This window comes from Pongo pygmaeus, chromosome 1, assembly GCF_028885625.2.
Source record: "Pongo pygmaeus isolate AG05252 chromosome 1, NHGRI_mPonPyg2-v2.0_pri, whole genome shotgun sequence".
NCBI lineage: Eukaryota > Metazoa > Chordata > Mammalia > Primates > Hominidae > Pongo > Pongo pygmaeus.
In genome coordinates, this window is record NC_072373.2 from 120,071,570 (window position 1) to 120,190,064 (window position 118,495).

Genomic DNA, 118,495 nt, shown 5'->3' on the forward strand with positions numbered 1-118,495 from the left:
TTTTTTGACAATAGCCACTCTAACAGGTGTGAAGTGATATTTCATTGTGGTTTTGATTTGCATTTCTCTTGTGATTAGTGATGTTGAGCATCTTTTCATATACCTGTTGGCCATTTGTATGCTTTCTTTTGAGACATGTCTATTCAAGTCCTTTGCAAGGATGGCTCATCATATGTAAAATAATTAATGTGACACACCATGTTAACAAAATGAAGGATAAACATCAAATGATCATCTCAATAGATGCAGAAAAAGCATTTGACAAAATTCAACATCTTTTCATAGTAAAAACTCTCAACAAACTAGGTATAAAAGGAATTTGGCTTGACAAAATAAAGACCATATATGACAAGCTCACAGCTAACATTATACTCAACAATGAAAAACTGAAAGCTTTGTCTGTAAGATCAGGAACAAGGCAAAGGATACCTGCTCTTGCCACTTCTAGTCAACATAGTACTGGAAGTCCTAACAGAGCAATTAGGCAAGGAAAAGAAATTTAAAAGTCATACAAATTGGAAACGATTAAGTAACACTATCTCTGTTTGCAGATGACATAATCTTATATGTAGAAAACCCTAAAGACTCCACACACAAAAAAAAACTGTTAGAACGAATAAACAAATTCCATAAAGTTGCAGGATACAAGATCAACATACAAAAGTTAGTTATGTTTTGGTACACTAACAACAAAGTATCCAAAAGAAAATTACAAAAAACAATCCCATTTGCAATAGCACCAAGAAGAATAAAATACTTAGGAATAAACTCAACCAAGGAGATGAAAGACTTGTATGTAACATTGATGAAAGAAATCAAAGAAAACTACATAATATTGATGAAAGAAATCAAAGAAGACACAAGTAAATGGAAAAACATCCCATGTTTATAGATTGAAAGATCTAATAATGTTTAAATGTTCATGCTACTTTGATCTACAGATTCAATGTAATCCCTATCGAAATCTAATGGCTTTTTTTTTGTTTGAGACAGAGTCTCACTCTGTTGCCCAGGCTGGAGTGCAGTGGTGCGATCTCAGCTCACTGCAACCTCTGCCTCCTGGGTTCAAGCGGTTCTCCTGCCTCAGCCTCCCGAGTAGCTGGGATTACAGGCACCCGCCACCATGCCTGCCTAATTTTTGTATTTTTAGTAGAGATGAGGTTTCACCATGTTGGCCAGGCTGGTCTCGAACTCCTGACCTCAGGTGATCCACCCATCTTGGCTTCCCAAAGTGCTGGGATTACAGGCATGAGCCACCACACCCAGCCTCTAATGGCATTTTTTTTTTTTTACAGAAATAGGAAAAAAAATCCTAAAATTCATATGGAACCACAAAAGATCCCAAATAACCAATACAATCTTGAGAAAGAAGAACAAAGCTGGAGGCATCAACTTCCTGATTCCAAAATATATTACAAAGCTATAGTAATTAAAACAGTATGGTACTGTCATGTTTAAAACAGACACAAGGACCAATGGAACAGAACAGACAGCCCAGAAATAACCTAAGTGTATATAATCAACTGATCTTCAACAGGGTGCCAAGAATACACAATGGACAAAGGATGGCCTCTTTAACAAATGGTTTTGGGAAAACTGAATATGGACATACAAAAGAATAAAATTGGACCCCTGTCTTACACCACACTCAAAAATGAGCTTACAATGGATTAAAGATTTAAATATAACACCTAAACCTATAAGACTCCTAGATGAAAACATAGGAGAAAGTCTTCATGACATTGGTCTAAGCAATGATTTCTTGTATGTGATATCAAAAGCACAGGCAACAAAAGCAAAAATAGACGAGTGGAATCACATCAAACTAAAAACCTTCTGCACAGCAAAAGAAACAACAGTGAAAAGGCAGTCTGTGGAATCGGAGAAAATATTTGCAAACCACATATCTGAGAAAGAGGTTAGCTAACATCCCAAATACATATAGAACTCCCACAACTCAATAGCAAAAATTACTTTAAAGCTTTTACCTATAGCTTTAAAATATAATTGAATAAAATATGTGTATATTAAATGTATTTTGAATAAACTATAGTAACTTTTCTAAATAAACAGAAAATCATACCTTATTCTGTACACATACCTGTATCTCTCTGCATTAGTTTATCCAGTACAATCAACCATCTACTCTCATTATTATATTTAATTAGAGTAACCAATCTTTCCTTGTTTTCTCAAAAAAAAAAAAAAAAAAAAAAAAAAGCCCAGAGAAAAGAAAGTTTAAAACTGTCCAGCTAAGACTGGCCACAGTGCCACCGTGCCCAGGCCAGTACTGATATTTTCTGAGATTTGATCTCACACTTGGCTGTGGACCTTTTACCTAATTCCTTTGAGAACAATCCTGCCTCTGCTACCTTTGGCCAGCCATTGGAAGGGGCATCCAGCTCTCTGCCAGCCACCTCACCCTACTCAGACAGGGGGCCCAACTCCACCTCAAAGCAGGAGAGATGGAAAAGAGTCTTTTTTCCTGCTGTTCGTCTGAAGGTGCAGGTCATCCCTAAGTGCACGTGGCAGTCCAGGTGTCACCTGTGCCCTGGAACATCCTTCTCCCTGGCCTCTGCTCCTGGGTGTCTTGAGAAACAACTTCTTGATCACCAATTTAAGTATGACAGTGGTGTTTAGAAAAAAGCTATGTTCCCTTTAAAGAAGGGGCTTATTTACTTTTGCTAATAATCCCAGCCAATACTTACTGAGTGTCTATGACTTGTCTACTATATATACCTCCTCACCAAATTCTCAAAACATCTCTTTGAATTATTTCTTTCTTCCCTCATTTTATGGATGAGAAAACTGAGGCTCAGGAAAACTAAGTAACTTGCCCAAGGACACACAGCTAGCAAGTCACCAAGTTGTATCTGACCAGTCCAGTCAACCCCAAAGCCTGGGTCTACCCAGGACACCACACTGCCTACAAAAAGCTGCAGGGTGAAACCACAGGACCCAGAGAGCCAGCAACAATCCAAGACTTTCCAGACACTGTGGGGGCTGATAGTAGACAAACTTGGCCCTAGGCCAAGAGGCCCTCACGTGCCAAGCACTGTAGGCATTTCTTAGAATCGTTTGTGTCTTTTGTTTTCATTATCAGCAAGAAATGCTACTTCACAAGGCTGGAATATTTCGTGTAATGTGGATCCTATAAACACACGCTAAGGGGGGAGTAAACAAGGCAGCAGATATGCCGGAGAGAGACCTGAGCCCGAATGCGTGGGAAAGCTGCAGAGCAGTGCACCGGGGAACACAAACATCATTGGCTGCAAAAAAGGTCCCTGTAATGACCTTTGTCATTTGGGGTTTACTGTTGCTGTTTCCCTAAACACAAAGAAAGTGCACAAAGAGGCCGGGCGCGGTGGCTCACGCCTGTAATCCTATCACTTTGGGAGGACAAGCGGGTGGATCACGAGGTCAGGAGATCGAGACCATCCTGGCTAACACGGTGAAACCCCGTCTCTAAAAACGCAAAAAATTAGCTGGGCGTGGTGGCGGGCGCCTGTAGTCCCAGCTACTCTGGAGGCTGAGGCAGAAGATTGGCCTGAACCTGGGAGGCGGAGCTTGCAGTGAGCCGAGATGGCGCCACTGCACTCCAGCCTAGGCGACAGAGCGAGACTCTGTCTCAAAAAAAAAAAAAAAGAAAGAAAGAAAAAGAAAAAGAAAAGAAAAAAAAGAAAGTGCACAAAGAGAGAATGAGGTCAAGTTGGGGAGGCAATGAGTTCGATCTGGCAGGAATGCACAGCAGGTTATAAAGATGGCCCCAGAACACCGGAGCTGGGCCATGGATGCATGCAGGGGTCTGACCGGGGGTTGAGGGGACAAGCAGGAATCTCCAGGTAGCAATCTTGGTGGTGGTGGGGTTCTGGCAGCTCTGCCTGTGGTGCAGCATCAGGGGTTAGGGACGTCCTCCGGAGGAGCGGCGAGGGAAACTAGGGGTGTCAGTAGACGATCTGGGATTCCAGGCCGCCTCCAGCCTGGCTGAGAACTGCCGGATCAAACAGAAAGCAGAGGTGATGCTTTCTCATGCAGACGGGGCTGGGTGGGAAGGAAAGGCTGTGGCTTTATGGCACACACAAAGTGTGTGGGGTCAGGACATACCGCAGATCCCCAGCTCCCCGAACCCTCCGCCTGCCTCTGCCGCGCTGGCCCAGCCCCGCAGGCAGAGGCACGGGCCATTGATGCAGTATTTGGAGGTGGCTGAACCCAAGCAGGAGGTGCAGCCTCTACCCGAGAGGGGGTGCAGGCAGGAGAAGAGTGGGAGAGAAGCCTGGAGGTCTCCGGTGGCCAACGGGCCCCATGCCTGCCCCTCAGCAGCATGGGATGACTGGCGAACCCCAGCAGACCCCACATTTACTAGATTCCACGGCTACCGGTAGGGTTACAAGTTTAAGTGACTCTGAGGCCTAAGCCTCCGCCCGATTTCTGGGGAGAGTCCAGCAGCGCGCCCTGGTGGCCAACCGTGCAACTCCCAGGTAGGGAAAGGCCCGCGGAGTCCCTCCTGCCTGCGGGATCCCCAGGCCAGTCCCGCGGGCGCTGCTCTGCTCTCAGCGCTACCCACCTGCAAGGGGCACAGCTCTGACCACAATAGAGGGACAGCCCGTTAGGCGCCACTTCGCAGCTACAGCTCTTTGGGCTTTTCGGTTCTTTGAGCAGGAACTTAAGCCACATTCCCCAGGGGCCAAGAAAGAGATTTGGAGCACCCTTGGTGCAACCCCAGAAAGTAGCATTCGGAGAACATTGGCCACCCTTTATTCAATAGCTGAATGCTGGCCACTTTGCGCCTATTATTTTATTCCTCACCACCTCTCCATGAAATAAGTAGTGTTATTAGCCTCTTTTTACTATTAAGAACACTGAGGCTGTTTTTTTTTCTTTTTTTTTTTTTTTTTTTTACATTGAAGTGAAATTCACATAATGTAAAATGAACAGTTTTAGAGTGAACAATTCCGTGGCAATTAGTACATTCATAATGTTGGGCAGCCACCACCTCTATCTACTTTCAAAACATTTTTTCACCCCCAAAAGACACCCCATACCCATTAAGCAGTTGCTCCCCATCACCCCACTTCCCTAGCCTCTGGAAACCACCAATCTGTATATGTCTCTACAGATTTACTTTTTCTGGCTATTTCACGTAAATACAGTCATACAACACGTGATCTTTGTGTCTTGTCTGGCTTGTATTGCTCAGCATAATGTTTTCCAGGTTCATCCACTGAATGGAAGAATCAGTACTTTATCCCTTTTATGACTGAATGATATTTCATTATATGGATATAACACATGTTGTTTATCCATTTATTTGTTGGTGCACATTTGGACTATTTTCACCTTTTGGCTATTGTGAATATTACTGCTGTACACATGAGTGTGTGTGTGTGTGTGTGTGTGTGTGTGTATAATTTTTATTTATTTATTTTTTGAGACAGAGTCTCACTCTGTCACCCAGGCTGGAGTGCAGTGGCACAATCTCGGCTCACTGCAACCTCCGCCTCAGGGGTTCAAGCAATTCTCCTGCCTCAGCCTCCTAAGTAGCTGGGATTACAGGCATGTAATCCGGCTAATTTTGTATTGTTTTAGTAGAGACAGGGTTTCACCATGTTGGTCAGGCTGGTCTCGAACTCCTGACCTCAGGTGATCCACCTGCCTCGGCCTCCCAAAGTGCTGGGATTACAGGCATGAGCCACCGTGACCGGAGAGTGTATATATATTTTTGAAGTGCCAGTTTTCACTTCTTTGGGGAATATACCTGGGAGGGGAATTGCTGGGTCATGTGGTAATCATATTCTAACATTTTGAGGAACCATCAAACTGTTTTTCATAGTGGCTGCACAACTGTACATTTCCACGCGCAATTATGAGGGTTCCAATTTCCCCACATCCTTGCAACATTGATTTTCCATTCTTGTCTTATTGTAGTCATCCTATTGGGTGTAAAGTTGCGCTGAGGCTTATGTAGATAGGGTGGGTGAGACTGAGAAACCCAAGGCCTATAGCTTGGATAGAAAAGTGCTTTCTGCAGGCCTGTCCCTCTCTATTGGCCCCACCACCTCCCCTCTAGTAGCCCATGCTAACCCCAACCCTAACTCCATAAGAGGCCAGCAAATCTTCTTTTCTATCCCCTGCCACGCGGCGAGCTCCCGGTCATCCTCTTTAGGGCAAATCTCTTCAGTCAGAGGGCCATCATTTTGTCTCTCACCTTAATACCAAGAACCTAACCTTGGAGCCCCAAGTGTCCTTCCTGGGCTCTGCTATGGCCTGTGTCCTTACCCAAGATCAGCAGGTTCCCAGGGCTAAGCACACACGGGGAACAATTATTGGACTAAGTGTCATGGGACAAGCTTCTTGTACCAGCAGAGCCTCTCTCTCTCTCTCTGAGGGAGGCAAGGAGATCCTTTGGTTTCCATCTCAGGGAGGCACTGGTCTGAGTGTGAAGGGCAGTGCCATCCTCTTCTACCGTGGGCCTCTGGAGCACTGACCCCACACCAGAGCAGGATAGGAAGATGCCCCCAACACAGTCCCCAAATGCCTTCCTCCCTCCTGCTCCTCCAAGCAGGCTCTCCCCATCCATCTGGTCAAAGCCAATCTGCTCCTTGGAGACTTATCCAAGTGCCTCAGACCCTAGAGCTTCCTCCCTGCCCTGACTACCCACAGCCCACATAAGCCTCTGCCAGGGCTCTTAGCAAGGAGCTTTATCTCCTGGGGTGTGACCAATCTATGAGGCTGACAATTAGGCCTTCCTCAAAGCTCTGAGGTTTACTGGGAAATCCTCTCAGAGATGAAATAAACACCCCCAGAAAGGCCAGGCACGGTGGCTCATGCCTGTAATCCCAGCACTTTGGGAGACCAAGGTGTGTGGATTGCTTGAGGCCAGGAGTTTGAGACCAGCCTGGGCAATATAGTGAGACCTCATCTCTATAAAAAGTACAAAAATTAGCTGGGTGTGGTGGTGTGCGCCTATAGTCCCAGCTACTCGGGAGGCTGAGGTGGGAGGATTGCTTGAGCCGGAAGGTGCAGGTTGCAGTGAGCCAAGATCATGCCTGCCTGGGCTATAGAGCAAGACCGGGTCTCGAAAAACAAAAACAAAACACGCCTGCAGACATCATCTAGAAATTCAGAGGCATTCCACATGAAGAGCAGGAAGAGTCTGGAAACCCCATTAGGTTTTGCCGATGTAAAAGAAGATATGGCCTAACCACATGTGGCCCACATATCTGGAGGAAAAATGTGGTCACGAGATAATGTGGGTGGTGTGGGGGCTTCGGACAGGACGGCCACAAAGCCAGTGTGTGCTTGTGGCTCCAGCCTTGCCCTGCAGAAAGGGGGTCCGCCTCAGCTAGTGGCGGTGCAGCTCTCCTAGTGGGGATCCTGGCGTGAACCTAAGCCATAGCTCTAACTGGAGGGGTCATACATGAGCTAGCCTGCCCACCGGGCTGGTAAGTGGGGCCCCAAGTGTGCCCGCTGCCGAGTTAGTGGGCATGGGTGCCTAGAGAGGATGCCCCAGCCCATCCATTCCCAGAACCCAGCCTCAGGCAGGAGAAGCTGTTCTCAGGAGGTACCGCCACCCTGTGGACCAGTTGGGTACTGCACAAGGACTACCAGCCAAGGGGCAAGCAGGAGCTGAAACCCAACCTACACTCTGCTGGCCCAAGAACTCAGGCTGCACAGCTGCAGTCACCTGGAGGGCGAGACATTCTTGTTTACCAAAATATGCCCTTCATTCTTTGAGCTTTCAGGGGTATATCTGCCCAGAAGGCTCACCTTTTCCTAACTCACACAAAGGTGGCATGAGGGTGTTCAGCTCTGGGTTTGTGCATGACCCCAGGGCTCAAGCAGCCCAGCAAGGTATCTGGTGCACAGGGAGAGGATGTGACAGAGGGAAAGGAGAGAGCCGTGCACTGGGCGTCTTCAGGGTGGGGCTCTGGCCGGCCACTCTGGGGACACTGAGGCATGAATATGCACACTCCCATGGCAACCCGAGGTGCCTAGGCAGCTCTGTGGGCACTGAGAAGTATTCAGCTGCAGGACACAACTGGGGTGGAGCGGGGGCTGCTGGAGCTTCAGTTGATTTACAGACTCATGTAGGATGCTGCCTGGAACGTTCAGACCTGGCTAGGTGACATCCTCCAAGAGTAGGCACAAGAACTAGTGGCATCAGTGAGAATGCAGCTACATGTGCACCCTCAGGCTGTGGCCACTCCAGAGACCCCCAGCCAGGCTGACACAGATGTCAGGTGGGTTACATGCTGCGCGAGAGCCTCTGGGTGATCAGAGACTGCAAGCCAGCCTGTGCTCTGCTGGCCAAGCCGTGCTCCCCATCAGGAGGCTGTGTCTACCCAAGGAAGGGACATCTTTTTCTAAACCCACAAAGGCACTTTCTGGGCAGAAGGGCTCTGCTCAAGTGCACATGGGTGCAGAGGAGAAGGAGTCCCAGGGCTGACCCAGACTCTTCAAAACCCTGGTTCCAATATATTGCTCATCAAGCCACTTCTGGTTGACTTTTTAAAAAAAAATCCGGTGCCTGTTGTTTCGAGTCTTTATTGTAAGCTGATAAGTAGCTTATCAGCTCCTGTGTGCTGGGTTAGAGGGAGTTCGTTTCTATGGGCAGTCATATTTGCATGAGGGACCGGAGTGAGGGCCTGACCAGTGGCCTCCTGAACACCAGCTGCTGGTCCATCTTGCATATGTCCACCCAGGGCCTTCGATGAACACCATGGAGGAGCCTCTCCTCCTCTCGCCCCTCCTCCTTCCACCTCACCCCAGCACCTGCTTCTCTCCCAACCAACTTCCATCCTGACTCCAGGCTCTGAGGAAAGAGCTGCAAGGAAAGGCGAGGCACCTGAAGCAGGTATTGGCCTCCTGGCCTGCTGGGAAGAAGGAAGAGGTGGGTAGAGAGAGGGAGGCAGTGAGGAAGCTATCAGGAAAGCAGGAGGACCAGCTAGGAGAGAAGGCTCACCCACGCTACGAGGCAAGGAATATTCCCCAACAAGGGAGCAGTTGGTAGGCCGCTGGGTATTGTCCCAGGTTCCCCTGCTACCCTGTGACAAAACCCGAAGGCCGCTCATCTCAGCCGTATCCTGGCTGGATGTCGCTGTGTCTCAACTGATGTGAGATTCAGATGCTCTGAGACAGCCTGGTCATGCAGGATTCTGGAGGTTGCCAGTCCTCTGGAGATGATACGCCATAATGGCTCCGCTTGGAATCTGGAGTCGGATGGGCCTGGGGCTGAGTCCTGGCTCTACCTGATGCCCGCTGAGTGACCAGAGCTGATGACTTAATTTCTTTGTGCACTAGGATAACCATCTGTGAAATACGGATAACGCTAATACATACTGCACAGTGCTGCTGTGAGAGTTTAAAAAGAACAGTTATTCAGGGAAAGAAATGAGATAAATGGGAATTAGCTGATGGGGCCAGGAGCAGAAAAGCAGGAGCAGGTGCGAAAGAGGCTGAGATGAGGGTGGGGCACTGAGCCTCCACAGCTGCCCAGGAGGTGCACTGGGATTCAGAGCCAGCAGGGGCTCTCCCAGAGGGTGCGTAGGCCCAAGGCGGTAGGAGGAGTGAGAGGAGGGAGCTCAGCGGAGTCAAACAGACACACATGGGGCCAGGCACAGTGGCTCATGCCTGTAATCCCAGCAATTTGGGAGGCCAAGGTGGGCAAATCAACTGACGTCAGGAATTCGAGACCAGCCTAGCCAACATGGTGAAACCCCACCTCTACTAAAAATACAAAAATTAGCCAAGCGTGGTGGTGGGCACCTGTAATCCCAGCTACTTTGGGAGGCTGAAGCAGAAGAATCGCTTGAACTCGGGAGGCGGAGGTTGCGGTGAGCCGAGATCATGCCGCCGCACTCCAGCGTGGGCGACAAGAGCGAGACTCCGTCTCAAAAAATAAAAACATTAATAAATAAATAAACAAACAAACAAATAGACACATGGGCACTTTGCCTTTGAAAGTCTTGGCCAGGCATGGTGGCTCACGCCTGTAATCCCAGCACTTTGGGAGGCTGAGGCAGGCAGCTCACCTGAGGTTGGGAGTTCGAGACCAGCCTGACCAACATGGAGGAACCCCGTGTCTACTAAAAATACAAAATTAACTGAGCGTGGTGGCACATGCCTGTAATCCCAGCTACTTGGGAGGCTGAGGCAGGGGAATTGCTTGAACCCGGGAGGCAGAGGTTGCAGTGAGCAGAGATCACGCCATTGCCCTCCAGCCTGGGCAACAAGAGTAAAACTCTGTCTCAAAAATAAATAAATAAATAAATAACCAGTCTTAGTGACCCCATCAAGGCCCAGACCTCACACCCTGTTCCACCCTCGCCATCCCCACCTCAGCTTCACGGTCACCTGGAGCCATCCTCTCACCCCTAATTAACCCCCTGGCCAGGCTCTGACTCAAATCTCCAGCAGGTCCCAAAGGGAGCTCAAAATAAGAGCACTGGGCTGGGAGTCCAGCGCCAGGTCCTCACTCCACTCTCCACCTCCTATCCCTGTGACCAGGCAAAGTATGGGACTCTCTGACTTTCAGTACCATTATCCATTATGGACTTGTAACATTTTATAACTTTTGTTTAGCTCACACCTGGTTCCAAAAGGATTTGAGGCTGCTGGGAGGAATAATCACACTCTTGACAAACTCAAAAGGCTGTTGCAAAAACTAAATGTGGAAAATTATAAAGCACAAAGCAAGCATGGTATTATTGCTATTTTCTGCAAAAAGGAATTAGCCCACCCTTCTCTGTCCCCCCAGTGGAGTTTCTGACCTAGCTCCATAGTTGTTCAAGTCCCCTGTCCTTGAACTCTGCCTTATAAACAGCATTTAATCTCCACAGCAAACCAATACACGTGGACCCCGATATCCTCATTTGATAGATCAGAGAACTAAAGCTCAGAGTTCCTAGAAATTTTCAGGAACTTCTGGCTAATAAGTGATAGCTGTGCCGTGGGATGGAGCCCGGGGATCACAAAACCCAGTACCTCTCTGGCAGTGTATGGACTGGGATGGGTATAAGGTAACCGGGAGGGGTCAGGCTAGTGGCTGCCTCAGAGCATTCACATTCTCGATCTCATATCAGGCTGTGCCAGCCAGTCACAATCCTGTGGCCACCTCTGCCATTCTGTCTTAACTACTGGTCTTAGCAGCCTCCCCACAAAAGCTCCTCTCCACCCACACTGCCACCAGCCAGGTCCTTGTCAATCACACCCGGGATGTGGCAGGAGCCTCCTCCATGACCCTGCTGCCTCTAGACTCACCCGCACTGATCCGTCTGCTCATCAGAGCCTGACCCTGTCCCTTCCCTGAGCACCCCACCCCTAGAGGGACCCCCTCAACCAGACACATACCCCAGGGACCATGATAGAGTAGGAGGAACAAAGACTTTGCAGCCTGACAGTTCTGGGGTCAAATCCCAGCTCTGGCACTCATTAGCTGAGTCATCCTGGATAAGTTACATAACCTCCCGAACCTCATTCTCCCTGTTGACGCGAGGGAATATGGTGATAGACATCATGCAGAGTTCTAGGAGCTGGAAGTACATTCACACTTACAAAGAGTTCAGCCCAATGCCAGGTGCTCATAGGTATTTTGCCCCACCATGGCAAATGCGTAGTAGACACACCAGCATACCCCAGCAGTAGCTTGGGACCCTGGCTGGGAATGGATTGGTAGCCACTCCCCTTTGCACATCTCCTCCAGGCCTGGGAAGTCAGGGAGGAGGGCTGACTTGCCCAGCTAATAAACAGAACACTCAGGTTTAAACCCAGGTCAGTCTCTCATCTGCAAAGGGGAGACAGAAATTCCAGCTGTGCGTATCTGTTGCACAGATTCAGAGAAGATGCCAGTGGCAGCAGTAGCTGCTCCAAATCTGCCCAGACTATTTAGGGAGGCAGGACAGTTGAAGGTGACGGCAAGACCAACATCTGAGCCAACCCCCCTGGCCCAGAGTGGGACTGCGGGGCTGAGCCATTTTAAGTAAGTCCTTTATAGACCCTGCATCTGATTCTTGGAGGCCCCACCCTCACTTGCGTTTAAAATGCACCCACACCCCCTCATTAAATATAACTGCTTTGCTTTAAAGGGGTTTTTATAAATTTGCTTTTGAAATTACTTGACTATGAGTAACTCATTTAATTTACTATTGGCTATGATTTCTCTTTAATCATATTGCATATTCTGGAACTCTTGTCAAAAATCCAACTTACAAATTGTTTTCAAAAATAATGGCATGTGACTTAACAAATATTGAAGTTGACATGCTACTTTCTGAAGGCATTTCATTAAACATTCGTCAATTTCAACTTTTTTTTTCCCATATTTTGCAGCCCTCAAAGGTTTTCTTTCAGCTCTCCCATGTTGCCAGGGGGTGGCGGTGGCATTGAGGGTCTGCCAGGGGAAGACAGGTATGCGCACAAAATCAAGGCACTTAGATCATCCCCATTTCTAGACTTGCAGGCTGCCTGCTTCCGGTCCAGCTGCAGAAACCACCCACCCCAGATTGTCCAGGGCGTCCTAATTTGGGCAATTTCACTCTCATTTTGAAAATAAAGTGATTTGTCAAACATTGGATTAAATCTGAGTTAATGCTTAAGCCTTTATTGGAATTTCATATGAATGCATTCATAAGTAAGGCAATACTTTGATAGGGTAAATGTTCTGATGTAGGGTTTAGAAATCAGGATTATTGTCACCCTAACCAAACACCCTTACCCATCCTCTACCCCAGCCTGGGGGCCCAGATAGCTCCCCACTTGCTCCCCTCCACTCCCCCAGAAGTGGGGATGGAGAGGTGATCCCGTGCAGGGCATGTGAGATGTGGCCTGGCACACAGCCCTCATACTTCCCAGTCTGAAAGCTTTAGGGACAGATGAGGGACAGTCCTCCGGGGTCGACTTCACTCAGGACAGGTCCCAAACATTGGAAGGAGACAGGTTGGGTTGCCTATTTTATTTACTCCCTCTGCCACCCACCCTCCTTCCCCCTCACCCCCCCATTCCATGTAAGATCTGGCCCCTGACCAGGAAGAAGATGCGGGCTCCTTCACACACGCAGACACACACAGCAGGTCGAGAGGAAGGGCAGGGGGTGGGGCTCCAAAAGAGGAGAGGAGGTGGCGGGCTGGCATGGAAGGTGCAGGCAAGGTCGAGGGCAAGGAAATGACTTTTTATTTCTGCTCACATACTTTGATTCATTTCTACCAAGAAGAGTAACTAAAATTCTACCTTGGACCTGGTGATTTCACTCAGGGCATCTAGACTAAGGGAATAATCTGGAGAGATTTATGCAAAGATAATAATAGCTAGTATTTACTGAGTTCTTGCTTAGTGCTTTATATCCAGTGGCTGAATGAATCCAAAATCAACCCGTGAGAAAAGTGCTATCATTATCCCCATGAAATAGGTGAGGACCTGGGGGCACAGCGAGGGGAAGTAACTTGCCTAAGGTCACACAGCCTGAAAGTGGTGGAAACAAAAGTCAAACCCAGAGTGCACACTGTTGGTCACATTAGGCCAGTTATTCTTAACAGAGGAGAGCTGTAATCATAAACCATGGGAGGCTCACCAGGGGGTGGTGCACAGTAGTTCACATTCATATTTGCAGAGTATTTGAATGACATGTGGAAAGACGTATGTTAAAATAATTTTCAAAATAGGCCGGGGTCAGGCATGGTGGCTCACACCTGCAATCCCAGCACTTTGGGAGGCTGAGGTGGATCACCTGAGGTCAGGAGTTCGAGACCAGCCTGACCAACATGGTGAAACCCCATCTCTACTAAAAATACAAAAAATTAGCCAGGTGTGGTGTCACACACCTGTAATTCCAGCTACTTGGGAAGCTGAGGCAGAAGAATCACTTGAACCCAGGAGGCAAAGGTTACAGTGAGCCAAGATTGCACCACTGCACTCCAGCCTAGGCGACAGAGTGAGACTCCATCTCAAAAATAATAATAATAATAAAAAATTTTAAAAAGCCTAAATCATCCTTGTGATCTCAACTCAAAAATAGCATTTTAAAAAGAACTGAAACGAATACATAAATATGCATAGATATGTATTAAAATATCTACATATATCTCAGGCATGCAGCAAATATTTGGTGAAACTGGTAGATTATGAGTGGGCTTTTACTTCTTCCTGTTTTTCTATATTTTCCAAATTTTTTTAAATGAAAATGATTTTCTTTTCAGATAGGAAGAAGTATTAAGGGCTTTTAAGATTATTTTCTCTTGATAAATATTTGAAAGAGAAATTTCTGAGAAACTAAGAAACCAGAGGCAAGTTGTTTCAAAACTAAATTGTGGGTTGGGTGCGGTGGCTCACGCCTGTAATCCCAGCACTTTGAGCCCAGGAGTTCAGGACCAGCCTGCGCGGCATGGTGAAACCCCATCTACAGATGGCACGAGCCTGTAGTCCCAGCTACTCATGAGGCTGGGGTGGGAGGATCACTTGAGCCCAGGAGGTCACTGCAGCCTGGACAATAGAGCAAGACCTCGTTTCAAAAATAAACTGTGAAGAGGCTGCTAAGGAACTTTAAATTAGTAATATTCTTAGAGCTAAGCCTCAACACACACTAAGAAAAACAGGAGACAAGAAAGTGAACTGAAGGATTCTATTAAATGACAAATTCAACGAGTAAATATGGAGTCCTAAGTGCTGGCAGTCAGGACAGGCAGTTCTTGCCTCCAAAAGACCTTCTAGAAAGATCTTTTAATCCTGCTTCCTTGTTAAAACAAAGACACAGCTCATTTGTGTTATTAAATTATTCACCTACCTGAAAAGTGAGTTCCCCTCACCCTTCTAAGGGGGATCCTTGGGCAGCCAAGGCCCAGCATGCGTGGAGGAGCCCTGGACTCACAACCTCCCACCCTCATTGGGCTCCAACGTTCAATTCTGCGACATGTAAGTGGCCAGGATGAACTGGCAAGGGGTGTCTTCTGAACTGAAGGGCCTTGGGTCTTGACCAGGAGAGGCTTGGCCAATGGGAAGTGGAGAGGGATGAGAGCTTCTTCCCAGGGCACCCACTGGGAGGCCCAGGGCCAGGTGCAGACCTGCTTGCTGAAAGAGGCTGGGGTCGGGGAGAGCAGCTGACAAGAAGGGAGGAGGAAGCCAGTGGCCTCCCAGCCTCCCCCTCCTGCTCCAGCTGCTCTGGCTCTGGGCAGGCCCTCAATTACACAGGCTCATGCTGTTCCAGGGCTAATTGCTTCTGAGGGAGCCAGCCAGGGGAGGACAGGCCTCCCCAGCCAGCAGCAGGGGCAGCGACAGGCTTCTCTCTGCCCACCCAGGACCCTGCACAGCCCAGGGCACATTCCACTTTCCTTCTTTACCTGGAGAACAGACTCCAGCAACCTCTGTGCCAGGGAGGTGGTCCAGAAATTGTGTATTAAACATGGGACAGAGGCTGAGGTGGGAGTGGGGTGGGGGGGAATGGAATCGGAATGCACATGCTTGTTCCAACCTCTTGCAATAGAATATGCCCGAGAGTTTGCAGATGTCTGTGCCACACCTTCTGCCTATTGAATCAGAATCTCTGAGAGTATGGCCTGGAGAGGGCCATCTAAACAAGACCCCCCAGAAGACCCTGGCCTCGGGTTTGTCTGTAGGTGCATATTCCCCAACTACCAGGCCATCCCCTCAGAGGCTGGAAGAGGGGAGGAAGTACAAGGTGGGAAACAGACACCAGCCCCCAAGCTGGTGTGACAGGGATGTGCTGCAGACCCAGGGCTAGGTGTTCCCCTCACAGGGGACAGGCTGGATGAGGGTTGAATGGGCATCTCCTCTCTCCCACAGCTTCCTTTGTCAGTTTCCACATGCACAACATACACATCACCCAAGCCTAGTCCCTCCCCTCAGAATGCACGGTGCCTCCATCCACAGCCACCTCCCACCACGGTGTTCCCTCTCCCAACAGAAACCCCACCTGCCTCATTACTTAAATAATCTTTATTTCTCATGCACTAGGAAAGATGAGTCGTATGAAACACTGCAGTTCACAGCAAAGGCCTCAGTCCAGAACACAACACAGGGGCCAGCTGGGATCACGATCTGGTCAAAGCTCTGGGAGCCACACTGGGAACACCACTCCCGGGGTTGAGTGGCAGATCCAGGACCTTGCAGCAACCATGGCCCCAGATATAACACAAGGCAGCTGCCCTCTCCCACAGAGGCACAGGAAGCTGACACCCAAGGAGCACATGGGCTGGGGACAGGACGGAGAAGGCTGCTGGGCAGTGACTTGGCGGAGATGTGGTCCAGCACCTCTGCCGCCTGCGTCTACCCACTCAGGCCAGGAAGCCCAGGGCTGTGACTGAGCTCTTGGCCCAGCTCTACCCAGTGTGGAGCTGCTGGAGTTCCACAGACCCTCAGCAGCCCCGTGCCCACAGCAGAGGTGTACAGGTCCCCCACCTGCCCCTCGGCTACATGAACAAGACAGGGGCCTAAACTTCGGCCCTGGCCAAGGCTCAGATTTGCCCAGGAAGGACCTGAAAGGCTAGAGGGGCCAGCCCCCAACAACCATCCCAAGCCCCTGTGGACACTGGAGAAGCCCATAGGACAGTCAGGCTTCTGAGGATCCCAGGACAGGGCCACCAGCAGGGGAGGCCCTCAATACCTGGGCCGTCAGGCTCAATACCTGAGCCCAAACAACAGTGAGCAGATTCCCAGGCTTTGCTTTCACTGGGTGGCCCAGGGACAGTGACATGGTCGGAGACATGCAAGACAGAGACACAGAAGAATGGAGACATGCAGAGACCACACAGCATGGGAGGGGTCTGAGGACAAAACGTGGTAAAAGTGCTGCGATGTGGTGGGCACTTCATGGACCAGGCTCACTGAGGCCCTGGGCTCATGGCGATACCCGCCTCCTCTGGAATGGTCTCCAGCATCTCACTCTGGACTGCCTGCGTGATAAGCGCCAGCTCCTGGCACAGGGTCTCGTAGCGGTAGCCCACGCGGATGTCTGGCACGTTGGTCCGGCGGATGTCATTCCCCTCAGGGCCTTCCTTAGTATAGTTGGGTCCCAGCCAGTGGCTCTTTACCTGCAAGGAGCAGGGGTAATGGGCAGGGCTGCAGCCAGTGCTGAGGGGTCATGCCCCACCCCAAGCCATCCCAGGGACAGGTCAGGACCCCAAATGCAGAGGAGAGGAGTGATGCCATGCCAAGGTCCAGGCAGGCGCTGTAGTACCTTGTGCGAGAAGCCGCTCATGAGCACGCTGTTGCGGGCCAGCTCACACATATCGCAGGAGCTGAGCTTCCACACCTGGGTGGCGATGCTGTACTCCTCCATCAGCGGCTCCTGCACGGGCCAGGTTCCCTCAGACGAGTGCGTCCCGGCCAGCTGCCCCTGCCTCCCTTCCCCAGCCTCCCCACTCGCTCTCCCCACCCCCGCCCCCCCATCCCCCCAACCCCCCAACCCCCCAACCCCCCAACCCCTCAACTCCGTAAGACTTGCCAATTGGCCTGCTATGCTCTACCAGCAGAGGGCAGCACCAACCCGAGAGACCCCCCCCCTCCCCCCAACACCGAACCCGAGAGACCCCAGCGTCCTGCGACGCCCGCCCGCCTGGCTGCCTGCTGGGCTCTGACCTTGGTGAAGTGGAACTGCAAGGGATCATCAGTGGACAGGGAGACCATGAGGCCGCGGGACAGGTACTCCGGTAGCGGATTCCGGTGATAGCTGAGGAAGAGGCTGTTGTTGCTGAGCGGGGACATGGCGATGCCGATCTGGGCCAGGTAGTACAGGTACTGCAGGACGGGGGCCTGGGCAGGCAACAGGGAGGGAGGGCCTGTCAGGTGGCCTCGAGGCTGGGCAGGGCACAGTGGTTCTGGGGGTCCAGGCCACAGCAGAGGGCAGGGGGAGGGGAATCCAGGCTTGGCCTGATGTGCAAAGGGTGAATTAGTCAAAATCCAAGTTGGGGCCCCAGGCTGAAGGCTGGGGTGGGGAAGGGTAGTTACATTGGGAAGGCAGAATCCAATATGAGGGCTGGGTGGGAGGAGGATCGGTTGCTGAAGGGGCCCGAATGGTTCAGAGGAAGGTGAACAATTGGGAGGGAAGGCTAGGGGTGCAGATCCTGACCTTGCGCAGAAGGAGCCCGTGGGAAATGTTCTCAGCCAGCATGAAGGCTGACACCAGGTGGTGGATGGGCCCAGCCTCCCCACAGTGTGGCCTCAGCACAAACGTGTGGAAGCCCCTCTGCCTGGGGGACATGAAGACGGTGTCAGCTTCTGAGCCTGGGATCACCTGGGCTCACCGGAGCCCCTGACCCCCCACCCAACACGCATATGTCCTCCAGCCAATAACTATGCAGGCCCGGGATAAGGGGGACGGGGTAGGTTACTGGCTGTGAGGGTTGACAGATGTAGCTCCAAGGGCAGAGAAAGAACCCATCTAGTCCAGGCAACAGGTGGGTCAGAGGTCTAGTGGCCCTGGCCCAAGGTGCCAAGAGTAAGATTTGTTGGGCGAGAGACGGCATAGCAAGCAGACACAGGGTGGTGCAGGCACCTGCGCAGGTGGTTCAACATGGCCATGTTGGCAAAGGTGTAGTACAGGTAGTAGGCATAGGGTGGGTTGTCCTCCTCCACCCACGCCTCAGGCAGGGGGCTCTCCAGGTTGAAGACATGGTTCTCAGGCTTGGACTCGTCATCCACGCTGTCAAAACCATCCACCTAATACAGAACCCTGGGGTCAGAACCAGAGCTGCAGCTGGACGTGAAGCCGGCTGCCCTCCCCATACCCAGCTCTGTGCTGCTTGCTCACGTGCTCTAAGAAGAGATGCAGTTCCGGGTGGCTGGCAGGGTGCACGGTGGCCTCGAACAGTGGCAGGAAGATGTTCTCCAGCATCTCCTGGAAGTTGGCCAGCTGGCCCTTGGTACGGTACACATCACTGCAGGTGAGACATAACATGCAGGTATGTGCAAGTCAGGGCCAGTGGGAGGAAACCCAGCAGGCCAGTAAGGGTCAGAGCTTGGCCCAAGAGCACAGGGGCGCATCTGAACCATACTGGGAAAGCAAGGATACCCAGATGGGCCAGGCTGGACAGACCATGGATGGGACCAGGAAGCCCTTCCTTGCACTCAGAGGGGTTGGCAGGGACAAGAGAGGCTCAGGCAACCTAGGAGAGCAGGAGGCAGGCCCTGACCCCTTGAATATGAGCCCACAGGTTCCCCTCCCACTCCAAGGGACACTCACAAGAGGCGGGGAACCTGCACCAGCCAGCGCACGTTGGGGGAGTGCACGCGGTGCATGACGGCCCAGCGCGCCAGCTTGTCCCACTCATCCCTCGAGCGCCCGTAAATGGAGAGCCGCAGCTCTGCATTCTGGTATTTGCTCTCCTCCAGGTCTGACATCACCTCCTAGACATGAGGTGAGCTGAGTCAGATATGAGGTGAGCTAAGTCAGAGCTCTTCAGGGGGTCATCTGCCCACCCTCCTTGAGTCTCACCCCCTAAAAGCCCCCAGATCCTCAGGCTCGAGGCTTGGCAGGGAAGGCTGCCTCCTTACCTTGATGATGTGAGCAAAGTACTTCCCAGATACCCTGTTGTCCGTCTTGATGAAGATCTCTCGGAGGACGGACTCCCCAATAGGGTTGTATTTGGCATTAAACTTGTCAAAGCGATGGAAAGTGTTCCTGTCCTGGGGGACATGGGAAGGCTCAGGTCACCCCTGACTCCTGGTCCCCTGACTGACTCAGTCTCACAGCCCACGCCACTGGCACAGACCGCATGCACATCCAGCGTGTCCACACTCAGGTCGTAGGCCGTGAGATTCATGCTCTCAAAGACCTCCCGCAGCGTCTGTTCACGGCCCTGCTCCACGTGCACAATCTCCTCCAGGTGCCGCTTCATCGCCCGCTTGATGAAGCGCAGCAGATGCTTCTGGTTCATGCAGGACGAGGCATGGATGTGGGTGTCCACCTGGAGAGGAAGAGGGCACTGCTGATCCACCAGAGGCCAGGAAGGTCTGGGGCCCGGGGCAGTGCAATGGGAAAGGACCCTCTGTACTGGATGCTGTGTGGGGGGCCTGGCCCTTGAAGGGGAGGCTGGGCAGAGGTGTGAGATGAGGACATGGAGACGGCCACAGGGTGAGGGCCCACCTTGCGGATGTTGTAGAAATCTCGATGTGGCACTTTCTTCTGGGCGGCCAGCTCCTTCATCTCATTGAGTAGCACGTGCATCTGGAACTTGGAGCTCAGGTACTGCAGCCGGCGGTAGCAGAATGACTTTCTGGGCACGAGGAGAACAAGGCAGGGACTTAGGCCCTGAAGGGAGGCACCTGGGGAGGGCTTGGGTAGTAGATCAGAGGGAGCAGGTGGGAGGGTAAGGATGGAGGCTGCCAAGAGGGCAGCAGACTGCGGGGAAGTCGAGGGCTCAGCAACTAGGAAGGGCAAGACACCAGGTGATGGGAGTCTGGGGCAGAACTGAGGCTGGAGAATCTGGGCTGGGAGGTGAGCTAAGTGTCTGGGATGGCAGGGGACTCACATGGGGCCATTGATAATCAGGGCCATCAGCACATTGACGTCAGCCACAAATTCCTGCAGGTCAGGGTATGGCAGCTCCACCTCTGAGCAACTGGCATGGAGGGGAGCTTGGGTGAGGAGAGCAAGCCGAGCCCTGTGGCCTCTTCCAAGCCAATGCAACCTCCCACGCTGCATCCCCCCAACACACACCACACCCCTCTTACTGCTCGTCGGGTTCCCTGCGGGTGTAGACGTGCACCACACCCCGCACCATGCGCAGACCCAAGCCCAGGTCCCCAGGCATGGTGCTTGGCTCACAGTGCTCATACGGGTGCTGCTCCAGCGCAGGGGGGTGCACCGGGGCATCTGCAGGGGTGAGGAGGGTAAAGTCAGAGCAGGGCTCTTACAAGCCACCCACTGCCCAACCCAAAGGCCCCACAGAGGGCAAGAGATGTTGAAGACCCAGTAGGTCAGACAGCTCCTGCCCAACCTCCACCCCTGTACACCAAGAGGTTGGAATGATCCTGGGTGTAGGGAGAGGCAGGCAGGGCAGAGGTGCCCAGGCACCAGGCTGAGAAGCCCAGGAGGCTAGGGCACATGGCATGGGGCAGAGATGGGGGGTCCCACCAGCAGACACAGGGGTGTCGGGGCCCTGTTCATAGGTCCGGGTCTCCAGAGGCTTTTCAGCCAGCTGCTGCAGGTAGCGGCGGGTGGTGGGGCAGAAGCTCTGCAGGGACAGGGCCATGTACTTCTCCCGGATGAAGAGTGCCCGCACCACACTCTTGGCTGCATCCAGCAGGTCTGTGAACGGCACCTGGAGATGAGGACATGCGATCACTCTCCTCAGTCTTGGACTCAGAGGCCTCCTCCCTGAGGCATTATCTTAGAACCCAAACTATCCCCACCTCCCACAGGCCCTGACCCCCAGGAACACTCAGATCACCCTGGTCCAGCACATCAAGTGGCTCCCAGCCAGCCCCTCTGCCCCTCCAGCTGCTGGAAAGAGAAACGCCCTCTCCAGCCCCCACCCCCAGCTCTCCAGGCTGGGGGAACCCACTAAGACATAGGTGATGGCGACTCACCCCACATACACCCCATGCTTACCCCACACTTCTCCTCCCCAGAGATGGTGACCCGCTGAAACTCCCGTTCCAGCACATCACGCTCCCGCAGGCTCCGGTCACCCTGCCCCTCACCCTGTTCCTTGTAGAGCCTGCAGGGGGTGCATTCAAGGGAGGGGTTTAGAGCCGGCAGAAGGGCAGGCTCCAGCTCCGCATCCCCTGTGCCCCTCTGCCCTCCTCACTGTAGGTCCGAGTCACTGTCCGTCTTCAGGAAATCTTGCTTGGCCCGAAGCAGGATGTCTGGCTCCAGCCTAGAGGCAAGAGGGATGAGAAGTCAGGCAGATCCCAAGGGACGGCCCTTGCTCCCAGGTCCCAGCACCCCACTAGGTGCTGTGCACATGTTGTCACATGTGATCCTCAAAGGCAGAGCTGCAGAACCCTGTGCTGTTCTCACCCACTTTAGAGATGAGAAAGCAGACCCATAAGTTAAGCAACATGACCCAGCCACACCGGTGGCTAGAAGACAGAACAGAACCCAGCAGCCGGACTCCAAAGCCCACTCTATGCTCCCTGTGCAGACCCCCAAGGCAGGGTGCGAGGGAAAGAGGCAGAAAAGGGGCTCTGAAAGGGTCTGGAAGGGTATGGAGGGAGACTAAGCAGCTGCCTGCCGGGCTCACTTGACATCCTGGCTGATCTGCCGCTCCAGCCGCTGCCTCCGCTCCTCCAGCTGTTCAATGGGGCTCTCCTCGGGGAACTCATACGGGGCACTACGGAGCTCGCTCTCAGCCAGTGAGCGGGTGAACAGCTCCTGGGGGGAGGGAAGGAAGGTCAGCATGGCTGGCCCTCCGCCCTTGGGCACTCTCCTACAGAGTCTGGGGATGGGGTGAGGGCAGCAGGACCAGGGGTACCTGGGAGAGGCTGAGGATCAGGAGACAGCCAAGCGTGAGGTGAGGGGACAGCTGAGGTGAGGGGTGTGGGGAGCAGAGGCAGGGCATGGAGACACGGGGTGAGGGTGCGGGTGGTGCCAGGTGATACCTCGGCGATCTCCTTGCATTTGCCATCCATGGACGTGCGCAGGTCGAGCGGGAAGTGCTTGAGGCAGGGGGCGGGGCCCGGCAGGGATCGGGCAGACTGCAGCGGAGGGGCCCCCAGACCACCCCGAGCCTCTGCAGAGACAGTGATGCCAGGGTCAAAGGGTGGAGGGGCAGCCCCTGAAAGCCCTGGGCCCCTGCCCTGCCTAGGCCAGCTCCCAAGAGAGCCCAGGGTCGGGAAAGAGGGCAGTCCCTCCTCGGTAGCTGAAGAGTAGGCCTGTGTATGTGGCTCCGAAAGGGCTCACCCTCACCTCTAATGCAGGGACCCCTCACCCATTCCAGGCTCGGGGTGGGGATTCTGAGTCTGCCCCTAGAACGAGTAGATTCATTACCTCCACAAATGAGACTAGAGCCTGATCCCTCAGGCCATGAGAATCTCCACGTGACTACCTCCCAGAGGCAGGTGCACGTGTGTACATGTGCACACACATGCACATACGCACACAGACACCCTCAGAGACACACACCAGGTGCTTGGTAAGGACCAGGCGGCCACACCAGGGACCCCCAGCCTGCAGCTCCCAGGGCGGGCAACCCAGGATCAGACCCGCCCCTGGACTAGCAGATTCTCCACTCAAAGGGGCAGGGCCCTGTGCCTGACATCCTAGACCTGTGTAGCACAAGAGAAGCCTCAGCTGCCGCTCAACTCTGACCTAGGGACCAGCCCTCAAGGGAAGAGGAGAGGAAGTGGAGGGCCTGGTTGGCAAGGGAACCCTACCTCCTCCCTGGAGGCCTGCCCTGTCCCCCAGGGCCCCAGGGCTGCCAAAATGTGGGCTGGCCTTAGCCTGCCCCTCCAAAAGGAACTGCCATAAACAGTCTATGCCACTCAGGCCCCAGGATCTGGACTGGGGGCACCACAGTGGGCCGTGGGGAAGGGAGTGTCAGAAGCCAGGGGTCTTTCTCCATCAAGACTAGACTTTCCATCTGTACCACCAGGAGGCTGGCACCAGAGGGCCGTGAAGCTGCTGGTCTATGGGGGCTGCCAAGGCTTCCAGCCTACCCCGAAGGACCCTCCCTGGGCTCAGCAGCCCCAGCTCCTCAGTGGGAAGCTTTCCACACCCAAACTGTCTCTCTCAGCCAGCTGTAAGGAGTGCTCCCCTCCAGCACCCTCCACCCTGGCTTAGGGAAGGATTACAGGATCTGCCTAGGTAGCCGGCCTTAAAGTCTCTGCGCCCATTTCCCAATATTCCAGGACTGGTCCCAAAGCTGGACAAAGGGAAGAGGGAGGGGCCTGCCCCAGATCCAGGACCCCGTCCCCTGCGCACCCTGGGCCCTGCCGAACCCTACCTGCAGAGTGCAGGCAGCTCCAGCCAGCAGCCCTGTGCCCCTTGCCCGCCTGTTTGCCAGTGAAGCTGCAGCCAGTCCCTCAGGGGCTGGCACAGGCTGTACCAAGTGCAGCTGCAAGCAGGGGAGACCCTGAGATGGCCATAAGCACGGAGCTAGGGGAGTTCAAGGGAGCCCAGAAACCAAGGGAAGGAGCATCAGAGTTGGGAGATAAGACGAACTCCAGAACCGAAGAGGGCCTCCACCTCTACAGTGCCAGGGAAGACCCAGCCAGATGTGAGGCTCCTAAGTGGAAGTAGCAGGGTAGGCTGACTTGGGCAAGGCAGGCCGACAGGGAGGAGCCAACCTCCTTAAAATCCACTGCCCTAGGGGACAGTGAGTGGGCAGGGCCTGGCTGGCCAAAGAGTAAGAGGGGAGAAAAAGGAGGGGAACAGCCCTCTTCATCACACCCACAGCCCCAGGTTGGCCTTTCCTGGCAGTGGCCTTGTTGCTCACCACTGTCCTCTGGGCCCTGACTATGGCATCCCTCAGGAGAGACAGGGCCTTTGCTGGAGAAGGAGCTGGCTGGCAGCTGGGGAAATGGCCCAGTCTAGGTAGGGGCCAGTCACTGAGGCTTCCCCGCTGCCCAGCTGCTCAGGGGGCTGGTTTGCAGGCCCCTAGACCTGCAACCCCTGATCCAAGCCTATCATCGGGGACAGGACAAACTGTCCAGAATAAGTTTGGGAGAAAGGGGGCTAGAATTTGGAGGACATGGGTCTGATTCTGTTCCTGCTTCTGGGCATGTCTCTACCTACCTCTGGGAGGCTTTGGGTCCTCATCTACAAGTGGGGCGATAAGTGGTCCCTTCTCTGCCTAGCCACAACTGCCATAAGGCTCACAGAGATAATGGCTCTGCAAGTGTTCTGCAAAACACCAGGCTCTGTGTTGAGGCAAGGCCTGCAATTATGAACTCCTGGGACCCTCAAAATACATCCTACTTGTAGCCCCGCCCATTGAGGACAGTGGGAGGTTCCCTGGGCCCAGTGCAGGGCAAAGGCAATAGGCCAGTAAAGGGCAGTGAAGTGAACTTGGCAGGAGTGGAGATGGGGTGACTCTATCTCTTACTTGGAAAAGGACAAAGTAGGAAGAGGAAGAAAAGAGGGGAACCTGCCTCACCCCCAGAGGGTAAGATCTTTTCTTGCCCGAGAACCCTGATTTTACACACCTCCTCCCTACATATGGCCCCAGACCACTTCTAACTCCATCTAGGGGAGGCCGACCACAGACCTCCATGGCTGGTTCATATTGAGTCAGCAGGAGTTGAGTCAAAGGCTCAAATCTCAACTCCCTCTCCTAGCAGGGGGGGTCTCGGGCTCCACAGCAATCCTGGAGTGAGCAGGACAGATTCCAACAGCCAGCGCCATCCCCCCAGCCTGCCAGGCCACTCTCCAGGACTGCCGCAGGCTCACTGAAGGTGACACACAGGCAGTAACCTCTACGTTCTCAGAGGCCAGGCCTAGAAGACTCAGCTGCCTACTGGTCCTTTCTCTAGGGGCCAGCACCACACACGTACACCCACACTTACGGAGAAGTCAAGCAAAAGCCAGACTGGGCTGCTCCAGAGCCACTCCCACCAACTCTGAGATTCTGAGCACCCCATCTCCCCTCTCGACCAGGAGCCCCTCACACACTGCCAGGACTGCCTCAGTAGGCACAGGGGTGTTCACAGCTTTGACCCCACAAGTATCAGATGCTTTTACCATCTGACCACCGAAGGGTCTCCAGCTCTGGGCTAGATCCATATCAGTTGCCCTATTGCTGAACCAAACAGGGCCAGGAAGGGCCCCACCCAGGGGATACCCTTTCTGGATGGCACAGACCTGGGCACAAAGAACACCCTGAGGACAGTAGAGACCTTGCACCAGGCATCTTCAATGAAACAAGAAAATACAGGAGGTTGATAATTGGGCTATAGCTACAGACAGCTGCAAGGGTGGGGGCAGTCGGCATGATCTGGTCATCAAAGTCAGGGTGGGTCTTTCCTTAGCCACAAGGCCTGGGAGCAGACAGCAGGCAGACTTCCCTCTGCAAGCACAGAGCCAGGCAGCCAAGCCCTCACTGAGACAGGCACTGCTGCACCTCACCACCTGCTCCAAATGATGCAGAGATGCTTACTAGAGTGAGAGACGAACCAAAGGGTGCAGAAGCACACGCAGTGCGGGCAGCAGCCCCAGCCTGAACCCTGCATGGACCTGACCAAGGGCACCCCATACTCCTAAGGAGGCTCACAATATAGACCAGGAATGAGCAAATAGCAAACGATAGATACAGTCAAGCCCCCAGTTGTGGGATGCCAGCCAGCAATGGTCGTGCCCAGATGTCAGACCCCCAGTGAGGCGGATCTAGATGTGGGGTCCTAAAAAGTGGAACTAGCCACAGAACAGCCTAAGCCTGCCTGGTAAAGGCACAGGCGCCAGTCAGAGTGGCCAGTCCACAAAACAGTCAGTCCCACACACCCCCACTCCATTCACACATGCTTCACACGCAGTCTTAGCACATGCACACGCTGACACATGTGCATACACACCTCTTGCTGCACCCACACCATGCCCACTCCTTGTGACAGAGGACAGCATCCCTGGCACAGATATCTCAGATCCACTCCCCGCCCCCGCCACCCCTCACCCCACCTTCCAAGCCGGCTGTCCCTGGGACTGAGGTTGAGGGGCACCACCACAGAGAGGATGCCGGAGGAGGTGGCCCTGAGGGGACCAGCAGCTTGGGCGAGAGGTGGCAAGACAGAGCCCAGCATCTATCCTGAGGCCAGGAAGCACACACTCACCTGGAGCTGCAGTGGAGGCCTGCAGGCTGGCCCGCTTCTTAAAGGGATATTTGGCCTTGGGCTTGCCAGAGCCAGATGGATAGGATGCCATGGCTGGGACCACGGCGGTGACAGCGGGGGAGTCTGAGCGGCACCGGCTGGGGCCTGGCTCTGCCACATCCAACCCCTTCCTCCGCCCCGCCCCCAGCGGGAGTGACTGATGCAGGAAGCAGCGGCTCCGCAGGCGGAAGAGGCCCTGGCCACGATTTCTCATGTTGTCTAGGCAACCTCGGGGAGTGGGGCCTCCATCTCTGCCCCTTATCCCTCCCCTCCCTCCTCAGTCCCAGGAGTGACGTGACTGATGGTGGCTGGGCCTGGCGGGGGGCGGGGAGGGGGTGGGTAGAAAAGAAGATGGGGAAGAGCCAGCCCCCAGCTCTCCACTAACTCACCAAGAGCCCTCACCCCATCATGCCAGGGCTCCCGGGCAAAGAAGCCAAAGTCCAGGCTAGCTGGTCCTTCCAGCTAGCCTGGAAGAAAAAAGAATAACAAACAGGAATTCAGCAGCGAGCGAGTCCAAGCTCAAACACAGTCCTCCCGGGGCAGGGCAGGCATACTCCGTGAAAACCCAGCACCCACTTTCCTTCCACATCTGACCCTCAGCTCCGGGGGGTAGCCCAGCTCTGGGAGGAGGGGGAAGAACCGAGAATCCCAGCCCAGGAGGGAGGGGCCGTCCTGGGAAAATTCCACCGTCGCCAAATAGCTACCTCCCAGGAAGGCAGGAAGGCCAGGAGACCCCCTTGTCTGGGGCTCTGGGACAGAGACCCTAGCCTCTTCGGATTTTTCCTCTGTCTCTGCACACTCTAGCTCTGCTCCCTAGGCCCTCCTGGGAGGAGCTGACCGCCTTCCCTAGGTCCTGCTGCTGTGCTGTGACTCCCACCCTCTTGTCACCCTGGCCACAGCACTTCTCTGTCCCAGAGACCCTCCCTCCAACACACGTACACACACTCACCTGAGGCCATGCTGCCCGAGTTCCGAGGGGAGGCTGCCCACGAGGGTCTGCACAGCAGAAAGCCCGGGTCCTGAGGGACGGCAGGGGGGTCGGCCACAGACCCCAGCCAAGTCACTCCAAGGGCCCCTGCCCTGGCACTGAGATGGGGAAAGTAAGGCAGTCTTTCAAAATTGCCAGCTGGCCGGAGGTGGACTCCCGCAGACCTCGGCAGCCGGACTGGCCTCAAGGCGACCCCGGTGTCGCGACCACCCAACCCCGCAATCGAGAGGCTGGTAGGCCACGTGCTCCCAAGGGAGCGGGACTCGGAACTCGTCCAGATTTCTCTCAACACTCCCTGGGCATTCAGGGTCGGACTCCCGCGGCCGGACTGTGGGGGAGTCACGCAACAGGTGCGACCCCACCAAAATCTCGCCGGCTCCGCGCCAGGCTCTGCGGCCCTTGGCCCCGCCCCCGCCTGGCCCCGCCTCCGCCTGCCGACCCCGCCTCGCCATTTTTTTCTCTTCCTGGGCGCCACGTGGGCAGCCACAGCACCGCGGTAGGGCTGGCCTGAGCCGACCCCAGGTCTTGGGCCAGTTCCGTGCGTCAGCTTCCTCATCAGTAAGATGGGGTAATGACAGTACCTCACTCAAAGGGGTTACTGTGAAGATTAAACGTAAAGTCCCTTTACACAGTGCCTGGCACGAAGTCAGGGCCCAGTGAAAGGTAGCTGTTATTATTGTCCCAGGATTCATTTTAAGCAGAAGTCCTGCCCCTGCAATCTCACTTGGTCGTCTGTTTTCTTCCGGCAGGCGTAGGTAGGAGGCTGTGCCCTGCAATTCTGGCTCCCCTTCCCACATTTCTGTATTTGGTGGTTAAGAGCTTTAACTCTAGCCAGAATGTCTGGGTTCAAATCCAGATTTCACCTACTTCCTGACTGATACTGGGCAAGTTACCTAACTTCTCAGTGCTTCTATTTCGTCTGTAAAATGAGTGTAAGAGTACCTGCTTTATATGGTGGCTAAGATAAATGAGTTAATATAAGTTAACTGCTTAGAACTGTGCCTGGCCTGTAGTTAGTACTCAATATTCATGTATTACCATTGCTTTAGCCTTGGCCTTGGTTCTCTATTGACACTCACAGGTTGATTCACTTGCAGCCATTCTGGGGTCTGCAGACATCCTATCCAACAAGCATCCCCACTGCCAAGGGGTAGATAATCCGACCTAAAGGATTTTCTACCTTTGTGGATTGTGGAGGGAAGTCCCTAAGACTTCACTGAATATAATTAAATGCATTAGCAGGAATTAATCTCTTCCCTATTTTCCCTCTTGTGGGAGGCCTTTGCCCGCCTCACCCAGTTGTTCTAATGCTGTTTGTCTGGCTCCTCCCAGTTCTTACCACTCCCACAGCAGAGTTCCTTCCCAAACTCTGCCGCCCTCTTGTCTCCCCATGCTGGATTCTGGACCCTGAACCCTTTTCTCCACCTGCATCTGGTGCCACTTCCATTGATCCCTGGCTACTGTTCGCTGAACAAACTTAAAATAACTTGGCCTCTTCACCTCACACAGAATCCATAAAACTAAAAAGAGAACAGAGATAACCAGGTTTACCTAATCAAAATAGCAAAGACTAAAAAACAAAAAACCAAAAAACAAACGCTAATGCAGGTTGGCAAGGGTATAGTTAGTGAGATGGGAGACACACACACACGTACGTGTGCACAAACACATTACTGGTGGCCTTGAACACTGATATAATCTTTCTGAAAGCCATCTGGTAATGTAGAATCAAACTTTTCAAAAAGGTTCTTATTATTTGACCGAGTAATCAACTTTCTGGAAGTTGTTTTTCTAAAAAGAGCTGCCAGAAAAATATGTATGCAAAAAGTTGTTCAGCACCACAATGTGTATTGCTTAGAAAAGTTAGATACTTTAAAGGTTGAACAATAGGGGAATGTTTATGTAATATTCATACCATGAAATACAGCCATTAAAAATTGTTCTTGGAGAAATGTTTAATGATGTGGAAATGTTTACAATATAAAGTTAGGTAAAAGAATGGATGCAAAACACTATACACAGTATGGTCCTACTTATGTGATATACATGGGTAGAAAAGAAACACACCAACAAGTTTACCAATGATTATCTGTAGTGATGGAATTATGGGTTATATTTATTTTCTTTATATTTATTTGCATTTTAAAAATTGTAATACATACCCATAACTTTTATAATCAAGGGGATAGAAATCAACAAAAATCTGTAAAAATCTGTAATTGCCTCCACAGTCCCCCCAACCCAGCCTTCCCTGGGTCTTAACCCCAGACTTAAACTATTCTGTTTACATTCATGGCCCACTGAATTGGTCTTGGGGCACTTAGGGATTTTGAGGCTGATGGACTCTCAAGAATGAATAAAATGAATCTCAAAAATTAAGCACCATGTAACTACATAGAATGTCATGTATCTTCTGATAAGATGCAAATGTTGACATAGTTTTAAAGATAGTATCTTGCATTGGGCCAGGTCTCTTGAGCATCCTGCTTAATGCAGACCTACCTACCTCAGCAGCCAATAGGTGGCAATCCTTGCCCTCCACCCAGCCCAGGCAAACCAGTTCATTAGTCCCTTTATGCTAGTCCCCTAGTCCCATCTGCAACACACCCTTCACTCTACAACCCTCCCCTATTTCCAGGTCATCTGGTGTATTGTTGCTGCTAGGAAGTCGGCCCTGATTATGGTTAAGCATCAATCCCTCCACCCACTCCATACCAGCAAGAATCTCAGTGAGGTTTCATTGTCTACGCAGAACAGAGCTTGGGAAATAAAGGAGTGAGTCATCCTATGGCCTGGGCTTTTTTCACACTGAGGCCTTAACATTCATCGCCTTTGAGCCTCTGGGATCTTCCCTAGCTCCAAACACAGCTTCCTCCCCTCCTAGCCTGTTCCCCACATGGCTCCTTAACTGGCCCTCCCAGAATCTCAGCTCCCTAAAGATGGTGCACTCCTGTTTCTCTGAAGAACTGCTTTTCTTTGCTTCTGGACTTCAGCTCACTTGTGATGTCTGCCTCCCTAGCTAGGCCAGAACAATCTTCACAGATACTAAACTTGGGAGAGAATATCTGCAGCTCTAAAAAGGTCCTTGGCCAAGGCAATTTCCCAAACCATACCTTATGCCTAGGCCCTTCTAGAAACAAGCTGTTCAGCTCTGGTTTCTCAGCTTCTCCCAGCAGCCAGCTCCCTCTCCCTCTCACCTCAGTCACCCAGCATTGTGTTTATAGCACCATACAGCTGTTTCCATCTATACTTGTTTACAAGACACCGGTGGATTTTAGTCAAACCCCTTGCCATTGAAGGCGCTTCACTGGCTGGCTCCAATTTCCCTTTCTTGTCTTCATCTTCACCTCCCAACCCTCCATCCATGCACCTTTCACTCCAGTCCAGTAACATCAAAGTCCCAGTCTTCTCTGAGCACACCTTGTACCTTGTGCCTCTACCTCTTTTTTTCATGCTCTTTTCTTTCCCCAAAACGCTTATCTCCCACTTCCACTGTTATTCTGCTTCTCTGTGGAAAGTCTATTCATTTCACAATCACCCTTTTCTTTCTTCTGCCATAGAACTTTGTCAGTCTGAAAGTCAGATGTGTGTTTGATTGCCTTTCCTACCAGGGGTGAATGCTAGGTCTTAAACAGCTCTGAATTTCCCAGCACTACTGCAGTATCCCTTTAACTAATTTGTTTTTCTGTGAATTTCCCCCACCTCTGCCTACAGACTGGAAGGTCCTGAAGGTAGTTCCTCATCCTTCATGTCCTCCCACTCCATCTGGGACAAGTCTTTACCCACAATTCACTTAAGACAAGGCTTACCATGGATGTCAGACAGATCCCTTAACTCAGGAAACATGCCCAAATCACCAAGAAACAGTGATTTACTTTTCATTCAAAATGATATGGTTATAAAGGGCTGTGAATCAAAACACTTGAGCTCTGGCTTGGCTTCTGATACCAACTTGCTTATTAACGTGAGGATCACTTTTCTGTACTTCAGTTCACTCACCTCCAAAATGGAACTAGCACTACATACCTTATTTACTTCATCAGGAAACTGTCCGTAAATGTGATCATAAAGTGGGACAGCCACAGGAAAGGCACAGGAACTGACGACAGAGGCAGAGGCAGGAGGTCACAGACATCAGGATGATGTATGCACAGTAATGGATCTGTACTCTCAGGCCAGGCGAGGGCTAGCAGTTCCCTCTCAGCTTAGCAGTGAGAATGGGGAACTTCCATCCAGTAAGTTAGGGAACAAAGCAGAAGCAGCACAGAAGTTTGCAGAGGTAGTAGCAGAAAAAGGAACAAGCCCACTTTCCCTGTGTGTGAAACAACTTAGTGGTTCCTTTAACAAGGGCTGCTGTTATCGAGTTCATGCATTTGTTCATGCTTTCTCTCTCTGGCTACTTATGTGGAAGTAATAGAAAGAAGGATCACCGGTTTGTCTGTTTACTAGGCCATATAACTTTTTTTTTTGTTTTTGAAACAGAGTCTCACTCTGTCACCCAGGTTGGAGTGCAGTGGCGCAATCTTGGCTCACTGCAACCTCCACCTCCCGGGTTCAAGCGATTCTCGTGCCTCTATCTCTAAAGTAGCTGGGTGCATGCCACCATGCTGGGCTTTTTCTTTTCTTTTTTTTTTTTTTTTGAGACAGAATCTTGCTCTGTTGCCCAGGCTGAAGTGCAGCGCCTCCCAGGTTCAAGTGATTCTCCTGCCTCAGCCTCCCAAGTAGCTGGGATTACAGGTGCGTGCCACCATGCCTGGCTAATTTTTGTATTGTTTTTTAAGTAGAGACAGGGTTTCACCATGTTGACCAGGCTGTCTTGAACTCGTGTCCTCAGATGATCTGCCCATTTTGGCCTCCCAAAGTGTTGGGATTACAGGCGTGAGCCACCACGCCCGGCCTAATTTTTGTATTTTTAGTAGATACGGGATTTCACCATGTTGGCCAGGAACTCCTGACCTCAGGTGATCCACCCACCTCAGCCTCCCAAAGTGCTGGGATTACAGGCGTGCGCCACTGTGCCCAGCTGACTTTAGTTACTTAACTCTCAAGTGTCAGTTAATCTAGTCTGTAAATTGGGGACAATAGCAGTTTTTGTGATAATTAACTGGTATGAGCCACTTACATTGTTCAGCAGTTATTAATTATAATAACTATAACATAATAATTATTAATAGTTCCGGGCAGCCCCTTGAACAGTGTAGCCTTCAGCATAGCTCTGGCCTCAGTGTGAGTTACCAGTATTGTGAGTAGGCTAGAGCAGGGCTAGCAGTGGGGTATAATTACTGAAACCTTATAACCAAGATTCCAAGATAGTCACAATTTCAAAGAGACTCTCCTGTTTTCCCTTAAGTCAATAAGGACTTGCCAATTTGATTGGGAAAACATGGCTACCATGGAAAGCACCTCAGCAGCTGCCTATTTCTCCATCAGCCCCTACAGTCACTGAAAGGTGGTGCGAAGGAGGAAGATAATTAGCTATGGCTCAGGGTACCTGATAGGCGGGGAGACCTAGATTCTACTCCTGACCTTCCCAGTCCCAACTGGCCACTGCTGCACAAGTCCAGCTCTAAAATGAAAGAGCAAATTACATCCTTCGACCTCAGTAGTTCTCCACCTTGGCTGTACACTAGAATCAGCTGGGGACGTTTTTAAATCTTTGTGCCTGGACTGCACTCCAGACCAATTAAATCAGTATTTTTAAAAAAGCTCTCCAGGTAAATGCCACTGTACACTAAAAGTTGAGAACTGTTTCAGGCCAGGGTTTTTCAAACTTCACAGACGTAATAACTACCTGTATTAGCTTAAAATATTTTCTCTGGCTCTGGAGTTTGATTCTAACATACCATTTAAAAACATACGCTATTTTAACATCTCGGAAAGCAGGGTGATCTTCTAGTCAGTGGCACCTAAGACTTGAGGAAACACAGAAACCAGCAACCCAGGTGATTCTTAGGATTAGGTGAGTTTAGCGGAAAACAGGTCCCTAGGGCAGTGCTTCCCACTCTTTAATGTCTTTAGAATCACCTGAGATCTTGTTAAACTGCAGATTCTGAATCAGAAGTTCTGGGTTAAAGCCTGAGATTCTGCATGTCTAATGAGCTTCCGGGTGATCTGATGTTACTGGCTCTTGATCCACATTTTGGGCAACAAAATTCTAAAACATCTCCACCTGAGGAGGCTCCACCAGCAACACTCATTTAAGTAAACTGAAATAATTGGCATAGAGGAGTATAACCTGTGGAGTCCTAAATGTCTGTAAGGCAGTTGCTAGACTGCACCCTCATTTTTTCCCCAGGAAAGGGCAGCTGGGATGAGAGCCAGAAGGAGAGAGAGCTGCCCCAACCTTTGAGAAGCCAGAGTCTGGAGTCCAATTTCCCAAAGAAGCAGAGTTTGTTGTGTGAGGCAGCACAAACCCCACACTGAATACCAGCAAAGTTCATTTATGAAGTGAAGTTGGGAGTCAGCTGGCTTTAGTGGGCCGAAGGGAAGCAACCCCATTCTCTTCACCATACACCCTTTTCCTACATTTATTCATTCACCAAACCTTTTGATCCACGAATAAACTACAAGTTCTGAGAGGTTCAAAGATGAGTCAGATTTGGTCCATTGAGCTCCAGGGGGAGAAATGCAGTGAGGGAAAAGATTTGTAAAACGACGTACAATATGAAGTGATAAGTGCTAATAACAGAAGTACAAAGAGAGGGGCCAATGCAAAGGAACAATGCTAGTAGCTTCCTGGAGCAGCAGCCACTGCGGGAGCTGAAACATTCCTAATCTTCCCAAGGAAGGGCACCACCCAAAACAAATTTCCTGGCCAGGACCAGCCTATGGTAAATGAGTATGCTTTGATACCCTGAAGCCCTTGAAACCAAGACCTTATAATCTGGAGGCTCAACATAAGGAATGCTTTCTACATATGTGCCCATAATCTGTAGCTCTATGATGCAAATAAATCCAAGGAAGCAAAAGACTTTCAGGGGATGAGCCCCTTAAAGGATGGAAGTGGTTGTGCATCCTATCCTTCCGTCAGAACCCAGCAGATCATTTCCCTAGTTACAGAAACACTTGAGTCTTTACCCCTTGCCATATTGACAAAGCTCTTAATTGGCTTGACCTATCACATTGCTAGATATAACGGCTACAATCCCTAGACTAAGAAGTAGGTCTCCAGTTGGAGTAGGGAGTCTCAGTCAATGTAGGCAGAGTACAAGACCCTACAGCCTGCTCTCTCACCTGGCATCGTACAGACCTGCTTTTAGGGGAGCCAAGTTGGGATACTCAATCCCAACTTTTTTCCTTCTCTTCCATCTCACATACAGGAAACCTTACGGGAGAGGATTAGGGGCCTGAAAAAGCTGACAAGACGGCAAATATGGGAAGTGGAGCCAGTGCTGAGGACAAAGAACTGGCCAAGAGGTCCAAGGAGCTAGAAAAGAAGCTGCAGGAGGATGCTGATAAGGAAGCCAAGACTGTCAAGCTGCTACTGCTGGGTGAGTGAGATGGGAAGATGAGCCAGAGAAGGCAGGGGTCCTTCCTGCTTTCCTGAAGGGTCAGTGGGTTCTACCTCACCCCATGGGAAGGAGGGGTGGCAGGTCATTTTTCCTCTCCTCTACACAGTCTGGCTAGGGGATCAGGAGATCTAGAGCTGAGTTAATATGGGGCCTAAACAGCCACCCCAAGGGGATCCAGAATGCCAAGGCTATTCCAGAGTTTTTCTACTCTTGAGCGAGGAATAGTGCAAGGGCCACCATGAGCCCACCCATTTCCAAATCTAACCAAACCTAACACATCCTTTTGGCTTCAAGGACCCTGGACTTGCAGACTGTACCCAATCTGCAGAGAACTCTAAGCCAAGAAATCAGAAGAGAACAGGACCTTCCCTCACCAACAGGCTCACAAGTCCCACCATACAGTCAGTGCCAACAGTCCCAGAGATAGCCCCACTGGTTTTTGCCAAGTATAGTGGTTCCTTCTTGCTTTCAGTAAAAATTTTGGAAGTAGGGTGCCCTGAGGAAGGAGGAATGGTGTCTTTATGTACAGCAGTCCCTTCCTGGCTCTCTATTCAATAGCTGCCTGCAAAGCCCCTGCCAGATGGAAGGTTCATCAACTTGATGAGCTCCTAAGCAGATCACTGGTCTGTGCTGAGAAAATAAAAGCACCTCAATTTATCAGGGAAATTGATCATGGCTGTAAATAAAACCAAGACAAGAACATTTGAGACACGTGGCTTAGGAAAACAAACCACTGGTACCACAGAAGTAGGGTAGCTGGAGCAGGTAGGGTCTACGTAGCAGAAGATTAGATGCCTGAGCTGGGTTTCCAAGCCCCCATAAGGGATCTGGGAGCTGACGCACTAGGCTAAGGCACCTTCTTTTCCCCCAGCTGATCTGTGGCACAGTCGTAAGGACACACTAAAGGAGCATATCTCTGTAAGCTGGACCAGACTCTAAGGAGCCCAGGAGGTTACACAGGGGGAAACAGAGATGGTGGGGCCACTGAGAGATCTTTTAAGCCTAAGCAGATTTCTTCTAGATTCAGGATAAGCTGCTTAGAGGGAACAAGCACAAGCGAAATAGGAGGAGGTCGAGGCATTAGGGTAGTATAAACTCAGTACTAGAAGGTATGAGTTTTTGATGGGGAGAGCAGAGTGTGAATGAGGACATTAGGACACGTTAGTCAATAAAGGGAACCCACTTAGCCCCATCCAAGACCAAGCTGAGCAACATGGTGAAAACCTGTCTCTATGGGGGGGATAAAAAACGGCCGGATGCAGTGGCGCAACGCCTGTAATCCCAGCTCTTTGGGAGGCCAAGATGGGTGGATCTACCTGAGGTCAGGAGTTTGAGACCAGCCTGGCCAACATAGTGAAACCCCATTTCTACTAAAAATACAAAAATTAGTCAGGCATGGTGGCATGCACCTGTAGAGTCCCAGCTACTCAGGAGGCTGAGGCAGAAGAATTGCTTAAAACCCAGGAGGCAGAGGTTGCGGTGAGCCAAGATAGCACCACTGCACTCCAGCCTGGGAGACAGAGCAAGACTGTCTCAAAAAAAAAAAAAAAAAAAAGTAGTCGGGCATGATGTTGCACACCTGGAATCCCAACTACTCAGGAGACTGAGGTGGGAGGATCACTTGAGCCTGGGAAGTCAAGGCTGCAGTAAGCCGAGATCGTGCCATTACACCCCAGCCTGGGCTACAAACCTGAGACCCTGTCTCAAAAAAAAAAAGGGGGAACCAGCAAGGTGACGAAAATATAGTTATTTTGGTGAAATGATCCAGCTCTCTCCAATCCTACCCCAAGATCACTCTCCTGAGTCAAAAATAGGCAGAGAGGAGAAATGTTAAAGGACTCCCCCTGAATCTGTTAGTGGTTTTCAACAGGGAGATTTTGCCTCCCAGTGGTCATTTGGAAATGTCTGGAGACACTTCTGGTTGTCATAACTAGGGAAGTGGGGTGCTATTGGCCTCTAGTGGGTAGAGGCCAGGAGACACTTCTGGTTGTCATAACTAGGGAAGTGGGGTGCTATTGGCCTCTAGTGGGTAGAGGCCAGGAGACACTTCTGGTTGTCATAAATAGGGAAGTGGGGTGCTATTGGCCTCTAGTGGGTAGAGGCCAGGAGACACTTCTGGTTGTCATAAATAGGGAAGTGGGGTGCTATTGGCCTCTAGTGGGTAGAGGCCCGGAATGCTGCTGAACATCCTACCATGCATGAGACAGCCCAAACTAAATAGTACTGAAGTTAAGAAACTGCTCTAAATCCAGGTTGAATGGCCTGAGCTCAAGCCTGCCAGAAATTGAGGGCAGCAGTCATCCCTATGTGTTCTCCCCTAACAAGACCCCCAAGCAAGCAGTGGCTCTGACTTCTCCCAGGCCATCTCCTGGAAGGCTGAGGAGAACTGGTGGAAATCGAAAGCATAAGCATTTTTCCTTCCAGGTGCTGGGGAGTCAGGAAAGAGCACCATCGTCAAACAGATGAAGTGAGTAGAAACAAAGCCCCAAAAGACTGAGATAGGGTGAAGAAGTCAGTACAGCCAGTGGAGGTATTCAAAGTGAAAGGCTCTTTAGCCTCAAGGAGCCCAGGTATAAAGGATCTGATTCCAATGCCCCTCATCTGTACCCCTTGTCCCTCACCCTCCACTTTGAGAAAGCAGTAGCAACAGAGAGATAGGATTCTTATGATCCTTTAAATACCCCCAAATTCCTAATCCCTTAGGTCTGGTTACTCAGGTCCAGCTAAAGACAGAGTGTCTGCCCCTTGCAGGATCATTCACCAGGATGGCTATTCACCAGAAGAATGCCTGGAGTTCAAGGCTATCATCTATGGAAATGTGCTGCAGTCCATCCTGGCTATCATCCGGGCCATGACCACACTGGGTATCGACTATGCTGAACCAAGCTGTGCGGTATGTGATTACTATTATGTGGTTAAGGGTGGAAGCAGAAACGCTAGCGAGAAGAAACACACCAGAGGCCAACAAACTATATGGAAAGATGGGTAAGAAAAATAGTAACTAAAATCCCACCTGCTGAGTTTCAAAACTCTTAATGCAGTCCTGGAGAAGTAAGCAACCTCCACCCTTATTTTTACTGGGACAGGGTCTTCCTCTCTTGCCCAGGCTGGAATGCAGTGGTGTGATCATGGCTCACTGCAATCTCACCCTCCCAGGCTTAAGTGATTCTCCCACCTCATCCCAGTAGCTGGAACCACAGGTGTGCACCACCACACCCAGCTATTTTTTAAAATTTTTTTGTAGAGAAGGGGTCTTGCCATCTTGTCTAGGCTGGTGTCAAACTCCTGGCCTTAAGCAATCCTCCTGCCTCAGACTCCCAAAGTGTTGAGATTACAGGCGTGAGCCACCGTGCCTGTCCTCAAACCCTACTTTATAACAAATATTTACAAAATAAAGCTGCTCACAGCTTCCTCTGCTTTTTCACTTTACCATTTAAATTGCTACCCTTGGGTTCCTGGCCATGGAACTTTTGTAAGTGAAATCCCTACTTCTAGTACTGGCCTTTTTCTAGCTTTCAATCGCTGAAGAACAAAGGTGATGGGTCCCTGTCTTCTATCTTGTCTATTTCATGGTCAATCTGGCCTTCACATTTTCAGTTTCTCTGCAGCAGAGGCCCCACGTTTTGTGGCGGTAAACTTTCAGACTCAGGATGGAAGCCAGAAACTCCAGAGAGGAAATACCTGGGACCCCTGCCCCGCTTTAGACACACCCCAGGGCTGGGTATAGTGCCACCCTCTGCATCTGGGGAGCATACTCAAAAGTTCATCAGTATGTTTTCTTACATAGAATCTTCACTGGATACTGCTTCCATCTTAGGTCTTCGTAGTAATGTAAAATGATTTCCATTCAGCAGTATTCCCAGAAGCCTCCTGGAAAGCTATTACTCCTGTGAAGTTCTTAACCAGGTTTCTGCATTACAGGATGACGGGCGACAGCTCAGCAACCTGGCTGACTCCATTGAGGAGGGAACCATGCCTCCTGAGCTCGTGGAGGTCATTAGGAGGTTGTGGAAGGATGGTGGGGTGCAAGCCTGCTTTGAGAGAGCTGCAGAATACCAGCTCAATGACTCCGCATCTTAGTAAGACTCTGACTGGGGAGAGGGTGGGTTGATGCTTAAGCAATCTTCTAGCCAGTCTTCTCTCTGGTTGGGAGAAATCTCACCCAACCCAAAATTTCAGGCATTGAAAGCTGGAGACCCAGACTGAATTCAGCCTGTGGATCTGTTTTGTTAGGCTTCAGCAATGTTTTGAATTTAATGCTATGGGGAGATCTGCCACAGTTGTCATGATTTTATATTGCTTTACACTGGCTCACTACAGCCTACAAGGCTGAAGATGCAAAATTCAAAAGAGGTGTTCTGCCTAGTAGCCCTCAGCCCTGTTCTCTTAATTGAGGTGTACACTAAGCCTCTCCTTCCAGAACCCTAAGATAGCCCTGCAGTTCTGTTATACGCTCTCGCAGGAGTAATGTGATTCATGATGGCTCTTTCAGGGCAGAATTTTCTATCTGGTAATCTAGGATCTACTTAGGCCACTAAGCAGAAATGAGTCTCCTACACCTAGAGCATCTTATGTCACGATGCCAAGGCAGGGGACACAAACTACAAGGGCAAACCAAGGGAAGGTGGTCAGGAATTAGTACCATCATTGCAAAGCTGCTTCCAAAAAGCTAAGGGACATAATTTATCAATCCTACCTCAGACAGTATGGGATCATAGACAAGTATGGGCTTCAAAGTCAAACCTGAGTTTATTTAACCTAACCATCTGTCTCCTAATCTTGTAATAATGCTATCGCTTACTGTTCCCAGAGCACTGAAAGCCCAGTCACTGCTAGGTGTACTGTGTATACCATCTCAAGGCCCTTTACCCATCTACGCAGTAAGACCTTAAGGTAGACGGTACCTTTCTAATTAGCCTCATTTTACACATGGAAAAACTGAAGTTCAGAGAAGTTAATTAACTGCCCAAGGTCATGTAGATAAATGGCAGAGACTGCATTTGCATTGGGCTGCTTGACTACAAAGCTGAATATTTTTCATAATACACCACAATTTCTCTTGACCCTAGCCAAGTATTTAACTCTTCTGAATTTCTCCATCTGTAAAACGGGGATATGAAACTTGATGGCTTAGGAGTTTAAACGAGAATCTGAACATTAAAATGCCTGGCATACAATAAGCACTTGTGTTACTTGTACTTCCCTCCTCCTCTCAGTCATCTCAGTTCACATCTGCCTTCCTCTTGCCTTTTTTTTTTTTTTTTTTTGAGACGGAGTCTCACTTTGTCACCCAGGCTGGAGCGCAGGGGCGCGATCTTGGCTCACTGCCAGCTCTGCCTCCCGGGTTCACGCCATTCTCCTGCCTCAGCCTCCCCAGTAGCTGGGGATATTGGTGCCCGCCACCATACCTGGCTAATTTTTTGTATTTTTAGTAGAGACGGGGTTTCACTGTGTGAGCCAGGATGGTTTCAATCTCCTGACCTTGTGATCCGCCCGCCTCGGCCTCCCAAAGTGCTGGGATTATAGGCGTGAGCCACCGCGCCCGGCCGCCTTTTTTTTTTTTAAAAATAACTTTTTCTTTTTTATGGTAACTTTCAAACATACAAAAGTAGAAATAATATAATGAATTACCTTCAACAGTTATCAACTCATGGCCAATCTTATTTCTTTTTACCTCCATTCCCTACTGGATTATTTTGAAGCAAATTCCAGGTATCATTTCATCCTAAAAATGTCATTATGGACCTCTAAAATATTGACCCTTTTTATAAAAAGAATATAATCACACCCAAATAGTTAACAATTCCTTAATAGCATCAAATATCACCAAGTCGGTGTTCAAATTTCCCCAGTTATCTCAAATGTTTCCTCCCCAGTTTGATTCAGGATATAAACAAAGTCCATGTGCTGCATTGGTTCATGTCTTTAAAGTCTCTTTCAATTTACTGCCTCTTGATGGAACTTTTAGCACCCACCGAAACCACTAAATCTCATTCAAAAATCTACAAAAGCTTGCAGTCAGGGGAAACCCAAGGAAAACTTATCTAACTTGATTTAAATGCGCTGGAACTCCAGCCTTAAATGGGCTTGTCCTTCAGTCCATCCCCCATTTCCTCTAGTTAATGACATATGAAGGTTTGAAGGAAAGAATCCTAAATTTAACAATATGGCTTCTAGTCCTGATTTCTATCACCAAATTAGCTGTGTGACTTTGGGTAAGATACATTTTACGTCTCTTAGCCTCGTCTGTGGAAAATTTGTCATTGATGCTAATCACTTTTCTCTAGCTACTTGAACCAGTTAGAACGAATTACAGACCCTGAATACCTCCCTAGTGAGCAAGATGTGCTGCGATCCAGAGTCAAAACTACGGGCATCATTGAAACCAAGTTTTCTGTCAAAGACTTGAATTTCAGGTAAGTGCATGGTTCCCTAGGGCATCTCGGATACACGTGTGGAATCCTGAAAAGGGGCACAGGCAGGCTTCTTGGCCTTTGGTGAAGCCTCATCTAAATTACTGTTCTGCTTCTCCCCCTTTTCCTCTCCCACTTCACGGGGTGACCATCAAAGGCATATAGGTCATATGTTGGGCATACCTATGAAAATAGCTGCTTCTTCTCTCAGGATGTTTGATGTGGGAGGGCAGAGATCTGAGAGAAAGAAGTGGATCCACTGCTTCGAGGGAGTCACCTGCATCATTTTCTGTGCAGCCCTCAGTGCCTATGATATGGTGCTGGTGGAAGATGACGAAGTGGTGAGTGGCCTTTGCACCAAGCAGCTTTGGTAGAACAAGTTCTCCCCATGACCCTTTCTTTAAGCCTTGTGTCACTCTACTGCCCCAACTTAGGTACTATCTCAGTCTAGCAGCCCTCCAGCAGACCAATCAATGTCTCATGCAAATAATTCTAGAAAAACAACTTCTTCTGCAGGTTCTAGGTTAGCATTTTAGAGCTCCAAATTTACTGAGAGTGAGCTTGGTCTCAAATTAGACATCTAAGTATCACTTGGACATCACAAAGCTCATAAGAGGAATTGAGTGCAAAGAGATAAGGGACCATCAACTAGGCAAAGCAAAGGAGTTACACTTAGTACTCTCCCAAATTGCCTAAGGAAGGAGATGAAAATGACAGAACAGAGAAAATAACATATGATATGAATCTTCATTGCAACATAATAGAAGGGTTGAACTAATAACCCCACTTAGGAGGCTAAAAATGTACTGTCCATAGGAGTAAGGAGAGACTGGCAGACCAGCTTTCTCTCATGCCAATTAAATTGGCAGCTGGAAGACTACCCAAGAGTGGTTCTCTTTAGCCTGTAGAATTCGGCATGACAGGAGTTCTATAGGACAAGTGTAGGAGCCCAGCCAGTTTCTGAATTTGGGAAAGGTTAGAGGTGTGAAAAACGTTAATTTCACCCAAGCATCTGCTTTCTGAATTTGGGAAAAGTTAGAGGCATGAAAAATGTTAATTTCAGCCAAGCATCTGCTTACAAATGGAGGTCCACAGCTTGCTGATGACCTTCTCTGAATTTGGGAAAGTTTAGAGGCGTGAAAAACGTTAATTTCACCCAAGCATCTGCTTACAAATGGAGGTCCACAGCTTGCTGATGAAAGGGATACTCCTATCCCTTGCCACAGCTTGTTCTCTTCCCTTCCCTTTGGTAGTTTTAACTTCACATTAGAGCACTCTGAATATCGTCTAATCAAAATGTCTTACAGAGCTATTCACTTCCCATCTTTAACCCTAAAGATTAGAGTCTATGAGACTTTCCATCTTTAACGCTAAAGTCTATGAGTCTATGAGGTTTATGAAAGCCTATGAGACATTAATAAAACAAGTCTATGAGACCTTAAAGGGTTGTACAGGAGTATTATGGGGAAAAAGCCACACATGGGATTGTTCTTGCTTTATTAGATAAGTAGACTGAACTCAAGTCAGCTGATAGTATACTTCAAAACCCTAAAGACCTGCTCCCTAAAAGCAGGCTGGGCTGGGGCAATGGGCAGCCTCTGCAGATATGCAGCATGACTTCTCGCTAAGTAGCAATCAGAGAAAGAAATGAGAGAGCAGAAATGCTTATGGTATGGCACTGGGAAATTCTCTAACCCTCACCATGTGGCAGCAGGACCAAAGTAGCCCAAACTGAGATCTGGGACCCCATGAAAGAAGCCTATCAAAATCATCCTGGAGATGCATATGGGCACATGCTAACTTGGGCCTGTTTCAACCCATTATCAGCACTACTTATAAAATGTCAAGTTCTCAGTTGCACCCTGGCTGCTAAAGATCTGCATAACATATTATAGACCTATATGCCAGCCACTATCATGGACACTATACATACACAATCTCATTTAGCTTTCATTATAACCCTATAAGATAGGAAAACAGACTCAGAAAAAGCTCAATAATTTTCCACAAGTCACACAGCTATTAGAAAGATAGGGAACTAGAATGATCCCACATCTCTCTGGCTTTACTCTGGTACATTAAAAAGAGATAAGCTGTTCTCTGTCTTGCTTTTTACATTTGAAGCACTGGTCTCTCCAAGGGGAACAAGAGCAGGAAGTAGGTAGATATTCTGTAAGCCAAATCTGATATTTCCAATGGTGTTTCCTCTTACTAGAATCGTATGCATGAGTCTTTGCATCTGTTCAACAGCATATGTAACCACAAGTTCTTTGCGGCTACTTCCATTGTCCTCTTTCTCAACAAGAAGGACCTCTTTGAGGAAAAAATCAAGAAAGTCCATCTCAGCATTTGTTTTCCAGAGTATGATGGTAAGTGTCAGGGGCTGGAAATAATAATAATGCCTTTTAGTAGTGACTGGCAATTGTCTCATTTTTTAGGCCAAGGTGACACAAAGGAACTTAAGGGAGAACCTTGGGCACAGTTACAGGGTTTAAATTCAGAAACTCTGGAATACAGCAGGCATTAGATGCAGGAGAGCCACTGACTTCATATGATACCTACTGAAAACCAAAGGTGGAGAGACACCTCTCCTCAATTTCTTTTCAACTAAAGTGAGAAACACTGGAGTGCAATAGAGAACCTTCCCTCCAAAATAGGCCCCCAACTGCTGTTGTCTAACAACATTTCAAGGATCAAGTCAATCACCTAAAGTGAGTCAGCAGCTAACAAGGGTTCATTTATTCTACTTTTTCACTATTTTTCTGGAAAACCAGGTAACAACTCCTATGATGATGCGGGGAATTACATCAAGAGCCAGTTCCTTGACCTCAATATGCGAAAAGATGTCAAAGAAATCTACAGTCACATGACCTGTGCTACAGATACACAGAATGTCAAATTTGTGTTTGATGCAGTTACAGATATTATCATCAAAGAAAACCTCAAGGACTGCGGCCTCTTCTAATCCTCACCATTCCTCAGGTATAAGTTCTATAAACAGGCTTGGAATCTGGGTAATTAAAAACAGAAAATTACAGTCAATATACCATGACATGAAGAATGAATCCATTCTTTGCAGATGGAGTATACATGACTGCAACTGTGTTTCACACATTCTTTTCAAAGTGGGATAGCTATTGCAGCTTAAAGAGCACAGGCCAGTAGTTAGAAGACCCCCCAGGTTCCAGTACTGGTTTTCCAACTTAATACAAAAATGTGAATACTTTATTTCTGAGTCTTGAGTCTTTCAACTATAAAATGAAGATGACTTCCCTACCTACTTTACAGGGTTATTCTGAGGAGCATGAACATAACTGAAGGAAAGGCACATAAAAACTGCTTGTGCAGGCCGGGCACAGTGGCTCACGCTTGTAATCCCAGCACTTTGGGAGGCCGAGGTGGGCAGATCACGAGATCAGGAATTTGAGACCAGCCTGGCCAACAGAGTGAAACCCTGTCTCTACCAAAAATACAAAAATTAGCTGGGCATGGTGGCGGGCGCCTGTAATCCCAGCTGCTCAGGAGGCTGAGGCAAGAGAATCGCTTGAACCTGGGAGGCAGAGGTTGTAGTGAGCCAAGATTGCGCCACTGCACTCTAACCTGGGCAACAGAACTGTCTCAAAAAAAAAAAAAAAAAGCCTGCTTGTGCTTAGGGTCACAGAAATAAATCCTATATAAAAGCTGCCATATATTAAATTCAACACCTGGTTTTTAGAATAAACTATTGCAACAAACTATTCCAAGCAAAATAGCAAGGCTTCCTATAGTCTGTAAAAAACTAGTATTAACCAAACCTAAATAAACCTGCCATTCCCTTTTTACTAACAGACTTCTATGTGCCTTAGCTCAGAGATCTGGATCACTGGATAGGAGATGCGAGTTTATTAGTTTCTAAGGCATGTCCCAAAACGATCATCTTTATTAAGCAAACATTATCCCTCTGCCCCCAGGCTATCAAACAGACCTTTATCTCTACAAATATTTCTTAGCTACATAAGATACTTCCTGAATAAACTGAGAGGACATCAAATACTCTCATTTAGAGTATTAATGAATGTATTGCTGCCACTTCTCTATCATAGGATTTGGAACAAGTAAACAATTCTAAACTTTTCAACTGCTACATGTTTCAGAAGAACCAAGACAGGTGAGCTTGTTTTAGGTACTGAAAATCTTTGCAGTTGGGTCCGTGTGATGGTGGATGAAAACAACATCTCCCCAAACACGCCAACAAGTTTTCCTTTGAACTCCTTTGAGGGGAAATGAAGTTTGCATTTATCTTGACAGAAGGGGATGAAGTTAAGTATATAGATTTAGCATTTACAACTACCAGTGAGGAAAGCTCTTGGCATCCAAGATTTAGTACATAGAAGAAAATGTCAATTAAAATGGAAATTGCTCCTTGCCAGAAACACCCACTCACACTTAGGCTGCTACTAGCAATATTAATACTAGAGAGCCATATGAGCTTGAAATACACTTAAGAATAAATTTGTAGCTATAAAAGTTAAATTCACTTAATAGTCTTTCTGATCCCCTAAAAAGAAAGCAGCTTGGGAGAATTATCCGAGAAACTACTCTGGCTACTGCTGATGAAAAAACTTAAGCCAAAGAACAAACCTGGACGGGCACGGTGGCTCACACCTGTAATCCTAGAACTTTGGGAGGCCGAGGCAGATGGATCACCTGAGGTCAGGGGTTTGAGACCAGCCTGGCCAACAGGGCAAAACCCCGTCTCTACTAAAAATACAAAAATTAGCCAGGCGTTGTGGTGCCTGCCTGTAATCCCAGCTATTCAGGAGGCTGAGGCAGGAGAAACATCTGAACCCAGGAGGCAGAGGTTGCAGTGAGCCAAGATCATGCCACTGCACTTCCAGCCTGGGCGACAGAGTGAGATTCCATCTCAAAAAAAACAAAACAAAACAAAAAACCTGGGAAAGACTTCTCATATTCAAGAGCTGTTCAGGAACTACTCTGAATATCATGCTCCAACCATTTAACTCAACATACAGGAGTTCTGAATCTGTTTTGTATCATGGATCCTTCCGGCAGTCTGATGAAACCATGTACCTCTTTTCATCATCATATTTTTAAACACATAAAATTAAATTCAGAGAAATACAAAGAAAACTAGCGTATCAAATAGTCTCTTTGTAGACTCTCTGGAGCTCTGAAGCCCCAGGTTAAGAACCCTCACTATGCAAGCTATGATCTTGTCTATTCAGGCCCCAAACATAATTTATCCCATTTATTCCATCTCCATATAGGATAGCCCTACTTTCCCTCAAATAGTACCAGATTGTTGATTATTTTATTAACTTTTCCTTGGTCTTTCAATCTAGGTACAAATTGGTTATCGACTGAACTATAAGTCTAACTCACGATCCTTGGTTATTAATGTTCACACAGAACCTGCCTTATAGTACTAGTACAGAAGCACAGCCAGCGGGACAGGTCTTCTGACAGGTCTTATGTCAGAACACAAGTCTCTAGCAGACTAAAACATGGTTGTATTTAGTCCTTTTCTTTTGGGATAGCTGGGGGATATCCCAACTTTTAACTGGTTTATAAACAAACTCACACAAGCCACCTTGTACAAACATTATGTAAAGCGTTCATCTTGGAGGCTAGAGCAACATTCTATAGCTGTTTTTTTACTGAGGTTGGGATCTGCCTATATTCATCTTATGATGTTTTCAAGCTAAAACTCTTCTGGCAAGTCTACATGAAATGCAACAGCGGCCCTTGAGCACCCATTCACCTATTACCTTAGAACAAAGTCAAAATAATTTTCTCAAACTCTTGGTCCAGAATGGGCTCTCCCATGATTAAAGGTAAGAGGACTTCACCTCAATGCTCTTGATTGATAGGCTTCCAGAAAAGGCATTCACCCTTACCCTAGCTCAACTGTTTGTCAGGCCCAACAATTGTTCCCAAACCTTACATGTTAGAGCTGCAGAAAAAGTGCATTTGTACTTTTCCTGCACAATTAGCTTATTTTTATCTCACGGACATTTTGATTGTATTCATGAAAAGTTCTTATATAAAACAGCTGTAAGAAAGATTAAAATAAAAATTAAGTCATATATTCTGCTGTCATTATCTTTCTTTTGCCTCATTTTAAATTTACACTGTACTGTTGAATTTTTATTTACTTTAAGCCATCAAGTTTTTTTTTTTTGTAACCAGATCAGAAACAAATATTTAACCCTATTTTCTGGCACTGCAACCTTAATTCTTAAGATTGCTAAAGTTAGAACAAACTTAAAAATATTCCAGCCCCATCACTAGCAATTTATAGATCGAAAACTGAAGCACAGGAAGGAAGAGTATCTTCATCAAGATCACAGCGCTAGGCAGTAGCAGAACTAGAACTCCAAGACAGGTCTTCTCAATCCAAAGCCTGTGATGATGTCCAGCTACCAAAAGACCACCATACACTATAAAATCAAAGCCAATTTCTCGTTCTTCTAAGCTCCTCCCATTCCCAAACAAATTCTTGGTCATTTTTTCATTATGCCATCTCTAAATCATGGACATTTAACAAAACCATCTCCAAGCTAAGACAAATAGATCTCAAAATAGAATATGAAAATAGCATAAAATCACAAAAACATAACTAAGTTTGCTTGTTTGTTGAAGGTAAAATTTCCTCTTCATATTCTTAGAGGGAGACACCATAATTTACTTCCCTAGCATAGCATGATTAAAGAGACATTACTAACAATAAATCAAATATAAATTACGTTACATTTCACATAAATCTGATAGTTTTCCTTTTTTAGATAAAAATACAATATGATTGACACAAAAGGACAAATACTATGATTCCACTTATATGAGGTATCTAAAATAGTCAAATTCATAGAGACAAAGGAAAATGCTGGTTACCAGGGGCTGAAAGAAGGTGGGGCATGGGGAGTTACTGTTTAACAGGTACAGAGTTTCAGTTCAGGAAGATGAAAACAAGTTCTGGAAATGGATGGTGGTGATGGCTGTGCAACAGTGTGAATGTACTTAATGCCACTGAACTGTACACTTAAGATGGCAAATTTTGTTATATATGCTTTATCACAATTTTAAAAATAGAAAAAATACACTATAATTAGAAATTTGTATTTCTGTGGATAAAAGGAAGAATGGATAAAAGCGGCACAAAAGTTGTTTTAAAAGCAACATAAAAGACACGTTAACTTGAAACAGTTCCTACTCTGATAATAAAATCCACTCACATGTACCTCCAAATAGTCCAAATCAGAGTATTCCTTCCCATCCCCACGGTGAGACATAACAGCATTCAAAACCCACTCTATACTTGGAGATGTGCCGTAGACCAAAGTGTGCCGGCCATGCTGGGTGGAGAAGGTGGTGAAGGGTGAAGAGCTCTTACCTCCCACTGCCCTCTCTACCCGGCACAGCCCCCAGAGCACAGATTCCAGCAGGATTTCGGTGTTGGGCCAGGGACTGCAAGTGTGACAGAGCCTCTGGAGGTCCTGCTAGGTAAAAGCATGAAGACATTTCTGTGAGGTCAGAAGACACTGGAGACTGCAGAAGGGAACTTTTATGTCTTTTTGCCATGAAAAAGCACTAGTATAAGCAGAAAATAGACAGCTGGATTTAAATGTAAAACAAAGCAAAGACCTTTTCACCCTGCTTCATGAATTTTAGAGCAATTTATAGTTCAACTCCATTTCAGGTCTTCAAAATGAATATGGGCAAAATAATGCTGTAAAAGACCACCAGCTACGTTGAATACCTTTGTTGGTGCTGCCTTTGGATTTTTTTTTTCTGTGCAGTATAATCCTGAGTATCATAACATTTAGAAAGCATTTTCAAATATGTTATTTCTATCTGATGAGAACCACAGAATATCACAGCAGGAAGGAATAATTTAGTCCATCTTTAGATAACAGATGAGTGATGTAAGACTGAAAGAATACACAAGATTCCATTGCTAGTTGGAAGCAGAGACAAGACCAGAACCCAGCATTCCAAACAACTCTCCAACCTCGTAAGATTCTGAGAAGTCTCAGGACCTTTACCCTACATGAGCAAGAATAAACAGAACAGGTAATTTCTTGTGTTTTGTTATGTCTACTGGAAATCTCTCTTACATATAAATAAGCATCTTAGTAAAAATGTCTGGATAACCCAAGGAGAATTTTGGAGGTAGGGAGAGGTAAAAGATAAGAGGAGACAGATAAACCAGGTTGTTCATAATTTAATATTCCTGCTGTCAAAGATTTTATAGCTTAGTGAATGCTGGTACACTGAGATACTTCTATCCCAGCAGTGTATTAATATTTATTAATATTTGATTATTTCTGGTACCTTGTGATTCTCACTAGATTTCAGGAAAACACTAGCACTGGGCATACAAAGGCTTTTACATGTGACTCAATCATTCCCCTTATGTACCCCCGTACCCATTTCAAAACGACTTTCATTCTAGTTTAGAGCTAGCTAGCTTTGCTTTCTCTACCAAGTGTAAATAAATATTCATGTTATTACATATACTGTTAACTGTCACAGGGTTTTATCTTTAATTTGGTGTATCTTTCAATTTTCACTGCATAAATAAATGCAGTAAAATAAATGAAATAAATGTTTGGACATCCTAGGTTTCTTGTTGTCTTTATTTTGTATAAAACTAAATACTCTGTATCCAAAGTGTAGGAATGTTATGTGACCCAACAGTTTTCAATAATTTTCTTGGTGGAAGGCACTTTAAGTCATGTACAAATGGTACTTCTTATTGGCAAAAAATAGATCACTCACTAGTGATTTTGAGGTTATTTGTGCACTGAAGTTGCTTATTTTCAATGTTTGTGTTGACTTAAAAAAAAAACAAAACAGTCTCACTCTGTCGCCCAGACTGGAATTCAGTGGTGCCATCTCGGCTCACTGCAACCTCCGCCTCCCAGGTTCAAGCGATTCTCCTGCCTCAGCCTCCCAAGTAGCTGGGATTACAGGCACCCACCACCATGCCTGGCTAATTTTTGTATTTTTAGTAAAGACGGGGTTTCACCATGTTGGCCAAGCTGGTCTCAAACTCCTGACCTCAAGTGATCTGCTTACCTCGGCCTCCCAAAGTGCTGGGATTACAGACATGAGCCACTGTGCTCAGCTTGTGTTGATCTTTAATATAGATTGAGCATTTCAAATCTGAAAATCCAAAATCTAAAATGCTCCAAAATCAAAAGCTTTTTGGGTAACAACATAACACTCAAAGGAAGCACGCACTGGGGCATTTTGGATTTCAGATTTTTGGATTTGGAATCCTGAACCAATAAGTATATAATGCAAATATTTCAAAACCTCACAAAAATCTGAACTCTCAAACACTTCTGGTCCCAAGAGATTTGGATAAGGGCTATTCAACCTGTATTAGGTCCTACTCAGTTGTCCCCAAATGTTGGCCCAGATTGGCTACATCAAAATCACCTGAGGAATGTATTAAAAACATGTATATTCCCATGACCTGGCTCAGACATTTTAATTTACTAGGGTTTAGCCAAAGAATCTGCTAAATCAAATTAACCATGTACCCCAGGTAACTACTGCTGTTTAACATTCCTTCTTACCTCTTATTCCTGAGAAGATTTGAGTCAGCCCAGGCCTAGGCCTGATATGGTATCAGAAAAAAAACTGCCCTGAGTGGGTGGAGTGGTTCACACCTGTAATCTCAGCACTTTGGGAGGCCAAGGCAGGCAAATCACTTGAGGTCAGGAGTTCGAGACCAGCCTGGCTAACATGGTGAAACCCTGTCTCTACTAGAAATACAAAAGTTAGCGAGGTGTGGTGGCACACGCCTGTAATCACAGCTACTTGGGAGGCTGAGGAACAAGAATCGCTTGAACCTGAGAGGTAAAGGTTGCAGTGAGCAGAGATCGTGCCACTGCACTCCAGCCTGAGCAACAGAGCAAGACTGTCTCAAAAAAAGAAAAAAGAAAAACAAGAAAAAACTGCCCTATCCTGACATGTTCTGAAGTATGTTGTTCTTAGCAGAACTAACTCATAAATGTTGAGAAAACTGGGGGGAAAGGAGGGAGAGAAATGATCTTAAAAACTAAAAGATAAAGGCATAAAGACCTTGATCATCATTAAAGTTAGTTCTCCAGTGCCTGAAAAAGCCTTTCTTTTACTCCCTGATAGTTGTCAGCAAAATCAGCTTTCAACTTGAGGTCTCTAGGAAGCCTGCCTTTTTCTCTTGTGCTTGTTGGGAGCAATATAATAAAATATGATGATCATAAAGCTATGTAAAGAGCTGAGGCTGATCCAGGTCAGATCCCTGATTTGTACCACAAAGCCTAAAGTAGAACACAATAATTACCTGGCACTGGCAAACTAAGATCACTGCTCTTAAAATCAGTATTACACATGAAAAGGAAAGATCCCACAAGTACTAACGCTCAAGGAAAACAGTGACGTTTTAGGTTTATACAAATGAGTAGAGGGCTGCTGATTTTTTTTTTTTTTTTTTTGAACATGTAAAAAGGGAAAATAATCAATGGTAGGTTCTTAATAGGAACAAGAGGCTGACTTTACCTGATATATGACTGCAATACAGCAAGGAGTTCTGCAACAGGAAACTCCAGAACTATGTCACACATGCTAAGCAAATAAATAAATTATATTAAGTAACTAATCAGGCCAGGCAAGCAATGTCCAAAGAATGTCACAGCTATAAATGAGAGAATAATGACCAGAATATAAGAATATACGGTGAATGAATGAATTACAAAAACAAGCTGATATTTTAAAATAGTCTAATGTGTATATACAACAAATAGAATATATATGAAAATTAAAAAAACAAGGCAAGAAATTTTTTTTAAAATTTTGGTCCATCTAGTCTTACATTGTAAGAATGCAGTACCTTGTGAAAAATAATGATCCATCAGTAAAAATTTAAAAAATGATTCACTGTGAACTAGAGATTTAGAATTCAAACAGTCCAAGATGAAAATGTCATCTCAAGATCCACTTATGAATAATTGTTAAAGTTTTTGGAATTTTCATGCTAGGAGGTGAAATCTGTTGCAAAGCTCAATTTATAAGGTTAGGGGGACTGTCCATTAAGAATACTTCTTCTTTACACAGAGACTAATGGCTTCTTAGATGGTCCAAAGCACAGGCACCTGAATTCTGAAACATTATCACAAATCTCCAGCATTTTTCAGAGGAAACACACAAGGCAACTTTCAGCTTCTTTGATTACAAATGCCAAAGTTCTTTTTCAGGCTAGTAGATTTAATGTTTCATCCCACATTTTAGTCCTGCTACAAGAAAATATCTTTTATTTCAATACAAACCAGTGATTTGCAAGCCTGGCTGGTAATCAGAATCACCTTTTAAAAATTATAAATTGCCAGCCAGGTGCGGTGGCTCACGCCTGTAATCCCAGCACTTTGGGAGGCCAAGGCAGGCAGATCACGAGGTCAGGAGATCAAGACCATCCTGGCTAACACGGTGAAACCCCGTCTCTACTAAAACATACAAAAAAATTAGCTGGGTGTGGTGGCAGGCACCTGGTAGTCCCAGCAGGAGAATGGCATGAACCCGGGAGGCGGAGCTTGCAATAAGCCGAGATCGCGCCACTGCACTCCAGCCTGGGCGACAGAGCAAGACTCCGTCTCAAAAAAAAAAAAAAAATTACCGATTGCCAGCCCACCAGCCAAAAGTCAATCTCTTAGATGGATCCAAGTGATTACAAGTCATATTAAAAACTACTGACTTAAATTGTCTCCCTGTGTCCTCAAGAAATATGCATTTAGATAAGTTATTTGGGATGGTGAAATAAGAGTGATCTTCATGTTAACAGAGAGCAAATGTAAATGGTACAGAGGCAGAAAAATGGGGACCTGCTATTTTTCTTTAACAGAAGGGCTAAAAATTTAACATATCAGATAGACATTCAAATGAAAATACAAATTCAAAGTAAAATGAACTTTTTTGGATTATTGGTTATTTTAGATTATCAACAACACCATTTCATTAGTCCACAGTATAGAAAGACTACAGTTGAAAATAATATTCTACCAGGTCTTATTTCCAGATGATCCTATATTACAGAATACAATAAGGAAAAGGTATATTCAAAATGAGTAAGAACTACCAACCCTGTTTACATTGTGGGCACTGAACCAATCGCCAATTGAAGCTGATAATTTTCTTTCAGATCAAGTTTTCCCAAACCTAAAGAAAATTACATTATATAATACAGTTATACCATCTGTAAGCTATGATTTTCCAAAAAGAATCACAAAAAAAGTTAAAAACTACACACAAAGGCACTGAACTGCTATGACTTGCTTTTTTTGTTGACCACAAACCTTTTTTTTGTAAACTAGTGAAAGGTCACATCAAAAGATGAAATAGAATCCAATCCAAAAAGATTGGACCCCAAAAGCCACTGCCCAAACTACTGATTTGAAATGCTCAAAATGCATTCTCTTCATTTGTCTTCCCCCAATAGAGCATTCAATATTTAATGACATTTGCTGTACATTATAAAAAAGGGTCTGTAGGTTGAAGTGAATGTAACTTTCCACACAAGCAAAATGTAAATCTGCAAAATGAATCATGATCACATATCACTCATATGCAGATATAACATAAAACCTAAGGTTCAACAATACTATTACACCAAAAGACTAGACCTTCAAGAAACCCTTCTACCTAAACCCATTCTCAGACAAAGGCTAAAGCACATTCTGCAAAGGCAAAAGGAAACAGAAGACAGTATTTCCAGAAAAGACTAGTTACAAACAGGAGCAAACCTGGGCTCTTTACTCACCATTTTAATACTGCCGCCAACTATAACAGATTAAAAATGTACACATGACAAAGTGGAAAAAAGTCCCAAAATGCAACAGTTTCAGCAAAAGAACATACTGACTAAGGATTACTACAATTAACATCGGTACAGTAAAAACAATGGCAAACAGGGATTTGGCACCACATTTACAAAGTAAAAGCATGCACTGTTAATACACTTTAGATGTTTCTCAACAGAAAAGGCCATGAAGATGGAAAACAAGAGGCACCTTGTACAAAACTCCCTATAACTGAGACAAACAAGCAAGAATCAAAGTGGTCAATTTAGTAAATATGTAGCAGCAAAGTCACTGGTTCTGTTTGGAATTTAGCAATTTGCATTTCTGATTGCCAGCTGCCCTGGGTGTGTCTGTATCCAAGAAGCTGACTTTATCATACTACATCAGCAGTAATTTGGTAATCTGCACAAACAAGGTTAACCTTCAACCATAAGCTTAAAGAAAAGAGAGAACTAGAATCTTATTGCAGAACTTTCCAATGTAATTACCACATGGAAACCATAATGGTACTTTGAGCAGGATAATAACATAAATTTCATTTAAAAAGTTGTATTTATAGCCCCAGTAACTGGAAAGAATTAGAAGTAATTATGGAAGTATTATATTCTGACCATACCAAGAGTTAAAAACAAAGAGTTCCTACTAAAGAGGAATATTTTCAAGATGATCTGGTCACATCATGTGCATAGTTAAGATTGTTTGTGTTTTAATAAAGATTCTTTTGCAAATAAAGAAATAAAATTTAGTAAAGTTATTCTTCTCTTGATGAAAAAACCTTAAAAATGAACCACTGGTGGTTTAAGAAGGGGGGAAAAAAAGAGTAAGCTACATATTGAAGTTCTAGAATGCAGCACCTCAACTTCACATCTTCCATAAGCATTTAAGATTAAGAAATCCAAGTGATGTCTTGATGATCGAATCACACTTTATAGTTCTTCCAATTCCAATGTCTGACTTTAGCATCTCATGTCAATTAAAAGTTCCCTAATACAAAATATTGTGCTAAAGAGTGCTAAGATTCTGCATGCTGCTGCCATTCCCTGGTCCCGTTCATGCTTGTAGCTGCCCCATGAGACAGCAAAAGGTGTCTGGTCTCAACACTCCACACTGTAGTAACTAGAAGAGAAGAATATTCTTAATTAGAAGAAGTTTAAAAACCAAGAGACATCACTGTAGCACTATAACTACCTTGTATGAAACTTTACCTTTCACTAACATCCATGCTTTTCAATAAAGTCCACATTCCTTTAAGTTGTTTTTAATGATGACATCTGTAACAGCATCAAAAACAAACTGTACATTCTTCGTGTCTGTGGCACAGGTGAAGTGAGTATAGATCTCCTTGGTATCTTTTCTTCTGTTCAGATCTTCAAACTGGCACTGAATATAGGCAGCTGCCTCTTCATATGTATTGGAACCTAAAACGGACACCCAGTACTCTCAGTTCAAATTGTTAACAGCTGCCTGAACTCAACTAAGTCAGACCATTACCATTTACTTATGGAGAGGGAACATAACCCAATTAAATATGAATAGAATTCTCTATTTCTATAATCATTAGGTGTTTCTATAATTAGGTTCTTTGTGAGAGTGGACTCTCATGGTAACAAAAATAAAATCATCACACACAAAGATTGAGGAAAACATAACATTAAATTTCTCTTTACCCTTTCATTTAGACTTTTCAGCTAAAAAAATCTAGAAAGTATAAAAGGAAACTAGGAAAGTAGGAAGGTGCATTTCCAGGGAACACAACTGCTTAAAAAGTCTGAGAGAGGCTGTGTTCCTTGGAGTGATCTTGGAATAAAAATTCAACAGGGTAGTGCCTGCTTTGGTAGCACATATACTAAAATTGGAACAATACAGAGAAGATTAGTATGGTCCCCGCGCAAGGATGACACGCAAATTCGTGAAGCGTTCCATATTTCTGAAAACAACTGGGTCGGATCATGCTAAAAGGGGATAATATTACTCTGCTACAAAGTGTCTCCAACTAGAAAGGATCAATGAAGTGAGAAATTGTTGAGAAGGATACAGTTTGCTTTTAGATGTCCTTTGTCCAATATGAACATTCATTCATAGTGTTTTGATTACCCTTATGTTACTACAAGATGAAAATAAACGCTATGGGATTGTTTGTATTAAAACAAACAAAAAAAGGAATTCAACAAGGTAAACTGTTCTTTTCAAAATCATTCTACAGTTTTAAGGAGGTTTAGCTTCAAAGCCTTAAGGTAATAATTTAAATAAGGAAAAGCAATACACTTTAAAAGAGTGAATTTTAGGGTTTCTGAATTATATCTCAATGAAGCTCTTATTTTTTACAAAAAGAAAGGTGACAGGAACCAAAAGTAAAGCCTGTCTCAACAATATTTGTAATTAATACCCTTAAATCACCTGCTTTTTACACCATCTTGTCTACTTACGGAACCTTTAGAGTAGCCTTAGAAACTGGCTATAAAGCCAGGGAAACACAACAAAGACAATTCATTATTCCAATAAACTACAGGCTATTTTCAGTAACGTGAGGCATAACGAAAAAAGGAGCTGGGTGTGGTGGCTCACATCTGTAATCCCTGCACTTTGGGGGCCGCGGCAGGTGGATCGCTTGAGGTCAGGAGTTCAACACCACCCTGGCTAACATAGTGAAACCCCGTCTCTACTAAAAATCAAAAAATCATTAGCTAGGCCTGGTGGTGGGCACCTGTAGTAGAGCTGAGGCACAGGAAGCACTTGAATCTGGGAGGCGGAGGTTGCAGTGAGCCGAGATCATGCCACTGCATTTCTGTCTGGGAGACAGAGCAAGACACTGTCTCAAAAAAAAAAAAAAAAAAAAGGAAAGGAAAAGAATATTAATTAAAATATTTAAAGAACTGAAGGAAAACAGCTTCTTTGTAGGTGCTTGAAGCAGGTTCTTAAAATCTGGAAAACAACCTCTGTAAATTAAAGGAGGCAGATGAGTGAAAAGTGAATTTTGTCTGCTAGGAACAGATACTAATACCTGGCAAATAAGGACTGTAAGAATCTGTATGCAGAATGAAGACAATGGAGGATAGGCTTGGAAGTTAACAACAACAAAGAAAATGGATATGATATTAAAGGCTCTTTGCTTTGTGTGAAGACTCTAAGCTGGGCCTTCAACATTAATACCAATTCTTTTACTTGTCTTACATATCTCTCCCCCAATCCTAAAACTTGGTTGCTTTCTATAAACTCACCTGATTCTCACCTCCCTGTTCTTTACTCTGAACAGGTAACCACATTTCCAACTTCCTTGAGAAAACAGAGGCCATGAGGATTAAACTACATCTCAACTTTTTGGCCTACCACCTCACTCAAAATGTTACATATCTGCACTTATTTGTACTTCTGGTCTTAGAGGTGTCTTAATTCTTGCTCAAAAATCAATTGCTCTATCTATACTCTTTTAAAAAAATTATTGAGGAAAATTAACATAACAGATATTTAACCATTTTAAAGTGTACAATTCTGTGGCACTTAGTGTATTCACAATGTTATGCAATCACCACCTCTCTAGCGACAAAACTTTTTCAACACCCTATTCCCATTAAGTAATCACTCCCTTTTCTTCCCATTCTCCCAGTTCTCATAACCACTAATACGCTTTCTGTCTCTATGGACAGAAATTTGCCTATTTTGGATGTATCATATAATAGAAGTATTGGCCTCTTTTACTTAGCACAGTGTTTTGAGTTTCATACAAGTTGTACCATCTATTATTATTCCTTTTCTTGGGTAAGTAATATTCATTGTATGTATATAACACAATTTGTTTATCCATTTATCCTACCTAGACTCTTAATTCCTTTTTTCCCACCTGCTTGCAAATCTTGCTCCTTCAATTACATCTGTTTTTTAATATATCTCTTTTGCTTATAGGATCTTAGCCCTCAGCCTATAAACATTCTTAAATCTCTCCTTTCCCTTTAAACCCACGTTGCTCAAGAGTAGTCTACACTTGTCTTCTTTCTTCACTTTCCATTCTGTAACTCACTGTACTCAACTTTCCACTGACACTGCTCTCAGCAGCAGGTCAACGACCTCCTAATTGTTAACTCCAAAAGCCCTTTTTCAGTATGTATCTTACTTATCTGCAGATAACACTGTTGACTGAAATATTTAATCAACTCACTTTTTAACCTCTCCTTTTGGTTATGATATCTTTCTTCCTCTCCTGCCAATAGAGGCTGCTATTCTCTCTCATTCTATCTGTGGTCCTTTTTCTCCTCATTCTATAATATTATCTCCATAGGTCATTTCACCCATTTCCATGTTTTCATTACTGATGATCTCAAACCCCAACCTCTCCTCAACCTCAAATATAACTGTCCATGAGATATTATTATTTTGACGTTCTATAAATAATTAAAAATCAACATTCCTATACATGAATTCAGGTCACAGCACCAGCATCCAAGACAGAAACCTGGCAGTACCTCTGACTCTTCCCACTTCCTTACCCCTGCTTTACCCCTTCACTTTATTGATTGATTGATTGATTGACAGACGGAGTCTCACTCTGTCACCAGGCTGGAGTGCAGTGGCGCGATCTCGGCTCACTGCAACCTCCGCCTCCCGGGTTCAAGCGATTCTCCTGCCTCAGTCTCCCGAGTAGCTGGGATTACAGGCGTGCACCACCATGCCCGCTAATTTTTCTATTTTTAGTAGAGACAGGGTTTCACCACGTTGGTCAGGATGGTCTTGATCTCTTGACCTCATGATCCACCTGCCACGGCCTCCCAAAGTGCTGGGATTACAGGCCTGAGCCACTGCACCCAGCCTCACTTTATTATAGAAAGCATTTACAGTGTCTCCACTAATAAGAATTCCCCTTCTCTGGAAATACCTGACTCTGATCTATAAGTTTCATAGTGATCCATCCCTGGCAGTTACATTTGTGCCCCTGACCTCAACTGATTGGCCCACAGATTTCTGCCTGACTTAACCACGGCCAGAATCTCTCTCCTTGGAATTTGAAACCAAGGCCAAGCAATCCCAGTCTAGTCTGATCTTTTTTTTTTTTTCGCTCAGTCACCCAGGCTGGAGTGCAGTGGCGCGATCTCGGCTCACTGCAAGGTCTGCCTCCCGGGTTCATGCCATTCTCCTGCCTCAGCCTCCCGAGTAGCTGGGACTACAGGCGCCCGCCACCAAGCCCGGCTAATTTTTTTTTTGTATTTTTAGTAGAGACGGGGTTTCACTGTATTAGCCAGGATGGTCTCGATCTCCTAACCTCATGATCCACCCACCTAGGCCTCCCAAAGTGCTGGGATTACAGGCGTGAGCCACCGCGCCCAGCCTAGTCTGATCTTTTTACCAGAGATAGAGAAACCGTGACTAGGCTGTTATCACATAAACTGAATAGCAGAGAAAGCTGGTAAGGAAAGAAAGAATAATAAAAAAGATACACAGAGAGGAGAGAAAAAAGATGGGGATAAAGAGTGCTTCCAGGGTTCCTGACAATTATTTCCTAGTTCTAATTCCATTCTAAGACCTGTCCATTCTTGCCCTTGGGTTCTATGATATATCCCTTAATCCCCATCAAAAGTTTTTATTTCCATCCTGAGTTCTTACTAATTCAAATCCCCTACTATCTATCTTTATTATTTATTGCATAATCTTTCTAAAGCACAGTTTCTTCTATATCATGTACCCCATGATATGGATCATGGTAGGATATTAAACCTTTAACTGATCATCATTTTCTCAGCATGAGATATAAGGCCCTCCATGAGTTGATCTCTGACCGTCTCTCCAACCACTTCTTCCCTGCCACTGTAAACTCTAGTAATACCAAATTCCTTCTGGGTTCCACAACTGGTCATACCATTTTCCTACCTCCATATTCTCATATATGCAATTCCACTTTTCTAAAATGCTTTTATTCCCCTGTCTGCCTGATGATTTCTATTTCATCCTCTTAGTAGCTCTAGAAAAAGACTACAATGACCCCATCAGAAGTAACCACTTCTATTCCACTTCTATTAATGCACATTTTAGACTATAATAAAGTTATTTATGTGCAATTAAACACTATAATAAAATTATTTATATCTCTCTGCAACTACATGTCAGTTTCTTGGGCACAATGATTACAATTTACTCTTGTATTTTCTTCAACATATACCAAATTTTACTTTATTTTTTGTGAGACGGGGGGTGTCACTATGTTGCCTAGACTGATCTCAAACTCTTGGGCTCAAATGATCCTCCTGCCTCAGCCTTCCAAGTAGCTAGAATTATAGCCACCATGCCCAGTTCCCAAATTTACTTCTTCTCCTTTTTTATTTTCCTCAAAAAATGAAGACAGAAATTTAAAATAAACACAGAAAACTCAATTGTGTCTGATATGGCACTCTTGACTTACGGGGTTTTAATCACAGGCTTAATGCCAATGCCACTACCACTGAATACTCTCCCAATCAATCATTTAAAAAAAAAGGCAGGTTTATGAATGCCACCAAAGTGTTGATCTAAGTAAGATGTGTACCTCCAATAAAATCTTTCATAACCCCTTACCTGTGTATTCTGGATAACAGATAGTTAACGGACTCCTCTTTATTTTTTCCTCAAAAAGGTCTTTCTTGTTAAGGAAGAGAATGATTGAAGTTTCTGTAAACCATTTGTTATTACAAATGCTGTCAAACAGTTTCATGCTTTCATGCATTCGGTTCTGAAAAAGAAATAAAGGATGATATGTCAGTAGCAAATAGTAAAAGTGGATTAACTTAATGAAAAAGACAAACCAACAAGTTTTGCAGCACTAAATGGCATTCACGGAAATAAGTCAAACACCAATAAGATAAAGTTGAGTGTCAGTCCTCATTTTTGTAATTTTTGGGGGAGAGGAGGTAGGAGGAAGGGCTGGCTAACATCCTTTCCACATACGCAATGTGGCTATAACATCTTTTTTAGAGTAATAGGGCACAGATCAAAAAAATTAAAGATACTAAGTTTTCGTTGAATGAGGAAATGGATGCAACAATCTTCCTAATTTTTCCATTTCCTAGCTACATTAGACAGGCTTTTTACCAGAAGCTCCAACATACCATCTCCTCGTCCTCAGCCAGAACAAGGTCATAATCACTGAGGGCCACACAGAAGATAATTGCTGTCACTCCCTCAAAACAGTGAATCCACTTTTTTCGTTCTGATCTTTGGCCACCTACATCAAACATCCTGCGCAAGGGGAAAGAAAGCAAATTCAGCAAGGTCACACATACACCTTTCCCCAAACTGAAATGATTAGGAAACTTCCCACTATTACATATTCAAAACTTCATTTATAATAGAAGACAAAGAATAGATTAAATGCAGTCAAAATAATTATCCTGGCTAAAAGTACAAGACAACATGAGAAAATAAAATTTGTGAATAATCTAGATTCTCATTTTAGATAGTTGAGCCTCCTCTCTATCAAAGCTTGTACCAGATGTGTGAAAAGTCAGCAGAATAAGCACTGAAATGGATTAAAGGAAGGAGGGGAAAAGACAGGAAAAGCAAAGAGCTAAATAATACAGTTTGAGATAATAATAATAATGGTATATTTATTGAGTGCTTACCATGGTGCCAGACACTACTACTAAACATCTTAACTCATTTTGCCCTTGTAACACTCCTAGAAGTACTATTATTATTATCCCAATTATACAGATAAAGAAACTGAGGCACATTCAATGTTAAATGATTTGCTCAAAGGTACACTACTAACAAACAGGGACTGGGGATCTGAACCTAGGCACTCTAACTCCAGCACCCATGTTCTGACTCTCAAAATGGTTTGCCTCTAAATGCCCTATCTGCACTCTGCTTCCATAACTTCTCCCTATTAAGTTTGTTTTCCTTACCTTAAAAAAAATATATTGGAGATTAATTGTAAAAACAAATAAATTATATTTTTATGGTAGGATTCTATGAACCCAATAACTAAAAAACAGCCTTGACCAATATTTCCAAAGTCCGAGTCTTACTTAAACCTAATTAATAAAAACAAAGTCTCAACTGTTCACAAACTTTATGTTACACTTCAGATTAGTTTTAGTCCAATACTGTCTTCTGGGTGACTTACTTGGTATTCTGAGTCAACTGCTGCACTTCTATCAACAGCATCCTCAACTATCTCCTATAGTAAAAAGAAGATCTGCACTGCTTTGTGTTTTAGCTGATACTTAGGTCTAATGACATACACATGCAAATTGTTACAATTTTTAAAGGCTAAACTCTGCAAAACTGGTTTAATGTATAAGATCTATAGTGACTAGAGGCCTACATTTTCAGAGATGTTTTCCCCCAGAAATTGAAAGAAATAAGACACAGTTGGTGATTTCTCAATGTATGCTTGAAAGGAATTATCTCTTTATGACCCAACTCTTCCTTTGGGTTGATCTTGTACAATTCTTTTTGACCTTTGGTCATGACACCTGAAATGATGTAATCACAAGTTGGTTTTAATATAGGGTCATAATACAGGTTTTAGGAAGGCTAACATCATATATTTCACCATGGAGGTCTCAAGGGGAGACACACCAGTAACTTCAATTTACTCCCCCATTTTCTTCTACAAAGTCTCTATAACACTGTGAAGTTCCAAGGTGGGCTTTTAGCACATATTAACATTTACAATATCATTCACTAAGAGATCAACATTTTATAAACATTACCTCATTAACTGAGAGGCAAGTAAGCAATTACACAATGCCTTGCATATGGTAGATGCTCAATAAATGTTTGAATAAATGGATAGTAGTTTTGCCTAGAGAGAAGAGGAAAAGGAAGAAATGATAGTACTTCATAACAAGATATCTACATGCCAACAATCAAGTAGGTGTGGCACCTTAATTAGATCTGGCTATTGATCATGGCATAAAAAGACAGGACAGTTAGGATTTGCCTAACTAAAGACTGATCTATATAACAACACCAATAGGAAAGTTTCCAACACTAAATAATGATCACAACTTTTAATTATAAGTAGATTACAAACCTTATACAAAGAAATCTCATTCTTATGGTCTCACGAGTGATAATCCATGTGGTCTTTGCTGCTCTTGCTAAATAAATTCATCAGTACTAAAGATAAACAGCAAGTCTATTCTAAAAGCATTCATGGCTGAACTGCTATTTTCCTGCACCAGGAAAAAAAATCTAGTTTGGTGTATTAGGATTTCAAGACCCCAACTGGTATCTAGTAATATGTAAACCCTATGCGGATTTCACAAATCCTGTGGAACAGTTGTTTTCAGAGAAAAAACTGAGAGGATTTTAGGTAGTAGTTACATCTGTATGCAATAATACCAAACATCACATCCTACATATAAGCATAATGACATAACTAAAGAACACATGGTATATTGAAGGGGAAAAGTTTACTCCTAATCTCAAAGGTCACAAAAAAAGAAAATGGGAACCAAAAAAACATTTCTAATATTTATACACAGAGACAAGCTGAAGCTTGTTTTAGAATTACTAATGTTGCTGGGTGTGGTGGCTCACACCTGTAATCTCAGCACTTTGGGAGGTGGGCGGATCACGAGGTCAGGAGATAGAGACCATCCTGGCTAACACGGTAAAAGCCCATCTCTACTAAAAGTAAAAAAAAAAAAAAAAATTAGCCGGGCGTGGTGCAAGGCGCCTGTACTCCCAGCTACTCGGGAGGCTGAGGCAGGAGAATCACTTGAACCCGGGAGGCAGAGGTTGCAATGAGCCGAGATCGCACCACTGCACTCCAGCCTGGCGACAGAGCAAGACTCTGTCTCAAAAAAAAAGAATTACTAATGCTAATGAGAAAGTTATTTGTATTAGAATACTAGAATTTTCTCTCTCTAAAACAATCACAGTTGGGCTGGGCACAGTGGCTCACACCTGCAATCCCAGCACTTTGAGAGGCTGAGGCAGGAGAATAGCCTGAGCCGGGACAATAGCCTGAGCCCGGAGAATAGCCTGAGCCCAGGAGTTTGAGACCAGCCTGGGAAATAAAGAGAGATCCTGTCTCCACATAAAATTTTTTTAAAACATTAACCAGGCACAGTGGCATGAGCCTATAGTCCCAGCTACTTGGAAGGCTGAGGCAGAAGGATCACTTGAGCCCAGGAGGTCAGGGCTGCAGTAAGCCGTGATCACACTACTCCACTCTAGCTTGGATGACAAAGTACGACCCTGTCTCTAAAAAAATAAAATTTTAAAAACAAACCAAAAAAATCACTGTTTATATGTCATCTTACCAACCCAAAATACCTCTATCCCCAAGTCTATTTTCCATTCTGCACTGTATTAAGAAGTTAATTGTACATGACACTATGCACCAATTACTTCAAGAGCCATGACAATACTTGCTCCATTCCATTCAACTTGAAGGGAAATTCAAACCAATAAGAAGTGACACTGGTGAGAAAAGCATTTCTATTTTAAATCAAAATGGCAAAACAAAACCATGTAACTAACCAAAAAAAAACTGGTTTTCATGTTTAATATTGTTATCCTATTAAACATTCAATATCTGTTTTGGTGAGTCTAACAAAAAAGCAGCTGAAAAGAATAAAATTAAAACAAACCAGTTATCACAGGAAAAATTTTACTGGGAGGCAAGTTAAATTTATTTTTGAATTTAAATTCCTCTAAATGGACACAAACATTTGACGCTATTTGGAGAAACAAGAGATGTTTGAGCCCCCATTCAGTTAAAATATTCAAACAATGCTGATAAATATGTTAAGTTTAAACCAAGGAATACTGCCCAGAGAAATTTTACTCTGATTAAGAGATGGTAAACTAAAATGAAAGATACTTGTATTTGGCACACCTAGCAAAAAGGCTAATGACTTACTTGAAGTATAGGTCTTTGAAGGTGAAATGTGTTTCTACAATGCCTGTGGTCTTCACTCTCGTCCGAAGAACATCTTGCTGAGTTGGAATGTAGTTAGACTGGGATATTCTATCCAGATCATTTAGATAACTAAATAAAAGACACGTTTACTTTTACTTGGTGAAGCCAACCATGTGCATAGCAAATGAACAGACTAAATTAGTTCCTATTTAAACCTGTTACTAGTTACTAAGTGGCAAAACAGAATCAGATCTTCAGTATCATAGAAATGATAAGAAGCCAGGCATGGTGGTTCACACCTGTAATCCCAACACTCTGGGAGGCCAAGGCAGGAAGGTCACTTGAGGCCAGGAGTTCAAGACCAGCCTGGGCAACATAAAGAGACCCCTGTCTTTACAAAATATTTTAAAAATTAGCTAAGCATGGTGGTGCATGCCTGTAGTCCTAGCTAATCCTCCTACCCTTGAGTGAAGCAGGAGGATCACTTGAACCCAAGAGGTCAAGGCTGCAGAGTGCCACCGTACACCAGCCTGAGTGACAGAGTGAGACCCCCGTCTCTTAAAAAAAGAAATAATAAGAAAAAATATGAATCCAACATAGTACAATTAAAGTATACAGTCTATATACATTAACAAAATTAGGTTTTTTTGTTTTATTTTGTTTTGTTTTTTTGAGACAGAGTCTCACTCTGTCACTCGGGCTGCAGTGCAGTGGTGTGAACTTGGCTCACTGCAACTTCCGCCTCCTGGGTTCAAGTGATTCTCCTGCCTCAGTCTCCTGAACAGCTGGGATTACAGGTGCCCGCCACTACGCCCAGCTAATTTTTTGTATTTTTAGTATAGATGGGGTTTCACCATGTTGGCCAGCCTGGTCTCAAACTCCTGACCTCAGGTGATTCATCTGTCTCAGCCTCCCAAAGTGCTGGGATTACAGGCGTGAGCCACCGCGCCCGGACACAAAAGTAGGTTTAACTCTACAGAATTAAATTGTGAAGGTCAATTTAAAAAATTAAAACAATAGGAACAGGAAATGTTCTTACTAAAGAAAAATTCCTGAAATGTAATACTAAATCAACTGTGTACTGTATAATACCAAAACCAAACTATACCAAAAGTCCTCAGACGATTAAACTTAACAGGTCATGTGTGTTTAACCATTTGACAGGACATTAGAGAATGGTGTTTGATTAACTAAAATTAAGAGAACTATAGTGAGTAAGAATATTTTCCGTTTCCTTTCAGTAAACAGAAGAGGTCTGGGGAGGTCTGGGGTTTTTTTTAATCTAAATCAAAAACAAATTGTAAATACCTCCAAAAAAATTAATTTGTTCAGGGAAATAATTAAAAGATTGCTTCAAAACTGTATTCTTTGCTGATTCCAGGCTAGAAAACTGATGAGCAGATGGCACCAACATAAGTGAATCATTAATGATCTATAAAACCAAAGACTATCACTAATGTAAAGAGGCAAGCTTAGATCAACAGTTATGAAAATCTCTATAAGCACATGTAGTTAGAGGATTCAGAGCTTTCTGAATGAATGATGAAAAAAAGCAATTATAATCTACCTTTGATGACCACTGGTAGAATTATTTAAGCTATCAATACCTGCAACTAAAATGTTATTAAAAGGTAGGCAAGAATCCTGAAACGTTTCTAAAGCCAAGTTCTCACTGAAAGAATAAGCAAGTTTTCAAATACAGTCATGTGCTGCATAACAATGTTTTGGTCAACAACAGAATGCATAAATGTATGCTAGTAATCCTGTAAGATTATAATGGAGCTGAAACACTCCTAGCCCCAGTGACATCATAGCCATTGCATTACCCTTTTATATGTTTAGAGATGTTGAGATACACAAATACTTACCATTATGTTACAATTGCCTACAGTATTTAGTACAATAACATGCTGTACAGGTTCATAGCTTAGGAGCAACAGGCTATACCATATAGCTTAGGTGTGTAGTAGGCTATACCATCTAATTCTGTGTACACATACTCTATGATGTTCACACAACGACAAATCACCTAATTCTGAAAAAATACATTTTTCAGAATGTATCCCTGTCCTTATGCACAGCCTGACTGTATCATTTAATTTCTTCTTGTAACAATTTAAGCTAGAATGATGATGTGAAAAGTAGGAAAACAGTAATATTGGAGAGAAAACCTTAATGCTTAAAAGTGCCCTCATCTAGTACAGAGAGAAATACAGATAATAAGTGCTCACCAGGCCCCGCTAAAGTACATTAAAAAAAAATACATTCTGGGCCAGGCACAGTGGCTCACGCCTGTAATCCTAGCACTTTGGGAGGCAGAGGTGGGTGGATCACGAGGTCAGGAGATCGAGACCATCCTGGCTAACACGTTGAAACCCCATCTCTACTAAAAATACAAAAAATTAGCCGGGCATGGTGGCGGGCGCCTGTAGTCCCAGTTACTCGGGAGTCTGAGGCAGAAGAATGGTGTGAACCTGGGAGGTGGGGCTTGCGGTGAGTGGAGATCGCACCACTGCACTCCAACTGGGCAACAGAGCGAGACTCCGTCTCAAAAAAAAAAAAAAAATACATTCTGAATCTAGGTTTCATAAATAAGTATATGCAAAAGAGGTAAAATAGGATAACACGTAATAGCTTAATATAAGTATTCATTACAAATTCTCTAAAACTATATTAACACTCAAGATAATATCCTTGACAAAAAGATACTTCAACTTCATTCCATGACTCAACCTTCTCTTCCTATACAAAGTCTACTATTGTGATCTGGCAAAAGATTTACTAGTGAAATCCATAGTGCGGCCCAGACACAGAGAGCTGGCTGCATAAAAAGGAATACCACAATTCTAATTTCCCTCTCTAGCTGGCTATCAGTGCCAAGCCCTTACACAGAGGGAACTTATGAGTTGGAACAGATTCAGAACCCAGCCACAACAGATGTCTCTCCTCCTTCACTTGCTTATAATAAAATGCCATGGAACTAATTTTGTGGTGCCAAGTCTCCCATTTACATTCCAAGAGGGAACTTTTTTCTCCAAATCATACAAATGACCAAGGGCTCTATAATCCTAAACTTAGATGATTTTTATAAAGTATCCTATAAACTTCTAAGAGTGTCTATTACTTAAACATTTCCTTAAGGATGGGTACTAAACTTTCTGTAGTGTCATCAAGTTATTCTCTGTTATAGTTTCACAGAGAAAAATTACTTACTATGAAGCAGAATCATTGAGCTGATATTCCCTGGATCTGCTGAAGCAAGCTTGTACCCCACCATCTCGCCATAACCGTTTAATCACTCCTGCTAGTTCTGGAGTCATGACTCCTTCTTCAGCACTGCCAGCTAAAACAAATAATTGCCGGGCATCATCCTGAAGAAAGCAGTTAAGAAAGAGACAGATGACTCTCCATTTCTTTAAGACTTGATGACAGTGTCTTTAAAATACACACACATTACATGTTATGTTAAAAGAGGTGTTGTTACAGAGACCTTTTCTGACAGGCCAGCATGACAGAATTTATAATTAAGTCTTTCCTTATTCTCATTTCACTACAGTTTTAAGTCCAGAACTGAGCTGAGGAATGATTTTACTTCCCCACCACTCCTCCACATACCACCATCCCCAGAAAAGATCATTTCTGGCCAGCCCACAAATCTCCATCCAGATTGCTAATAATTTTTGAGAGAAAAAAACTGGTTTATGAGACAGGATTATGTAAAACATTCCCATTCTATTAAAGGAAGCCTACAATAAAAATAGAAATAAAAAGACTAGCACATAAGAGGTAAAGTCTAAACACCTCAAAGGGAGTAAAACATTAATCAAGTTTAAGAAAAAAGTATTCTCTTCTTTGCCTTCAGCTCAGACAGTAGAACAAGAAGAGGAGATGGAGGCACTTAAGGAGTCTAGAAGCCTAATGGGAGAAATAAATCCCTCAGGGAAAGATTCAAATAGTTCCTAGATTTCCCTAAAGGAATAAGGAATAATAATAATGTTCTGAGAGAGGGAAAGGAAGGGAGCAGGAGGAAAAGAAAGTAACCATAACTTCATGAGTCATAGCCATAGTTTTCTTTATTTCTTTTTTTTGAGACGGAGTTTTGCTCTTGTCACTCAGGCTGGAGTGCAATGGTGTGATCTCAGCTCCTTGTAACCTCCGCCTCCGGGTTCTAGCAATTCTCCTGCCTCAGCCTCCCAAGTAACTGGGATTACAGGCATCTGCCACCATGCCCAGCTAATTTTTCTATTTTTAGTAGAGAGGGGTTTCGCCATGTTGGCCAGGCTGGTCTCGAACACCTGACCTCAGGTGATCCACTCACCTCGGCCTCCCAAAGTGCTGGGATTATAGGCGTGAGCCACCAGGCCCAGACATAGCCATAGTTTTCTAGGTGGTTATAGTTTTTAAACATAAAATATGTGAGGGAGAGGACAGAAATGGATTATGAGATTTTTATTGTTTTGCTTTATTCTACCCATCCCTACTTGTTGGTTTAAAACTAAGCACAGGTCTCACGGGATGATTTTCCCATCCATATCTAATATTTATCTACCTTGAGAGATTCCAAATAACTATAAAAATAAAAAATTTAAAAAGTATGTAACATGTAAAGAAAAAGTAAAGGAGAAAGGGGAGCAATCATTTGTATCTTAAGTAGTCATCAGGACAAATAAACTAACAAGCAAAAGTCATTTCAGACCACAGGTGAACTCACAACCAAAAACTCCAAAGACCTGTGAATTACCAGAACTTGTGCATCCATCTTAGCAAAACAAAACCATCCACGGTGCACTCAAATTATTTTTGCCAAACTCTGGGTCTCCAGCTCTAATGGTTTTCACCTAGTAATATTTCCTCCTTTATGATCCTTTCTTGTATTCTTTCTAATAATATTTAGGCTCAACCCACTCTCATTTAGCTTCTGAGATCAGGCGCATTCAGGGTGGCATGGCGGTAGACTAGGCTCAACTCTAAGAAACCTTAGCTGGTCGGGCACGGTGGCTCACACCTGTAATCCCAGCACTTTGGGAGGCCAAGGCGGGCGGATCACAAGGTCAAGAGATTGAGACCATCCTGGCCAACATGGTGAAACCCCATCTCTACTAAAAATACAAAAATTAGCTGGGCATGGTGGCGTGTGCCTGTAGTCCCAGCTACTCGGGAGGTTGAGGCAGGAGAATTGCTTGAACCCAGGAGGCGGAGGCTACAGTGAGCTGAGATGGTGCCACTGCACTCTAGCCTGGGCGACAGAGCAAAACTCCATCTCAAAAAAAAAAAAAAAAAAAAACCTTAGCTAAGATCTATATGCCCCTCCCTTTCTTTTCAAAGATAAAATTTTAAATAAATTAATGAGAAAAGTTGAAATATTAGACAAATTGGCAAACATACTCAGCAGTGAGCATGTCCTTCTACATATGCAAGGTATGGTGCTTTATCTAACATCTGAAGTCTTCATAATCCCCTAGTTCTGAAATTTGACCTATACCCATGCACGTATTCAAATAACCTTATTAAGCACTACTTAAAAAAAAAAAAAAAAAAAAACCATGACTCTAATTTTAAAAACTTCAAAAGAGAGGGAATTATTGCTACTTTTTTTGCTGTCCTGACTCTATAAATATTCTTTTAGGAGGAAACACTTTTTTCTTATCACTTAATTTCTTCCACTGACCTGCTCTTGCTTCCCCACAATAAACCCTCTCTAAAGGTCTACAAAGAGGTCCCTCTTGGCCGGGCATGGTGGCTCACGCCTGTAATCCCAATACTTTGGGCGGCCAAGGCAGATGGATCACCTGAAGTCAGGAGTTCCAGACCAACCCGACCAACATGGAGAAACCCTTCTCTGCTAAAAATACAAAAAAATTAGGCAGGCATGGTGGTACATGCCTATAATCCCAGCTACTCAGGAGGCTGAGGCAGGAGAATCACTTGAACCCAGGAGGCAGAGGTTGCGGTGAGCCAAGGTCACACCACTGCACTCCAGCCTGGGCAACAAGAGTGAAACTCTGTCTCAAAAAAAAAAAAAAAAAAAAGAAGAGGCCCCTCTTTACAATAAACTTCACACCTCCACACTTAAGCAGATGTGAAAAAGGAACCTATTCCACACCCAGCTCTATTTTTTTTCCATTCACACTCTCTAACCAACTATAAAAAACTAGAGTAGAGGCCAGGCACAGTGGCTCACACCTGTAATCCCAGCACTTGGGGAGGCAGAGGCAGGAATTCAAGATCAACCTGGCCAACATGACGAAACCCCATCTCTACTAAAAATACAAAAATTAGTCAGGCGTGGTGGTGGGCGCCCGTAATCCCAACTCCTTGGGAGGCTGAGGTAGGAGAATCACTTGAATCCAGGAGGCAGAGGTTGCAGTGAGCCGAGATCGTACCGTTAAACTCCAGCCTGGGTGACAAGAGCAAAACTCCGTCTCAAAAAACAAACAAACAAAAACACCAGAAGACAATAAGAGAGGAGCTATAAACATCAAACCTTACACACAGAAGGAAAAAAAAAAAGGCAACGTTTAAAAATTATAATATAGGATTACAGATTAGGTTGTGTGGACACCAGAAAGCTGAATGATTTAGGAGGCCTGAGAGGGACTAATGATGTCAACTGCATCTGGTGACACAGGAGTGTTAGGACCCAAAGATTAATGACAATTGATTTGATAATGGAAAGAAATGGGGCCAGGCACGGTGGCTCACGCCTGTAATCCCAGCACTTTGGGAGGCCGAGGCGGGCGGATCACAAGGTCAGGAGTTCGAGACCAGCCTGGCCAACATGGTGAAACTCCATCTCTACTAAAAATACAAAAATTAGCTGGGCGTGGAGGTGCGCGCCTGTAATCTCAGATACTCAGGAGGCTGAGGCAGGAGAATCGCTTGAACCTGGGAGGCGGAGGTTGCAGCGAGCCATTGCATTCCAGCCTGGGCGACAGGGCGAGAGTCCGTCTCCAAAAAAGAAAAAAAGAAATGAAAGGGTAGGGAGATAAATAAAGGAAGACAGACGGCGGGGAATAAAATTAAAGAGGGAAAGAGAAAAGGGACAAACTAAAAGAATAAATAACTGAGACAGAGAAAAAACCAACAGAGAGAAGGAAGAGAATAAATACAGTACTACTGACCAGTTACCAGATACAACAAATACAACAGAGAAGTAGAGTTAGGTGATAGGCAGAAATGAGAAAAGGGAGGAAGAAAAAATAAGACCACAGATAGAACTGGTATAAAGAAGAAAAAGAGGAAAAGAAGGAAAGAAAAGCAGGGGGTGAGAGAAGGAATAGGAAAGGGTAAGACAAGGATAAAGGCTTTATTTTTGCTTGACTGCCAAACTTCCCTGCTCAGATGCATAGAAAAATAGTCTCTATGTGATATATTTCACAAAAATATAAAAGTCACATTCACATATTTTCTCTTATTTTTTGATACAAGTCTCTCATTTCACAATCCCTAATCTAGCTCTTCCTTTATGCCATTTCTAAGACACTTTCTAGTCTAACACTATCCAACTGTGACTACCCTTTCAGTATTTCCCCTCAACAATTTCCTATCTTTTTATCAAATATAAATTCGCATTTGATAAGTTGGAAGTGGCTTATAAGAGTTCCTAAGCAACTTCATAGACATATAGGTTTTGCCTTTCCAGGAGGACCTCCCAAATCATTTCCTTTTATTTCGCCATGGCACGTAAGTATGACACTCTGAACACAGCCAGTGAGTCCCTTAGATGTAGGAAATAATTCTATAATTTCCCAGCCTTCTCTGGATTTTAGCTGATAATAATATCAAAGATCTCCTGCCTTCATTTTGGCGCCCTCCCCAATGGCATAAAACATCCTAATTACACATGCTCTAATTTTATAAACTAGATCTTCAGGGTCCACTAAGTATAATTATAATAATACAACTTTTTAAATAGCTGACATGTGCAGGGCATTAAAGAATTATACTAGGGCATGTTATACTCCAATTCTATAGCCTAAGGTTCCATGTAGTATACAGTATTCTTGAATATCTAACTTAGATATTCAAGAATTTGGACTTAGTGCCCATGTCCTTACAGAATTTATTCTGGGAGACTGATTTTGGCCTTTAATCTGCACACCTCAGAAAGCACAGCTACATATCATGGCAACCTTTCTCTTAGATTATTTTAACGTACTATTATCAACTACTATAAAAGTCAACAGTGCTGTTAAAAAAGAAAAAAAAAGCAATTGAATACAACAGTTATCCCAGAAACCTACCGTGCACCCACAGAATCCCATTTCCTAGGCTCCTCTTGGGGTGGTTATATCTAACACCTGCTAAAGTAGATTGCTAACACTTCTCAAGTGAGCACAAAGTACTTTGCTACATTTTATCTTGTTGCTTAAATTCATTTCTCTAAAACATGAAGCAAAAATTTTGCTTAACTTAACTGTATCTGCTGAGTAAGAGCAAGTGAAGAGGAAATGAGAAACACTTACTGCCCTGGCAGCTTCCCCAAAGTCAATCTTTAGCCGTCCCATGGCTCTTATGATTGCAATGATGGACTGTATAGTATTGCTGTAGACAACTACTTTATACTGTTTACATTCATCCTCTGAATAGCCATCCTCATGAATGATTCTTTAAAACAAAGAAAACCACAAGTCAATACCATGGACCTAAAATGAAAAGATACTATGGACTTTATATGCATTAGGAGAAATCCTAGTCTAACAAAACGCCACATTCCAACTTACTTCATCTGTTTCACAATGGTGCTTTTACCAGATTCTCCAGCACCTGTAAGAAAAGAAAACCAGACTTTGAATTTCTCGGTAATCAACATAAAAGTATAATATCAACATGAATGATACTCTAGATTGATGAAAACCACGGGTCCTAGGGAAAATTTTGGTGAGGCTTTCATGTCTATCAAGAAAATGTATAGAGCTTCTCCACTACAGCATTTTGCTTTCTTTACATAACTCAGCAACCAAGTATAATTTATTGAAAGTGTCTTAGGGATTGCTTGGTATCATTTGTGTAAAATAGGCATATCCAAGGACAGATGGCAACATAAACTTTTGGAGGAACTCATTCGCTACGTAAAACATGATATAAACACTGAACATGGGCAAAAATGAAATGATTATTTTTTGGTCTATTCATTTTTATTAATTCCTCTGTTGCTGCCTGCCTACACCACAGAAATGTTCTGAGAGCAATACTATCAGTCACAGGACTAAAGATGTTTCAAATAGAAGCAGAGAAGACATTGTTCCTATCAATTTCTCACCATATGCCATCTCAAGACCACCCTGCCCTCCTTAGCCAGCTGGAATCACTTTAAACAAATGACCACAAATGTCAAGCTGGCCTTCTGACCTCCTTGACAAATCCACCTGCTAGATCTTCCCTAGTCAATTCATTTTCCTATCTTCCAAGATGCCTATATCACACCACCTCCTCGCTCTCAAATTTTATAAACCCCTTCCCACTTCTGACTCTCAACTGATGATCCTGCCCTACTTTTCCATAAAAATTAAAGCAATCAGAAAAAACTACATTTTCCCACAACGACATCTACCAGTCTATCTGTACCTCCATTAATATTCTCTACCTTCATCAATGGATGAAAAGTCTCTGCCAATGTTTTAAAATCAACTTCTCCCCTTATGCACCTTCATTTTACCTACTCAAGGTCATGGTGCTGCAATTTCCCATGATATTTCCCACATCTCACATATGATCAATTTTTTCTTTCCACTGGGTCATTCTCATCAGCATGCAAACTTACTATACTATTTTCCATCTTTAAATCAACACACATACACACCCCTAACTTTCCTTGACCCCACACATTTTCTTCTAGCTACCACAACATTTTCTCTATCCCTCTTTGCAGCAAAACTCCTCTAATGTGCCATCTATACTCAGTGCCTCCAATTTCGTAGATCCAATTTTGTCCTTCAGCTATGCTAATCAGGCCTTCATCCCCACCACTCTACTGAAACTACTTCTCAAGGTCTCCAAAAACTTCCATCTTGACAAACCCAGTTGGTCAATTCTTGGTGCTCATCTTAGCCTCTCAAGCAGAATTTGTCTAAGTTGAAATATTTTCTTCACTACGCAGGCTTCTAGCCAACACACCGTTCAGGTTTGATTCCTACTTCACTCCTCAATCTCCTCTCTCCAGTTTCTGAATTATTATTATTATTATTTTTTGAGATGGAGTCCCGCTCTGTAGCCCAGGCTGGAGTGCAATGGTACAATCTCGGCTCACCGCAACCTCCGCCTCCCAGGTTCAAGCAACTCTCCTGCCTCAGTCTCCTGAGTAGCTGAGATTACAGGCGCCCGCCACAACACCCAGCTAATTTTTGTATTTTTAGTAGAGACAGGGTTTTTCGACATATTAGCCAGGCTGGTCGCAAACTCCTGACATCAGGTGATCTGCCCGCCTCAGCCTCCTAAAGTACTAGTATTACAGGCGTGAGCCACCCCACCCAGCCCAGTTTCTGAATTCTAAAGGTTGTATTGCTTCAGGGCTCCCTCCTTGGCCCTTTTCCCTATCTAAACTCATTCTCTAAGTTATCTAGTCTCATGGTCTTTATTTTTTGGAGACAGACTCTTGTTCTGTCACCCAGGCTGGAGTGCAGTGGCGCAATCTTGGCTCACTGCAACATCTGCCTCCCAGGTTCAAGTGATTCTCCTGCCTCAGCCTCCTGAGCAGCTGGGATTACAGGCACGCGCCACCATACCCGGCTAATTTTTGTATTTTTAGTAGAGACGGGATTTCACCATGTTCGCCAGGCTGCTCTCGAACTCCTGGGCTCAAGCGATCCACCTGCCTCAGCCTCCCAAAATGCTGGGATTACGGAAGTAAGCAATCGCACCCAGCCCTAATCTCACGGCTTAAACACTATTCAAAAACTGATCCTAACAGTTAACATCTAGTGAGTACCCTTGGCCACACTGTTCTAACCACCTTGTTTGTAATAACTAATTGAATCCTCACAATAACCCTATGAGGTAGACATTATTACCCCCATTTTACAGATAAGATAAATGATGCACACAGATGTCAAGTAACTTGCCTATAATTACACAGTTAGTAAGTGGCAGAACTGAAATTTGCATTCACAGTTTGGCTCCAAAGCTGGTGTATACTGCCTCTATACTAATGATTTCCAAATTTAGATCTCTAATCTTGGCTTCTAACCTTGGCTCCAGATTCATATATCTAAACCATCTACCTGATATTAGATTTCTAGTAGGTATTTAGATTTCACAAACCTAAGATGCTCAAAACTGAGATACTGATTCCCCAACTCACTCTCACCTCTAAACAAACCCTGCTCCTCCCTCAGTCTTCTCATTCCAGTAAATGGCACCAACATTCACCAGTTGCTCAAGCCAAAAATGTTAAGTGACATGTGACTAATGTGCAGATAAGACAAGGATGCCAGTGCCAATCTGTATATTAAATATTAGTAAAGCTTAATTTTTTAAATAAAGCAATATAAATAGTTAATATAACAGTTTTAACAGTTTGTTCCTGCACATTGGAAACCATGGGCCTAGATCACTGCAAAAGCTTCCTAAATAGTTCAGTGCTTCAGACCTTGCCTTTTCTAAAGCCAGTTTGCCAGTAAGTAGGTGGAATAAACTTTGTAAAATGTAAATTAGATCTTGTCACACAATCTTCAATTATACTCAAAATCCATGGGCATTATGGTGCAATATACTCTGGCCCCTGCCTACCTCTTCACTCTCATCTCTTGTTACTCTCCACTTTGTCCTCACAGCTCTTGTCAGACCAGCATTCTTGCTTTTCCTCCAACATACCAAACCGGTTCTTACTGAGTTAGGTCCTGACTCTGTCTTTCCTGTCTTTGCCTGAAGTAAGTTTTGCAAGATTTTCTTCCTCACAGGAACAGCCTTTTCTGACTAATCTATCTAAATAGCTCCCACCCCATCACAGTCTCTCCCCTTATTCTGTGTTATATTTTTTCATAGCATTTACCACTTCTTCACATGACAGATTAGCTCATTTCTTATCTTCCCCACTAAAATATAAGCTCCATGAAAGCTTATTCATCCCTGCATTCCCAGGGCCTTAAACTGGTCATGACATAAATTATCTACTCAAATAAATATTACTAAACAATGAATAATATTTAGTAACCATGATTCTTTACTAAATATTTCTCAACTTTACTAACCAAAAGTTAATTAAAATCCAAATATAAAAATTCTAGACAACTACATTCTTACAGAATCAAAAGGTACATTTATATATGACCTTGTCTTATTACATAATCGATAATCAGGGTAGTACTAAATAGTTAATATTCAAGTAGCACATAGTGACTTTCTTAGGATGCTGTTACAAAAAGGTGAATCCTCTCATTCATATCTAAAAAATCCAATGATTCTACTCTGGGAAGAAAATACAAATGCATACCAGTTATATTTTAAACTGCTTAAAAGACAGAATTCCCAGATTATCCATAGTAACAAGAGCTACTAAATTAAGAAAAGTTGAGATTAATGAAATAATGTGTACCATTCTTTTATATATTGAAAACCACATTTCCATCATTCATGTGAGATTATCTTGAATGAAATAATAAATCCATTAATCTCAGAATCAATTTCTACCTATCTCATTAATCCTACCCTATGGATGCGCTGATTTAAAAAAAAAAAAAAAACCCTCTGTTGCCCTACCTCTCTCACATTTTTCCAAGGCTCCCTGAGAAAATGTCAGTTTGCCTTTCCCTTTATTATCACACTAATATCTTCTCCCAAGCTTCCAGTTCCATCTCAGGGGCACTATTTTTAAAACCATCAGTTTATCTAATAATTCTCCAAATTACTGAAGCACTGTCTATAACCATTTCTTATTAGGTCTGGGCTCTTCACCTCAACTCTCTGTGCTCCATTGTTCTAGCAGTAAGCTCCCTTTTCACAACATCTCTTTGTTGCGTTTTCCCCAAGCTGCTTCCTATGTTCCATCTCCCTACCCCACAACACATGTGGTGTTTGGAACTTCCTAATTTTATCTGCATCTTTTATCTATCTTTCTTCAAAAATTTATCACAAGTTTAAGGAGAGATTCAGTTGCCCATCTTCAATACACCAGGGAAGTAATAGTTGAAATACAAAGAATGGGAAGATGCAAAGGATACTGCAAAGACAGCATCTATGGCTTGGAAAGGGAGGAACTGAAGAGGACTCTGTATGCAGAAGGGATGGAACTATGCAGGGGGTTAGGATACACAGGGGAGAAAAAGTTGGAAAGGTCCCAGAAACAGGAGGGAATAGGATCCATTCAACATAGAAGCTTTATCCTTTAAAGGATATCCTATATAAGTAGGAGAACAGGATGAGAGGCGCAGTCATGGAGATTTTTGAGAATAAAAGGAGGAAGGAAGCCATGTTAGTCTCATTCTCAATAAAAGAGGCAAGGCAATCTGCAGAGAATAAAGGGAGAGGATTAATTTAGAAAACTATCTGGGGACAGGGAATGGTTGGTTCACACCTATAATCCCATCACTCTGGGAGGCCAAGGCAGGAGGATCACTTGAAGCCATGAGTTCAAGACCAGCCTAGGCAACATAGGCAAACCTCATCTCTACCAAAAAAAACAAACAAGAATAACACAAAAAATTAGCTGGGCCTGGTAGCACACACCTGTAATCCCAGCTACTTGGGAAAATCTCTTGAGCCCAGGAGTTCAAGGTTGCAGTGAGTTACAACTGCGCTACTGCACTCAAACCTGGGCACAGAGCAAGACCTTGTCCTGGCAAACAGAAAAAGAAAATCATCTTGTTTATCTACAGTTTGGATACATAATCATCAACACTGTTAGACCAAAAAAAAAAAATTCACTAATATGTACTCTAATGTAGAATCACTGTATTTACCTAAACATGGGGTTTTGTTTGTTTGTTTGTTTTTTGTTTTGAGACAGAGTCTTGCTCTGTCACCCAGGCTGGAGCGTAGTGGCACAATCACAGCTCACTGCAGTCTCAATCTCCTGGGCTCAAGCAATCCTCCTCCCTCAGCCTCCTGAGTAGCTGGGAGTAGCTGGGACTACAGGTGCACACCACCATGCCTGGCTAATTTTTTTTTTTTTTTTTAGTAGAGATGAAGTCTCACTATGTTGCCCAGGCTGGGCTCAAACTCCTGAGATCAAGTAATCCTCCTGCCTCACCTCCCAAAGTGCTGGGATTACAGGGGCGAGCCACTGCACCCGGCCACATGTTCTTAATTGTATTTTTAAAAAGATCTCTGAGCAGGTACCAGAGCATATGCTCTCCACCCCTCAATAACATATATTACATTATGGGTATGCAAAGTGAGAGAAGGTGATAATGTCTTTAAGATAATTTTTAAACAAGGCCCCAAGTGATTGGAATTTGGAACTGCTAAAACAAATAAACCATTATCACATATGAGCAAACTCGTTCAGCTCACATACAAAGTGATTTTAAAAATTAACCCTGACAGATGGCTAATTCCCAAAAAAAAAAAAAAACACTATCCCCTGAGTCCTTCTCTTTTTTCTTTCATTTGACTAAAGCCAGTCCAAAGAAGGTACGTGAGTATACTATGTGAATTTCTATTTCTGTGCCTTCAAGCATAATGAATTTCCTCATCTGAATGGGGGTCAATAAAAAATGCTTAAAACAGTGCCTGACACATAGTAAATGTTCCATAAATGTTAGCTAGCTATTATTTATGAATGCCATTTCCAATGTTGAGAATATCACCAAGTAATGTTAACGCCTCGCAAAGTTTCATTTAGTAATAACAACTTGGATACTGATGTTGGTTCAAAATTCCAGTAAAAATGGTGTAACTATTTAGCAGTGGTTTCATAATAATAAAATCCTAGATAGAATCTGAATTCACACACTTAAACTGAAACTTATAACCTAAAAGTTACAGCAAACTATAATATATCAGAGCATTAGTCGTTTTCTTCACCTTATCCTGAAGAACAAAAATATTCTCTTCCTTAAATGTATTTTCAGCCCCAGATATTCCTGTCTACTATCGCCTCTCCTTTTCATCCATTTATACCTCTATAGCTTTTCCTTGAACCTTCCTCACAGGTCTCTCTGCACCACTACCACCTGAGATAGCAGTTATTCCAGGGGTACCTGAAACATCTCCTCTTCCTTTTAAATACTGGTTTCTATAGAGAAATCTTAAAATGTTTAATAACAGGATTATAATTATAGTCCCTCTTCCAGAGGTCTGGACAGCCAAGTCCCAGTATGGCACTATTTTTAGATAACCTTCTAGTCAGTGCTAGACCAAGACTTCTCTTCTACGGGCCCCCATTATCAGACATATAGGAATATATGACCAAAATAGGCACAGACAGCCCCTCCCTCATGGCAGGCTGAAAGCTTGATCAGCAAATAAAATTGATTTTTTTGCTAACTTATTCTCACCTTTCATTTACAACAGGAAAGAAAAAAGAATTGTGAGTATCTACAACTAAAGATCATAGGAGCAAGTCCATACTATTTCCAATAGGAGTACCTACTGCTCCCGGTTGATTCCTTTTAGTAACAGGTATAAGTATGTAACTCTAAAAATTCAGAGTAAGGTTATAAATGACATTTCAGGCCGGGTGTGGTGGCTCATGCCTGTAATCCCAGCACCTTGGGAGGCCGAGGCGAGTGGATCACCTGAGGTCAGGAGTTCGAGACCAGCCTGGCCAACATAGTGAAACCTCGTCTCTACTAAAAATACAAAAAATTAGCCAGGTATGGTGGCGGGCACCTGTAATCCCAGCTATTCAGGAGGCTGAGACAGGAGAATCGCTTGAATCCAGGAGGTGGAGGTTGCAGTGAGCCAAGACCACGCCATTGCACTCCGGCCTGGGCAACAAGAGCAAACTCCATCTCAAACAAACAAAAAAGAATGACATTTCATTCAAATGGCTTTTCAAGGTACTACACTTAATTAAAAAACCAGTTGCTTCTTAGTTCAATAAAAGAAAAAGCTAGAAGAATAACAGATAGGAAAAACATCACTGAGCAAATAAAAAAAATTTTTTTTCAACAAACATATCTCCTACATGCCTGAAAATGCTGAATATGGTGACTTCAAATACAAAAAGTTTATGGACTTTACGGTCTGGTGGGAGAAGTTACATATCTATTTTTCTTGTGAAATTACTAAGTTTCCTTAGCCTACAATCTTAAAATAGTTTTTCAGCCAGCCCAATATCCCTCTAAACATGACAAGCCTCTATATATGCTATAAGCATCCGTGAAACCCCTATTCAACTCAGACTTCAACTCCTTGCTGAAGCCCTCCTCATTCATTCTGAACAGTTATCACTTCCACCCTGGTGGCTGGCATAGATTATTCCCTTTGACCATCAGTTCAAGAGGTTAATTTCCAAAACTAGCCCCCAAACTGTCCTTCCCAGCCACCTCACTTCATTTTATCTCTAGCCAGCTCTGGCTACTGTAAAAAAAAAATATTTGACTATATTCCTAGCTCCTAATCTCCTTGCTTCTCATAAGCTGCTAATTGGTTTTCTTGATTTTGATTAAAATAGTAATGAAACCCTTCCTGCCACAACCTGAAAACCCTTCCATATCTATGTAATTCTCCCTCAAGGGCACCCTGACCAGGCTCAACCCAGCTGTACAGGGTAATGTCATACACTGTTACATTAGTACTTGGTCAAATTATTGTAATTATGCGGGTTTGTGCCTGTTTAGGACTCCACTAGCCCTAAGCTCAAAGCACAATCCTTGAAAGCACAAAATTGTGATTTCTTTTTGTGCAACCCCCGCCAATCTAGAGCAAAATCTAGGACAGAGTAGGCATTTAATGACTATCTGTGAAATGAATGGCTTGAGTTTCTATAATATTCAGTGGTTGCTTAATAACATTAATCACAATGCCAGATGCAATGGATGGAATCTTCAACGTAGGTAGTTAACAGAAACGGAAGAGTTCCATTCCTATGCTATCTTTATTCAGCCTCACACCCACTCTTGGCCCTTCAACTCTCATCCCATGACTATACTGACAATAAATTTGGACTCACTCACTAGCCTCACTCTCTTCTAACCTTACTCTCAAACCCTTGTCCTAGCTCCCCTGTGCTCATCATCTCATTCTATCCCTAACACCTAGAAGAGTATATAAAACATAGTGAGCACTCATTTATTATTTGTTCAGTGAAATTATGAATGAATTATCTTTTTTTTTGAGACGGACTCTCACTCTGTCGCCCAGTGGCACAATCTCAGCTCACTGCAACTTCTGCTGCCCGGGTACAAGTGATTCTCTGTCTCAGCCTCCCAAGTAGCTGGGATTACAGGCGCCTGCCACCACGACAGGTCGATTTTTTTTGTAGTTTTAGTAGAGACGGGGTTTCACCATCTTGGCCAGGCTGGTCTTGAACTCTTGACCTCATGATCCACCAGCCTCGGCCTCCCAAAGTGCTAGGATTACAAGCGTGAGCCACCACGCCTGGCTATGAATGAGTATCTTAAGGATAAAAGAAGGCAGTGAGTTGTAACTGGAAGAGAGCTAATGGTTTTTCTTTGAAAAAGATTCTTCTAGGAAGCAATCACATACCAATTACCAAAAAGGCTTAAAGGGCACATAAGAAAATTTTGATAAAACTTAATTGACATATTAGAATTTCAGAACATCCGCCTGCCCATAATCTCTTCTATAAAAATCCCTACACTTCACTGCCTCAGTGGGAAATGGCCCACATGATCTAGGCCACATCCTTTCCTGTGACTGAATCGAGGGTAAATACCTAACACAGGAGTCACCTAGTCACAGGCTGTCGGGGGCCTATGTGACCTAGCTCTAAAAGATAAGCAGGACCAACTGGATTATCTGAGGAATCTGCACTAGGAGATACATGTGGAAAAAACCTAGGCTACCATTATAGAGCTTCACGCACAACAAAGTCACAAAGGAAAAGATTCAGAGGAAGGTTGGTCTGGAGAGAAGAGAATAGACAAATGTGCAGTGAGACTTAAAGGAGAGAGCTCACAAAAAAAGAGACATCAAGTAAGTGAGGAAACAGAATGAATGGGGAAAGGGCACCTTTGTTTTACAACAAAGGTTGTTGCCCTAGTTTAAAAAAAAAAAAACGGATGGGACCAAGGAAACAGAGAAAGAGACAGGGGAACAAGCAAAGGTAAGAAAGCAAAAAAATAAAATAAATAAAGTAAATAAAATAAAGGCAGAAATAGTGAAGCCAGCAAGAGGCAGAAACAGATAAAAAAGAGAAAACAGTCTGGCCAGTCTCAGAGCTGCATCAGTTCTTGCAGCCTGATTCTCCAGCTCTTCCTGTATTCCCACAAACACCTTTCTTTATTCTAACAATAACCTATCAACCCACCAACTTTTGGTCCTAGTTTGAATGAATTTTCTTTTCCTTGCCACCAAAAAAAAAAAAAAAAAACAAAAAAACTGAATGGAATAGGCTTTAAGGACATGAGAATTACCTTTTTTGCCTTTAAAACTTTAGGTTGTTTTTTATTAAATAAATATTGGATACATAAAAGGGAATACTTATAGCATATGTGTAACAAAAACATCTGTACACCTATTGTTCAGCATAAAAAATTAAACATTACCATTTATCTTTGAAGCAACCTATGTGTCCCTCCCAATATCAGTTACTGTTTCATTAAACAATTCCAGAGGGTAAAACATGTAATGACAGAGGGAGAGATGTTTTTTAAAAGCCCTAACAACCAAAATATGTCCATAACTTACATGGCACTATATGGTTTGTTCTGAGTTTCACATCCTTCACCAATTACATACATGGACAATAATCCTATCATTTTACAAGCATCATATACCATAAAGCAGAAAGTTAGTAAGCATTTTACATTCATAAATCATCTAAGGAAGGGTTGGCTTGAGTTTTTTTTAAAAAAGGCAGCTCACTCAGCTAAGCAGCTCTCCTCAAAATGTTATCACTTAAATGGGGAGAAGTACGTAGAGTTCCTTCCTTGCCTTTGATTGCTTAAGGGAGCAGTCATTTGTGAGCAAGGACAGGGATCATCCTCTGGCTGCCTCAACGGTTTTTGTTTGTTTGTTTGTTTGTCTTCTGAGACAGTGTTTTGCTCTGTCACCCAGGCTGGAGTGCAGTGGCATGATCTCAGCTCACTGCAACCTCTGCCCCGCCCCAGGGCTCAAGCGATCCTTCCCCCTCAGCCTCTGGAGTAACTGGGACCACAGGTGCACATCACCACACTGGCTAATTTTTGTATTTTTAGTAGAGACAGAGTTTCACCACGTTGCCCAGGCTAGTCTCGAACTCCTGAGCTCAAGTGATCCCAGGGTGCTGAGATTACAGGCATGAGCCACTGTGCCCAGTCTCAGTGTTCTAATTTTGGCCTTTGGTAAGTTTCTTTCTACTTATTTGAAAGCAGGGCAGCAAAAAGCCATTTTGAGGCTAACATTAAATTACATAGTATTTATACATGACATGACTGAAAACTATCTTTATTTAGAGTAAAAGGGAACAGAACTGACACAAGCAACTGTAATCCACAAACAATCCAAATATTTCATTTTAACCCACACAAATAATTATTCATTACACTGCAGATGTCCTCCAAAGTTAACTGCAATGCTAAATCATTTATCAAAGCACCTATATCCCCAAATTGTAAAATTTGGGCATTTAAAATGTTGAAATCATATTCCTCCCTACCTAGGGCCCTCTAACATCGATAGCAGCATAGAGCACGTTTCTACAGGTGTATTTAATCAAATGTAAATCAAACTACACTTTTAAAATTCACCAACAGCAAACACTACAAACTGAGTTGCCAGATAAGGATGCCTACAATTTCAATTTCCTTTACCATAATAAATGCTCATCAAAGCCGTTAAGCCAAAACCCAAAACAGTCTGGATTTCACATATGTATTTACTCCTACTTAATCTTTTGTTACAGCATGAATTAGTGGTGGAATGGCAAAAAAAAAAAAAAAAAAAAAAAGGCAGGTAATAAGAAGGAGAACAATGCAGTCTCTGGATGAGTTCCCCTAAATTTTATACACACACACATACCTTGGTATCCGCAGGGGATTGGTTCCAGGACCCCCCCAGGATACCAAAATCCACCAATGCTCAAGTCCGTCCCTTACATAAAATGGTGTAGTATTTTCATATAACCTACACACATTCTGCTGTACAGTTTAAATCCTCTCTAGATTACTTATAATACCTAATAAAATGTAAATGCTATGTAAATAGTTGTTATATTTTTTTATATTATTTTTGTCATATTATTTTATTTTTCCCAATATTTTTGATCTGCCATTGGTTAAATCCAGATGCAGAACCTACTCCATACGTGTGCATACATATTTTGTGTATGTATATATACACACACATATATTCATATATACACATACATACATAATACAGCTTAAAATACAGCCACCAAAAAAATTCACATAAACACTCTCCAAATCCTCTGCATATCTTTTCAGGCTCACCTTCTACACTCTTCCTGTACCAACCCTTCATTTCAATCAAATCTATTTGCTCACTCATGTTCTCGGTCTTTGTGCTTACTATTCCCTTTGTCTGGATATGCTTCTCTCCAGCCTCTGCCTTAAGAGTTCCTATCTAACTTTCATCCCAGCTTCTTGCTTAGTAAAATATTCTAAAAGGAAGAAACTTAAAAAAAAAGTTGCTATTTAATTTTCAAAGCCCATTTCAAATGTCACCTCCTCAGGGAGGGCTTCCCTGACATAAATGTCTCTCTCTCTCTCTCTTCCTCCTTACAAAATTGGCTATTCCTTCTGTAATCACATTTTATTGCCATAGTTTACTTGCATATCTTCCCTACTTGAACTGCTTAAGAATTCTGTATATTTCTCATTTATATCTCCAGGCTAGAAAATAAGTTAATAAATGAGCCTCCCACTGAACAGTGCAACAATGAAAACCAAAAAGCTTAATAAAAAGTAGCCTTGACTAAATGCAATGGTGTATCCTGGATTGGATCCTGGAGCAGAAAATTAGCGGGAAAACTGCCGAAATCTAAATAAAATGTGAAGTTTAGTTAACATTAAGGCACCAATATTAATCTCCGAGTGTTTACAAATCTACCATAGCTATGTAAGATATCAACATTAAGGAAAAACAGGTGTAAAGTATATAGGGACTCTGTACTATCTGCAACTTTTCTGTAAATCTAAAATTTTCCCAAAATTAAAACTTCGTTTTTAAAAAATTGAGTAGTCTAGAAAAAGTTGAAAGAACTACTTCAACTTTTGCTGGGGATATGAATGTGGATTTTAATTACAAACATAATAACAAAAATAGAGTAAGAAATATACTTTTCTTCTTAGAAGCAAAAGGAGAAAAGAAGCAAATTATTTTCAATACCCTGGAATGAACCAAAATTAAGACTGCACTATCCTAACACATACCTCAGGACTACATTACCTACATAAGTCATGGTCGTAGTTTTATCATTATATCAAACAAAGCCCTGTTTTGAAGTTAATGATTCCCAAGTTCTAACTTCAAGAAATACGGGGGAAAATGTTCTGTTAAAGATATGTCACTTTAAAACAACCCTTCAATAACTTATAAGATCCTAGGCAAAACTCACTTTCACATCAGCTCTTTAAGAGCAGTGAATCAGGTCAGATGCAGTGGCTCACACCTGTAATCCCACCACTTTGGGAGGCTGAGTTGAGAGGATCACTTGAGCCCAGAAGTTAAAGACTACCCTGGGCACTGTAGAGAGACCTCATGTCTACCAAAAATTTAAATTAGCCTAGCATAGTAGTGCATGCCTGTAGTCTCAGCCACTCAGGAGGCTGACACAGGAGGATCACAAGAGCACTGAATAGAGAGGACTTCTGCTGTTTCTCAAATGATTTTTTTTTAAGAGACAGGATCTCACTCTGTCAAATTTTTTGTAGAGACAAGGTCTTGCCATCTTGCCCAGGCTAGTCCTCTGGCCTCAGCTTCCCAAAGTCCTGGGATTACAGGACTTTGCCCAGCCAGTACAATTTAAATATACAGAGTGCATGTTTTGATCACTGCAAGGCAAGCCTGACTCAACAGCTGCTAGAGCTAGAAAAAATTCAGATTATTATACTGAGCAGCAAAATAATAATTACTATTATTATGACTTAGAATACTATCTACTTCCAAGGTAAGCAATAAGAATTCTTTGAGATGTAAAATACTAACATTATTCAAGAAACAGATGTTTTGTATTAACATTAAAAACATTTATTCATCTGAAAACATGACTTGGCAACAAAAAGAAGCCCTAACAGCAATTAGTAATGGATCAACAAACACAGTAACATCTCAGCTAATCCTTAACAATCTTTCTTAAACTTTTAGGTATCTAAGTCTAACTTGGAAATCAAAGGAAGTTCAGATCTGAAGACTAGCTCTTCCTGAAACTTGTTTCTAACATCACTAGACCACTATTCAGGTATAAGTCAAACAAATTTAGTCTTTTAGGTATCTTTCTTCTTTGCTTAGTTCACATCAGATACATGAATTTGTTACAACTTAACAGAAAGTCATGAAAAATAGGATATTTCACTTACATAAAGCACTGTATCTATCAAAACTAGAACAATTAAACAGTGATCCTAACACTATGTTATTCAGTTCAAACAGCTTGAATTACAGAAATGATACAGCTGATTACTAAGCCAGTAACAGGATCACCTGGACAAGATAAAGGCTTAAAGATAACTTTAACTTGCTAAACACCGAAAAAGAATTATACCAAAAGACAATTAAAATTGGAGGGAAAGTCAAATACTAGAGTGATTTCTTTGTATTTTCTTTTGAACATTTACATTAGGGGCACTTCATGAATTTATGTTTTTCAGGTTTTTAACTTCAGTTTTTAACTATCTTTCTAACCAGCTTTATGATGTTAAACTAACTTCAATCAAACTCAAGAATAAGAGACATAACACAAAAATAGTTATCTTTATAACTTGCTAAAATATTCCATCTGGCTAATAATACTAAGTTCACAGACAAAGGACCCCTGAGGTTCAATTTAAATCCCTCAGTGGTAAAAAGAAAGGAAAATGAAGCTCAGTGATAAGGACTAATCTCTCAGTTTTCATTCTCTTTGCCCTATATTAATTGCACGGTATCTCCTATTTCTGATGTGAGTTACCAGTTCAAAGAGATGTGTTTTATTATTGCTAGTCTACTATATTTTATTGGCTAGAAAACAAATTTTAAAAATGAACTTCAGTAACATGGACAAATTTAGTGCACACTGCTCTAGACATTTTTTCTTTTCTTTTTTTTTTCTTTTGAGACAGAGTCTCGCTCTGTCACCCAGGCTGGATGGAGTGCAGTGTCACAATCTCAGCTCACTGAAACCTCTGCCTCCCGGGTTCAAGCAATTCTCCTGCCTCAGCCTCCTAAGTAGCTGGGATTACAGGCGGGCACCACCATGCCCAGCTAATTTTTTGTATTTTTAGTAGAGATGGAGTTTCACCATGCTGGCCAGGCTGGTCTCGAACTCCTGACCTAGTGATCTGCCTGCCTCGGCCTCCCAAAGTGCTGAGATTACAGGTGTGAGACACTGCGCCTGGCCAACATTTCTTATTATGAAGACCTGCATCCCTTCTTTCCCACTCCCTTCAACAAGTCCTATTCCCCCGCCATAAAACTAAACCAAAGGTAAAAACAAAGCATGGATAGCTAAACTCTATGAGCAATCTACTTTGCCAAATGTTTTTACCTACTTTCTAACAAAAACTTAGAAGCAAAATTATTAATAAGGAGCAAAAATAGTGTTTTATTTCTTCTCTTAGCTTTGGACAATTTTCTGGTACTCATAAAAGTAGTAAGAGGAAAAATTAGCACACAAAAAAAAGCCAGGGTGATGATGAAGCACAGACCTTGAGCTGGTTATATGCATTTTAAAAAATTCATTCCTAAATTAAAATCAAAGGTAATTAAATTCAGGTTATATTAACTATTCTGAGTTGAATGTGTTGATAATGGGACTTTAAAATCCTGTACCCTACTTCAATTTAATTTTAAATTTTGTTTTTGTTTTTGTTTTTTGAGACAGAGTCTCACTCTGTCACCCAGGCTAGAGTGCAGTCATGCCACCTCGGCTGACTGCAACGTCCGTCTCCCAGGTTCAAGCAATTCTCATGCCTTAGCCTCCCAAATAGCTGGGATTACAGGTGTGCGCCACCACGCCTGGCTAATTTTTGTATTTTCAGTAAAGACGGGGCTTCACCATGTTGGCCAGGCTGGTCTGGAACTCCTGACCTCAGGTGATCTGCCCACCTCAGCCTCCCAAAGTGCTGGGATTACAAGCATGAGCCACCGTGCCTGGCCTAATTTTAAATCTGAATTTAAGTTCTCTCTCCCAACTATACAAGATGGTAATATTGAGAATGGGCAGGCACATTCTCATAAACTAACAAGAAAGTAAAGCAGTGATATGTTTAGTTCCTCAATATTCCCATGTCATTCCATTATGTTCAACTTATATTTAGTGAGTGCCTACTAGGTGTCAGGCACTGTCATCTATTAAACATTAACTCTCTGGCCATGCCTTTAATAGAGAATTTGACCTACTCCAGTCCTTGAAAGGGTCACCTTATAAAACTCATGATACCCCATCAACTCTGCTATACCCAACCATACATGACTGGATTGTGGTTGGCATATGACAAGGCTGGGCCAATCTGATACTCTTTACCAGGAACAGGGAATGGGATCCTGGGAGCCTGCATAAGATAACATGAAGCACTTGAACTACCGGGTCAGGCAGTGCGTGAGCCACAGAAGATGTCAGAGTAAACAAAAGTTGAAGACTCAGGGGAGGCCATTCTGCTCTAGGAGAAATAGGGGAGAGGGTGGGGGTTGGGTATCACAGTCCATGTACATACAACCTACCTGTATTTCATTTCTTACCTATTCTTGAATGTCTAACACCTATGAAGTTGCCTACTGTGTCCTTTCAATACACCTCTCTTTTACTTGTGACTTGTATGAGTGGTGTTCCTATTCCTTATGGGCAAAAACACTTTAGCATTATATTAGGTCCTGCAACAGACACAAAGATGAGAAATACTTAGTCCTCCTGCCCTAAAAGACCATATGGTTAGGACCAGGTAAGTATATAAATAACCATATATAAGGCAGACTATAAGTGGCATAAAAAGTACTATGAGGTTTCAAAAAGAGAGGGTCATATCATATCCAATTCAGAACATCAAAACAGTTTCACCAATGGCGAGCGAGGCATGGTGACTCACACCTGTAATCCCAGCCTTTGGGAGGTCGAGGCAGGTAGATCACTTTAGGCCAGAAGTTTGAGACCAGCCTGGCCAACATGGTGAAACCCCATCTCTACTAAAAATACAAAAAATAGCTGGGCATGGTGGTGCACACCTGTACTCTCAGCTACTCAGAAGGCTGAGGCATGAGAATTGCTCGAACCTGGGAGGCAGAGGTTGCAGTGATCCAAGATCATGCCACTACACTCCAGTCTGGGCAACAGAGTGAAACTGTCTCGGGAGGAAAGAGAACTAAATAGTAATCATAATAGACAGTAGTCTGAGATTTTTCAAATGTATTTACTAAGAAAAATAAAATACTAAAATCCTAGATCAGTCTACCAAAAACAAGTTTTTAAAAATTTTTCTGGTCCTTAAAGTCCAAAAATCTGGAATCTAGTAATGACTGAGTCATAGGACTTCGCAACTGACTGGTTGTAAGAGATGAGAGTAACAGAGGAGTTAAAAACAGGTGCAGTTTTCAGCCTAGATGATGTTGAGAATGCTGGTACTGAAACAGAAAAGTTCCCAACAGGTGGATTTGGGGGTGAGGAGTGAAGGCAAGTTCTGTACTGGATAAACTGACTTGAGGTAAGTAGCAGGATATAGTTCATTAATACACTGGGGGAAGAGCAGAAAGAGAAGCCATCTCAACTAGAGAAAACAGATTTTTCAAAAATTCCAAGTAAAAAATCGTCCTCTAAAAAAGGAACCAAAAGACTCTTCACAATGTCTGTTTTTTCTTCCGCGTTTTGAACATTCCATTTTTGCACAGCTACTGATTTTCCTGCCATCTGTCTCTCTATATTGTTTTTTCCTGGTTACAGATGAGGGATTTTTAAGAATGGAAGTTAGAGGCCTATAATCTCAGCCTAACATCTCAACACTTTGGGAGGCTGACGTGGGCGAATCACTTGAACCCAGAAGTTCAAGGCCAGCCTGGGCAACATGGCAAAACCCCATCTCTACAAAAAATTAGCCAATGGTGGTGGCATTAGCCTGTAGTCCAAGCTACTCAGGAGGCCGAGATGGGAGGATCGTTTGAGCCTGGGAGGCAGAGGTTGCAGTGACATTGCAGAGGTTGCATTGAGATTGCACCACTGCACTCCAGCCTGGGCGACAGAGCAAGATTCTGTCTCAAAAAAAAAAAAAGAATGGAAGTTAGTGGAAGGACCTGATGACACACACACACACACACACACACACACACACACACACTCTCTCTCTCTCTCTCTCTCTCTCTCTCTCGCACGCACTCCTTTCCCCAGGAGAAAGTATGCTGTAGAAGAAACCAGGGAAGGAAGAGAGAAAGTATGCTGTAGAAGAAACCAGGGAAGGAAGAGAGACAGGATAAGAAAAAAGGAAGTATCTGCAGAGGCCTAACAACTCCCTTTTCCTTCCCAAGAAGCTACAGGATGAAGAAGCTCAGCACCACGGGAGAGGAACAGCATAGTGCTTCAGGTTTTACTAACCATCTCTAAAAGATCTCTAGACTAGGAATCACTTTTATCAGAGACAACTGCCTAAAAACTAAAAGACTTTTTTGTAATAGTGCATATAAGTTTAATATGCTAAAAATTATTTTTTAAAGAAATGTAGTAGCAGCGCTTATTAGAACCTTACATGCCCTGTGAAATCTAGTATTAAGCACCCTACTCTATGGTCATCAGTGTACTACAGGAATAGCATAGTCAGGGAAGATAACATTATTTCAATTCCTGAAACGGGCTGTATTTTCAGACTGCAAAAGTGATTAATGCTTCTACATGTGGCTTGTCAATTATCCCAGCACCATTTGTGGAATAGGGTGTCCTTTCGCCACTTCACATTTTTGTTTCTTTGTCGAAGATCAGTTGACTGGAAGTTATTTGGCTTTATTTCTGGGCTCTCTATTCTGTTCCATTAGTCTATATGCCTGTTTTTACACCAGTACCATGCTGTTTTGGTGATTACGGCCTTACAGTATAGTTTGAAGTCAGGTAATCTAATGCCTCTAGGTTTGTTCTTTTTGCTTAGTCTTGCTTTGGCTATACAGGCTCTTTTTTGGTTCCACATGAATTTTAGGATTGTTTTTTCTAGTTCTGTGAAGAATGATGGTGGTACTTTAATGGGAATTACATTGAATTTGTAGATTTGCTTTTGGCAGTATGGTCATTTTCACAATATTGATTCTACCCATCCATGAGCATGGGACGTGTTTCCACTTGTTTGTATCATCTATGATTTCTGTCAGCCATGTTTTGTAGTTTTCCTTCTAGAGGTGTTTCACCTTCTTGGTCAAGTATATTCCTAAGTATTGTTTGTTTGTTTGTTTGTTTTTTGTTTGCAGCTATTGTAAAAGGTTGAGTTGTTGATTTGATTCTCAGCTTGGTTGCTGTTGGTGTATAGCGCTACTGACTTAAATCTAAGACCCAAAACCATAAAAATTCTAGAAGATAACATTGGAAAAACCCTTCTAGCCATTGGCTTAGGCAAAGACTTCACAACCAAAAACCCAAAAGCAAATGCAAAGACAAAAATAAAAATAAATAAATGGGACTCAACTAAACGAAAAAACTTCTGAGCAACAAAAGAAATCAGCAGAGTACAGACAACCCAGAGTGGGAGAAAATCTTCACAATCTATACATCTGACAAAGGACTAATATCTGGAATCTACAAGGAAATCAAATCAGCATGAAAAAAACAATCCCATCAAAAAGTGGGCTAAGGACATGAATAGACAATACTCACAAGATATACAAATGGCCAGCAAACTTACGAAAACATGCTCAACATCACTAATTATCAGGGAACTACAAATCAAAACCACAATGTGATACCACCTTACTCCTGCAATAATGGCCATAATAAAAAAAATAAAAAAATAATAGATGTTGGCATGGATGTGATGAAAAGAGAACACTTTCACACTGTTGGTGGGAATGTAAACTAGCACAACCACTACAGAAAACAGTGTGTAGGTTCCTTAAAGAACTAAAAGTATATCTACCATTTGATGCACCAATCTCACTCCTGGGTATCTACCCTGAGGAAAGAAGCCATTATACAAAAAAGATACTTGCATACACATGTTTATAGCAGCACAATTCACAATGGCAAAAACATGGAACCAGCCCAAATGCCCATCAATCAACGAGTGGATAAAGAAAATGTGATATACACACACACACACACACCCCTCTACACCCATGGAACACTACTCAGCCATAAAAAGGAATGAAATAATGGCATCTGCAGCAACCTGGATGGAATTGGAGACCATTACTCTAAGTGAAGTAACTCAGGAATGGAAAACCAAACATCGTACGTTCTCACTCATAAGTGGACGCTAAACTATGAGGATGCAAAGGCCTAAGAATGATACAACGGACTTTGGGGACTCAGGGGAAAGGGTGGGAAGGTGGTGAGGGATAAAGGACTATACATTGGGTACAGTGTAGACTGCTCAGGTGATGGATGCACCAAAATCTCAGAAATCGCCGCTAAACTTATTCACGTAACCAAACATAACCTGTTCCCCAAAAACCTATTGAAATGTTAAAAAAGGGAAAAAAGTGACTAATGCATTCAAATAAAAGACACAAAGAATGATACGTGCTTATAAAACACAAAGCTTTTTTTCCCTGAAACACAAGATGCATCCTCACATGAAATGTAACTGGCTATGAACCTTATCCCAAGTAAATGGCAAACATAATAAAGGGTATAATCCCATAGGAGGATATAATGTAATGGCATGTTTACCAAAGGGCAGTCTTATTCTCAATAATAAGCATATTTAGCCAATAATATGCAGCAATTTAAATATAATTAACTGTATAATATAGAGTTTAAGTAAATTAGATGATTCCAGTTATCTGCATGCAACTGGCTTTTTGCCATACTACCACCAGCAAATCCCAAAGTTTTTTTTCATGTTTTCTCAGAACCTGCTAAAGGAAACTATCAAGAAACAGAAATAGAGAGAGCAGATCATTCAATAACTTACAAAACTAAGTATCTTCATTAGTACAGTGATGAGTAAAAAAAAAATGGACTAACATTTAATTCCTTTCACTACAAAAAGATATTAAAATTCTTTGAAGATCTTTGAAAATAGTATATTAATATGAAAAATAATAAAACAGCTGTCTGAAAAACCTCTGAAAAAAGTAGCTAAAATGGTAATTCTCACGATCATCATCTTCAATAGAAGTGACCACTTACTATTTTTTATTTGCTAGGCACTAATGTGAAGCATTTTACATGCATTATCTCATTTCATATTATGAAACATCATCTCTGCTTTACACATGTAAAAATTATTATTCTTATGGTTAAGTTACTTGCTCTGGGTCTCAGAGCTAATAAATGGAGGTAGAACTTAAATTCAGTTTTGTGTGAATCCAAAAGCCGTGCTCTTATCCATTATACCAGTGCTTCCCAACCTTTGTCACATGATGGCGCACATTAAAAATATTTGTAAGGCTCATTGGTGTGAGCTGAAAGAGCTTGGTGAAAAAAAATTTTCTTGCTTGCCCTGGGGTCAAAAAAAACAAAAACAAAACCCGCACACACAAAATTTCTTTTTATTATGAAATTATGGCATGAAAAAATACAAAGTATTACAGATGATATTAAATATTAAATTGGTATAAATTTAGTATTTATACCAAATAAAATTTTTTCAAATTACCAAATTCATGGTAGGGTAGGCACAGTGGCTCACACTGGTAATCCCAGCACTTTGGGAGGCTGAGATGGGAGAATCACGAGGCCAAGCATTTGAGACCAGCCTGGGCAACATAATGAGACCCCCATCTCTACTTTTTTAAATAGTAAATAACCAAATTACCAAATTCAAGAATGATACAAGAGGAAATCATACCAAAGATGTTCAAATGTAATTTCAACTGTTGTAAAAGTTTGAACTTATAAAAATGATTTAAAATTTCAATGCTATATAAAATTTGTAAACAGCACACCTATATGCCATCCTAAGCACTGGAACATTGGTTGGGAAGCTTTGCATAGTATTTTTTCAATAGAATGTCATAATTAAACACTAATTCGATATACCAAGATCTTTCCAAGAACACTTTTTTTTTTTTTTTGAGACAAAGAGTCTCACTTTGTCACCCAGGCTAGAGTGAAGTGGCGCCATCTCTGATCACTGCAACCTCCACCTCCCGGGTTCAAGCGATTCTCCTGCCTCAGCCTCCCAAGTAACTGGGACTACAGGGGCACACCACCACGCCCGGCTAATTTTTGTACTTTTAGTAGAGATGGGGTTTCACCATGTTGGCCAGGCTGGTCTCGAACTGCTGACCTCAGGTGATCCACCAGCCTCAGCCTCCCAAAGTGATGGGATTACAGGCAGGAGCCACCACGCCCAGACCTTTCCAAGAACATCTAAACCAAATTCGAAGCAAAGGTTACCAAAGGAAGAATTACAATACTGAAGTGTCTGTAAATAATCTGGCCCACACTAGCTGCTTAATTTGGTATAATTTCCATAATACCTACAATCTGTAACATTCATTTTGACTTAATAAGAATAGCTAATCTTCATGGAGCTAGTACTATGTGACAAGCTGTGTTCTGCTTTACATTATTACCATATTTAATCTTCACAGCAATCCTAGAAGTAGCTCTATTTTCTCCATTTTAAAGATAAGAAAACTGAGGCCAAGAGAAATTAACTTTCCCAAGGCTATAACTAGTAAATGGGAATTAGGATTTGAAGCAGTCTGACTTCAGGACCCATGCTATTAATCACCATATTAAACTACACCCCCATAAGAAAGAAAATATATCATGTGTCAGGAGACAAAAGGGTAAGTAGATAGATCTCAACTTAAACTAAGTTCCATAGTGATAAAGTAAAAATTACTTGCTCCTACAGCAAAGGAGATATTATCCAGGAAAAAGAAAATTGTATACTGTTTGGGGTATATTTCGCTTATAGAAATAGCATAGAAGATAATTTTAATTTCCTATGTGTGTTACGATATGGCTCAAGCAAGAACATATGTTTCTGCAACCTATTTGAATTTGTGGATTTAACTTGCTCAAGAATATTTTTAAAATCTTACTTAAAAAAGAATAAAGTTGGTAAAAATTAAAAGCAAATATGTTTAGTACTTTGATTTTTACTTACTGCTTTTCAAGTTCCCTAAGTCAAGTGTCTAATTTTGTTTTTAATTAAATGCACTACAGATAAAATCCTGAACAAAAATTCTTCTAGACATCTGGACAAGTTCCGCCTATCCAAATTCTGCCTGCCTAATCCTGCATTTTGGAAGAAAGTCTCAAAGTTTCCAACTACATTACAATAAGCTGATGAGGGTATCTCTGTTGGTCAGTGTAAATCAAATCACTCACAGAAGATGAGAATACATCTTTAATTTCATAACCAATCGATCAATAAATAAAATGTTGGCCGGGCACGGTGGCTCACGCCTATAATCCCAGCACTTTGGGAGGCCAAGGCGGGTGGATCACAAGTTTAGGAGATCGAGACCATCCTGGCTAACACGGTGAAACCCCGTCTCTACTAAAAATACAAAAAATTAGCCAGGTGTGGTGGCGGGCGCCTGTAGTCTCAGCTACTTGGGAGGCTGAGGCAGGAGAATGGCGTGAACCCAAGAGGTGGAGGTTGCAGTGAGACGAGATCGCGCCACTGCACTCCAGCCTGGGCAACAGAGGGAGACTCCGTCTCAAAAAAAAAAAAAAAAAGTTAACGCCCTGAATGTTATAGTTTATATCAAATTTCTCAAAAGCCCCAAAGACCAGTGTTCAACATTTGCTGGCTCAGGCTGGTTAACAGTAAATATTTAAGGAGCACCTACTAGGTACCAGGGACCATGCATATCCACCTGTTATACAGACAGTGGCAGTCTAGAACTACAATTTGAACTCGCATCTTCTGAAAGTTCAGGTATACAAACCGGAAACTTAAGCTCCAATACATAAACTTTCCCTTTATAGTATATCCAAAAAAGCTATTACCAGAGCTTCTGCAATCTACAACCAACCAAATACGTTCACACGAAGAGACTAATAGGGGCACTTAGAATGTACAAAATAAGTCTTAGGTTACAGTGTACCTTCTGTCCTCTGGAGCTTTATACCACGAAAATTTAGCATTTCCCCTAAAGTGACTCCTTTTCCTCAAAAATCAATTGTTTTAAAAAGTAAATTTCTATTGCTTACAGAAACCCCTACTCCTACTTATTCTTCTCTAATGGAAATACTACCCCAGAAAATATTGGAAAATAATGGAAATACTACCCTAGAAAATCTTCACTAATAATGAAGAAATGTGGCTTGATTTATTAGTAAGCTAATGCCAGGATTCTTTGTATGATTTACTGAGCCTCTCAAAAATTTTGAAACTCATGTTGAGTAAAACACATCCGACTGTGTTTTAAAAAAGCCAATTAAAACGACTATCAGATAACATAAACATTAATTCCTGAAGTCAATGGTTTTGCTTTGAAGAGGCCACAAAGGATAAAACAGCCACCAGAAGTCTACCGTAGTCTTTACAGTAAATATGTCCAACTCTGTAACTTATCCTAAGATAACTATTCCAACTACACGTCATCTATAGCAACTGTTCAGCACCCTCCAATGTGTAATCTCTTGTTCACTAGATCTTCTGCTACACACCTCAAAGAAATCATTCTTTAAATTTCTTCAGCTCACACCATTTCCCATCCTTTTATAAAAACAGAAGAAGACGTTATAAAACTTTGAAAATAAAAATGATAGAAAACGGTGGAAAAGTAGAGATGGCCTCTGCACCCAAGCTCTTTTCCTTTATACCTGATAACTTGTCATTTATCTCACCTACCTACCTTCACGTTCCTAGATAATCCAGGGTTCTTCCAACAGTTAAAATGGCTCTCTCACTAACAAATGTCAACGTCCTTATGTGGCCATTCTGTTCCAGTCTCTATACCATCCATTCAAGCCTGCTAGCTTTATCCTGCCAAAGAACCACGACGCTCCAAACTCACAAACCATTATACAAGCCCAACATATACTCTATGCCGTCCTCGTTACCAACACGCTCCAACCCAATGTAAAACCTTCCTAGTATCAACTCTTCCTTTATGAGCTTTTCCAATATTCCTACTCCCTCAACATCTACCGGCCCATACTCCCAAGCCTCTCTGCTAAACGCAATTCCAACCCGGAGTCACACCCTCTACATCCTAATTCCCGCAACCCCAAAACCCCACCCCCCTCATCACGCCCTCTGGGGCCTCAGCTAGGAACCCCAACACCCCGCCCCACGCCCGGCACGCCCTCCAGATCCCTTTAGGGTCCTTTCCGTCGGCCCGACCAGACCCCGTTCAGGCCTTCCAAGCGCCTAGGCTCTCCCGACCACCACTCAGTCCCCGCCTCCAGCCCCTCACCGAGTAGCAGCAGCTTCACTTCTTTGGCCGCTTTTTCCCCGTCCTCCCGTAAGTTGCGGTCGATCATCTTGCTTCGCTCCACTGCCGCCTTGTCTTCGGCGCTCAACGTGCAGCCCATGGCGGCGGCGGCGGGAGAGGGGACACGGGCCCGGACTCACTCACACCACGGGAACTGCGGCTCGGCAGGCTGAGGCACCGTCTATTGCTGGGCGGTGGCCCTCTCCGTCGGCTCCCTTAGCGCCCAGAAGAACCGGATATCCGACGTTTACGACACTTCCGGCGACGCCCCGCAGCCTTCACCGTTTAAACCACTCTCCTCAGTGAGAGAAGTTGAGACCGAAAGCGGAAGTCAGGGGGTCCTGGCGGCTGGGTTTGGCGGCGGATCTGCAGAGTTTCGAGGTTCTGTCAAGTTCGCTGCCCGCCGCCCAACTTGAAGCCTCATTTACCTTTCGGCTACCTGATTTGGATAAATGGAGAAAAACCGGGGCCTCCAACTCATAATGCCTTCCCGCGTTCAAGATGCCAGTTTTGGGGCGGAGATTTCTAAATTAAAGCCTACATCCCGCGCGGGAATTTCTGCTGGTAATTTCTTGCCTACCAGAAAACCCCTTTGATCTCTGGCTGTGGAGACTTGGGGCCCCTACCCAAGTGTGGGACACTGCCTCCGTTGGGGTTAGCTCGGATCAATGGAATGGGAACAAGCTATCCGGCCTGGGCGCCGTTCACGTCTCACATCTGAGATCGTAACACCGACTGTGCTTAGGACCTCAGCAATAACTTTTTGCCCTTTCTGGCCCACTGACTCCTCTCAAAATGTCCCCTGGTCCTTTTGCTATTCACGTATTTCTGTGGGCTTGAGATTTGCTTAACTCCTATGTTGGCAAAAGGCCACTTGAAATCGCTAGCAGATACTCGATAACCTGAAAGGTAAGCCTGTAGTTCCTCCATAAAATTTCCATGCTGCCGTTCTCTCCAGTATAATTCAGATCTTCCTACCTTAGGGTCTTAGAACTAAAGCCAAGATAAGTCAACTTCAATTCCACACCCCGAAACAAAGCAGTGCATCCTGTGAATCTCCTACTAAAATTTCCTGTTGCGATAACATGCAAAAGGAGAAGTTCTAGTAAAATTTGCCTCTCAGCCCTAGTATCACCTGAAACTTAAGTCCACTGTGAAAGCCCCAGGCAGATAGCATCTTTCACTAATAACCCTGGATACTGCGTGAAGGTAGTCCTAAATCAACTTTTCAGGCAAATAAGCCCACAATTACTATACAATCTAGCGAAGGGAACTCAGTCCCTAAAACGTTTCCCTGTGATTGTAAATTTCTTTCTCTAATAGAATCTGAACTTGAGAATGTAAGGTCCCAACAGAGAGGTTTATATAGTGATGATTCATTAATTAGAAGGATTTAATTAGAGGATTAGAGCCACCTTAAAAAGCCTCGTCCACTGTAACTCTTAGCAATGCCAATTCTTCAACGTTTGAAAAGTCCCCCAGTCATTCCCAAATGACTGTTAAGAATGAAAGGGACTGCTTTTCCATTATCAATACTTTTGGGGAAAAAGGGCAAGAGGAAAGGGAAGTAAAACCAGTATTTATTGAATACCTATTTGCCAGATACGGCTAGGTGCTTCCACATCCCATCTCTTAATCCTCACAACAACCCTGTGAGGTAGGTAATAATGATCCCCATTTTTACAGGTGAGGAAGTAGGCTCAGAGAAATTAAGCAGCTTTCCCAACTTCACACAGTGAGTAAGTACATCTGTCTGACCCCAGAGTTACCCTTTTCTATCATGCCCCTGTAGGATATTGCCTGGGGACACCTGACAACAGAAAGTCTAACGTTTTCATCTAGGATTGGGAGTTACCCCAACACCAGCAGGATGCAGGAAAAAGTAACTGACCGGATGGTTGCCTCAATCTGTTGATTCTTCAGTGAGTTAGCTCAGATTTTGTCCAGGAACAGCTTTCAGAGCCAAAGATTACGTATTGAACTTTACCAAGGCATCTGGTGACTAGAAAACTCCTGGAAGGTGGTCATAGCAGAAATTGTTGGGAAAGTTCTCAGCATAATAAAAAAGAAATTTTTATTTCCTTCATGATCCACTCCTACAGGGAAAAATAAATGGCAAATGAACCCATGTATGTCAAACTCTGTAATAAACACCAGTAAGATCACAGTGTCAGGAAATTTCAGCCTGAATTAAAGATACCCTTGCTCTTAAAACTTTCTTCTTTGATGTATGTGAAGGAAGGGCTGTAGGGCAAGATCAAAGGAAAAGGCAAAATAAATTAACGAAATGGCTGCCAGGCAATGTTTAATGCCCTCCCCTTCCTCCTCCCACCGCATACACTTGCCTTTCCTCCTTCCATTGGACTCACACTGCCACCTGCTGGCAATTCTTTGGATCTAATAGCTGATCAATGGTGTTTGAAAGAAGAGTTTTTTTCCCTGTCTAGGAATGATTGATTCCTCTGTATGCATTTATTTTAATAGGGAGGAGAGGTGAACATGTTTTTCAATCACGAAGGACTCTCCTCCCTATATATACTATGTTTTTAGGGGACTTCCACAATGTAATAGGCACTAGACTGGTATAATAATCTAGTGGTAGGAAGACAACCTAGAAATTTTCCTAGAACAAAGGGGGAAAGCTGTTTGCCCAGTTTCATTTAATTTTCTTTCTTCATTAGAGAGTTTCATTTACAACCCCTATGCTTTCCACAATCTGCAGGAAGCTTCCAGGTATGCATCTTGCTGCCACGGGCTGAACTCTCAGAAGTTAGAGCCATGAACATATTCTCCAATATATTTCTCAAGCACATTCTGTAGTGCTTTATCAGATCAAAGTGCTTTGTGAAAATATAAGGTATCTCATCAACTTAGACTATGAACTTCTTAAAAGCAATGACCACACAACCTGTGTGGGTCCCAGGGACTAGTGGATGTTCAACTATTATGCACTGAATTGAACTAAAGGAGTCAATGTTGATATCAGTATAACCTTTTGTCATAAAAATTATTTATTAGCTGTTTAAATGGGAGACTATCCCACTCCCACCAGCCCATTTCCCCTTTTGATGCTCAGTGAGCCAGGAATTTGTTCAAATACAGACCACACCACCCTCTGGCCCTGCCTTGACCTGTTAGTGTTACCTGATTCAATTGAGGGAAGTTGGATGGACAGATGGTCCCAGATGGGTGTCCTGTCCAGTTCGCAATTATTCCCTGTTTGTTGAAAATACCACCACCAATACCAACCAACACAGTTCCTACAGTCTCAATCAATGAACAGCCAAGACCAACTCCTGTGCCCTCTCTCCAACCCAGTGCTGCAGATAGGAGAGAGATTTAAGTCTTTGTCACTGAAGCTAATTTTGAGAGCGATGAATGGGAGTAGGAAGGCATTGAATGGATCATGGAAACCCCACCCTTCCCATGCCCAACCTTAAGTCTCTTGTACCCGATTGTCCAGGGGACTGGAGGTGGGTCGCTGCCATGAGGAGAGAGATCAGGGAGGCCAGTCCTGGAAAGAAAAGATTCGCAGTATTATTGATCAGGCTGATTACCTGGCCTCTCTGTTTCCAGCTACTTTACCAATTTAAATGCTAACCTCCACCCTCGCCCGTCTGACCCCCAGTCATTCTAATTCTTCCTCCTAAAAGAGAGGAAAGCCATCCTGCCTTATTTTTGTCTCTGCTAAGATCAGGCTCTACCCTTGATCTCCTGTGTGCAGGAGAGAGACAGAAAAATAGAACAGAAGGGCTTTTCCTGAAGAGTGGGAGAGAGAGCTGCAGTCAGCTTTCCTATCTTCTACTCCATGTACCCTAATTTCTATTTTGCCTTGTTTCTGGCCAAATTCAGTAAAGGAATACACCCTACTGGTCCTCTCACTTTAAGGAAATCTCAGGTATAAAACCAGAAAAATGATCTATTAACTCAAGTGGAAACACTTGGCTATAATTTAGTTCTTTTTAAACCTAGCAAGGAAATGAGAAAACATGGGTCATTTTCTTACCTTGCTTGGGTGCAATTACTGCCCTGGACAATTACACTGAAAAATAAAATATCCTAAATGGCCCCTAGAGTAACTCCAAACCTGGCCTGCTGCCCTGTATCCTCCAACTCCTACCCTTAGAGAATTCCCTGCTTCTGGAAGCATGGAAATTTCACCAGTTGAGAGGCTTCACCTCACCTTTGTGACCCTTTTCTCTCCTCACCGTCTCACCATACCCAGGTTCCCTCCCCTAGTAGTCAAAGATCACAGCCAAGTCCAAGGCTTTTGCACACATTCATCCTGTTGGCTCTTTTCCTGACCCAGGAAACACTAAGCAAAAGCTATGTGCAGAGACCCCAGCCTCAGCCCTAGCCGGCTGGGAAAAGGTGATCCCACAAGGTGGTCCTTGCGATCATAACTGGCCCGCAGCCCCATATCCCTCCGAGTGTCCAGCGGCCCATTATGACTCCAGCCGGGGTGAGGCAGCAGGACGGAGGTAGCTGTCTGACATGATGATGTCGCTGGTGAGTTGCTGCTCCAGGAACTCAGAGGTCTCCTCAGCTATCTGGCCTGGGATTCGAAAGTCAACAGCAGGTGGCTCCTGCTTGGGGCTGGGTAGGGGTCGGGAAACCCAGGACTCAGAAGGACAGCCAGTCCCCTGAAGGAACTGCAGGAAGTTCTCCTCAATGGAGCCCTCCCGGCTAGGCAGCCTCAGCTCCTCCTCTGGAGCTGGCTTGAAGAAGCAGACAAACTGCTTGCTGAGCTCCCCCCGGATCTGCCGGTTGAGACATCCATAGAAGAAAGGGTTGGAAGTGAAGCAAAAGTAGCCAATCCAGGTGACCACACTCTCCACCTGCCCAGTTGAAATGGGCTGAGCACTCAGGGCAACATAGAGGTGGAAAGAGAAGTAGGGCAACCAACAGAGCAGGAACTGTCCCCCCACAGCCAGGAGAACCACTGCTGCTTTCCCTCCCCCAAACGTCCGGTGTGGGGTGGTCTGGGGGGCGCCCGAGCTGGTGACCATCGTGGAGCGGCTGCTGAGAGATTCGGAGCGTTGCCGGGGTGTCTCCATCCACGTGGGCAGTGGCCCGTGCTGCATGGCAGCCACGCGGGCCACTCGGAACATGCTGCAGTAGACCACAAGGATGAGGAGCAGGGGCAACAGAAAGTAAAGGACAGCAAAGACCACCACAAAAAGCTGGCAGTAGGCACTGTGGCTCCATTGGAGTGAACAGCCTGGGGGGACACTGGGAGCTCCTTCCTCCCAGGAGACCCTTCCCAACACTGGCACAGAAGCCATGGCCAAGGCCTTCACCCACACACCCACCAGCACAGAGGCCACCAGCCCCAGCGTCATGCGCACCTCGTAGCGCATGGGGTGGACCACGTAATAGTAGCGCTCCACATTGATGGCTGACACCGAGAGGATGGCCAGGCTGACAAAGCACACGCTCAGGAACAAGTAGAGGCGGCAGGCCACCTCCCCAAAAAGGGCATGGTCAAAGAGGGCGGAGCTGGAGAGCATGGCTAGGGGCATGAGGGTCAGGGCAGCCAGCAGGTCCACCAGGCAGAGGTGGAAGACAAAGACAAATTTTCGGAGGGCAGGCGTCTTGGCGATCACGGCCATCACAGCGGCATTGCCAGCCACAGCAGTCAAGTCCAGCAGGAGCATGAAGAAGAGGGCCACAGATTCCGAAGCGACATCCTGTAGCCCCACCTCTGGGACCCCACTGGCAGTAGAGGGACCTGGGGTTTGAGGGACCCTCCCCAAAGTGGAAGAGTTCCCTGATGACTGGGGGATGGGTGAGGACTCCATGGGGCCAAAAGAGGGCACCCAGGGTACCTCCTGTCACAGGCCCATCCCCCATCCTAGTCCAGCGACCCTGGGATGGCGAGCCCAGGCCCAGGCTTCCCGGTTTCGTAGGGGGCACCTCCCACTGGAGCCTCTTGGGCAGGTTGTCTGCGTACAGAGCGCCAGGCCAGGCAGCTGAAGGATCAGAAGCTCATCCCCTTTCTGGCCGGAGGTAGCTCCAGGGTCTGCCTTGGTGACTGCTAAGAAGCAGGAGACGTGAGAGGTGCAGGAGCCTGTCCCACTCAACACTCCGCCTTCGGAATGGACTTCACCTCTTCCTTTTCCATCTCCTTTCTGCCATTCTTGTTCTCCACACCCTTCTACCCTTTCCAGAACTGTTAGCCGGGGATTCTAAATCCTGTTTCTCCTTCCCAGGGTCCTGCTGATCTCTGGGATAGTGCCTCAGTTTTAGGGTTCCTTATGTAAATTTCCTGATTTCTTGTCTCCTCAGAATGGCAAGAGCTGCTGGGGAGTAGAAGGAGCACAAAATTTAGTTTCTAGTCCCAGTTCTGGGCATTACTAACTCTGTGAATCTTCTGAATTTCAGTTTCCTCATAAATCCATCTGTAAAATGAAAGGAAGAACACTTGCTTCACAACTGTGTTTCTGGATCCTGCGTGATTTGTTAATAATAATACTAATGACAAGCAGTAGCATTGATACGGCGTTTTCCACATGCCAGGCCCTGTTCTCAGCACTCTACCTATATTAACTCATTTTATTCCTCACACAACCCTATGAAGTAGATAATATTTTTATCTCCATTTTGCAAGAGATGAAACTGAGGTCTAGAGAGGTTAAGTAACTTACCCAAGGTCACACAGCTAGTAAGCAGCAAGGGCTGGGCACCTACCTGAGCAGTCTGGCCCCAGGTCCAGTACTCTTGCCCACTGTGCCATGCCATATGTGAAGGTGCCCTCCTTGCCGGCTGGACTATAATAGGCATCCAGTAAATAGTTGTTGAATTTCAGCCGTCTCTAAAAATGTCTCTTGCTGCCCTAGGGTTATCATCTGAAAAGGGGAGCTGTGCTTTAGGCTCTTTTGACATCACTACTCCCAGCACAAAGAGCTGCCACTTTGGGAATGTTGAGTAGGAGCAGTGAAAACAAAATGTCCCGTCTGGAAGGAAACTGGGAGGCCAGCTCATCCAGCCTCCACTGCTCTCAAAGCCAGAAGTTGCTTTCAAGCTGCCCTCCTCCACCCACTCATGAACTCTTCAAGGCCACTGTGCCCCTCTTGTGGGAAAGAGCTGCTGCCAACCTCCTGCTCCCCAGATCCCCAAATCTCTGATCTCTGGAGCTGACCCTTGGAGGATCCCTGACCAAGAGCCGCATTGGTTCTAGACTGTTACTACAGTCACAGAACAAGAAGTAGGGAGGAGACACTGAGGTTGCTCAGTTTAAAAACCCATCATTTCTATGGCTGCAATAAAGAGGACCACATGGCAAGATGGGCCCCACTCTCCTCCACAGTTAGAGCCTTACAGTCACCTTTGGTTTTTGGTGTTTCCACAAACCTTACCCCAATCCAACTTCTAACATGCTATGCATGCAATAGGTGCTGGATACAATTTTGTGAATTGAATCAAACTCAAATTGGTAGTTGAATCCATGCCCCCTAGGACAAACTCCAAGAACACTCAGTCAGCCAGCTGTGTGCCAGCCAAGGGACTCTCTTGTGGAAAGGGTAGCCGGGGTTCCTGGACTTGAGGAAGTCCTAACTTTGGGCAACTGCCTAGAGATGTGCCTCTCTCTAGGGATACAGAAAGCTGATTTCACAGTTAAGATGCCCACAGAGACTTAGGGTCTGCAGAGAAGTTGAAGAGCGGGCACAAAAGTGAGACATCAGCTTCTCATTAGAGTCTACCAGGAAAAATGCCTGAAAGAAATGCTAGGAGAATCATCCTTCCTCCTTACTCTCCATGCTGTGATTTACCTATCCCTTCTGCCTATGAGTGAGGCCCAGATGATGTGGTTCAGAGTCCCTCCCTGGTGGCTGAAGGAGGAGAGGCCCACCATGTCTGGATGGACGTCAAGAGTCCCAGACGGAGGGAAGCAGACGTGGTTTCCACGTGGAGCTGGAGGGATGCCATGAAGCCATGATGGAGCCCTGAGCAAGAAGGCATTGGACATTGCTCTTTTTCGTAGCTCCCTCAAGCTTGCCAGTGTCTCCACAATGACTCCTAAATGCCAGGATTCCAATTTACCTCTTAACAGACAGATCAGTGTATCTGGCTAATGGGCACTCCCTCACTAATGGACTGGGGTTATGGAGGGGAGGGCTGCGGTGTAACAGTTTCATAGGTGAAACCAGGGAGCCTCACTCCTCTCCCAGGTCATATCATTATGCCTACTCCTCCAACAGATGCTTTCCTTCCCCCACTACTTACTTCCAACAGCACCCCTCTTACCTCCAGGACCTTCAGTACCTAGAAGGCTTTGCCACTAGGGCCTGAGGTCTGGGCCTCTAGCAGGGGCATGGTCAAGTTACAGGATGCAAGATGTGCATAAGTGCCCAGCCCAAGGCCACAGAGGTATTGGGATTCACGTGCACCTGTTTTCCAGATCCAGAGCTTCCATCCCAAAGACCTGGGCCTGGCCTTCCTTCAGACAAGAGCATACCCCTCCTAAGCTAGGGAAGATTTCCAGGGAGCTACAACACCTCTCCTCAGCAGAGTTGCCCACACCCAGGACACAGTTGCCCATCAGCTTGTACGCTGAAGGACCCATTCCTAGAATGTGGGAGACCCATCTCCGTGACATGGAGCAAGACAGATGGAGAATGCTGTTTGTCTGCAGGATGTGGGTACTCCTGCCGGCAGGAGATGATCAACCCCCCAGCTCTGGGCTTCAGAGATGCCCACACCCCAATACCGCCTTTGGGATACCTGAGAGCCCATCTCCTGATCAAACTGCTCACCAGAAGGTAGACAGGGCTGGTCCTTGGAAAGCCACCCTTCTGTGGGGATACCTTGGCACTCACCACCAGGCCCTGGGTCTGGCCCCCATTCCTGGCCTAGTCGGCAACTCCTACCTTTGCTGAGCAGTCCCGGCTCCCATGTGATAGCTCCTCTCAGCTGATGCTTCTCCAAGGCTGCTGAAGCCTGAAGCACTGCAGTGAGCGGTGAGAGGCAGCCGGCAAAGCAGAGTGCTCCGAGAGCCTCTGGGTCCTAATGGCCTCCTGCTTCCCACCCAGCCCCTCAGAGTCACTTCTGGAGCAAAAAGATGGGCACCAATGCCCCAGGCAAGGTGCCTGGCAGTGAGCTCAACTCCTCTCACTTCTCTCAGGCTGCTGGACTGCGTCTCAAAAATTTCGTGGGGCCAGGTAACGATAGGTAGGGGAGACCCTCCTGACCAGCCTGATGAAGTTAAAAAAAAAGTACATGGAGTCAGAAAATCCAGGTTTAAGACCTGGCTATGGCACTTACTAGCTGTGTGACCTTGGACAAGTTGCATTTTGGCCTTGATTTCTTAGCAGTTCAAATAGAAGATAGGAGAGATGCATGGTTCTGTGTGACATCAGAACCAAGGTGCTGATGCAGGCAGGTCAGCGCAGACCCAGGGCCCCAAGGCTAAGGCCAGGGAGGGGGCTGAGGCTCCAGGGGATGGTCCAAGGTTTGGCCCCTTTGGAAGCTGCCTAATGCGTATGGGGGACAGGTTTAGGAGCAGCACTCAGGTTTGAAGGGCAGCTGAAGGCCTTGTCTTAACCCTGCCCTTGCCTCCCAAAAGCACATTATTATTATTTGCTTAGATTGTATGTTTATTGGAACTGGGGCTGTGAGGGCTGATGGAGATTGGCAGGGAGGGGGCAGAAGGATCTAACATCACCCGGAGCCACCATGGGAACCACCACAACACTGCTTCCTGAAGGAGACAGAGTGGGAGCCAGGGACTCAGGAATGCTCACACTGATCTGGATTTGTGGGACTGGACAGAGCTAGGTAGCATCAGCCACTGAGCATCGCCCATCTGTGGCATGACGGGCCTTCAGAGATACAATGAAGGGGCACGGCCTCCCTCTAGCTATGAAGAAAATGATCATTTACCCGGGTACATGACTGATACCCAAGGATAGAATCCTAACATTGCAAAGCTGTAGGATGTCCTACAGGCCAAGGTATCCATGTTTCTGAGACCCAGAGAGATAGAGATTGCCCAAAGCCACATAGCTCCACATGGCAGAGCCATGAGCCTAAACAGGGAATTCAGGCATGATCCCCTACTCCAGAGCCTTCTTCCCTGATACTTGTCTATCTAGGGACTCCTTCTGCCTCTAATAAGGAAAAAGGGAATTCTGGAATTGTTTACCGGACCCAACCCAAAGAGCCATAAGAACGATGAGATACCCAAGGACCTCACTGGGACAAGTTGGCTGCCCCAAGCCCCAGGTCAAAAACAAAGAGGCCGCTGACCAACCAAGAGCCGATGCAGCAAGTGCCGCTGTCACCAGCCACCACTTTTTGAGTTGTTATGAGTGCCAGGCCCTTTACATACAGTTTCTTCGATTCCTACACCAATCTATGAGGCAGCCATGACTTGCCCTATTTTATAAGTGAGGAACCGGGTGCCGGAGGAGAAGTGACTTTCCCCAAATCACACAGCTAATAAGTGCCAGAGCTGATATTTGAACCCAGATCTGTTTGAAGTCCAAGTATTTCCTCCTCCTTCTCCCTTCATGCCGTGGCCTCTCCAGCGGCCTGACACAAGACTGTGGACTCCAGCCCTAAAAGCTGTCTTCATAGAAGTAGTCACTGCCTTCCAGAAAGCCTAAAACAGACCTCAAAACTAGGCATACCTGAGTACAAGAAATTCAAATGGAAATACCAAATTGAAAACCTGTAGACAGCAAATTGATTTTTAGGAAGCCCTGTGCTGTGTTGGCAAGATTAATTTGGCATCAAGCAGATTGTCTGGGATTAGGTAAGTCCTGTCCCTGCTCAGCACCCACATTCTTCCTGCAGGGCCCCAGCCCAAACTGGCATGGCCCCTTCCAAGGGATTCAATAAGAACCGGAGCAGACCTGGGCCCATTGGAACAGGATTTTAGAAAGAGCACTAGACTGGAGTCAGAAAACCTTGGTTCCAGTTTGGCGCCATTCTATTGGTTGGTGGTAAGACCTTGGCCTGTGAGTTGGCTGTCTGAAAATGGGCAAAATTCTTCACTTCCAAGCTTACCTAATAGTGGTAGGGAGCCTGCAAAACAAACATAGCCTGCCTCTCCGGCTTAAGGGAGCTAGTACAGGTAATCACAGCTCGTGTGGTGGCCAGCAGGCAAGGCGTCCGTGTCCTGAAGGCCCCTCCCAGAGAGCTATTGGGAAAGGCAGTACCAAAGAGGCAGCATGTTCCAGCTGTTGGAACCGTCTTGGCTCAGGAGGTCGGCGGGGGAACTGCTTATCCTAGCCTGTGGGCAAATAATAAATAATAATAATAATCATGCTGGCTGGGCACGGTGGCTCATGCCTGTAATTCCAGCACGTTGGGAGGCTGAGGCGGGCAGATCATTTGAGGTCAGGAGTTCAAGACCAGCCTGGCCAACATGGCAAAACCCCGTCTCTACTAAAAATACAAAAATTAGCTAGGCGTGGTGGCACATGCCTGTAATCCCAGCTACTCAGGAGGCTGAGGCAGGAGAATCGCTTGAACCCAGGAGGCGGAGGTTGCAGTGAGCTGAGATCGCACCATTGTACTCCAGCCTGGGCAATAAGAGTGAGACTCTGTCTCAAAAAAAAAAAAAAATAATAATAATAATAATAATAATGCTACTAGTTCTTGAAGGCCCCCTCTGGGAGGCACTTCTTATGCTGTATCTCATTAAATGATCTCAGTCAGGGTGTGGAGTAGCTACTGACAGCACACCCCCAACCCCACCTGCCAGTCCCTCCTTTTAGTAAAGCTTAGCACAATGGAGGGGGCAAGAAGACCAAGATGGAGAAACTGAGTGTGATCCCCCAAACCACATAAGAGATCCATGGCTCACTATGCTGTGCACACACCCAGGAAGGGAATCCTGTTACAGGACGGGGACCAGGCCCTGTTCCTGACAGTGGCACCCCTCCCCTTGGTATCATGGCAGGGCCCTTGGTGCTGAGGACTGATCTTTGCATCCTAGACTTGCTCTCTGGTACAGTTTTACCCAACCCTTGTGCACCAGCACCTCGTGACAGGGTCGTGTCTGCCCATCCACCCTTTTCTGCCCCAGGATGAGACCTGGAAGCCAATCAAGTTCATCTTTCATTCATCCATCCACTTCTTCAATAAACATCGAAGGCTTCTTATGTTGCCACTGCCCCCTCCCTAGAGCCCCTTGCCTGCCCAGTGGCACCCACTACCCTCCTTCTCTGCCTTCTCTGCCTTGTGTCAGAATCTGCTCTCAGGAAAGAGGCTGATAAACCCATTTGCACTGATAGCAGCTTAATGTGTTCTCTCTCCCAGGAATATTAACAATTTAACAGGGAACAAAGAGAAGCAGCAGAACGTTGGGATTCCAGCATCGACCAGGGATGTCCCTGAGATCCCACAACATAGACTGCCTGTCAGCCGCCTACTCCCTAGCCAGGCCTCCCCCGCCAAGCTGCTGGCATTGTGTCCTCTTGGCATCCACCTCCATCCGCATGGGCACCCAACCCCCCCGCCCCTGCCACCCAGACAGCAGGCTTACAGCTGGGACCTCCCCACCACAGCTCAGTTCCTGGCTTCCTGGAGCCCCCCTGTACCAGCACCAGCCATGCCTGCTTTCCAGGCACCCACCTCACCCTTTCCACCATCTGGGAGCCAGGCCAAGGGGCCAAGCAGGGAGGCAGAGGAAAGCAGAGGTGAGAGCCCTTCCATTCTCTTTATTCCCCCACTGTCTGGCTTACACCCCCTGCCAGGAGCTGAGATCCAATGGTATATTCAGCCTGCAGCTGCCACTGGTCATGTGAGCCCATTGCTAGGTTACAGGGACCCAAAAATAAATCCTTCCCAACCAGATTAGAAACTGGGGGCCTCGGATGAACCAGGCTCAAAAGAGTGGCAGGAACACCCACAGTGCATGTTTAGGCCAGGCCTGCTATGGACCAGGGCCCTTCCCATGCTGCCCACCTCCTGTCCGTCAGCAGGGGCTCAATGCTGGAACCCCACAGAAAAGTCCCAGAGAGCTCCTGGGTCTCCTATTTATTAATAACACAATAAACAGGTCTACAGGCTGAGTGGCCCTTCCTCACTAGCAATCAGGGTAATATCCTCTGCATGTTCTTCCCATCCAACCTTCCCATCATCAGCCTGTCCCTCCACAGGCCCTGCCCCACACCCAGTGTGTGGGCAAAGCAGAATTAGTCATTTGCCCTGTAGCCTGGGGGCCATCTGACCTAACAGTCCTTTTCCAGACTCGGGAAGGGAGCTCTGGCAGTAGGCACAGCACTAGGCGTATTCGTGTGAGTAGTCTTACACAATCTTTTCTGTTAGTCTCAATGATTCCATTTACAGCTATGGACACTGGGGCTTAGAGAGTTTTGCAGAGCCACACAGTTGAGCAACTGGGGTTCAAACCCCAGATCTATACTATGGGGATGAGGCAAGGAAGAAGACAGGGAAGCACAGTTACGGAAAGGGGAGTTCCCCAAAACCCTTCCCTGGGGCCTGAAAACTTGGCACTTTAATTGCTCTGAATTGGAGGGGTGTTATCTCCCCCTGGAACTACTTTCACATCCTCCAAGCCAGGACACAGCTTACCCAGGCCACGTACCTCCTTCCCCATGGCTTTGGGCTCTGTCCCCTTCTCTGGGAAATACTGTCCAGGACCTGGATGGGGTCATCCCCGGTGGTGAAGCCTGGGGAGGCAGACACAAATCCCCACTGTTCGGCACAGCCCTGCTTCAGAAGCTTGACATAGGGCCAGAGTAGCAAAGCTGAAAGGATCACAGGAGGTCAGGTGTCTAACTCCTGATTTTACAGATGAACAGGCCTAGAGTGGAAAGGGAACTTGCCCAGGGCTAGGCTACACAGCTAGAGGGTAAAGGAGGTGCAACCAGAACCCAAGCCTCTGGAGTCCTGCTCTTTTCAGCTTGTCATTAATGGTGCACATCTGGGTTCCTGGGGCCCTTCCTCAACCCATCATATCCCCAGGACCTCCCAACTGTCTGTTTTCTTCAGCTCCTCCTCCCCAGCAAGGTTCTGAGAAGGCCCAGACACCTCACTTACCTCTGTACTGTCCTTGTCTTCCCATTTTGAGTACATTCCTATAGTCTCCTGAAGCCTGGGAGCACCCTATTCCCACCTCCTTCAGCTCCTAGCAGCCCAAACTGCGGGCTCTGTGTCACTCCATTCAAGACATGTTTATTGAGCAACTACTATATGCAAAGCTCTATATAGGAAGTGAGGAAGAGGGACACAAAGATTAAACAAATACAGACTTGCCCTCTTGATGCTTATGTCTAGGATGGGGACAATGCAGGCTGTTAAGTGTCAAGGGATGGTGAAATTGCTGGGGAGATTCAAAGGAAAAAGTGAACTTACTTCCTCATGAAATCTAGGAAGACTTCATGAAGGAAGTGGCATGGGTCTTAAAGGAGGAGTAGGATTTTAACTGTGAGTAATTGAAAGAGGCTGAGGACAGTAGTCTAGATGGAAAAAGAAGGCCTACCAAAAATATGGAAATAGCAAGTTTAGGAAATATTAGGGCACTGTGAGTTCTCCAATTTGACTGAAAAATAATCTGGATGTAGGGAAGAAGTGAGAACAGAAAGCTAGATTTATGGGACTGCGCCCCCTGCAAGCCAGGCTGAGAAGCCAGACTGAGAAGTCAACATAGCAAAATGTTTTGAGCGGGGAAACATAAGGCCACAGATGTGCCTATCTTCTATCTTTTTTTTTTTTTTTTAAAGATAGAGTCTCTTTCTGAAACACAGGCTGGAGTGTGCAGTGGCGCAGACATGGCTCACTGCAGTCTCGACCTCCCAGGCTCAAGTGATCCTCCTGCCTCAGCCTCCGGAGTAGCTGGGACCACAGGTGTGCCACCACACCCAGCTAATTTTTTATTTTTATTTTATTTTATTTTATTATTTTATTTTTGAGACCGAGTCTCGCTTTGTCGCCCAGGCTGGAGTGCACTGGCGCGATCTTGGCTCACTGCAAGCCCCGCCTCCTGGGTTCATGCCATTCCCCGGCCTCAGCCTCCCGAGTAGCTGGGACTACAGGCACCCACCGCCACACCCGGCTAATTTTTATTTTTTATTTATTTTTATTTTTAGTAGAGACAGGGTTTCGCCATGTTAGCCAGGACAGTCTCGATCTCCTGACCCCGTGAACTGCCCGCCTATAGTGATGGGAGTCTCGCCATGTTGCCCAGGCTGGTCTCGAACTCCTGGGCTCAAGCAATCCTCCCACCTTGGCCTCCCAAAATGCTGGGATTCCAGGCCCAGCCTCCTGTCTTTTCGTGGGTCCTTTGATAAGTATTTACTGAACCCACAAGTTCCAGAGCAAGGGGCTGAATCAGAGACGAGGGATTTTCCTTGTCATTCAGGCCCAGAGGGAGAAATAAAAATCCATATAGGTCAAGGAGACAGTGCATGTGAATGTGTGACAGAGTGCACTCAGGAGAAAGGGGAGGTCACAGATGAAGTGATACAGGATCAAATGACTCATGTTTCTTAGGTGGGGCTCTGAGGATCTTTGGCCCAGGTACTCATGAGTGACCATGTCCATTCTTTGGAGAGGAGGGGAAAGGGTGGAGTGGTAATTTGAGTGCCAGGAAATTCTCCCTATAGAGTAATGATATCATAAGAAGCTGTCCAGCCTGTCCTGAGAGGACATGGCATCTGGACTATCGGCTGGTCCTTCCACCCTGGAACTCCCAGTTCAAGGCCTACTTCTTTGGCCCTGGCCTGAAAACAAAGAACTGGGCTGGGTTTCCCAACTGAGAGCTCCACAGAGCACTCCCAGCAGTGCCTGGTGTCTGACTCTGGGGGGCACCCCTGCTCTATGTCTCTGGGGCAGTCGCCCCTAACCATCTCATCCTCAGCCAAGCCAACCCCTGCTGAGCCCAGGGGAACCGGACTCTTCCCTGTCCAGGCTGGACACCAATGAGCACAATGATACTGGTCCTGTGACCTCTTTCCCAGACATCTCCTTCCCTCCAAAGTCCTCTCCCTGCGCGTTCCTGCCCCACCTAAAAATAGCACCCCCCCCCCTTCGACTCTTATGCCCATTGGTTGAAGGGAGGGCCAGACTTCCAGACCTAGAACTCTCCTTGGGGATCCAGAGATAGCTTGTGAGTGGCCCCTGGGGTTTCTGGGCGCCCGGGAGGTGGTCAGCCCTCACCCACATGCCTGGGGACCATATTGCAGAATGGCAAGTGGAAGCTCAGTCTCCTGGATGGCCTCCCCTGGAGGGGTATCCCTGGAGGATCTAAATCAGCATCCCACTAGGCAGGGGTTCCTAGAGGGTGAGGTCCTGGGTGGGAAAGAGGACCCAAGCCGCTCCATTTCCGGCCCCCAGACTGCATTGGCAGCCAGCAACCACAAGGGGGCAGTGTTGGCCACAGAGCTGCAAAGAGTTGCCTGCAGTGCCCGGTGACAGGCTTCTCCTCTCCCAACCATCACCTGCCTTCTCCCTCCTGGGGACCGTGGTCCTATGGTGGTCCTGTGGACCCTGACCTTTTTACACCATCACAGTCGGCTGGGAGGACCAGGCGAGAGGGCCCTGGCTCGTTAAATAAAATCCCTCCTACTCCTAAGAGCTTGTGAGGAAGAGATGGGCCGACTGGTGTCCCAGAAAGAGGCCTGAACCAGCGGTCCAGCGTGCATCCACATTAAGTGGGCAGTACGCTCTGGGCTGCTCTCCCAGCTTTTCGGAGCCCCGGCTTTTCGGAGCCCCAGCTTCCAATGAGGGATTGGGCCACGATTTTAGGCGTTCTCTAAGGTCCTTTTCCGCCCTAGAATTTGAGCGTCTGAGTCAGCAGCTGCTGTCCTTGAGTGGCTTCTCTCTCCAGGCCCCTGACAGCTTCAGAGGCTCAGCCTGGGTGGGTGGAGGGATGCAGGAAACAGCAGTGGGCATTTCTGATCTCTACAAACCAGGCCATTCTTCTGGAAACTACAGTCATGAAGAGGTGCAGTCCTAGGACTGGGAAAAGACTGAGAAAGGAATGACCAGGGTCAGCTGGATCTCAGGAAGACCCCTCTCAGGGGCTCCATCTGACCGATTTGTGTGACTGTGTGAATGGCAGGATGGCTGGAAGCTGGGTGAAGAATGCCCTGTCCCAGGCCATGGAGCTATGTTGAGCTTCCTTGAAGTAGAGGCTGCAGGAAGCCTAGACATCCCTCCCTTCCGGCCCTCCTTACTCCCAAATCCCCACAACAGTCCCCTTCTCTCCTCCCCACATTGCTGACACCTGCTTCTAGCTCCCTGCCTGAACCTGAACCTCCACCCACAGAGAGCGGAGCCCACAGCCACAGTTCTAGGAGGGGATCCCTGCCTGGCCTTCCTATCCCTAGCCTGACCTGCCCAGCCCTGTCCCTCCAGACCAGCCTCTGTTCACACCCACATAGCCCTGCTCCTGTGCCTCTGAGGCACTCTCTCCCAACTCCTGTAATTTCACACCAGGCCCCTGGGCAGTGTGTGTCCAGCACCTCCGCTTCCCTGATCAGACATCTGATCCAGCACCTGGGGCCTGACCCCCACAAGCACAAGGTGTGTCCTGGTTCTTCTATCTCATCTCCTTTCTTTCTTGATGGCCCCATTTTCTCACTTTTCCTGTCTCCCTTATTTGGTTTCTCTTCTTTGATCTGTCGTCTGCTCTCTGCATCCTGTTCTCAGAACTCTCTGAGTCCTGGAGCCTCTTGGCCATAGGCTTCTGCTCCTTGACCTCTCTGTTTCTTTGCCTCAATGTACACCTTTCCCCCTTCCCTTTCCATCTCTCTCTCCATCTTCACTTCCTCCTCTGCAGTGCATACACTGGGTATCGGATCCATCTCTCCCTGGACTGAGGGTATAAATAGCAGAGGGAGGCTGGGCTAGAAGCTAATTGTGCTACCAGCCTCTTCCTTGCAGTCCTGGGCTTAGGACGAGTAGTGGGAAGGGTCCTGGGCAGGGCTTCAGGGGTAGGGAGTTGGAGGGTTGCAGTTGAAGGCCACTGGATGAGTGACAGACCCAGGCAGAGAGAGGGGTGCTACCGCAGCTGGAGGGAGTCCTGAGCTTCACGTGCAGGCCAGGCTCCCCACCTAATGTGGGTATGAAGTCGCTACTTCTGCTGCTGGAAAAGGAGCTCTGGGTCAAAAGACCCTCCCAAGGGCCGCTGGAGGGCCCTGTCTGCTCCTCTGGTACGTAGATGCATGGGCCCAGGTGGCTGCCAACAGACAGCAGCTGGGGACTGGAGTAGAAGTGGTGCCCTCAAGAAACAGGCCGCACTCTCGCTCCAGCCAGCTCCCTGGCCTAATTAGAGACCGGAACGGCATTGATCGTCCCTGAGCTCATTATGTCACAGCTGGGGAACAGCTGGCCAGTTTTTTCCAGGCCATTAGCTGCGCCATGAAGTGGAGAGTGTTGGGGAGAGGGGGGTGGCGTGCGAGCAGGATCAATACCCCGTCTGTCTGGGGGAAAGCAGCCCAGTGGCTGCCTTCTCTGGCACTCTGGCTGTGCTTCTCTCCAGCGCTGCTACACTAGCTGAGCTCCTTGGAGTTCACACACAAAAGCTCTGCTCCTTCAATCCTGGAGCCCAGAGAGATGGACTCATGGCTTCTGGGCTGGCCCTGACCTGGCTGGAAGGGACCCTCAGAGCCTTCTCTCAGAGAATTAACAAGGGCAAGAAAGAGGCTCAAATTACCTAGCTGGTCTCAGAGGGGACCTCAAAAGTGCAGCTCCTCTCCACCCCCATGGCAAGATGACACCTAAGGCAGCTGTTTCTGTTGGCCCTGGGCCCACCTCTCTGTGCCCCTGGACTCTGCCGGGTTTGGTTTCCTGTGGAGTGGAGATATGGCAGGGGATCCTCTGGCCCTTGGGGAGTGTGGGATACTGGAAGGAGGGAGGGAAGAGACAATAGTTCTGTCTTTCTCCCGCTCCCTGTTCCAGGCCTGGGCAAGCAGAAGCTTAGCTGGGCAGCACCTGAGCAGGGGCAAGGCTCTCCACGCGGTCTGACCTGCCATGTGGATGGAGAAGGACAGCAGAGAGGCCTGCTGTCAGAGGGGAGTTCAGTAGTACCTAATGAGCTGGATTCTTACTTACAGGGTTATAAAGTGTGAAGGCTAGAAAAGACCTCCAAAATATCTCGAGCCTCACTCCTCATTTTACAGAGGGAGAAAGCAAGCTCTAATAAGCCTTAAGCTCTGCTATGCCTGGCTGATTCTGCTATCGAGGGCTTCATTTTAGTTCTCTCTGTGTTTCTCCCATTTATTCCACATTGAGGGTTGTTTTTTTTTTTTTGGCGGGGGGGTTGTTTTGTTTGTGTGTGTGTGTGTGTGTGTGTGTGTGTGTGGTTTTTTTGTTTTTTTTTTTTTGAGACGGTCTTGTTCTGTTGCCCAGGCTGGAGTGTACAGTGGCACAATCATGGCTCACTGCAACCTCCACCTCCCAGATTTAAGCGATTCTCATGCCTCAGCCTCCCAAGTAGCTGGTACCAT

At 45.1% G+C, this 118,495-nt stretch overlaps 4 protein-coding genes and 1 non-coding gene across 10 annotated transcripts; 2 read left to right on the forward strand and 3 right to left on the reverse strand.

The window, feature by feature from the left end:
• Positions 1-15,927: 15,927 nt before the first annotated feature.
• Positions 15,928-28,163, reverse strand: AMPD2 (adenosine monophosphate deaminase 2). Of its 4 annotated transcripts, none has more exons than XM_054437327.2 (18): positions 27,698-28,163; positions 22,549-22,679; positions 22,191-22,321; positions 21,756-21,824; positions 21,557-21,665; positions 21,080-21,266; positions 20,677-20,818; positions 20,475-20,564; positions 20,090-20,219; positions 19,716-19,910; positions 19,498-19,629; positions 19,187-19,350; positions 18,755-18,881; positions 18,500-18,663; positions 18,074-18,194; positions 17,584-17,757; positions 17,183-17,293; positions 15,928-17,036 (listed from the first exon to the last, which is right to left on the reverse strand). In XM_054437327.2, the coding sequence occupies exons 1-18, from the start codon at positions 27,705-27,707 to the stop codon at positions 16,827-16,829; spliced, it is 2,397 nt and encodes a 798-aa protein (XP_054293302.1). In that variant the 5' UTR covers positions 27,708-28,163; the 3' UTR covers positions 15,928-16,826. The 4 variants fall into 4 exon arrangements, 3 of the variants coding, with proteins under 3 accessions (XP_054293302.1, XP_054293282.1, XP_054293291.1); XM_054437307.2 differs by lacking the exon at positions 27,698-28,163 and adding an exon at positions 26,710-27,662; XM_054437316.2 differs by lacking the exons at positions 22,549-22,679; positions 27,698-28,163 and adding an exon at positions 26,710-27,662.
• Positions 28,164-35,055: 6,892 nt separating this feature from the next.
• GNAT2 (G protein subunit alpha transducin 2) lies at positions 35,056-44,887 on the forward strand. Its single transcript, XM_054437331.2, has 9 exons — positions 35,056-35,226; positions 37,672-37,714; positions 37,999-38,140; positions 39,169-39,326; positions 41,535-41,663; positions 41,872-42,001; positions 43,876-44,029; positions 44,435-44,642; positions 44,740-44,887. The coding sequence occupies exons 1-8, from the start codon at positions 35,109-35,111 to the stop codon at positions 44,623-44,625; spliced, it is 1,065 nt and encodes a 354-aa protein (XP_054293306.1). The 5' UTR covers positions 35,056-35,108; the 3' UTR covers positions 44,626-44,642; positions 44,740-44,887.
• A 9,561-nt stretch (positions 44,888-54,448) lies between these two features.
• Positions 54,449-100,761, reverse strand: GNAI3 (G protein subunit alpha i3). Its single transcript, XM_054461917.2, has 9 exons — positions 99,054-100,761; positions 74,063-74,105; positions 73,805-73,946; positions 68,553-68,710; positions 65,340-65,468; positions 61,567-61,696; positions 61,037-61,190; positions 55,705-55,917; positions 54,449-55,615 (listed from the first exon to the last, which is right to left on the reverse strand). Exons 1-8 carry the CDS (start codon positions 99,169-99,171, stop codon positions 55,727-55,729), a joined length of 1,065 nt encoding a protein of 354 aa, XP_054317892.1. The 5' UTR covers positions 99,172-100,761; the 3' UTR covers positions 54,449-55,615; positions 55,705-55,726.
• Positions 56,322-56,428, forward strand: LOC129022993 (U6 spliceosomal RNA). The gene has a single exon (XR_008496623.1). It is a non-coding gene; the product is annotated as a U6 spliceosomal RNA (small nuclear RNA).
• A 308-nt stretch (positions 100,762-101,069) lies between the features above and the next one.
• GPR61 (G protein-coupled receptor 61) lies at positions 101,070-108,023 on the reverse strand. 3 transcript variants are annotated; one of them, XR_010123817.1, is made up of 4 exons: positions 107,942-107,962; positions 103,255-105,472; positions 102,523-102,585; positions 101,070-101,167 (listed from the first exon to the last, which is right to left on the reverse strand). XR_010123817.1 is itself a non-coding variant. In XM_054461738.2 (2 exons), exon 2 carries the CDS (start codon positions 104,870-104,872, stop codon positions 103,517-103,519), a length of 1,356 nt encoding a protein of 451 aa, XP_054317713.1. In that variant the 5' UTR covers positions 104,873-105,472; positions 107,942-108,023; the 3' UTR covers positions 103,183-103,516. The 3 variants fall into 3 exon arrangements, 1 of the variants encoding a protein (XP_054317713.1); XR_008495626.2 differs by lacking the exon at positions 101,070-101,167 and having other exon boundaries at positions 102,087-102,585; positions 107,942-108,000; XM_054461738.2 differs by lacking the exons at positions 101,070-101,167; positions 102,523-102,585 and having other exon boundaries at positions 103,183-105,472; positions 107,942-108,023.
• Positions 108,024-118,495: the final 10,472 nt, after the last annotated feature.

Coding starts and splice junctions, on each gene's coding strand:
- AMPD2 (XM_054437307.2), bottom strand. CDS start 26,962: ATGAGAAATCGTGGCCAGGGCCTCTTCCGCCTGCGGAGCCGCTGCTTC. Junction 19,630..19,715: donor ACACGCTGGATGTGCATGCG/GTCTGTGCCAGT, acceptor CATGTCCCCCAG/GACAGGAACACTTTCCATCG. Junction 17,758..18,073: donor ACGGGCTCCTTCTGCGCAAG/GTCAGGATCTGC, acceptor TTGCCTGCCCAG/GCCCCCGTCCTGCAGTACCT.
- GNAT2 (XM_054437331.2), top strand. CDS start 35,109: ATGGGAAGTGGAGCCAGTGCTGAGGACAAAGAACTGGCCAAGAGGTCC. Junction 37,715..37,998: donor ACCATCGTCAAACAGATGAA/GTGAGTAGAAAC, acceptor TGCCCCTTGCAG/GATCATTCACCAGGATGGCT. Junction 38,141..39,168: donor ATGCTGAACCAAGCTGTGCG/GTATGTGATTAC, acceptor TCTGCATTACAG/GATGACGGGCGACAGCTCAG.
- GNAI3 (XM_054461917.2), bottom strand. CDS start 99,171: ATGGGCTGCACGTTGAGCGCCGAAGACAAGGCGGCAGTGGAGCGAAGC. Junction 74,106..99,053: donor AGTGAAGCTGCTGCTACTCG/GTGAGGGGCTGG, acceptor CTTTTCTTACAG/GTGCTGGAGAATCTGGTAAA. Junction 61,697..65,339: donor TTCAAAGACCTATACTTCAA/GTAAGTCATTAG, acceptor CCCCTTGCGCAG/GATGTTTGATGTAGGTGGCC.
- GPR61 (XM_054461738.2), bottom strand. CDS start 104,872: ATGGAGTCCTCACCCATCCCCCAGTCATCAGGGAACTCTTCCACTTTG.